Raw genomic sequence first — 144,179 nt, 5'->3', positions numbered from 1 at the left:
ATGACTATGTCTGTGAGTGACTACGCTAACCCATAACAAATCTAATAAACAAATCTAACCTATAAGAAAATGCGACTCCGATATGCCCAAAGAATTGCGCAGTAAAAAACTGGAATAGGTAAGAAAAAAATTTATAATCTTCCCCATGGAGGTAGAAACTATGAACGAAATAACAAAAGATAGGAAAAAACACCAAGAACTCTTAAATTACCCTCGAATACAAGTGTAAAATTCTCACGTGATTGTTGGCAACCTTAATATCAACCCCAGTCAGATCCTGATTCCTCCTGGATCCATGTATGGAGGGATTAATAGATATGTAACATGAAATTGAAACACTTTGTCAATATTTGTGCAACGTATGGTTTGCGACCACCTAAACTTTGTGGAAAAATATACTATATTAAGAAATTGTTAAAGTGGTTTTGGATCGTTTATTTAACATGACTAGAGTAAACATTATCCAATTATTATTATACTACCAGAACCATTCGTAAAAACAGTAATATATCTCACAAAATCAGTTTTTTTTTTATTTTCAAATATGGTTAATGCAAAACACAAAATTGCTTATTTTACTATCGTTTATTTTTCTCGTCATTGCTATTTTTATAATTTGCAAAATTATCCTTCAAATGTATTTAACAATGCTTAAAACAGAGCAAAACTTCGAGTTAGTATTGTGAATCCTACTTTCATCAATATACAAATGTAATATCCTTATTAGAGGTCAACAAATCTATTAATTCAACGCAGACTAGGTCGAAAAAATAATAAAATTTAAATAAATTATATGCAAACACTCCTTTGCACCAAAAACTTCAAGAAACCGGTATTAAGCTCAAAATGAACTCTTTACATCTTTTCGACATCAGAAACACCTGGACTACAAAATATTGTGTAATCTAGGTGAAGATATATTCTAATTGTCTCTTCAGGTGCACATTTACTGCAGTACGATGTTTTAAACACGACTATAAAGCACGGTGGAGTAACCGAGTTTTCTACATTTAACGTCAATATGGTGGAAGGGTTGATTCAAATTGAGTTTTGAGCTTAGCTATAGTTCATCTTTCAATTTCCTCCCAACTCAATTGCAGATTATAAGATCTATTTTTGTTCCGGGTTTGAATTTGTATCAGTATTCCTTTCACCAATTGTTGGTGATCATAAATTCCTTATGGGGTTTACATGTATCGATAATTATCTAAAACTTATAGAGATACAATTAAACTAGTTCTTACAACATGTTTATGAAATTGTATGTGTTATGTGGTAGTTGAAATATGATTGATTTATTTCTCATACAAATTACAAGTACTCAACAATATTTCGAAACCCTTCGAGATACAAAAAGTGTTTATGACTAAAACGTTATAAATTATTATTTAAACATTTTCTTATTCCCTATCCTTCCATACATAAATAACGGAGTTGTAAATTATTTTATGAAACTAGAGCTAACTTCAAACATTTTGTCGTAACAAGCTGGCGTTATTGGCCAAGATAATATGTTGTTCCGAGTTGCAATTTGTTTGGGCTTTACTGGGACTGTTATCGTTTCCACAAGATATGGTTTATATATGTATTTATATATACGTTGGTTCGAGGATTCTTTTGGGCTCTGGGAGTCGTGTATTAACGAGGGTATGCGAAACTGTACTGTGATTTCTAACATAAGAACGATTGAAATAAGCTCATTTTGAATATATAATCCACCCAAACAATATATGCACATGAGCAGCCGGGTGTTGCGCCTTCAAACTTTTCAAAACTTATTAATATAACAAGTTTAAACACTAAAATAGTTCAGTAGTGTGAAACTCGATGAATATTTTGAAACTCGTTGAGTGATTTAAACCTTCGTGAGTAGTTAGAAATCCGCTGAGCACAAAGATCACTAATGTTCCACCCTTGTGTTTCCGACTCTTTAATACAACTAATATTAATCTGCATAGTTGGATAACAATGCAATCATTGAATTTAATTATAAATATTGACTTCACCCAAGTACATTACAATGTATTTGCCATGAAGTTAGGAAGTTGTTGATAAATTGTAGAATTATAAAATACGTCACCTACTGATAAAACATTGAAAATATCTGATCGTTCAAAACTTGCTTTGAAAAGAAGAAGGCTGTAAGTTGGGCTCAGTATTTAGAAAGCAATGAACTTTGTTTCATTTGCCACAAAGGTAAAGAATGCTTTCGTTTCTCGGAGCAGACAGCTAATTTCTCAACTTAATCCTCTAACACGAATTGTTCTATTCTTCCATCTGAAGTTGAGTGAAAAGCCTTCTTCATCCTTTACTTATACAACTGAAGAAAATTATGATCTTTTAAACTTGTTTTACATAACCACATTCTATCATAAAATGGTATATATCTTTACATATATCCCATAATTACATATATACATAATATGCCACTCCTCTATAAAACATATTCAACACGCACTATACTTAAATGACGTGACATTTAGAAAAATGCTAACTCCATGCTACATCATCATTCCATTATTTATGCTCACATGTGCTAAACTCAAGTTTAATATTAAAATATTAAAAAACTTAATTTTTTAACCTGCATTACCGTATTTAATCAGATTCTATGAAATGAAAGATTTACTCAGCTTAATAATCTGTTCACAACTGGGATGTGAACCTCAAAATGTCCCCTAATAACGTTATAACCTTACAAAATCAAAATCTACGTACCTCATCCTGTCTAGCTACTGTAGCTAGACTGGTTCCCGATTTGCCACAAACTTATACACTTATAACAAGTTAACTGATACCCCAAGTGAAATATTTCTTTTTCTCCTTGAGGTATATTTTGGTAATAGCTAGAAAATATCATATTCAATCTCGTTGTCATTAGCATATTCAATGGCATCCTAAAAGAACCCTGATGTAAATATGAACATTTCCTAAGTGGGTAAGAATGTTTTTTGTTAAAACCGTTATTTTCTTACAAAGCTTGTTTTCATAATGCTTCAGAATAAATTTCATCATCAGGACTTTGTATTTTAAGGATGTATCTGTCAGGTATTTTAAGGCCATTGAAAGAAAACCCCATATCAGTAACTTGTTCTGTCTCGTTGATCCACATCAACGATACACATACATACACGATACATATCATGATGCAAAATTATCCTATAGAGGCGTTATCTAGAGACCTGATGTAGACTCGGAGGCATCCCTCGCAGCTGTACATCATGTCTCAAAGGACCCCTACAGAAGCGTACTCAGAAACCCCGATGTAGACTAAAAATTTCGTAAACTACAGAAATCCTGAGGTAACTTATAGTGATTTTTTAAAATCCAAACTTCGCTCTAAATCATGTCGTATTGCTCCAAGTTTTATTTCATGCAGACTCTAAAAGAGACGTTACTCTGATCATTACTATTTACGGCGAAATATTCCATGGCATTTGTGACTTTAGAGATAGTCATTGGGAGATGACTAACTTTCGGAGATTTATTCCGTCCCGTTGCTCCATATCGTGTTTCCTAAGGACTCCTATAAAGTTGTCTGATTATCTGAAACCTGTACACTAAAAGGCTTCAACACAGCCGTGAGGAAATATATGAATATTTTTTAAAAATCCAATCTCCACATTTAAACGTGCTCCAATAGGAATTGCAAACTACTCGTTTCGTTACTGTGAACAATGATATGTTCCCTTGCACCTTAGATTACGAAAACATCCCACAGGAATGAGGTAACTTATTACAATTTGAAAATTTTCTATCTCCCTACTTAGTCTTGTACAATTGCTCCTGGACGAATTGCCTCCAATATCGCTGTCACTAGGCCTATTACCATAAATAACAATATGATGCCTAACATATGCGAGATAAGTTTTGGCCATTTGCAAGAAAACTACATAAACTATATATTGATTCATCTTGTTTCTTTATGCCATGTTTCAAAATACTACAGGAGGACTTTTTAGACCTCTGACCTGTAAGTTATTAAGCTTCCCACAGCAACTCTGAGATAAATTGTAGTAGTTTCTAATTTCCTCACTCAATTTCTGACTCTTCAGGCCTTTTTTCCTCAAACTGGAACATCATTCTGAAGGAACATCAATCATTATGTTCCCTCGCATTTTTCCAATACCTGCATTGCAGGTTGCTATTTCTGGCATTTACTTTGGTTCTACATGTAAAACATTCAAAGTGATTTTCTGGTTATTAAAAAAGTCATGTGGAGTCATTCTGGGGCAGCTCTCAATATATATATATATATATATGTGTGTGTGTGTGTGTGTGTATATATATATATGTGTGTGTATATATATATATATATATATATATATATATATTTTACTTAACTGAAGAGTCAAATTAGATACAGATATGAAGTTTTGCATGCAACCTCAGCGGATCCTCTTATGCGACAAGTGGTACTTTCCATGCGATAAAACTATTTCTACATAAACATTGGATTTAGAGCTACCTATTCAAAAATTACAGATGAAAGATTAAAATAAACTTTAAACTTAATAAAAGCGGAGATTACATAAACGACGAGATGAAAACGCTTTCTATTTATTCCGTATGTCCTGTTTTGCATAGACATCTCTGTTACCTGAGAGGTACTTACTAAGAAACCGCTTTGCGCTCCGACTTCACAACCTTCAAACTTTACTTTGAAAAGTTTTAAACACGAAATTTCAAAATTTTTAACAGAAAATTTTAAAATTTTAAATATTATTAACTGAGGATTACAACATCATAAAATTTTGGTCCTAGCCATGTCACGTCATACTGGCATTTAGAATCTCTGACTAGTTGCTATGTTCGGTTTCTTTGTTTTTTAATGTTAGAATTTATTATAATTTCATAAAATATTGCAATAGATCCTTATAACATGTTTCACTCAGAAGCAACCATGGTATCCACTTCTATGCTTATCTGACCTTGACAAGTTTAATAGTACTTATAAACATTGTAAGAAAAGACCAGCTAAGTATCATGGACATTGTACACATAAGTTGTTTCAGAATTTCCATCAAGAATTTTTTTTATTCTTTGACTTTACAATTCCAATGTTCTTTTCATTGCTATCATGGTTATCGAATATAAACAAAGACTTCCTCTTAGTCAACAAAGGATCCAAGAAGAACATACTTTTCTATCTATAGTAATTGCATAGACTGACGGTAAAAGGATAATAGATGTTTGATAAAAGGACAGATTAACAATGTTTGATGTGTTTTATAGAATTGGAGTTATTCCGTTCAATTATATTAATCATGTTATTTGAAAATCTAAATAGAACTCATCAATCCTTCAAAGACATTTTTGTTTGTAATTTTTATGAATGCAGGTCAATTAAATAGAGTTATTTATACAGCTCTAATTTCACTCGTTCAAATTTTGCCTTTGGAAGAGATGAGCGAATTTTAAAGAGGCATAGTTTTATTGAACGAATTTGAATTAATCTACTAAAATTATCATTTTTTAGATTACATTTTATGTAACGTAAAACACCACTCCTTCAAAACCACAAAACATATACATACAAGAAATATAAACCAAACTGCCATCTAAAAGAGGACTAGAGCCATTGTGGGACTATTAAGTTCAACCATAAAAAAATATTTTATTAAAAGAAACTGTTGAAGAAAATTCAGCTTCGCTTTACATTCAGTTTTCATTTTAACGTGTTTTAAATCTTATATTTTGTAATTTTTAATAATTAATGAGGACCCAACATCATAGATATCAGTAATAAACCCTTTTTAATATCGTATCGTTATCAGCTCATTGTCCGTCAGCCTATTCTCGAAATAGAAAGGGATGTTCCTCTTGATTACTCTGTTAACTAAGGAGTCACAACACTTAAAAAGCAAAAATATAATTCCAATATTTGTTGTCTATAATGGATAACCATGACAACAATGGAAGAATTTCAAAATAAAATGTGTGTAAACAAACTGAATAAAATGATATCGTTGCCGTTCATGCAAAATGTTGTATGTAAAAAAAGTGTACTTTTCAGGAAACAAAAAAAAACATGATAACTTTTAAACGTAATATAACTATGTGGTTTGTAATAAATAAATGTATGTTTAAAATGATATTGGTTAAGCACTCAAATATATATAAATGTAATATAACCATTTTTCTTAAGTTTAAGTGAACATACGACTTTTTGCAGTTAAAATCATTTATTCGGGCTAACATAACGTATTTTGCATTACAACATAGGACATTTTGCACTTAATGTAGACTTAAGTCAGACTTAAAACGAAACATAGGCCATTTTGCTTTGAAACATAGACATTATTTTGTGAATTATTAAGGTTATAAAAAAGAAAACAGATACATAGTTTTAAAACAATACAGTTTTATCGATACTTACTACTCTACTAGAATTAGTACTTAAATGCACAAAACAAAACGTAATATTAAATAGAATAGGACACGTTGAGAATGTTTAGTATTTAGCCCATATTTACAAATTTGATCTGCATTACATTTACTTAAAAAAAATTATTCCAAGTTAAAACATTGCTATTTTACAAGTAAAACATGTCTGCATTGGCTTTCGTCATCGTTACACTCGTGGGAAAGTATATCATAAAAATTATGGTAGTCCTCATTAATAACTTTTTTTAAATACAGCAAATCTTCAAACTTTCTTGTAGTAATTTTTATTGGCGACTTGTAAAGACTACATAAATTTTCAAAAGCAGTATGTGTTTTTGGGTCGTCTTGGAAGGGTTTGCCAATTGTCTTCCAAATCGAGCTTGAAGTAAATGCAGCCTTTGAAATAGCGAAAACGCACACACATCAGAGACTATTGGGATCACCTTTCTTCATGCCAGGCCGCACACTAGTGTAGTAGCCATTTGAAAAGTCAAATTAAATCAGTGTACTTCAGTACTACAACATTAAACTCTGTTGGTTTGCTCCTTGCTTCTCGAATCGATCTGACATAGTCAAAGGGCACGTAAAACTCCTTTCCTTTAATTTTTTTCTTGATCTTACTATGGACCGAATCTACCTCCATTTGTGTATGTCCTACTTCAAAGTATTTTTGATATATTGTTGCTTTATTAACATTTGAAAGGTGAAGTAGTGCATTTGAGACCTTCTCGCACCTATTCTGATACCCGCACCCATCTGACCAAATTATGATTTCAGAAAGGTTTTTTTTTGCAACAAATTCTTTTTGTAAGAATTTGTACAGAATGGAAGCAAACACATCACTTTCTAAGCTACCATTGGCCCTCATGCCACAAAAAACAATTTACTTCTGCATTTTTATATTATAAATTGTATAATTATGCAGTTTTAGTTTAGTTTTGTAGTATGCAGAAGAACTCAATTATGTTAGGTAATAAAAGAACGGCTTGAACATCAACTGTGTAAAACGCCCAATGATTCGTTACTTAATGCTCTTTCCTTATTCTTTCTCCTTTTCTGCCCTGGATTTCTCTTTTTTTATTTTGATGTATTTTGAATTCTTCATCAGACACAGTTCCTATATATGTATATATGTATGTGTGTGTGTATGTATGTGTGTGGTGTGTAATGGTGTATTATTTTGTACTATATTTATATTCATTTTTTTATAATCCAGTCCGTTATTTCTTCAGGCGTGAACAACTCGAGAACTGCGCACAGGCATCATAGCCCATGCAGGCTCATTTCCCGAGGACAATGTTTTTATACATGATGCTATTTTTATGATGTTTATTTTATGTTGTTTATTCTATGATGATTATTTCTTATTCTTTCTTCACATTTCAAAAATTGTTCGGTATTGTAACAATCTAGAAATTAACTGTACAGATTGTATTATAATTATTGTACATATTTTTGGGAAATAAAAAAATCAATTCATTCATTCATTCATTCATTCCTAGTTGTTATGCTTAATGCATGTTTCACATTGGTCTTTTTTGGGTTGGTAGAGATCAATGTTAAGCTTATACATAACCCTAGAAAATACTGACCAACTAGCACTTCTACTGTTGTCAACGCAAAAATTTTTGCTTGTATTCCTTGAAGAGCGCTACTTTACTTTCCCATACTGGTTCAAGGTAAAGTTTTTTGGCTTGAGGCCCTGCAGTAGTGGGACTCCATCTTTGGGAGACTATGGAACAACTCTTCTACCGAGCGAGACTTAACATCCTCTGAACCTCGCTTCTTCATAGATTTTGCAACAGGAATGACAGGATTATTTAAACTTTAATGGTTCAAATTGTATTCCTCTAACTCAGTATTATCATGTGACAGTTCACGAAGCCATGACTGAACACTTCTTTCACCCACATCCAATGTGTGTAAAAAAACATTTTCTTGCAAACATTAATACGCATGATTGTCTTTGATTAGATGATATTTGTATGTTACATTTCTTTTAGAGTTGAGTCAGTCAGAATAGATGTTTTACGTCTTTTAGTAATTTTCTTTCTTTCTATCAAAGAGGAGATGTAGGCTTTTCTTACCAGACCAATCATTTAAAACTTTCCAAAAATATATTTAAAGTTTTTTCTCTCTGTCTTCCTTCTGCAGACTTGAACATGACAAAAGAGTTGGTATTCTTACTACTCCACTTTACACGTACAGCGACATTTCATTTTCCTACCTTCCTTGTCAACACTCAATGTAAACTTTCCATTATTTTTTTTTTTAAGCCCTTGTAACTTTCTCCCCGCATCCTCTTTTCTTTGTTGACTTGTCTTTGCCATTGCTGTGGATTAGATAAACCTTTCCGACTTCTTTTACGTTTCTGTTTTATATCCCTCTTATTTCTTGCCCTCGAGCTTCATTTCTATTTTCTTCTCCTTCTCTGTTTTCAACTACACTATCTTTATTAGTATTCAGTTGGGTTTCGCCTGTTAATATTTGTTCAAAAACTACTGTTTCTTTTTCTGTGCTGCTTTCTGGTTCTTGTCCGATTTGCTGTTGTTTTTCATAGTTTGTTACTTTCTGAACTGCTACGTGTTTCAGCAGACTTACTTTATTAATTTTCTTCGGTCTTCTTTTTCTTTTTTGGTTCCTCATCACTGCTAGAAACCTCACCAAAGTCACTACTGGGAGCGTAGTTGTACTCATCTGAATCCGATAATAAAGGACTGTCACTATCTGACAATTCTTTGTAGTTTATACAATTTGGCAGAGTTTTGTTTTTACTGTATTTGAAGTGTTATTTTCAATATTGGTAGTAGGCTTAGGACTTACAAAATAAGTATGCTCATTAAGGTTTGTTGTACTGTTGTTGTCGATGTTCACAATACCAAACTCACGGTCCATGGATTGTCGAACCCTCTGGTGAGACCTCATTTCTGCCAACGCCAGTTCAACTAAGCGCCTGCCTCTGAGAGCCATAATTGATAATCTGAAAGAATACAACAGATGTAGCCTAATTACTGTAGTAAAATACTAATTAATTTTACTGAGAAAAAATGTAACTAGGGATAAAGTATTATCTAATAGCCGAAAAATAAATATATTAACATTAAAAACAGTATTTTTAAGTATAGCCAAAAATATAGTTGGTTACAAAATGATAAGCATAGTGAAACATTCAGAAATATTCAATTTTACTGATACTTTGATTTTATACGATACCGTTATGTCAGGATATGCCAAACACCGCGACCAGTTATCTATAATAGGCCTAACTTAGGTCTCAATAGCGTTGTGAATTCATTACTCTCTAAAGTTTTGCCCCATATATATTATCGTAATGTACTTTACAGTTATCTAAGTTTCAGTTTAGATATAAAGTCCTTGATTAGGGCCTAAAACTTTTGATAAACTAATCTAATAAACATAAATCCTGCAACAATCAAACCCAACAAGGTAATATAATTTTATAATTCCTTATTAAACGTTTAATAAATTCAAGTACAGTTACAAAACTGTAGGCCTAAATAAATTTAATTAGGCTTAGGCCTAGGATAAATAAGCCCAATATACTTAAATAGTATGTTAGATGTAACTGTAATATAATACAACATTAAGTAGTTTAAATTAAGATTTTAGAACTACATTTAATCATTTGATTCAAAAAGTCTTAAGTATGAATTGAAACAAGCCTTTTGACAAGAAAAAACTTACGACATTTTGCAGTAATAACATTAAACACTTAATAAAACAATTTACATAAGTTTGTAAGTAAATAATTATAACGCCCCAACACATTGGCAACATTAGAATCCTATAAAGAATCTTTTTTCAAACCAAATCAAACTACTAAAAATTGTTTTTGTGTTGCAAAAATATTCATCAACCATAACCTCACTTTCACTGACAAATTACTTTTAGATGTCAAATCGAGCATTATTGTTATAATTTACAGTAAAAACATTAATATATCTGCCTAAAAACAAACCAGAACTTTTAACAAACAGCAGCTGAGTAAAGATTAAGAAATTATACTTTATTTCACTTACCTATTATTATGGTTAGAGCTGAGTTGCCAATCAATCAACAATCCAATGACAACATGAGACAATTTGCAGGAACAGGTGGCTTGACATGAAAACATATGGCATTTTGCATTTTGCTACAGCTCTTTCTCTATTGGTCAAAAACATATGACATTTTGACACAAGTTCCGGATAGTGAAGTCAAAACATATGATGCAATAAAAAAAAAAATGGAAATTTTAACATAAGACATTTTTGCACGAACGGCAACGATATGCCTTTTTAAAATATGACATGATTGTGCACAATTTTTTTTAATTCAGTGTGAATAGTACATGTGATAAAGTTACTTTGTTTCTTTGGCTAGTAAGGCTTTCCTTACGTTCTGCAATGCACTTCAATATTCCGTTGTTTTGGTTTATTTTGAATCATGATTTTTTCCCAGATTTAGAACTTAAACTGTTCAATCCTCTTTTACTTCTTTCTTTAATCATCTGTGGAACACTGAAAGCCGTTCGTCGTAAATTCCTTATTTGTTTCTTTGTTGAGAAAGAACACCAGATTGCCTGGCGCTTGACCACTATAGCAGTTAAGAATTGATTTCTATCGTCGGGTATGCAGTTTGGTTTCACTAGTAAAAAACCTAATAATCTTCTACAAGCTCTACGCCTGAGGCGGCAGCTGCGTAATCTGACACCGATGTGTTCAGGAAGTTGGTGCAACTCTTAACAATAGAAGGACTATACTGTAACTCAGGTCGATGAATACATAAGCTAACTTAACCGAAAATAAAATATTATTAAGAACAATGGGTAAATAATTAAATTATTAATAAAAAGTCTATTAAAATTAAAGTTTAAAATGATCAAGCTCTGGAATTATATAAAAAGAAAGATCTATAATCATAGATCGTACATATCCTGCACGTCAATTTCCTTTGCTTCTGTAAATAATTGTAAACTCTCGAGAGGAAGAGGCCACAAGAACACCCCATTTGATTTTAAATAAAAATAAATTAGATATTAAAAATTCATCGTTTTGGTAAGTAGTTCGCTAGTTTAATATATTGACTTTATCTATTAATATATGCACAATATAATAATGCACAAAATAATAAAGAGGTAGTAAGAATTTATATGAATATTATTTTGAAGTCTTAATCTGCATATACTATTACTTTATCCTACTTGTTTTGCTAGTGTTTAATTATAATTTCATGTTGCTTACCTAGTAGTAAGTAAATTGTTTAAAGGAGTATAACTGCACTATAAAACAAGTGGTCTTAACTAACACATTATCATTGTGAAACTTAGTAAAGTATTTTAATTCCACTTAAAAAAATGTTTTAAAGCCCAGAATAGAACAATGAATTCAATATATTCGACCCGACGTCGATTTATTTATATTGAAACCTGCGGCCCTCTTTTTTGGCCGACTCGGACGTGAACTAGAACTTCATGTCTGTGAAGGGAGACAAGAAACTCCAAGCCCCGTTCTTGCTACATGCGCTACGTTGGTACAGCAAGCGGTCTCCCATTGGGACCATTTGTCATTTGTCTGTTGTAACAGAACTTTCATCATTTTTTTCTTACTGAGAAAAATATTAAAAATTACATATTTTAAGAGGTTTGGGGGAATTAGTCTTTGTTTTGTATTAAATAATGTTCTTACAAACTAAAATTTTGCACAAACAGAAAATATGAAGAAATAACAGAAAGTCAAGAAGAATAACTTGTTTTGGTACCAATAATTACGATAATTATTAATTCATCTACCACCGACATGTAAGATGGGTGGGCTGAGTACATGGCACTACGTAGCCTCTGCAGCTTTGGTAAATATGTGGTATGTCTTATCTATTTCAACTATTTTTGGTACGTGGATACTATTCCACTGTTGCCTAACTGGATATCGTAATCAAATTCAATTAAACATGATTTTAATGGAGGCGAAGTTATTATTACGAAGCCCTTTCTTCTATTTCACGTCGATACAATGAATCAGATCATAAACTAATATAATTGCTTGAAAACGCAAGATTAAGATAAATTTATAATAAAGTTTTTTTTAAACATGTAGGTCACCCTCTAGATGGCAGATAACCAGATCTGCAGATCAGTAGCAGATAGCCATATAATAACCATTTTTGAATATCAGTCTGTGGGAGCTTCCTATCATTAAAAGTTTCCTGTCCTTGAAAAGTTCAGTTTATGCAACTTCTACAAGATACAAATTTATATTTCTCGGAATTTAATAAGACCACTGGCGTCCAGTCTCTAGAACCTCCTAGACTCTGGAAGAACCTGGTTTTCTGAAGATATTGACCGCTTGAAGGCTTCTGGCTTCCAATCTGAAGCCTGTGTCCCGTTTTTATATCATCATAGAACATAATAGGCTTTTATAGTGTCTAAAATAGAAATTTTAAAACAAACACGTTTGGGACTTCTGGGTTTCCAGCCTTATTCCTGTATAAATTGCTATGGACGGATTATAAAAGTACCTAAAACAAATAAATGCTGCAAATTGTTCAATAACTTTAAAAATATAATATATAAGTATGCAACATCATTCTTCAAAACTAAATATCCTTGCAAACTTTTAAATTTCTTTACAACTGATTGAACATACAATATTAATAAGTATATTTATAATCTACATCACGAACTGATTTGCAATCATTACATACCGGTACTTAGGATGATTACTTGACTTTTAATTTTAATTAAAAGTGTGTTTTTTATTTTGATTTACCTTACATTATGTATATGACTGTTTTAATAATATGTGGTATCATTTAATTAATTTTTGATGTGATAGTTTAAAAATGTTATTTTATAGCAATTGAATACTTGGATATTGGGACTTTTAAAGATATAATTCCACGTAATTTGATATGTTGGAAAAAGAAATGAAAAACAGCAATTCTTTACTATGAAATGTAAGTGACGTCAAAACAAGCCGATATCACCGACTGCATGGTAACATAAACAGACACAAAGCGAGGTCTTATCTCTTTACTGCTTGCCACCACAAAGTTAGAACTGGCTCAGGCCCGCTGTCGAGCATATTCAATGTCATACCTGGACATTTCCTGCAATCTGACTGATGTTTAAAACGACATTTGAGTCATCCTATTACGTACCATAGGGTTTTGTTTATAACAATGCACAAAAGATTTTACATTTTATTTATAATACGAACTTACCTTAATAACTAACAAAAAAAACATTTGAGCATATAACGTACCTATATAAGCGTATAAAACTACTCGCTCTTTCTCAATCGGTAGTTACCCTTGAAAGTGTTCCTGAAAAGCTTCTCGAGATACAATTAAAATATGCTACATTTGGTGGGATGGCAAAAACAAAATACTATTTTGATTACATTCAGTGCTGTACAAACTTGTTTTGTCCCATAGTTAATGTGATTGCGCTCCGAAAGTATTTTATCGATCGAGGCTCTAGCAAAATGTATAATATACTGTTAGTGTACTTGGCACTAATATTCAATAATACAGGGTTTTCATAAATGAATGGTACAATTTAAACATAAAATAAAAAGAGAACCGTACGAAGTACATTAAAAATATTTATTTCATTAGAATCCTCGTTAAAAATAATTTTATACTGATACATTTAGTACATTTCAATGTGTCCACCACCGATAGCTCTGCAGACATCTAATCTATGGTCGATCTCGGCCCATACACTGTGCAGCATGTCTCTTGTAATCGATGATACTGCCTCATAAATCCTTTCCTTTAAATGAGCTAAATCACGGATCTTCTGAGAATAAACAATGTTTTTCACGTATCCCCACACAAAAAAATCGCATGGAGTCAAATCCGGGCTTCTAAGAGGCCATGCTATTGGGCCACCTCGACCTATCCATCTTTGTCCAAACTTGTCATTCAAAGCATCACGAACAAAGTCCTTATAATGGGGTGGCGCACCATCTTGTTGAAAATACACCATATTGACATTATAAAACTCGTCAATTTGAGGAAAACAAAAATTCTCTAGCATGTCCAGATACACATTACCATTAAGACTTTTGTCGGCAAAGAAAAAAGGTCCAATTACTTTGTTTTTAGTCAGTCCACACCAGACGTTTACTTTTGGTGTGTCTCGGATTATTTCTATGATCTCATGAGAATGTTCAGAACCCCAAAATTCGAACGTTGTGTCTATTAACACACCCGTTAACATGAAAAGTTGCCTCATCTGTAAACATAACATCATTTAAAAATCATTCATTTTCTTCAATCTGATTTAAGATGTAAGTTGCATACTCCACACATTTATTTTTATCATTCGGTTTGATCCCATGCAACAGTTGAACTTTATAGTCATGAACATGCAGCCTTTTATGCAGAGTTGTCACTGGGATTCCAAGCTCCAGACTCCGACGTGGAAGAGATTTTTGTGGACATCTAAGACAAGATTCTCTAACGTTTTGAATTGTTACCTCTGATACAGTCGGTCTCCCAGAAGACTTCCGTTTTTGTACCGATCCAGTTTCTTCGAATTGTTTACTCCAACGCGTAATGTTGTTTCTATGAGGTGGATCTTTGTTAAATAATCTTCTAAAAGCCCTTTGCACTAAAACCGAAGACCTTAATTCACTAAACAATAGCACACACTTGGCTTTTTCTTGATCAGAAAACATGTTTCTAGATCAGAATAAAATGTTTGAAGTTATTGCACAATTTAACCAACAACAATGAAACAGCTGTTTTCTAACACAGAGCAATAAAACTAATTGAGCTGAAGAATTCAGAGGTGCCAACCATATTTTTGTACCTTGCATAGCAAATTGTTTATAAGCATTCAAAATTGCACCATTCATTTATGAAAACCCTGTATATTGTATGTTTATTTATTAAACGTGTAATATATTATTTTTATAAATATTATTTTTCAAAACTGCGTGCAATGAAAATTACAACGCGCAACCTAATGTCTGAATAATACAGTTTATTTTAGGCACGCTGAGTAACAGGCACTAATCGAAACAATACACCTAAGTTCCTTAACTTTTTTATATAGGGATTTGCTTAAAACTATCAAGTTTTAATAAGAATATTTTCAATATCACTGACCTTCATAAGTGAAAATTATTTTAAGTTATAATGTCAACACTTTGCACTAATATTTCAATCACTATTATGTAACAAGCACTAACAATGATGTAATAAACTACTAATACCGGGTTATTCTTTCTGTTGACACAATTTTACGGTTTTAAGAACATGTTACACAAAAAATAACTGGAAAAACAAAAACTTGAACTATAACCATACAAAACTAAACATTTAAACAAAAGTCTATGTTATTCTTTGTCTCAGCTAAATGTACATAACATTTTAATGCTATAATATTTTACTAGTTTTTTATCAGTTTGCTCGGTCCCAGTTAATAGTGCATTAAATATTTAATACTTTGCCAACAACTTTGTTAACAATATTTTGCCACACCTGGCACAATATTTTGTAAATTTAATATTTCAACTTTAGTTCTTTATTTTAGTTTATGTTATACCCCTTATATTATTTAAGATAACATAAATTTCTATGCATCTCGATAAAGTAGTCAGACCTAAAGTTGTACAGTTTGATGAATGATTCTTAAAACTGATCTAATAAACTGATTCTTAATCCATTTATTTCACCAATATAATATAATTACTGAAATTCTAGCAAATTCTTAAGAGACACATTATATGCAAAACTCATATATCGGTACTAAAATAAAACGAATTTGATTATTTAATTTTGGATATCTAAATTGAATTATTAGTAATGCAACTTTGAGCGCCAAAATCCAAACATTCATTTTGGAATAGTATAAATCAATTCGTAAACTAACATTAAAAGGTTTTTTTATGGCTCGTTTTCCAAGAACCCCATGAATAAAAATTTATTTCAGATGTTGTTAAAAATTAATACTTTTTTACCCAAGGTACCCGTCGTCAAAGTACGTGGGAAATTTGCTCTTTAAAACTTATTGGTGTGACTGTTCTAGCATTCTGAGGTAGATTGGGTTTGAATTGATGCACTTTCCGAATAGGTTTGACAGAATAAGTGTTTTTGAAAGTGCCATAGTGGCCATGAGTGACGACAGTTTTTCTTCAAGTCTTGATGCTTATAACCGAATCTGTGACCTGTCATTCTTGTCATCAAGGTATTTGTAGTTGAGCCAATATAATCTACAGGACATTTTCCCATTGAATTGGGAAAATCATGTTTTTAGATTCACAAGACAGGTTGTCAATGATAGGATAAGCCTTCCTTGTTTTGCTACTATTGCATTTTGACGAATTTGGTAATATTTTACAAAGCAAACATCTGGGCTTGTTACATGGATGTGATCCTTTTTTTTCCTACATCAGTTTCCTACAGTCATTTTTTTTATCATTAGTAATTTCTGTTTGGCCTATATATATTTGGAAGCTTCTTACTTTTAAAGCTTCATGAGTAAAATGAGTGACAGGAAAAACTTGAATAATGAATAAGATGTGACAAATGAATGAAACACTGGTTGAGGCAGGCTGGTGATTAATTTGTAATGCTGCAGAGAGGAACACATGACTCAGTCAAGGCTCTTGTTACGTTAGTTTAGTTTTAACACTAAGTTATTATTTAACTGTAATAAGTTGCTAATATTCAGTACCACATATTAACGAATATTAATTTACAAGTCCTACGGCTGAACTCTATTTCACTAATGGAATTTTAGTTTATTTAGGCTTATATTGAACATGTGGAATGCATACGTTATCAGAGATATCAGCCTTTCGCTGCTTCCAGGTTATTTTTTGTTTAAAGGCTACTTTATTTATTATTATAGTTACAGAATTATACCCTTTGAATTGGTATTGGCACATATACCATATGTATAAATTCTATTACTTGATCCCGTAATCCGTGCCTATAATTGATTGAAGACTATCTGAACTGAACTTGTAAAACCGGTTATAGAATGTCACTTAAAGGCATTGAATGAAGGAGTTATGTCCCACAAAGATACATGAGACGTAAGGGGAAGGTGAAAATTGGGTGCCTACGACCATGCCATATTTTACTTGTCTAAATTAATGGTAAAATTATTCACAGTTGTCACCAACTCTGCCTTAATAGTAGCATAAACTAAAATACTTAGTACGTTACTTGGTAGCATTTACCATTAGTTAAGAATAGTGGTGGAACTTTGGAAGAATATCATAAAACATGTATAAAAATAAAACTACCTGAAGACTAATTGAACTTAACTAGATATCTAAAGTCTAGCAACAGTATCTTACCACAGTGCACGTTGACATTTAAGGAATGATAAGTAGGGTTCTCTGAGGTAGCTACATACACATCACTAGTTACAAAGATGGCAACCAGACATGCATGATAACAATCACATAAAGTGGACAGTTATTCTACGCACCATTACATATAGTTATTTTATTGTTCATAACTAATCTCACTTTCTCAAAATAGGTTGTTTCTGGCGAGATTTTATTTCCTTCAACATACACTATATACCTAACAAATTATACTACCACTTGAACATGTGCAGCCCAGTTGCGGTACATCACTACACTCATATATCGGGATGTTGGAGTAAAGGGATCACTTGATCTAATGGTTTAGTTCAGGGCTGCCCAATCTACGGCCAGCGGGCCGGATCCGGCCCTCGAGTCAGTTTTATGTGGCCCGCCTTGTTGCCAAAACAGCCAAATTTGTTTACAAGCATTTGAAATATTAAATAAATACAAATTTTGAGAACCAAGCAGTCCAGCCGATTTCACGTAGAACGAGCCGTATTCATTTGGTGGAGTATGAGTGTTTGAAAGAAGTAAAGTAGTTGCAGACAGATTTCACTGACTACGGTGGTAGCTGCCGGCTGGCGAATAGAGCGCGCGTAAAGCACGGCACAGCGCGCGGTGCGGCGACGTAACCCCTACCCAACTCAAGGTCACCACTCGCCACGTGACTTGTTTATTTCCACTACCTCCCCACCCCACCCCTGCAATCCTAGTGGTAGTGCTACTGCCCGTGTGTCTCTATGCAGACAAGAGTGTTTGTGGTGTCAGTCTTTACGTGTTGAATACTGCAGCAGTTGAATTTTAATAATAGTGCGAATTATTTAAAAACATTATATCGCCATGTGTAGTACCAAAAAGAGGAAGATTGACAATGAGTGTCGTATTTTTAATGAGAAGTGGAGTGAGCAATATTTTGTTGTGAATAACAGAAACAGTGCCTTGTGCCTTATTTGTAACGAATCAATAGCGGTGTTAAAGGAGTACAACATCAGAAGGCATTTTGACACGAAACACGGACAAAGTAAATACGCTCAGCTTTCAGGTAAACTTAGAATAGAAAAAGTAGATGCAATGAAAGCATCTTTGTCATCACAGAGAAATATATTTACTAAACGTAATGATGAAAATGAGTCTGTTGTAAGAGCAAGCTACAAATTTGCTCACATTTTAGCTAAGGAAGGTAAACCTTTTAGTGATGGTGAAATAGTCAAAAGTTGTATTTTTAAAGCTGTTGAAGAGCTTTGTCCTGACAAACTTTCTTTGGTAGGCTCTATTAGTCTGTCTCGTAACACCATGACTCGCCGAACCGAAGATATCGGCAAAGACGTCTACAATCAATTAATATTAGCCTGTGAAAAGTTTGAATGTTTTTCAATTGCTTTGGATGAATCCACGGATAACTCTGATGCAGCTCAGATTCTACTGTTTGTAAGAGGTGTAAATAGTGAATTTCAAATTACCGAAGAACTGGCTGGAGTTCATTCAATGAAAACTACTGTAACTGGTGTGGAAATATTTTCTAAAATTAAGGAAACTATTTTAGGTCTCGGACTTGATTTTACAAAATTAAAAGGAGTGACTACAGATGGAGGTAAAAACATGATTGGTACCAAAACAGGTGTAGTTGGAAACGTATACAAAGCAGTGGAAGGCACTAGTGGAGGAAAAACCCATCATACTACATTGTATCATCCATCAGCAGGCTTTGTGTGGAAAAAATTTGGAAATATCAGATGTGATGGAAATTGTTGTGAGAACAGTAAACTACATACGGTCGTCCTCCCAAAAACACCGCCAGTTCATGGCATTTTTTTCAGAAATAGACAGTAACTACCCAGACGTGCCCTACCATTGTGAGGTCCGATGGCTTAGTAGGGGTAAAGTTTTTACAACGTTTTTTTGAACTTCATGAAGCAATAGATATTTTTATGATAGAACAAGTTCGTCAAGAGCCAGTACTTTCTAATCCGGTGTGGTTGTGGAAGTTAGCATTTTTAGTTGACATCAACTTCATAGTTCATATCAACTGTTTAAACTTAAAACTACAGGGACCTAATTCTCATGTTACCGATGCATACCATCACGTAAATGTTTTTATAAAAAACTGGCCCTCTTTGAGAAGCAGCTAAATAGGCTAATAAGAATTTAGACCACTTTGAAACATGTCAAAAATTTTGTATCTGAAGCTAGTGTGCCGTTCCCTTCTGAGTTCGCTGCTAAGGTCGTCAGCCAATTGAGTCAGCAGTTTAACAAAAGATTTGAAGATTTTGACAAAGAGTGTGGTAGAATCAACATGTTTCAAAATCCATTCAAGTGTGATATTGATACTGTGCCTCCATCCCTTCAACTTGAAATTATTGACATAACAACAAATGAAACGCACAAGGAAAATTATCAAGAATGCCTTAAAAGAGGCGATCTGTTGTCTTTCTATAGTGCTTTGCCGGAAGAAGATTTCAAGAACATAAAAAAGTTTGCTCGAACCATGGTTTCGTTGTTCGCTTCGACTTATCTATGTGAGCAGGCATTTTCCAAGATGAACTTTATCAAATCAAAATTTCGGTCATCCCTTACAGATCAACATTTAAAATCTTTATTAATGATTGGGACCACTAAGTTTGAGCTTAAGTGGAAAGATATTCTCAGCACTAAGCAATTCCAAGGATCTCATTGAACTGTTTGTCAATACTGGTATTTTGATTTTAAAATATGTAAAACAAAACAACCTCACTTTTTGTCATTTATGGTGGTAATTTGTATGTCCTAGTATCCTAGTAGGATTAATTAAAATCAATGTATTCAATTTATTGGTGACTTTTTTATTGTTCCCTCAGAATTAGAGCAAACACCCAAAAGTCTGGGTTTATATTTATTTCTACTAAAAGAATCTAAAAACATAATATATTATAAACCTTTACCTAACAACTAATAAATAATAAGAAATTACAATAATCAGGAAACAAAGGCCAAAAACCTTAAAACTCATATTTTGCACAAGATTTCTGGAACAAACCCCGGGCAATACGTTTTGTTTGGGGTTCCAAATCCCCTGGGATGTTGGCCCGCCTGGCCATAAAGGCTTTACAATGTGGCCCTTGGGTAAAAAAGGTTGGGCACCCCTGGTTTAGTTTACTGTAAAATATTAATGTTTGCTGAAGTGAATAAAGTTGTTGTTAGAGGTTTATGCAAGCGTAAACATGAGGAAGGATCTCCGTTTTTCCGCTTTGACTGGTAGATGATGAAACAAAGAAGACATCTCTTTTTTCAAGACGTTACGCCTGGTATAATATTGACTATCACTTTTCCTAAAGTATATCATAGAATCTCGTCAGAAAGTTACCCAAACCCTCATAATTTTTTTCCATAATATCCTGTCTCTTTCCAGAAGCCACACAGAAGATCTTGTAGGTATGAATTCAATGTTACATTTCCACAGCTTCTTGTTCTAATAATCAGAAACGATAACTCCATTACTTTTCTGTGTTTGAAGGAGTTTTATCAAAACTTGTAATAACGTGTAAAATTATACTAAGTAAAATTTAAAAAAAAATGTATATTGAACTGAAGAAGATAAGGGTATAATAACATATTTTGTACATGCCAAATAATCATATTGAATTAAATGCCGTAATAAAACAAAAATGTGCTATGACAAAATAAATTAGAAAATAATCTAAAAATTAATCTTTTTTATTAAACGTTATGTATAAAAAGAGCTGCGCCTTAAAAAAAGACTAAGTGTAAGAAACTATATTTCTTAGTTAAAAAATTAAATTAGGATAGGGAGGACATATGCCAAAAATAGTACTTCTTAAAGGTGTTTACATATATATAAAGTCCTCTTCCCACTTATAGAATAACGATAGACGTTTTGTAAATATCCCTAGAAAATCCTTTCCCAGCCACAGCGTAGAGTAAGGCGGCTGTTCTGTAGGAAATGTATAAAGGCCAGATAAGAACTAACTACCCGCATCTAACATCAAATACTGGGAACTGCCAAGAACAGCTTCATAATAGGGTAATTTCGAAACGATTGTAATCATTTGAGTATGAATCAAATATCGCTCACTTTCTAATATATACATCAATATGCCAAACTTTATTGTTTATAACCCCGAACTAACATAAATGAAAATTGAGAATTTCTAGTTTTAGCATTACAACGTAGTGTAGTTCAACTGTCATAGCATATTCTAATTTTGAGATATTTATAATGTAACAGGGCTATTAAATTAATAGCAGTTACCAAAATTGTGTTTTGAAATATGTTATTTTGCTAGCTTTTTCCCACTTCAATTTTGGACAAGTCACTTTTATTACTTTAATCAGCTTAGTATTATAAAATGTTTATATAGTAAAGCCACTGGTATTACTGTATTTCAGAAATCCATTTTACTAATGAATTTGTCAGATGAATATTTTCTACTTATTTCTTGTTATGATAAAATATTTAATGTATATTATAACCAGCTCCATTACTCTGAAGGCAGAGTAGTCGTAATTGCCAAACTGATTATTTATAAAATTTACTCGGTTTCATTATCACCACACAAGTTTTCCGTACACATTACACAAGTTTTCCGTAATTCATTACATCTCGCTGAGACGTTTTCTTAAGTTTAAGTACGGAACATTCTTCAATTTTTCATTTTATTGTTTAGTGAATTATTAATCCGTTTAAAAAAATAAATATACAACACATAAGAAGCAATTCTCTATTTTATTTAAAGTTTTGGAATTTAATTACTGACTATAACTGAAATGTATACGCTTCTGCCAGACCTACTGTATCTGTACCTTGTTTGTGTGTGTTTTACTCAATCACGTAAAAACTACTGAATCATAAAATGTACTGAAATTTTAAATGAACATTCTTAGGCTCTCTAGTCAACAAATAGGTTTATTCCTGTTTTGAAATCCCTCCGGACTATGTCTCACTGGTAGTAAAAAGTATTTTTGGCTTCATTAGATATTACATATGTTTTGATAACCTTTCAAAGTCATGAATAATAAGTATAATAACGTATACACATTTAAACAGGTGATACTAAATGTTTATTAATCTGTAAAAGTCAGTTACACTTTAGAAATGTCATGTTACTTACAGAAAGTGTTATTTCTCTGGGTTTGCTTTCATTGGATTTTAATCTACTAGAATACGCAGCACGCATTTAAAAAGTAATGTTTTAATTTTAATATAACTTATATAAATTTTAATATAACTTATAACTGTTTGTCACAAAGTTGTTACGATCATTATTCTAGAAAATTTCAATGTCAATATTTGTTATTATCGATGTGCATTAGTCAATCAATGACTGTTACTGTCTTCTACAATAATGGTATCCACGGAAACCTCAACGCAACAAACCCAGATATGTCGATATGAGCGGTTTTATTACGAGTTGAATATCGTCGTCACCTTAAGAATTCTATGCAGCGTATTAATGTATTCTCTTGCTTTGCTCCATATACAGTACAGAAGAAAGAGCAATCTAACAAAAGAAATTAAACATTAAATTGAAATATACAGTTTAGTTTTAATAGATTTATTATGCAGTTGTAACTTGAATATTTGAAAATCTCAAAATAAATTTGAAATGTTAGTTTAAAGTAAACAAACTAAACTAAATAAACAAGTTTTTCGAATGTTTTTAAGCGGTGAGGATGAAAAATATGGATGTGTGAAAAGTAAATAATTGAAAAGCTATATGACTATTGCAATAAATATATGGTCTGTGCTAATATCTCAGTTCATCGTTCGGCTCTCCAAAATCCACAGAAGGATACATTGACATTGCTATAAGTATATGCATTTTTCCATAAGTTTAACGTGGATGAAACGCCGAATGACGTAAGATTTTGCCGTAGATGGAAACAATAATGATGCCATGACTTCAGCGATAACAAGCTTGCACAGCTAACACTGTCAGTTACAATAGATAGTTAAGGTGGGACTAACGTTGTTATGGTCTCTCTCTTCCCTCACACACACACGCACGCACATTAAAATATTCTTGACAGAGTTCTGACGAACAGTTGTTACGGATGGGCAATACTATAATTTTAATTGAAATTTACGCTTTTCACTTACTGTGAAACACCAATAAAGTTCCATAAACATATTTATAATTACGACAGGTGATCAGTGCGTTGTGACAGTGTGTTATATAGAGACAGGCTTTCAGTTAAAGATTGTGACAAAGGCCACCTTAAGATTGGCGTGATAGAAATGTACTGGCGAATATTTAGATTAATGTCATGGTAGAAACCACTTCGTACTCTCTGACTCAATGGTTTTAAGATAATGTACTCATACAGTTAAGAATATCTATTTATATGGTAATGTAAATACATATTGAGTCACCAAAACAACATTTTTGTGTTTCTTTGTGATTGTGAAAACAAATACAAAGAATGCAGTACTAATAATTTAACATTCGTTCCCTGAAATGTAGGGAGTGAAAAGTTGCCGACTTTATGTCTTTCTTTAAATTGTATCTTTATAAATAAACATTATTCGCAACATGTGTTGCTAGGCATGTTTTGACAACATCTAGACCAATGCAACTATTTTATTTTATTCATTAACATTCGAGGAAGGTAAAATTCTGTTTATATTAAAAAAAGATTTTAAAATTTACTTGGAATATGTTGGAATCCAAAAAACGATTAAGAATTTTTTTTCTTGTATCAACATTTACCTGGCGCTAAACAGCTGTTGATACTCTTTGCTTAAGTTCGGCAAATTGACTGAAGATATACACAAAATGAAAAAAGAGATATGGACACTAAAATGCCTGAACAATCTATTGTTACCCAATTTACATTTCGAAAACCAAAGAAAAAACATAATATTCGAATTTTGATGATCTTGATAACGATTTCTCACTTATACTGTAAGTAGGTAGGAAGTAAGTACTATTTCCCTCTTAGCTGCAATAGGCTTCTCAGATTTACGTATCTATGTATCTTTTCTTTATAGGGGCATCAAGGTAAACTCAAGTACGCCACTGGCAATATATTAGATTTCAAAAGACGGAAATGAACGTTGTTTGAACAAAATATGTTTCCGAGGGCTAAATATATAGGTTTTTAATCGGGAAAATAACATAAACAAAGTAAATTAATTTAAACGGCCGAAAGTAGAAACTTTTAACCGAAGTAGTCTTCTTACTCTTACATATCTATATACCTTTCTTAGTCGGCACAACAAGGCAAACTCTAAAATAGTACTGGAAATATCTTAAACTCGAAGTAAATGAAAAGGGCTAGAAGTAAACGCTTTTTGACCGAAGTATGTGTTTAAGACTTCTGTTTTTGTATTTTATTGGTCAGGTTGACAAAGTACATTCAGCTGTTACGTTGGAAATATAATTAATTAAATGTCCCTATAATTTTAAATATAAAAATCATTTTAAACTATGATAATCTTAACCACGAATAATTAAACAATATCTACCTAATATATTCCTACTTATGTTTGAAAATGTTATAGGACTTCATTATATTACAACCCAAATGCATTAAATTTTCTAAGTAGTATACATTTTTTGAAAACTACGTGTGGGTAACAACTTAATAGTTATAATTTTTATCTATAAACGTACAAGATAGTACTTCAGTCATTATGAGCTAACTGCATTTTTCGGTATAAATTTATAATTGACATAATTGGAACGAACTCTCATACATATTGACCTCTAACTGTTACCCACACCTTCGAGCGCAGATCCTTGTAGTATAATCAGAACTCCATAGGCAACCAAGTTTTAAAAATCATCCCTGAAACAAGGAATGGTCATTGGATGATCCGTCTTAACTGGAAACAAGTCAAAATATAATATATTTATTTCATATTAACAGTCATTATATAAAAAGAGTCTAGTATAAATTAGAACACATAAGGAAGATTTCATAATTATAACTAAATTTAAATTTATAGTCGTAATAATGCCTTCAGGAAGATTGTACTAATAGAGCTTAACAGGCTTTATATTCCCGATGTTGTCCAAAACTATTGGCCCAAGTGTGAAATGGTTTAGGGAGACATTCCGCATCATGTCGCACAGAACTTGCCATCAGAAGTGGGAAAAAAGGATAATAATAATCTCACTCGAATAATCAGATCAATCTTTAGCAAATAAAAATCTCCGATACGACACTTCCTGGTAACCGGTAGAGGAGCCGCTGAGGGGCAGGGGTGAGTTCGTCAGTAAACAGACATTAACACTCGAACTCCCTTTTCGGAGTCTATGAATCATTGAATTTCTTAAATAAAATTGTCCCAAACATAGTAGTTTGGTTGGGTAGTTCCTAACATTTCTTACGTTACTATTTACTGTTTTTTCAAATAGCGTATTTTCCATTATGACAATTTGCAAAAGTCAAAATAGAGGACAAAACTTATAAAATATTTAAAAACTATCATAATTATTGTATTTATTGGCGAATAGTGCATCTAACACTGTGCAATAATAAATCATCGTTCTTGCTTAAAGTTACCTGTTGTTTTTGATACTCAAGACTGGTTTGACATAGTTCCACCTACCTGAAAAACACAGGAAATGTATTTTTATTGTTAACATTGTTATGAAATAATAACAGAGGATATTCTCAATATACTAGGAGGTTTTTAACATTTACATTAGAATAACACAAACCTTGAAAACTAAAATATGAGTACAAATCATTAAAACCTTGAGACTATATACTAAACAAATTGATACTGAGTGAAATTGAAAGTGACCTAAGTGAGTGGTTCAATTATTGAGCACTTATGAGGGACGTTGTCATCCTGATAATGTATATAAAGACATATGATGAGATATAATTTACATATGTTGATTCCACATCCTACAAAGACTACCCTATGATCTAACATCAAGATAATAAGTTTAGGACGGCGCTTACATCATGAGGCTTATGACCCCTGCACCGTCACATGGTTCCGGAATCTCATTACTTTGGGATTTGCTCTTCGGATGCTACAGTTAATTGTAATTATGTATCTCTGGGTCAGCTTTATAAATTTAATACGGATGGAAAATATTAAATCAGAGCTGTAACGTTAATTCGGTTAGTTAAACGTTGCATATATCTACACATTTAGCAAATTATGAATAATATATTTATAACTGAAATTTGTCACCCCCAAATACTACCCGGAGATTTTTAACTACTGAACGATATATATATATATATATATATATGCTGAACTGTATACAAGCTCGCTGCGCTCTCTTTTTATGTAGTATTAACAATCGACTGACCCAGGTTGGTGACGTCACTGACAGCACACTAGGGGTCGACTTGAGCATTATTGGTTTGTCGACCATTCCACGCTCTGTCGTGCAATACACAGTAAGTGGGTTTGTTACTGAATTCACTATATTCGATGGTAATTCCTTCGATATTGTCTTATTGTCGGTAATTCTTTGAATAGAGATGAAAACATATAAAACCTTGGAATTTTCATGGAGCTCCTAACTTGATAATTTATTAGTTTATAACACTGTAAAAAGTAAAATCATTTAAATCGTTTTTATGAAAATGATATTATTTTTTATTGATATGACGATTATGAAAGGTACGAATTGATAGGTTGACCATTACCTGGACTATACTTACAATATACTACAGATTCTTTACATCCGTTTTCGGGGTTTCCTTGTTTATCGTTCACAAACACCATTCGAGTTTCACTAAAATGTTTTATATACTTTCCGTGTCACATAGTTATAACATATAAAAAGCTTTGCTCTACGTTACAACAAAAGACACCGGTTGTGTTCGGAGTATACCTCTGGAATACCTCAGCATTACAATTTATTTGTTACGTAAATTTTCAATTTGAAAAAGTTATCGGTTCAAACGGTAAGAAAAGAAAATTAAGCTTCAGATTGATTCAAATGGCAAAGTTGCTAAGTTTCAGAAAAACTGAAATATCATTGAACCCCATCTTTTTACCACACTATAACGACTTGGATTGTTGATCTTAATATTCCAGAGTATTAATATATAAATCATCAATAATACATCCAAGACGATATAAAATATAAACTATAAACAAATAACAACATGAAATTGGACACACAAGAAGGAATGTTAGTACATCAATAATATAATGTCTTTATACTAATATCAGACAGTATAATGGTTGTAGACACTATTATTAAATACTACATTTCTTAATTTTAAAGTCCTGAGGCCATGTAAATTATCCTCTTCATGTAAATATTTATTTATATGTCATAAAAATCCCCTTTTTCTTTTAATACCTGAAAGAAAACACAAAACCTTGACTTGGCCTATGGTTACTCAATTATGACATTTTTAATATGGGGATTTTTTTTTAAATTTTATGCTGAAAGAAAAAATTGTCCAATTGTTCTTAACTGTCCAAGTGTTCCAATAAAATTTCACTTAAGCGGGTCTCAAATCTTGTAAATGCACTCTTTTCAAAATTTTTAAGTCCTTGGTGTGCTGTATTATATAACTGTTCTCTGAGATAATAATCACAATCTTGTATGGACCGTCAAATTTCCTATCCAATTTATTTATGTGTCCAGGTATTTTACAAAACACTTCATCATTAATTTTAAACTTTCGGTGGTTTCTATTATAGGGCCTTAACTTCGAATTTTTAATAAACTGTTTATTTAAATTTTCCAACGCCTCCGCATATTTTTGACATTTTTCCTTTGGCACTAAATTTTCAAAAATTGATTTCAAGTTCCACTTTAAATCCAACTCATTGTTAGGTTTAAAATTAAACATTAAAGAATATGCGCTATACCCAGTACTGTCATTCACACACGAGTTAACTGCTTGTTGAATTTTACTTAAATCAGAGTCCCAGATCCTTTTGCAATCGCTATACAAGCAAGTCAAAATTGAATTTAAGTTTCTTAAATATCTTTCAGATTTGTTACCCTGGGGGTTGTACGGGATTGTAGTGATTAATTTCACACCCCATTTGAAAAGATTTGCTCTTAACTCCTCGCTGGTGAAGTAAGTAGCGTTTTCGCTCACAATAACTTCCGGCAAACCAAATTTTTTTTTTTTAATATTACTCTCTAAAGTTTACAACACCATACCTGAATTCACTTTCCTGAGAGGCACGACCCAATTGCACCTTGTGAAGTCGTCCACCATGATTAGGACGAATTCATCCCGTCTTGAAGTTCTAGGCAGAGGTCCAAACATATCCATGTAGAGTTCCTGTAGTGGATGTGCCGAAATGCCTGCATGCAGCTCACCACGGTCTCGCCAGTTGGTATGTTTACTCAAAACATGTTCTTAAAGTTTATCTACAGTGTTATCAGTAATAATTTATACACCACGGAACCACAGTTCATAAATTAATTCGTCCTTACTTAAAAAGTCCACTTTGAGAGCCATTTTAGGTTAAATAAATTTAACTTAACTATCACAACTTAACTAGACAACACAAGTTCTTTCCAAAGTTTTCTAACAAAGTTTATAACAGTTTGTATAAGTTTATTAAAAATTCACTGGATACTTTACTAGCAGAGTGGCGCAGTCAATATAACGACTTGGATTGTTGATCTTAATATTCCAGAGTATTAATATATAAATCATCAATAATACATCCAAGACGATATAAAATATTTTTTGATTAGTAAAGATCCTAGTGAATATTAAGTACAATGTATTACTAAAATTGTTAACTATTAAATATTATCTGGTTTGTCTAAAATAAAAATCACAGTTCTAAATGAAAACAATGGATTTATTTGTAACTGGCAAATTAATAAGTTCTACGTTTCAGAATTTTTATCACTCTATTTTCCACAAAGAATTGACAAACCTTTTAGTAAATTTAAAAATTCCTTTGGCAAGAAATAAAAATATTAATCAAATTATCAAACTAAAAATCAGAGCTCTCTTCTAAAATAAAATAATAAAGTTTTAAAATAAAATGAAAATACCACTTGGAAATAATTAAAATAAAAATGTTCACTTCTAAGTTCACTCAAAATACAAAATAAAATTTCAACTTCTCTTTACACTATTTGAACCTTAACTTTCAAGTCTCTGCAATTCAGATTACAACTCTCTCTCTAACAATTATAAAGTTCAATTAATTTTCAATTAATAATTCACAATAAACAGTTCCAGTTAAATATTAATAAATTACTACTTTTTCAAATCTCAATTAAAGTTATTAACAAAGTTCAATTTTAATTCACTTCTCTTGCAAGCATGAACCAAATGTAACTTGTATGATTCTATTATGCTCTATTGTTCTTCGAGAATAAGTTATTCAGATTGCTCTGTAGTTTCTATGAATTTAATGTTTTCCTATAAAAAAAGACAACAAAATTAATTTAAAATCAGATGAGGATGAATATTTCAATAAAACGTACAATAAATTTGGTGCTTACCACAAAATCACTCGCGGAAAAAAAATTTAAGAAATACGGCGCACTGCAATTAACTTTACTCACGAAAATAACCAAAAGAAGGGCGAAAATTATGAGCGGGCGCTTAAATACTTCCCTTTCCAAGACATCCGTGGAGCTCTCTCATTGGTCCAGCTGTATCAAACCAGGAGAACAATACTCACAATAAGACAAGTTTCTAATCAATTCAAGGCAGTCAACCTGCCTTCCTAACAATTTAAAAACTACCAGTGCTAACTTGCCAAAGGATTACATGTTCGATTTTTACCCTGACATTTCACAATCTAATCTAAAAATTAAGTCCCAATATTTCGATCCCAAAAGTTTTTATTTAATTTAAGTTTTAATTAAAAAAACATAAATTCAATGTAGCTTTAAAAACGCTACACACACCCTCTACACAAGATTGTGTCAAGTGATATTAAATACTTTGCCATTTAATAGGCTTTAAAATTACCAACTATTTAGGTGTTTTTTCTATTTTAAAAAATCAGTACAGGTTTAAAAGTTAACACTGAGTAGTCATAGGACGGTATAATAAACATAGTTTTTGAGCATTAGTAAAGATATTTTAATAATGGAACTTTAATCAATTATCAATAAGATAAATGAAAATTAGAATACCTCATGAACACAAAACGTTAAAAGTAAAATCATTACAGTTCATTCTCAAAATGGCGACCTTCTTTTCTCACACAAGCTCTTGCTCGCTTTCTCATTGATCCTACGGTCATTTTAAAAGACAGTTTTTTCCCGAAGCCTTTGAACAGCCCAGACCAATGCTCCCTCGCAATTCTTCTTCTGAGTTTACTGGGGTGGAATAATAATAATAATAATAATAATAATAAAAATAATATTTTATTCGTTCAAATTGCAATACAATTGAACACATCAAAGTAAGAATAAATATATAACAAGGAAAAATACAGTTTACATGTCTTGTATAAAGTCCTTCTTATAAAAGCCTTTTGTTACAAAATACTCTCTTAAAAGTCTTTTAAAAGTATAAGCACCTGTTTCTTTTTTTATGTTTGATGGCAGCCTGTTATATACTACAGTACATATGTACTGTGGCCCTTTTTGAAAAAATGCAGTCGAATGTTGCCGCACTGTCAGTCGCTGCGCGCCCCTCGTTGAATACGAGTGGCAAGCCGTGCCAGCAGTAAAACAGAGTGGGATTATTTCTAACAAACATGCAGCACTCATACCCCACCAGACCAGCCAACGTCATTATGTTTAATTCTCTAAACACCAACTGACAAGACTCCCTTCTGGTCATTTTCAACATTGCTCTTATACACCATTTTTGAATTTTGAAAACTCTTTGAAAATTTTTGTTACTTGACATACCCCAAAAAATAATTCCATACCTTAAAATAGATTCAACATAGGAGAAATATACAGCGAGAAGGACTCGGATGCTGCATACCTGAGCAAGGCGGCCGAGAGCATAGCAGACTGGGCGGAGCCTTTTGCAGATGACATCTACATGAGATTCCCAGTTGAGATGGGCGTCCAAATGCAACCCAAGAAATTTTGAGGCAGAAAAATGTTGCAATGAGTTGTTGTTGTAGGTGAGTCCACTGCCTGGGAATATGTGACTATTGGGTGCTTTAAGTATTGTGAAACGTATAAAGCCTGTCTTGATTGGATTGAGAAACAAACCCATTTTTGAAAAAACCATTCAGAAGCTTGAGCGAGGCTATTGTTGGCAGCATCAACTGCTGCTGACGCAGTAGACTCTGATGTTTGTAAAGTGCAGTCGTCGGCGTACATGATAATCTTACTATGGTTGATGTTTTTGGGAAGATCATTTATGTAGATGACAAACAGTATTGGTCCCAAAATAGAGCCCTGTGGTACGCCGCACTTAATGACTCCCTCATTTGAATGGTGAATACCTGTATTTGTGGATATTTCTACGACTTGTTTTCTGTCTTTTAAATAGGAGGCAAATAATTGAAGCGCAACACCTCGAATGCCATATGCCTCAAGTTTACTCAGCAGAACGTCATGCCTGACACAGTCAAACGCCCTGCTGAGATCGCAGAAGATGCCTATCGAATACAGCTTGTGGTCAAGAGAAGTTATAATGGAATTAATGAAATTAAAAATTGCAGAAGACGTAGATTTACCTTTAACTTCCTGCTTTAAAAAACCCCACACAAAGAACTCCATAGGTGTAAGGTCGGGAGATCGGGCAGGCCATGCGACAGTTCCCCCACGTCCCAATCCACTTGGGATAGTTTTCAGTCAGCCATTGACGTACTGTTGCATTAAAATGTGGAGGGGCACCATCCTGCTCGACTCTTTCAACATTGTTCAAACCATCTAGAAGGTTAGGTAGGTCGTGTTGCAAAAAATCTAAGTAGTTTGTTCCATTTACAGTTCCAACAAAAAATGTGAGGGCCAATCAATTGGTCGCATAAGACTCCACACCAAACATTAATACTAAAAACGCGTTTGAAAGGATTGTTCCCTTGTCCGGTGTGGGTTTTGTTGATCCCAGTGGTGCATATTATGACAATTGAAAAATCCTGCTCTTGTAAACAATGATTCATCAGTCCAAAGGATTTTTCGAAAAACATGACGCTGCTCTATGTCTCTGTTTAGCAACCAACGACAGATTTGTACTCTAGGAGCATAAAACAGTTGCTTTCAGACCTTGAACAGGCGTAAAATGGTATGGATGGAACTTATTCTAATGCAAAATGTCCAAAACCTTCCATTGTGATACACCTACGTATCTAGCAAGTTGTCTACTACTAACTTCTGGATCATTCCAAACTGAATTTAGAACTACATCATCTAATTCTACATCATGAAAAATGTGTCCTACTTCGTTAGGTATTTTGTGAACTGTACCTCTCTCCACAAGACGTTGGTGGAGTCTTGAGAACACAGAATGACTGGGAAGTCGGCGATCAGGGTAGCGAGCTTCATACTCTCTTTGGGCAGCACGCGCATTTCCATCACAAAACCCGTAAATGGGGGGGGGGGGGGTGGGGGGGGGGGGGGGTGGGGGGGGGGGGGGGTGGGGGGGGGGGGGGGTGGGGGGGGGGGGGGGTGGGGGGGGGGGGGGGTGGGGATATACAAAAACTTTGTTCCCATATATTTAGTGTTTTTCTTAAAAAAATCTAAATGATGTGTTTCAACCTGTCTATTTAATCGAGTGTTGTGAATATGATTACTTACAGATAAAATCGGGTCAAAGTTCTGTTTTACGTAAGTCATAGTTTCTAAAATATAGAGCCCATATACAGTTAATATTTTTAGATTAGCAAAAAGATGTTTAACTGAGTCTTCTCTTTTTAATTTGCACATAATTCTTAATGATTTCTTTTGTTGTATTAAAATTCTATCTAAATTTCCCTTTTTTGTTGCTCCATATATGCTTATCCCATAAGCAAGATGTGAGTGAACTAACGAAAAATATATTATTTTTAATGTTTCCAATCTACAGTACTTTGCCAATTGTCTCAGAGCAAATAAGCCTGTTGACATTTTGCCTACCACATGATCAGTGTGCTTATCCCAACTTAGGTTTTCGTCAATTAAAAGCCCTAAAAATTTTGTTACTTCAACTTGTTCTATTATTTCGTTATTTATAGCTACTTGTGGGTTTATTTTATTCCTTGTTTGTTTTGTACAAAATGATATAAAATTAGATTTACTTGAGTTTAGTAGGAGATTTTTATGATCCAAAAATTCTTTGACAATTGACAAAGTAATAAATGATGAAACTTCAACATTTTCTTTAGTGTCTCCTGATATTGTTATATTCGAATCGTCAGCAAACAAACAAATAGTACTACCAACAGGGATCACTCCAGGTAAACCCTTCAAGTAGCAAAGAAACAAGAGAGGTCCCAGGACAGACCCCTGCGGCACACCATGTTTAATTATTCGTCTCTGGGAATTGAACTTGCGGATGTAATTGTATTTTTCTGAAAATTCTGATATTGAATGTTCAATCTCAACATACTGCTGTCTATTTTTGAGATAAGATTCAAACCATTCCAATTGTTTTCCAGTAATCCCTAGTTTTTTCTAATGACTTTAAAAGTTTTTTATGAGACACACTGTCAAAGGCTCTAGTCATATCTAAAAATACACCTAAAACTTTTTCCCCTTTATCAACTGATTCGATTATTGTTTGGATGAACTCAATTCCTGCAGTAATTGTTGATCGACCTGACTGAAAACCGTGTTGTTCTTTATCTAGGAGTTGGTGTTCTACTAAATAATCTACTAACTGAAAGTGAACAACTCTTTCAAGTATTTTTGAAAAGATGGGTAGCAATGACACAGGACGATAGCATGACACATCATTAGGATTTCCTTTTTTTAAAAATGAGAACTACTCTAGCAATTTTTAATGATTCAGGGAATATTCCAGAGATAATAGAAGAGTTTATCACATGCCCAATATAAGGGTTTCAATATAACAGGGAGGACTTTTTTTTACAATATCAATGGAAATATCATCATTGCCAGCAGAAAATTTATTTTCAAAGGATTTAACTATTTTTTTTTAAGATTTTCTTCTGTTATGGTTTTAAACTTAAACCTAGATTGGGTTGAAAAATTGTCTTCTAACAGTAAGTTACTATTACCCTGAGGAATCTTTGGTAAAACAGATTTTTCAACTACTGATACAAAGAAATCATTGAATAAATTTGCTATCTGAATAGGGTTCTTTACTAAAATTCCATCTTGTTCAATGTTAATATTATGCTTTGCAGTTGATTCTTTATTTATCTCAGTTTTAATCAGATTCCAAGTCATTTTAGATTTGTTTTTAGAATTACTTAATTTATTATAAAAAAATGTTTCTTATTCATATTTATACAGTTTTTTAATTCTTGTTTGGAATGATTGATTAAAACTTTAGAATGTTCATCCTTATTTTTTCTAAATTCTTTTTCAAGTTGATGGATTTCGTTTTTCTTACATTTTATTTCGTCAGTGATCCATTGATCAAATTTTTTATCTTTGTTATCTACCATAAGTTTTGGGAAACTATTACTAAAATGGTACATAAAAAATATTTAAAAAGGTTTCATACTTAGTAGTGTTAATTGTTGACTGATATACCTCCATAAAGGATTCCTGAGATAAACATTTACTAAAGGTAACAATATTATTTGGATTAAAATTCCTGCAATATTTTTTTGAAATTTTCTTTTTTATATTTAAGTTAAAAATCTCAAGTAATTGAGCATCATGGTCTGAGATGTGTGTTATGAGTCCTGTTACTTGCTGTTCATAATCTTTAATATTACTAATTATATTATCTATAGCTGTCTCTGATTGTAATGTTACTCTTGTCGGAAAGTCAACTTTATATTCTAAATTGTGTAATTTAAGTACACTCACAAAGTCTTTGTAATAATTATCTCTTTTTAAAAACATTAATGTTCAGGTCCCCAGTTAATATTACATTTTTGTATTTGTTAGTTAAAATAGAACATAAAACTTCAAAATTTGACATAAAATTGTGGAAAAACATTGGTATTGGGGATCTGTAGATACAGCATAATACACAGTTAAAATTTTCTAGTAATACCTCAACCAGACAGCATTCAAATATTTTGTCAATCAACAAATTTTGAACTGAAGGAATTATTAATTTTTTAGTATTGAGATGTGTTTTGGATAATATCATTACTCCTCCGCCCACTGAAGATCTAGAATAATAAGAACATATATTATAACCCGGAACTTGTAATATATTTAGTTCGTTTTCACTCATTTTGTGCTCAGAAATTGCCATGATGTCTGGCTTTAATTCGTCCAAATTAATTCTTAAAATTTCCAACCGTGAGGGTAAATGTTGCACGTTTTGATGCATAATTGTAAAATTAATCTGAATGTTGTCTTGGTTGTTACAATTTAATGAGGGGCCATTTCCAGAGCTACATTGGCTAAAAAAGTTTCTGTGATGGTTGGTTGAGGAGTGCTGCACGAGTGAGAAGAGTCATTTTTTGAGTAGAGAACTGTTAGACTCGTTTGAGTGAAGTTCTGATACCTCATCTTGAAGTGTTCTTCTTACTTTAATTAAAAATTCTTTATGTGTTAATCCATTTTTTAAATTTCTTGCTGATTCTTCATTGTATGTAACTATGGTAATTTTTGCCTCTGTAATTTTTTGAAATTTAATAATATTTTTTATAAAATGTTCAACTTGTATTTCATCCCTAACACAGCCCATGGGGGAGCAAATGAGGTGTTTAAGTTGCTTGTCTTTAAAGTCACTTGTTAGATGATGGAATGCTGAGTCGTAGTCATGTGAAGTTGGCTTTTGATGATAATTATTTTTTGTAAGCAGACTATAGACTGTTGCTCCATCAGGCAGCTGTTGGTAGGCAAGATAATTAGATAAGGAATCTGTGGTATCAGGACGGCCAAATTCTTCTTTGAAGATTGCAGCCACGCCAGCACTCATATGCCCTTCACTGTGGAAGTCCCGTGAAATGCAGTGTGCAAAAGCCACTGATTTGTCCCCTTTGTGTTTTTTTTATAGAAATTCTCATATTTTGGTCAAGGATTTCAATCTTATTTTCAATTTGTTTAAGATGGGCTTTATTTTTATTTTCATTTGTAGAATTGAGTTCACTCCTTGATTCCAAGCCAGATCCATGCAGTAGTTTGGCTATTATTTCTGCTACCTTATCTTTCCCTCTTCTATTCATGTGCAACCCATGTCTTGTAAAGTAATGTAGAGGCAGTTGATCAAGAGGAAGTATCTGAACATGTTGACATTTTTGAGCTATAATATTCTCTAGTTCTGAATTAATTTGTGCTATTTTTAGATCCAAATCATGTCTGTCATGTCTCATTGGAAGCTTAGCCAGGATAAGCTTGGAAAATGTTGAACTTTCTATCAGATTTTGCATGTTACTCAATATTTGTTCAATGCTACTGTTTTCAACATCATTTGTGCCCGCAATTACTAATAAGTAGTCTTTTTTATTTAAATCTTTGTCAAAACTTAGCACTTCCTCAACAACTAAGTTGAACTTGGCACCTGGACGGACACATGATGAAACGTTGTGGAGAGTTCTCCGCTGAACCAGACTACTCAATTGTTTTCCATGGCTATCAGCCAAGATTAGAACTTTAGATGTTTTTACATTTGCTGTACTACAAGTTTTCCTGTGTAACATTGTTTTATTAATATTTATTCTATTATCACATGCAATTTCTTGATAAGCTGGTGTGATGGCTGTCTCAATTTTCCTAGCCAATGGCGGAAAACAATGTACACAAGTACGGTTTTGATTTTTCATATCTTCAAGGTCCTTAGTTAGTTTTTTATTATCATTTTGTAAAATTTCCACAACAGCTTTTAGGTTTGTTCTTTCTAACTCTGATTTTTTTAACTCTTGAATCAGTATTTTTGTTTGAAAGTCTTGAGTTTTGTTATCTTCTGAAACTGTTTCAGAGTCAGAATTATTATTTTTATTTTTTCCTTCCATTAAACTTTGTTCTAGTTGTATACACTGTTCAGTAACAGCATTAAGTTGATAGTTTAAGTCTATATCCAATGTTGTATTTACAGCAGCATCCTTAGTGCAATTTGTGGTATCTTTTATATTATTTATTGGAGTAGATGTCAAAATGTTAGAAGTATTTAATCTGTAGGGTGATTGAGAGCTACTGTTCACATAACTTGTTGCAAGTTTTTGTTGTTGCTTTCGAGACATACGTACATTCATTTTCAATCTCCTTTAGGGCCAATGTAAACCCATGCTTTGTTGTTTGGACAAGTTTTGACTTATTTTCTTCATAATAATTATTCAGCTCACTAATTCTACATGCTCCAGTTTCTTTTGTTCCGTAAAATAAAACATTGAAAATATTGGCATTTCCTTTTTTTTCAACACTAGTAATTATAGCAGGCCAGTGAGGGTGACCTCTTAATTTTACGATAACTAAATCATTTATTTTAAATTTAGTCATTTTTCAGTTTGTAATAATAGCACATTAATTATAATACACAATGTTAGATTCAAAAAGCTTTGCTAGGTATGCGTGCCAGTGCACAGTCAGCAAAATACTCTAGCATTAATGACACACTTAGCGTCACCATTAACAATCACTCCAAAATGTAATTGTTAATAAAATTATAATAAAATATGATGCACTGTAAAATCTAGGTACAATAATAATATTACAAAAATAAATTAATTTTCATTAATAAGATGCCATATAATTTAGTGGCACATCTCTGTTTATGATGTTAAAAACTTGCAAAAAGTATATTACTGATTGTGGTTTTGAACTGAAGACCCTCAGGTTATGAGTCTGTTACTTAACCAGGTAAGCTACAAAGAACTCTGACAACAGAAGTTAAATTCATTCAATCAAAGTTTCCCCACTGATTGGAAGATAACAGATTGACTGTTGATATTGGGTAGAGTGTTATCAAGTCCAAGGGTCAGTTGTCTCTGATAAGAAGGTAGACCTTTCTTATCTATAGAGTTGCAAAGACAGGAAATTATCACAATTGTTTTTTAAGTTCTTTGAGATTTTGTCAAAAATACCACCTTCCAATTGTAGCACCTTAAAAACTACACAACTTTACCTGAAATTTTCACACAAAAACACTTTTTAAATCACTGTAAAATCATAAGTTTTGTGGAGCCAAATTAATACACAACCTGTCTCATACTCTCCTCCCCATGCATGGTCCCAAGATAGAACATTGTGTAACACCATCATCAAGGTTCTTCCATGGAGACATACAGGTACAGTAATTGCATACTTACTTAAAACAACTCATTTTCTGTTACCTTAATAAGAGGAAAACTAACTTATTTTTCTATTATTTATGCCAAATTCTTTAAGTTTCAATATCAATATGGCATCATTTATACAGTAAAAAAATCTTGAACAGGTCACAGAGAACACCTAGAGCCCTCTGAGACCGGTCCAAGGTCGCTGATATATAGCCGATAAATCTCCAATACCTTTTCCTGTACTCATTGATTTCCTGAACCCGTACTAACTGCAATTTATTGTCATTTTGTTGTAAGAAATGTTTAAGTTGAGCTTCCATAATTTTTTCATATAATTTAGAAAAAGACGACAACAAGGTTACTGAAAAGTAGCTGGATAATCGTTATGTTGTTTTTAATAGTTGGTTTGATATCAGCAAATTTTGGTTTATTGGGATGGATTCTATCATAAAGAGACTGATTAAAAGAACCTGGTTTCAACAAGTATGGCCAGTTCTGAACCCAGCTTGCTCAACAAGGATGCTTGGATTGAGAATGGGAAAGTCTAGCATACATCTTCTCAAGCAGCTTATAACACAAACTTAAAACCGGTGATGGGCGGTAGCTTTCAGGTTGCAATTATTTTTTATAATTTAATTGAGTAGGTAGTCATCATTAGCCACTTGCTAAGATTTCATTATAGACAGTCAAGAGCGAAGTTCTTACTTTTGGGCCAGTGTTCTTCGAAAATTCTAGAAGATGCTGTCTATTCCTCCTGATAAAGTAAAGTCACCTCCTTCAAAGTAAAATTCCTGGAAATCTATAAGGCAGCCTGCTGACTCCTTTTTATACCATAAAGCATATAGGAAACGTGTTTATCAGTAGCTTGGTGTTCTATTTTCGATAAAGCAAAAATACGCCTCACTATATCACTAAGTTTGGTTTGCGATGATGCAATTTTAGCCATAGGTTTCCCGGTGGACAGTTTCCTCAAAAGAAACCAAGCTTTCCATTTACTGTGAATAAAATCGAGGCTTTCTATGGCTCATGTCCATTTCTCTGCTCTTCTCGCTTTATCCAGGTTGTGTAGCAAGAAGTCAGTAGTATTGAGATTTTCTGTATTACAAAGTTCACTGAGAAGAATTTTACACTTCTGGCTCCACCTTAGTATATATTCTTTTCAAAACCCCCTTAGAATGTATCTTTTAGTTGTTGACAGATGTAACTTCATGAAATGACCATAATTCTTTGCAGTGGGAGGAACAAATCTGATGTTATGCTTGAGACTTGCAGAAAAAGACTCCCAGTCCAACATGATGAAATTCCATTTTGGCTGTGGATATGATCGGATAAAAGGAATTTTGATTCCAACTGAAATAATTTCAGATCTGTGCTGGGAGTGAGGAAAAATATTGAGAACCATCCTACCCACAATCATTGATTTCAAAGATCAGGTCAAAGGTCATGTGAACAAAAGAAATTAACCTCTTTGCCACATAGCTGAGTAGAAAGTAGTACATCTTTAGATTCAAAGATGAGAGATAAGTTGCTATCATCAGCCCAATTGGCAAAACATGTGTCTGATGAAGGAAGGGCCTTCTTTATAAATTCATGTCTTGTGCTTGTGCGGCTTCTCAACTCTATGCTGAGTGGCAGAAAGTCCAACGTCTTCCTTGAGAAAAGGTAAGCACATTCAGAACACTCAAGGGTGGCCTCCCTCAGGGGCCAGTTCTTGCTCTCCTGTTTAAATGTGTACACTGCTGACCTTCCTTTAATACAGTTTAGGAAGTTCATCTATGGAGAAGACATTGCTCTAACAACCCAGCACAGTGACCTGGGTAAAACTGAGGTTATCTTTAAACACAAGATCTTTCTTTCTCCAAGAATATTTTAAGAAATGGAAATTAAATCCTAACCCTTCTAAGACAGAAGTATCCAGCTTTCATCTCAATAACAAATTGGCAAAATACAAACTAAATGCCCATTTTGAAGTGATGTTCATATTAAATCACAACAAATATCCTAAGTGCCTGGGAGTCACACTTGATCGCTTGCTGACATTTAAAAGCCACCTAGTAAAGACTGTGGGTAAAGTTAGAACCAGGGCTAATATAACACAGCATCTAGCTGGGTCATCTTGGGGAGCCAGCACATACGTTTCACATACCTCAGCTCTGTCTCTCGTCTACTCCTGAACTAAACAATGTACTTCCATCTGGCTAAACAGTTCGCATACTAGAAGAGTTGATGTACAACTTAACAGGGTTATAAGGAGAGTAACTGGCATTCTGACTCCTACTTCTTGGCTCCCGGTACTTAAAAACATCCTCCTGCTGTACGCCGCAATGAGGCTTTACTAAGACAGTATGACAGGATTTTGTAAAACTTTGAGTTGCCTATCCTACAGGACCTCCCACACAACAGAGATGGCTGAAGTCCAGACATCCACCCCTTCAAACTACCAGCCACCTAAAAAGAGATACGATTTCAGCTAAAAAGTGCTGAAACTCCCTAGGAGAGAGTGGACTTTGTTGAATAGATATTGCACTGACGTGGATAGGAGTGGTTCTTGGAAGTTTAGGTGGGGTCAGGCTCCTACGGATTCCTTTGATTGTAGAGCTGAAACCCAGACAATGAGTCATTTAGTTGAAGACAACAACTGGAAGATGTTATAGCTACAATGCTGTGCTTCTCAGTAGTTCCAAGTTAACTCATTAGTGATCTGTTAAAATAGTTTATGTCAGTTTATTTCACTCTGCTGCAGTGAAAAGAGGGTTTGAAATGCCTTCGGGTGTTGTTAGGCCCCCGCTACAGTATATGTGTTTTGTTGCTGTTGGAACTTCTCCATGTAACTAATTATCTTTGTAAAGCGATTTTCGTGTTTTATTTACTATTTCCTTTAAAATTTACAGTTCTGATAATGGATTCACAAGAGAAGAAATTAAGCCAGAATTAGGAAATATCAGTAAAGATATGAAATAAAGTTAATAACTTTCTTAATGAGCCTTTCTTAATAACTTCCTTAATCAATCATGAAGAAGAGGATCATATCAGTGCTTCTGAAATTACTATGGATGACAATGTGGAATAAAATTGGATTTACAATGGTAAAAACATAAGCTGTAAGGCAACTTGTCATTGCTCATATTCCGTAATATATTTGGCAGTTTGCAAAAACGATTGCACAAGTTCCATTGGAGGAAGGAAATGCCAACAGAAAATGTGAAAATAGGAAAGTTGCTTAGTGTGCTCAAGGAACAGGGACATAAAAAAGTGTTTCCTGTGTAAAGTGTACGTAGTAAATCAATGAGGATCAAACTTATTACAACTATTTTTAAAGATTGCTTAAAACCAAAAGTTGAATCAGGATAAGGACTAATTGTAAAAATGTGCTAATTTTATTAATGTTTCTTAGTAATAATGCATACTTTTAATATTTTGCTCTTAATTATAAGCAGTGAATTCTGTTAATTAAACAAATGTATTAAAAAATAATATGTGTTATGTTTTTGTAAGCAACAAAGGCATATTTTAAGTTTTCAAAATATAGGTAACTAAGTTAGCAAAATAAGAAATGTACCATTATAAACCAAAAGAAAATATATTTCAAATAATGTTCAATGTTACATTACATTTTTATAATACTAAAAGGCTTGTATGATATCATCTTCATTTTCTAAACCAATTTATTAAAAACTTACTTTTTTACACAAACTTTTAAGGATTGAAAAGATGCAGGTAAAATATAGTGCAATAATTCAAACAGAGACGCAATAATTAAATACAACCTACATTATGATAAAATCACATTAATATTTAACAAAATATGTTGGTACGTATATTAAAAATTACTAAAATGAGGGTCTGGTAAACCTTTGTGCCAGTAAGTGTCACAAATAACCATGGCAGTACTTAAGTATACAGTATAACTTGTATTACAAAATTATAGAAGAACCACTACAGACAGCGTAGCTTATCTTGCTCAAAACTGGAATAGCACACGTATAGACTCGTGTTTACCAGCTAATATAGCCTACGTCATGATATATCTATTTATATTTATTCACTAGCTGTTATTGGTTGTAGATTTATTAGGCTCCCGCCGGTCAAAGGCATGCAAGTGTTTTATTATGTAAAAACAGCTGATGTAAACGAGAAATAGGATTATTAACCACAGGCCTAGGAAGGTTATATATACTCTTTCTGTAAAGTTTTCAAGTAACATAATTAGATTATTTATTTACTGAGCGTTAGCGAAGCCTATCACTCAGGGGCTGGTAAAATGTCACTTTTGTCATTCTGGTACATGGCACTCGATGAGATTTGGATGAGCATTAGCAAATATCTTTACATTAGTCTTGTGGGTGACCATGATGGCAACAAGAAAATAGCAGAATAAATATATATATTTCTGTAAGTAAACTGAAAACAACCATATGACATTTTAACATGTAACCTTTTAAATTTATATAGTAACAAATAATAGAGTTAAAGTTAATGTGAAGATTTGATTTCAGTGCACTCTTGCACTGTAGTACTCTCCCTAGCTCACAGGAACTTATACTATTTGAACAACGCTTTGAAACCAAACTTAAGGAACGAAAATGCGAATGTATCATGTCACAAGATATCTAGAGAAAGATTTCATCTGTAAACTTAAAATTTTGTACGAAACTTCTTTTTACATAGATAAATAGATATATAGTCAAGAATGAGTTCTATAACGTGCATGTCTAACCATAGAAAATTTCTGAAAAAATTTCTATTTGGTCTTCCAGAGGAATTGAAAATCTTTTTTTTCTGTAACACTGTCGGTCTGTTTATCTGTATGAAGAACACCTCAAGAACTAAATGAGCTATATATAATATATATATATATATATATTTATTTGAAATTTTGCATGCAACCTTACACAACACTTGTGTCGTACTCTTACTTTGTCAGTAGATATCACAACTTGTAACATTTCATTGTATGTATTGCCATACAAAAATCTGTAGCCATAAAAATAGTATTTAATATAGGGTGTAAAACTAAAAATTACCTCTTCAAAAAATAAATGCATATTGCAAAATTTTATACAACTTGCTTTTTTTTCTTTATATTCTTATCATATAATTTTCCTATTTTACAAAACCACAAGGGTTCTGCTACAACATGATTTGTAACATGGTTTCACACATATTCAGTGACTTAAAAGTATTACATTAAATTTATTGTAATTTATATGTAAGTATTGTTGTAAATATGCATTTATTCTAAGACGCAGTTTTGTAAGAGAAAATTAAGTTTGTAGCATTTTAGTAAACATATAAATCATAGTGAACATTCAAAAACAGCAAAACATTTTTGTATTGAATTCTTTACACAGAACAAGGATTTTACTCTAAGGAAAATGTACAAAATTAAAAAAATAAAACAAATTAGTCATGAACATGATTAAATTTGAGCAAAGTCAGGCCATTGGTTACGGCAAACATTTTTTAATAAAACCACTTATTTAGTATCAGAATAAAAAAATTAATTTTTGACACAGCTTGCAAGTATTATCTGGAATACAAATTTTATTTTTGAACTGAAAATTAAATTTTTCCTACCTATAGTTTATCAATGCATCAAATCTACGTATTTAGAAACTTAAATTGAATCCCAATGATATGCTTATTTGAATCTTGTAATGTTTCAGTACCATGGAGTTTCTACATTCTTAAATCTGTTATGAGTATATTAATATTCCTGCCATTAAGACCAATAAAGATCAGTCATAAAATCAGTGTTGTACAATACTGCATCATTAGATTAATGTCACAGCCACAGCCACACATAAAATCCACGTTTTGTCGACTGCATTGAAAGGAATATATTTATTTTGTAGATTAGTTTTGCATCCTGTTCTTAATAGTTCACCATTTGAAATAGTTATGGTAAGAGTAAAAGATTCCTCACAATGTTGTTGAATTCAGTTGTGAGTAATTTAAAATAAGTTACATTTCATTTTCAAATTTTATGGTTTTCAACATATACAAATGGAACGTGATATAAAGGTAATTATAATATACTACAAAATTGGTTTTTTAGTTATATATTTTAAAATTATCAATGTTTGTAAAGAAAAAACCCAGTAGACAAAAAGTATTTGTGGCAACATAGCATTACTCGTGATGATCGGCTGGGTTCAGTATCTACAGTATATATAAGATACTAGAAAAAGAATTAAACCTCTATCTGTAATTTCTTTATTATTATAGTAAATCTATCTTGAATATTATTTGTATCATGGTAATACACTAGATAGCATTATCTTGATAAATCTTTTACTTAATGTTGTAATGCGTTTGAATCTTCTTGTAATCTCTTTTTTAATTACTTTTAAATACAGTATAATAATTTGTCTTCTCTATGGAAGTATGAATTATAAATTCAGATATGTAGGCTAATCTGATTTTACAGTATTAAATTCATAAGATCATGCTCTAAGTAAACTATTATCTTTTAAACTTGATTTACATAACAGGGGTCTATCTTCAAATTGCATCCAGTATTTTTTGTTGTATCACATAATTACTTTTTAGTATGTTTAAAGATTGATGCCTCATTCAAAAATTGTGTGGTATGGGCGTTGAATAAGTTTAGTTTCTTTCAAACTATAAATAACAAATGAGAACATGTCATTTAGAAACTCCAATTAGTAGATATATTATTTTGTAGGTAAATATGTAAATTGTACATGGATCATTCATTAAATCAATGCAATAAACCTTGGTATATTTCGTAGTACTGTTGTTCCTTGTTATATTCAACAGAATCCTTAATGGATCAACACCTAAAACTCTAACATAAAGTGGAAAACTTCTCACATCTGAGATTTGCAGTCCTCTAGAGAAATAACAATCTCTGCACGTCACACTATCCCGTTGCTCATAGAAGTAGGCTGTATTCATGTACTCCAACTGAGGTGTCATCCCAAAAAGTTAAGGAAAGTAAATCTTTACTTAGCATTACTGTACTCAATTGTAGCTTGTGAAATAAAGCCCCTGCTCAGTATACTCATCTTCTCTTCACTACTGGAATAAGGTCTTCGAAAAGGAGACGTTTTCTGGAACTGAGACATGAATGACGAAATGTCCTCCAGCAACTTTGAAAACAGCAATTCTAATTTTACAGACCACAACCCATACACTTATACTTGAACCCTACTCTAGAATGGATTGGATTGCAAAATTACTCAACACACCTCAGCTAACATCTCAAACCACACACCAATCATCACCTCAATATTTATTGCATTCCTTATGTATGTGTTAACTAGAATAATAACTAGAAAACATGTTGATAAGTTATTAATTTCTGTTGCTCCTTGTCATTTTTTAAAAGTCTGCTATTGGAATCTTGATATAGGAAGATTTCACAGTGTCACCCAAGATTGAATTCATCTTTTTCAAATAAACTTTAAAGTTTACCTCAAATATTAATTTTTGTCCTCCCTCCTATCACACTGCTCTAGGATAGATGCACACACACACACACACACACACACACACACACACACACACACACACGCACACACACACACACGCACGCACGCACGCACGCACGCACACACACACATTTCCAAATTTTTCTTCTGTTTGGTCATTGGGAGAAAAATACACATCTTCAAACTATTCTGTCTATTTGCACTTTGTCCTCCTAGAGGAGTATCATCTGCAATGTATCACATAAATACTGAAATTTCTTGTGACATCTCTGAAGAAAGCTATTTATTTAGAAAATTCCAATATATTCTGTTTTACTTCTTTAGGATGAATTACTTATTATCTCCCAACAGAGAAAACATTCAGATAATTAGTATGAATAAGTTAAAATTCTCAAAAATCTATGAAGAAAGTGAAAAAAAACATCTAATTAACTTATTCTGTCTCCTTGCTCCACTCGATGTTTCAAAGGAATCCAAGAGCAGTATCATTTGGAACTCTGATATAAACTGGGAAGCTTCCCCCAGCAACTCTGAGATAACACATAGTGATTTTAAAAATTCCAGTCGTTGCACTCAAATGTTGTTCACTGATCCAGGACAAAGTTCAAATTTTCTCCAACAGGTAACTTATAGTGATTTAAAAAATACATATCTCAACACTTATACATATTGCATTGATTGAAAACAGATTTGTTATATTACTTCCAATAGAGATGTCATTCTGAAACCAAACCCAAAAAGTTATGTTTTCTAGTATTTTCGGGTTAAGCTTAATAATTTTAAGTAAACTCCATTTCTAAAATTTACTTGTCTACCATAGTACTGTATTTTACATGTAAAACAAAATTATTTCCTCCTAGTCATATACTGGTCCAATCTCTGGAAAAGTAAAATATAACCACTTTGGACCAGACCTCTTTCATCTAAAAACAGATTAATCAAAAATAGTGTATTAATTTTGGAAAAAGCAGTGGGCGTAGATAAAAAAAGTTAAGTGTGATATGGTACTAATGGGTGAAACTTAACTGCTCTATTTTAAAGTGTTCTTTATTCTTCATAATAATTTAAATTAGTGGAAAGTTATGTTTACAGGAAGATTTATAAATGGATTTTCATTAGACCTGTTTAATACTGTGATTAACCCTTAAACACATAGTATGATAATATTCAGAATGTAATGGCTAACATTGTGTCTATTAGTATTTAAGTACTGAATTTGTTATTGTAATGTCCACATCACTGTTTTTTTTATTGCTTGTGGAGCATTATACATTTAGTGCAGTCATTGAAGCGAAAAATACGGTCTTACCTCCGAATTTTTTTACTGTGAACCGATTTGCATGAAATTTTGGAATTAGGCTCATCTTACCCTTAACTTCAAAAGTGAAAATGATCTGAACTCCGCCTATTATTTTTAAGGGGTGTAAACAACCCCTTAATGGAAAAATCGACATTGAGCCATTTTATCGCTAGAAAACATGTTTAATAGTGAGTGGTGAAATTTTAAAGTGTTTTATAACACAATTACCTCATATTAAAATCATTTTCAACCCCTTGAACATCTTACAACCCTTGCAAACAACCCCTAAATTGAAAAAATCGCAAAAAAATACTTTGGTATGATATAAAAAGATGTAAGTATAGAGTTAGTAAGATTTTATATTTTCTATAATAATTATCAAATTTTTAACCCCCTTTCACCCTTGAAAACTACCCCTTGATAAAAAAATTGTTAAAAATTTTTTTTTATAAAATGAAAAGGATTTAAATATTATTCCACACTCTCGAAAATGATTATCATATTCTTAAGCTTTTCTACCCTTAAAACTACCCCTAAATTAAAACAGTAAATATATATGATTACATATTATTTAAAAATAATTTAATTTAGAGTAAAAAATTGCCATTTATTGGATAAAATATTTACAAATTATACAAAATTTACTCAAATGTGTTATATATACATATAAGAAAGTTGGTATGTATTCATGCCTACGTTTCCAAAATATATGAGCCATATTATGTATATATATACACATTACAATAGTTTTGGGTCTCTATTATACTGCGTACTTTCACATTGCTCCAAATATTCACAGTCCGAAATTTTCAGTTACTAAGTAGAAAAAATATGATAAGTTTTTTGACCATAACTCCTTCAATTTTCATGCTATCACAATTTATAAAAAACCATTGTAAAGTTAATTAAAAGACCTACAACATCCTTCATTGCAATATATAGTAAAAAACCTTTTTCTCAAACAATGAAGGGTTAAAGGGCTTAAGAGAGGCTGTGATTGCGCTGCCACGCGCTCTTTAAACAATCATATTTCCGTCAATTTTTGTTTTACAGAAGAATCAAAAAATCCAAATTGTTTGTCAGAAATATACCTACATTTTTCATACCTACACTTTTATTCGTATGTGTCGTCATTTTTGAGATATTATGAAAAAAGGTGGGTTTTTTTTAATTTGAAAATTTTTTTTAATCGTGACTTTTTTGAAAAATATGTGTCCTGAAGCAGCCAAACTGATAAAATCTATTAAACTCTTCATAATAAAGTTGATTCTAGGCGGAATACGATTAATTTTAATTTTGGTGGAAATGGCACTTATGAAACCCATTGATTTAAAAGAAAAAACATTAGATGCTCCTCTTATTTGCAATACAGCTCACTTATTTTACGTGCAAAAGACTTTTAATAGTGCTCATTTTAAAGCTTATTTCAAGCACTATAAAACTCTTTTTTTAGAATGCCTAAAATGCATCTGCTCGCCGCTAGATGGCATTGACCACATCGATTAAATTTCAGACAAAATAAAAAACGGCTTTGATTTTTAATATCTAGCTTAATATTGCACTTAGAATACTTTATAACAAACAAAATTGTTCATTGTTTTACCTGCTACAATTGTGTTCCTTATATAATTTTCGATAAAACGTATATTTTTGGAGATATTTGCAAAAAACCGATGAAAAACGTGAAACAATTGCGAATTTTCAATTGCCAATAACTTGAAAAGTATTGGATTTTTCGGAAAACGTTATAGATGATTTTTTGCTTAAAATTAGGCCTTTTATCGATATACGAGGTTATTTTGAAAAAAATAAATTCACTCCCGAGAAGGGGTGGCAACCACCCCCAGGGTGGTTGCGGAGTTCAAATCATTTTCACTTTTGAAGTTAAGGGTAAGATGAACCTAATTCCAAAATTTTATGCAATTCGGTTCACAGTAAAAAAATTCGGACCAACAATGCTTCAATGACTGCACTAATTATGCTGAGGACTGCAATGAGGAAAAAATAATGTATCTCTTTGAACCATATATTTTGTTTGTTACGTTAGTTTCTTAAAATTTAGTGGCGATTTCAAAAATTGTGTGGTTTGGCTTTGAACAACTTCTATTTTGTCAAATTAAAACTGTCACCTTTCAGTTCTTTAATTTTATTACTAACATTAATTTTTAAAAGTATTTTAAATTGATTTATTTATGTATTATTATGTTTTGAGTACCTATAGACGAAAATCAATGGAATAATTAAAATAAATGTAAATTGATGTTGACTGGTATCTTTAATCATAATACTTTTCTCTTTTCTTAGTTTTATTACATAACCCTCTTTTTAACTCAAGAGAATTCATTCACATTGATAAGTAGACAACAACATATAGGTAGATGTATAGTCTATATAATGAGCCACCATTGTGATCTTGGAAACTATAAATTTGACAGCTAGCTTTAAATTGGCACCTTTCCTTGTTTTTAAAAACATTTAAAAATACATGTTTCAAACTTTTAAAACTGCTGCCATTTTCCAATATGATGGTCAACTTTGACCTTGTCCTTATAGAATGCAGTGTATTTCATCATTATTATTCTTAAGATGCTTACCGCGCTCACTTGATTCATCAAATTATAGTCATGTAGGGAGTGGTTCCATTGAGTTATGTGATTGCTTGTCTTATTCTTCTCAATATAGGGTACTTTTACAGGCACATAACAACAATTTTGATCTTTAATTGAATTTTATAGCAATGTTAAAATAGTATCCAGAATACAATAAATTGACTTCTATTAGCTACTGGTGTGATCTATAACAAACGCAAATAATTTCTCATTTCAGTCTGAGCTCTGGAATATATACTGATAATTTCCAAATTTTACAATATTTCTATTAATAAACAAAGCCTAATTCGAATAATTATGAATATTTTAAAACAAAACATAGCGAATTGGTCCAGCCATCATCAGGTAAATGTGCTTAACAACGAACATTTCTGAAATGAAATAGAAAATGTCTTTATCATAGAGACGAAGTTATGGCTTAAAAGTCCTGTCTTCCACTTAACCAGTAAACACAAATGGAGAAAACAAAATTCTTATTACAACATTTAAATTATTATGTAGAAATAAAATTACGTTCTATAATAAACTAAATAGTGGGTTTAACATAAACATTTGAAATTATAAATGCAGTGTATACATTAAGCTTTAAAAGTTTCTCTTTAATACTCTCTTTCATATAGATAGATAAATAATAATCATCCTATCCCTATCACTTTGCATTATCCATTCACTCAACTTATATGCATGTATCCTAAGTGCGGTCTCAAGAACCACTAACAGTCACTCTCGCCGAGGCCGCAGCAGAAAGGTCCAGGATACAACCCCAAAGCGTTCACGTTTATCACTATTTCATATTTTATCTGGAGAATAATTTTACAAATCACATGCAGAAGCAGTGAAAGATTTATTATATAAGGCTGTACAATGAATTGGAATTGATAATAAAGATGCACCGTTTCTGCTGAGTTGGAGCAAAATTAAACATTTGCATTGAGTCAACCCTTCCCAACAAAGATGTGTTGTATGTCCAGTAGTTGTGGTTTTCGAGGCGTGTCTTTTGAATGGCTGGAGAATATCATGATGACAGAACACAGCTAGTTGAGGTTTTGGAACTTTTCTCACAGGTTGTTGGACTAAAGAATTCTTTCTCTCATGGATCTATTCTGGGACCTTTTCTTTTTTGATATATGTAAATTATTTAAACTTTAACGTAAAGATCGTCGAATAGTTCAGTATGGGGACGACACGACTCTCTGTCTTACTTCCGATTCTAAATTTAAACTTCGAATTTAAGAGCAATTAAATTATTTTCAATACTTAGGACTTAAACGTAATTCACAACAAAACTAATATTTGTTGGCAGTACTGCACCAAATTTATACAGAACAGTTCGCATGTCATAGTAGACGGAATGGCTATGAATGAGTTCAACTATGTAAAATTCCTAGGAATGTTTTTGAATAGGTACAGTGTATGCGCAAGAGTTACATGCAGCATTTTTCTTTGGTCTTTTATTGCACGCTTGCTTCCAAATACATTATCATGATAGTGCATTGTGGCAATGGTATTTCCACTTTATGAGCTAAGCATTTGGATAATGTAGATGTTTAACGTATTTTCGTTGTGAAACCAAACATTGCCAGTCAAATGATCTTAAAGTCGGAGAGTCGTGCAGGCAAGGTTCGGGGACTTGCTTTGCCCTGTCCTTGAATTATGCGCAAACCCTCCTGTACCGCCGCCGCTTCAAAAGCAGGTTGGTTAGAGGTAGAGGCGTTCATTGATACGACGCAAGACAGAGATTAGAAGAGAAGATTTTTAATAACTGATATTCATTTTGTGTTTGGTTTTGACGCAATCGTGCTATACGATTGTTTATAATGTCATAGGAATGGAAACATTATTATTATTAGTATATTAGACTGTCCAAACTAAACTATAATCTTGAGTTTAATTGTTTTTAGGTATAAAACATTTGCAATTTTCCCGGCGCAAGTCTAAGAGAGGGAATTATTGTTACTGTCAGAGTGGTAGTTCTGTATCTGTAGAAATTACACTTAGTTAATGAGATGGTACATTTTATTTGTTTGCATTTATTCTTTTTCCCGTCCTAAAAACGTCAGCCAGAAACCGAACTAACGCACGAAGTACAATAGAACCAATACAACTGGCGACGTTTCAATCGATTATCATTCCGATGCGCTAATCGTTCTATCTATAATGAAATTGAATAAAAGAAAGCTTTCCGTCAATGTTTCCGTTATGTTGGCCAAACCTTTCAGAGCCAGTAAGCGAGTAATTGCAGTCTAGGCCGAGGTCTGACGAGTCAAATGGCCTTTGTCCTATCTCGTTGTCAATCAACACCAATTTGTCCAGTTGACGCGTTGAGACAGTCCACCTCCCTGAATCTAGAACAGTTAGTTACAGGTGGTATGTCACTGAAGGTACAACAGGACTCTGGTCCGGACTAAGTGGGCGCAGGTTACAAAGTAAATGATACCCCTTCAGCATAGTTCATACCATCATGTTAGGAGCAGTACGGAGGAAGTGTGGTAACTATGTGTCTAGGACACTTACTGTACGGTACAGTAACAATAATAGATGCAGGTTACAAAAGCAGATCTGTACTGGTTTTCTCAAAAAGTTATTACGCACAAAGAAAAGTAAAAGTGGCTGATTGCTAAGTTTATAGTATTATAACCCATGAGAAAACCATCGTTTTCTAATATTACTAGCTATTTTTAATTTTATTTTACTTATATTGTAGCTCCATGTGTTAAAAAATGTAAAACACAATGACTCTACTTAGTAGAAATTGTTGTACAACCTTTGTTTGTTGTATAAAGACGAGATATATGTAGTAAAACGTTTACAAAAAACGTTATATAGCATTTAAAGCACCCTTGTGGAACCTTGATATATACTAAATGTACTAAATCTTACAAGTCTTAAAAGATCTCAAATATGGGAATAAGGAAGGTACCTACTGCTGACGGCGGTCACTACTGACTGTTACTTTGGCAATACAGCACTTTGGCAAAAACGTAATCTGAGCTCGTCCGTGCTTCAAGCGAGAGGAAAATACATTACTGTTGTTTTGCTGACGCTATGCGATCGGGTGTGAAGGAAAACTTGAGAACTTTCTGTGAATGACAAGAACAGATTTTGTATATCTTATATTCCTTACCGGTCACAAAATAGAGAAAGACGCTACGTCAAAAGAATCATATTAAATTTAGATATGTGTCAAAATTTCAAAATCTAGTATCTCTTTTTGCACCATTAGTATATAAAAAATTAGTAGACGTCCTTCAGGACAAAATTAAAAACGAGACAACATATTCTTTCCAATTAGTAACATAGGGTTTTTGAAAAATAAACATTTATCAGGGAATACTTCCTTATCCGCTCTTGATCCGTTCATCTTTACTAAGTGTTTTTGAAATTGTCTAACCTCGCTCCTTATATTCTTCTCTATCCAACATATTCTCTATTATATTCTCCACTTCCATCTACAGTGCGATCCTAATTTTCTGTTTGTTCTTAGTTTTGTAATCAGGGTAAGAATTGCACCACAAGTTTCGGAATTCTCGGAACAGTTTTGTTATTTAATTGATAGTACTGTAACTGTAAGAAGAAATTCCAGATACATATACGTAAGAAAGGCTCACCATGACCATCATTACTGCACACACGGCAAAGCTATTGATAAAAGAGAAACCGAAACTATGCCGAGTCTGTAATCACGCCTTGCTACATTTTTAACAAATATTGCTTTGAGCTTGAATAAACATATTTTTTATGCTTCTGTAGCCGATTCTGCTACACATAGCAATCAGTTGTTCTATAACATTTCTTCTGAGCGCGCTTGTTATATTTAGCAATTGTTATATCAGATTGCTGGATTGCTACAATATGTGGACTTGCTTTAACTATTTTATTGTTGTCATACAGTGCGGTAAACCATAGCAGTATTTAAATCCTTCAACCATTAACAAAGTTTTAGTTTCCACTTAGCACGGTATCCAAAGTAATTTTTAAAGGAAAACAGAAGTTAAATATTCTTGTTCAAAACCTCTAATCAAAGAATATGACGTGTTGAGATTACAAAAATACAACGTAATGCTCACAAGAATTTCAAAATTGTAAAATAGCTGTTTGCTAGAACACGGTTAGTTTTATAAGTTGGCGAGGAAAACTTGTGGTACTCGTATTGCGTCTGAAAATGAAAATGAGTATATTTATTAATAGTTTTTACCCTGACTTTGCGCGATATGGTTTGTTGACAGTCGCAGTCGGTCAGTGAACGAGCCACGCCGCGCACGCCGTACAACAGCTGACTGTTGTGATGATTGTGGTAAGGCGGGGTGGAGGGAGCGGTATAACCTCTACACACCTCGGCGTTACTGTAGAGCAGAAGTCAGTAGTGCCACTGCCGGTGCCGGGCTGTGCGCTGTCCAGACGTAGATCCCTACATATCGGGATGACGCTCGACGACGACAGTAAAACTCGGTGCAAAATCCTCATCGAGGTGCTTATCTTCTGTACAGGTAATGTTCCACACTGTTTATGTCTGAGATTCACCGCACAGTATATTTAATTGATCGGGCAGTCCGATTTCCATAAAAGCATATTGTTAACTTAGAACTTGTTTATTATGAGAATGAGGTATAAAATGAAGTGAAGAATTTTGACTTGGTGGGCTTTTAAAGATTTTACTTTTTCAACATCTGGTACCTGTTTCAAAGCTACATAACAAAAATTAAATGGTTTTATTCTGCTTGTTCCGAACAAGAAATGGACAAAAATAGTAGTTATTGAAATATGTTCCTAACACAAAAATTTAATTTCATCGAAAGTTTTTGAGGATACCATTTAAATCAGAACGTAAAAGAACAAATTTCAAAAACTTGCCTGCAAAAATATCTCAAGTAGGCACAAAAATTAAAGACCTAAACCCAATAGTTTATTTTTTGTATTATACCGAAAAATGCTCATATAACGCGCGCGCTATACATATGCAATTTGTCCTCTTAAAAAATATACCGTTTAATTAATGTGTACGTCAAACATATATTTTTGGGTTTTGAAAAAAAGCCCGTGGTTGAAACTTTTGAATGTCATTTAGCACATCGTTTACAAATCTGGTTGCCAAAAATGGACTGTTCTTGAGGTGCGTAATAAAAAAATTGTTCATGTACAAATTAAAAAAAAGTTAAGACTAAATTTAATACATACGCTAAATATTAACTTTTACATACACAGTCAATCTGGATTTCGCATGTCTTTGTATTTCTGACAATAGAATCTATTCGGCTAGCTTTATTCAAAATTCCTTTATACGAGTTTTATGAACTTTTCCCCTGTATTCAGTATGACAGATTTAACATTCCACATTAAAAGAGTTATCTATTATACATTAATACGCTTAGGAATTTTTGTGCAGGGAAATACTTCTTCGTATCTCAATTTTAATGTTTGTTGTGTAGCTCACCTTAGTGGAGTGGCTCTTGTTAATCTCAAAACTTTTAGACAGTAGGATTCACATCTACTGGCTTTTGGGTCTTTAATGTTGTCGAGTTAAAGCTTGATAAATGTTTAGATTCCCAGATGATTTAAATATAATATGGTAAAGTAGACAATATGTTTAGCAATTACTTAATTTTTATGAATTAAAATTAAATTTCAAACGTTAAATATTATTGCCACAGTGTATACTTTTCATTACTCTGGATGGTAATGGACAACTTTCCAATTCAGCTGATTGAGGTCTGACAGTCATTGGATCCCTCGTAGCTAAGTCAGCTGATTTTCCCTCTCCCAAACATTAATTTTCCTACGTGCACAATTTTCTTTCCCTACGTAAACATCTCATTCCATGTATAAACAATTTAAAGTCCCGGTTAGGCCAACTAGAGTGCTAATGTCCTTTGTTCGAACAGCTGATTTAACACCAATGTGAATTATAAAAAAGTTTTAAGTTTCCTTATGGAATAATGATTATTAGGCTATGGAATACCAGGTCATATTGGAAAATATGACGCATGCTTTTTAGCATCATGATGAGGAGAATAGTTTAATAATAGTCTCAAAAGTTCTATTGCTCAATAGCATTTTCCACGATCGGCATCGCATCGTGCTTAAATGCAATATTGCCTCGTAATAGTTCACTTTCAAGACTGGTAATGAAATGTAATATTCACAACCTAGCAACAGCTGTAACTAAGTACAAACATCTGTAAAGCTAGCTGAACGACATATAGTAATTATGAGTTTATATGTATGAAATATGATAGTCACACTGTGTAATGAATGTGTACTGATGTTTGGGATCAGAGTTCAAAAACTAATACAGATCTTGACAATGTTTTTTTCAAACTTACACAGTTTTATATATATATATATTACAGTATATAAATAGTAATATATATTTTATTTTATTCTGTGTATGTTTTACAAGTGTATTTGACAAAGTTGTTAATTACAACGAAATATTGTACATTAAACAATTGTAGTTTTTTTTGAAACCGCTCCAAGAGAATATATATATATATATATATATATATATATATATATATATATATATCAAACATGTACATGTTTACTGTAAATAGTAATATATATATATATATATATATATATATATATATATATATATATATTTACAGTCCACTACTGATCAAAAGCTGTATACTGTAACATTTTATGACGAGTTTAAATGCTTATGTTATTCCTTTGTGTGCACACAATTAAATTAAACGTAGACAATTATTGTAAAGAAAAAAGTATTACTTCTCAAAGATCCAAGCCTCAAAAAATGTTTTCTGTTTATATACTTTTAGCCATAAGTTAAAGAAACAATTTGGGATATGCTTCTTTCCGAGTAAGGGAGGAGATAATATATTAAATTATTTCAGCGATCATTGTCCAATTAATATTCTTAAACTTAATTCCTTACTGATAAGTATATCTATGGACTATGATAGTTTATATATATATAAATATAAACCCCAAGGTAAACAATAATTTTGCATTTCCCCCAGAACTGTATCAAAGAGTTTAACGTGAAAAATAATTACGTACCTACACATTAGTGTAATGAGAACTTATAATATCAAAACTTACATAAAAATTATCGATGCAATCGTATAATTATTAAAATACATTTTATCCTACAATATATCTATATTAAACATAACAAAATTATTACGTATTTAACGAAATAATTAGTTTTACTCTTAAACAAATATACTATTAGTCTCCTTCCCCCGTGTTCAGTAAGTGAACCAGAAACATATACTCTGTGTATCATATTTAATTAGTCACCGTAGTTCATATTACTATATCTGCGATAGAGCGGCCAGCCATTGTGAACGCTTTACCAAGCTATAAATCCGCCCTGTAAAGCAGCCTACTTTACATAAGAATTGTCCATTGTTCCTTTAATGAGACTCGTCGTCCGTGAAATAAGCAGTATTAGGGAGTGCAGTGTTAGGTGAGGAAGAAAGTTAGTGGAAAAGTTCAAGTACAAACAAAGCAAAAGGCAATATTTATTTTTCCACATTTTGCGATCATTTAGCATGTTCAAACCTTTTTATGAAGAACCTTTCATGCCTTAATATTCTTTTGTGGTTTGAAAAGACAACATGGTTAACCATAAGGCTAATATTAAAATTAATTTTCTTAGAAGGAAAACATTTATAAGAAGAAGAATAATGTAGACAATGTCATTGTTGATGTTTTATATCAACTTTTGAGTAAAAATATATTCACTCTAAAAATATTACAAAATACAATAATATATCCAAGCTATAATGTGTTCGTATTCCAGTTTTTGAAGAGCTTTTTTATGAGATAATTCTCTTAATTCTATCTCAAATACAAATCGAAGTAATATTAATATACAGCATTGTTATTCAAAGCCATACCTCATGTAATCATATTGTTATCATACAGGGTGATTGAAAAGTAAGTAACTCTTAACTTTTTTGTTATTTTAGATATATAAAACTTGTTTACGGCAATCTTACTAGCTACAAAGGGCTACACTAATAATGAGTTTTACATTTTTGACCCTCAGGGTCAGGGGGTGGGGGGCAACTTAAAATTTTCAAATAGCACTTATAGTCTTGTAACATATTATTTTAAAGGTCTTGGTTAGTCAATAAAAATACACTTAAAGAATTGAAATCGGACCACTCTACTAGAAATGGCAGCCCCAGACTTATAATAAGTGTTATGTGAAAATTTTGAGTTACTCCCCACCTCCCTTTCCCCTGAGAGTAAAAGTTTGAAAACTATCATTAATAGTGTAACCCTTAAAGCTAATAAAGAAATAGCTTCATTTTTTACATCTGACTATCTTAATTTTAAAAAATAATGAAAGAAGATTAAAATTTATAATTATGTAAATAATAAACTTCAGAAACTACACAATCTTTTTCCCCTGTCACGTGATTTTTGCAAAATTAATGACATAAAAGTGCAAGTAGATGAGCAGTTTATGAGATGCTTCGACTGGATAAAGAGAAAGACAAGTGGTAAACCAGATACAGAACCGGCCTCAGAAATGTCAAGGTTAAAAATAGTTAACTATCTAATTGAGTGGCCTAAACAGATAAACTCTTCATTGTATTGGGTCCCGATCCAGCCGAAAGGTGAGAAACGTAATGTAATAATAGTAAAAAGCCGGATTCTCGCCACAGACTGGCGGTAACCGTTAATTAAACGTGGGCTTGAGAGGGAACCCGTGTCGGAGGCGAGGGTAGATCAATTTTAGATACAGCAGATGAAGATGACACCTGTTGGAGAGAAGAAAAAGAAGGAGAGTAAGAAAATGGTGAAGAAAGAGGGGAAGAAGAATTACGAGTGAAGCCCATCGTGATGTTCAAATACTATGTGAGGCGGATCGTGTAGTGGCATTATCATTGATTATTTTTAATTGAATGAGAATCTTAAGAGTTAATTCGTGTCGACTTTTTGGATATCACTTTAATAAATTATCCTAGGCGCCTGCTTGGAGGAAGGAGGCCTTTGATTCCACTGCGCCCTTGTCCACTTATCTTGCTACCTGTTGCCACAAAAAACCCCTCTCGTTTTTTGCTTCACAGACAAAAACTCGAACAGATAGTCTTTTATTCTGAAGACAAATAGAAGGGTTGTTCATGACAAATAGATTGTTTCATGAAATTCTAATAAATATATTTCAAGAATTTCGTTTTTTTTTGGAAAAGAGAGGTTTTGTTCAGAGACAAGCGATGGACTAATTTAAGGTTATTATGTGTGTATTATGCAATCTTGATTATATCTGAAGTCTAAGCAGCCTAAGAAAGGACCAGTTAATTATTACGTAAGTGAAGAGAGAAACTAAGTGGTGGTAGACGTGGACTGCAAACACCAAGGTTTGAGAGTGTGAATTGTTTAAGCTTTCCGGTTCCTAATAATACTCACGCCGCGCCCCGATTAAAGAATCGAATCTTTAGATGAAGATTAATTTTCTGGTAGACCCAGGCACGCCAGACTGAATAGACTTGGAAGTCTCGCGGACTTACAGAAAGTGTTGTGGGACACCAAACATCCAAATAAATAATTCCCGGAATAATCACTAAAATATGTTAATTGACACAAATGTTGGTATAGTGTAAGGTACATAACAACATGAGATTATTGTGTTATAATTATGAATAAATTAGGTACCATTTAGTATACTATGTACCGATGTTGAGGGGATATTAATTACTTAAAACTTACCAATTGTTTTTTACAGTTTAAACCGTAACACGTGCGTGGACGCGATCTTTTGTGTAGCTGATGAAGCCATAGACCGGGCACCATGGCCAATGTAGCAGTTCTTTGAATTTTAATAATGATGGCGGACATCATCAAGTTTGAGTAATTTTACCTAATTGTGAGCTTCGAGTGATTTTTCGTTAAGATATGAGGTAAGGCGCTTCCTTTACTGAAACAAAATCAATTACATTAATGAAATTTACCATAAGGAATTTAACAATATACAATACTTCCTACAAATTAAAATTATTTGAAATTAAAAAACTTGCGAATTATACTCCACAATTCACTACTGATTTTTAGTACTTTCTTAAACTGATTATGTGCGAGTTTTACTCAAGGTTTTAAACTTGTTTCAATAAATGCATATTCGTTCAAGAATATCACATTTTTATAATTCCAGTTGTTTCAAATCCTATACTTTTAGTTTTTATTTTTTTTTATTAACGATTAACCTATGATATCGTGTGTTTATACAGGTGCTATAAAGACACATAAGGATATAGTTTACAACGGCAGAAGGGCATTAAAGTCAACTACAACTGAATCAGAAATGTCGAACCTCGAGCATCAATATGCACAGCCAGGTCGGATTGTCTCGATGGTTATGGAGATATCGTCGTCTCTCCTTGGTGCTTACTTCCGGTTATCCTCGCCCTCGGGCAACTTTACACCTCCTGGAGGTCTTACGTCGAGAAGTAGTCGTTGCCTCGCGGTCGAGTTACCGAGTGCATTGACACACTTTCGAATCTTCTTTTGTGCCACTCCTACAGTATACGGTATTCTACAGGTAGATTTATAGCATTCTACTTTACTACTGGTACAGTATTCTGTATTATACAGTTCGATTTAGAGCATTCTGCTGTAACACTGATACAATATGTTGTATTCTACACGCAATGTTTGATTCGGTGAACGTCTACTGTATCACTTGATTGCGCTTGCTACTATCTGGTTGGAGAGTAAATCGGGTTCAATGAAATCCTTATCCCGTTACAACCTGGTGTAACCATATGGGATCAGTTGTACTTCTGGATTAACTGATTAATTTCTGGAAATATAAATCGGTGATTTAGAAGGTGACACTAGGACTACACAACCTCTATTACACTAAGGTAGCGGCGCGGCCACGTGATTACCGATGTGTCATGCACAGTATCTTCAGTACATGTTATCAATACAGACAAAGGTGGTACAGTCACAAGTCGATGTTTTAAAAGGAAAATATAATTAATTCGATGATTTCTGCTAGTCATGATACACTGCGTTATTTGATGCAATATGTTTCAGAATCAAAATGATGAAATTTAACACTGATAATCGGTATGGCAATTCATCATGATCACATCATTGTATTGGCATTAAAATGATGACATGCCGATGTCACTTCAAACCGTAGTAAATAGGGAGAGATTATGTTACACAAAAAATATTAAAAACCACATGAAAATAAACATCCGTAAAACTAGATACAGTTTAAACTATTTTTCAATTAAGACTCCATGCTTTATACGGTGCTTTTGAAAGGTAATATTCTAGCAGCCAAGAGCCAATTCGCACTGTGTAAGCATACAGCTTGGGGTTTCTTGGAATAGTTAGATGAAATTCTCCTCAGTAAAAACTTGATAGTCACCTGTGTTAATTGTGGTGGAGGTCGACATGGGAGGGCATTGAAAGGGTTGAAATTGTGAAATAAATGTTTTCTCAGGTTTAATATTTCTTAAAAACCAGATACGTAAATAAATATTGAATATAAATATCAGCGTCAGCAAACCGTATACGGAACCTTAAAGTGGCGACTTTCAATATCTTTATCTAGTTGTTTGACGATGCTATAACTATTATTTATGTGTCTGTCGGTTAATTTTACACGTGACAAACTAATAAAATATAATCTGAGAAAAAATTGTCGTTTTATATTTGTAACCCATGCGATACCGTTCTATTTCGACTTCCACAAAAATTAGCGCGGCAAAATCAAGTTCTTTTTTTAAGAGAATTTCATTTATCGATATCGAGAAAAACCGGTTGTGTGCTTGTATAGTGCAAAGGTAAGTTGCTTTTTAGAGTACTTTTTCTGTGGAAAAACAAAACCTTCAGCATTCACAACCAAATGCGGTATTCTCTGGTTGCCATACAGTTGCAACATCATCCTATCTCTTCTAATCAGTAGTCTAGTTTCCCGGAGTCCTAGAGTATCAAGTATCAAGTAGGCAGTCGCGAATTGACCGAGTTTATCCACTTGAGGAGGCATAGTTGTCCGTGCCTGAGGCATAGTTGTCCGGGGCTGAGGCATATTTGATATGCGAGCCGCGTGTGGGACGTGTGTCACAGCACTTCCGTACTTTGACATTCATTGATTCACTGCCTTACACGTCGTCCTCGCCTTGGCAATCGTTCATGGATTCTAGTCCAGCTGTCTGCTGGTCGGAGCAAATAGGCGGATTTTTTTTCTGCAAGTACTTTTGAGTTATTAAACAAAAGTGCTTATCGTATCAATATAAAATAAAAAAATAAAACGGTCGTATGCTTACCTTCAGCCGTTTTTCCATGGACCTGATTAGTAGATGGCCCAAATTACTTCTTTCAATATCCAGAATGCCTTACGTATTGATCACATTTTCAAATTACCTTCCTGTTTCCAGGGAAAGCATCTCAAAGGGATGTGACTATAATAATAAAACAAAAGCTGCTGCACCGCTGTAAGGAACGATTTAATACACAAAATCAGTAACACTACGTTTCGGGATCGGGAATCTAAATACCTCAGGATGACTTTCTTGACACATAAATACAATCTGATTAAAATGAACTAATCATACTATGAAGAATAACAACAAATGCGTATGTCAGTCCCAAGCACAACATTTCTAAAACAGGCACTTAATAAAACTAAGGTATAATTAGTACTATAAACTGAATTAAATAATGCAGGGCACAGGAAGTCTGCTTGCAATGACCAACCACTGAGAACTGACGAATGGCCAATAATAAATAGCAATCGTCAGGCGATTTTATAATTAGTTCATTCTAGATTTCTAGATCTTCTTATAGAATGAATCAATGGTAAAAGCCCAACCCATTTTCTTGATTTTCCGCCATCTTGTTTCTGCCGTGATGATGGCTATTACTGATTATCGCCATTGGTCATATATCAGTGGTTGGTTAGTGCAGATATAGACGTAATATGATTACAATAGCAAATGTCATGTAAACTTCTGTAATTTTAAATTAAGTTTTGATAAATTTAATTGAAAGTCTTGAGCTAAAAAAGAATAAACTGGAGATTGTATCTGAATACAGCGAATTCTCTAAAACACGAGGACACTAATAAATTACAGGGTATAATGAAAATGACAATTTAGAAGTTAATTTTGACTAAAAAGGCAATGCTATCAAAAAAAATAAAGTATTGTTCTGTGGGAAACCCCACTCTTCTCACTATTGGCCATTTATAGGGCAATTATCCCTGCCATCCATCTTAAACTCCTTTTCTGTCCTCCGGTGGGGTTTCCTTACCAAACACGATGCGTAAACCCCTTTACTAAATGCATTTTTAAATAAAATCTTATAAGCTGCAAAAATTGATAGTTTAACCTCTCATAAGTAGTATCACAAATGTTACATATTGGAACTGTTAATGATACGACCTCTTTTGCAAGTGTGTAATCAAGGTCTCGACACCCAAAACTATGACATCCGAATACGCTTTACGGCAAGGCTGGTATTAACACATTTTGTTTGAAAACTCCTACAATAAAACTAACGCTGAATATCGAGTAGGCAAGTACCACAATCGCTACCATCTGTTGGCACGCCGCCGTCCGGTCGGAGTACGACATTTGTTATGTTATTCATGTTATTTATACGTGGAAGGATTCAGTGATTGTTTTTTCGATTAGGGTGGAAAATAGTTGTGCATATGTTGTCGGTGATGGCGCAATAAGTTTCAAGTTTTGGAGAACTACCAAAGTGCTTGATGAGGGTTACGGGGTCTTGAATATATTATTATTCCTATTCACTTTACTACATAGGTTGAATGTGGCCTTTTCTAGAATTTAAACAATATGAAAGGTTTTCCATGTTAAAATTTCTACTGTTATAAAAACAAAATAATTGCATTTTGTAACTTAGTTTAATGCTTAAAAAATTGAAGTTGTTAAAAATGTTACATAAATATACCACAGGATAAAAAGCTTTATGTGATATTAAAAGCTCTATTACATCCTAGCATCAATAGAATTTTTGTAATATTTTTGAATATGGATCGTAATTCCATTGTTTACCAACTGCTTACCGTGTGACTTCTTACAAATTAAAAGTTGCGTACTTTGAGTATATGGGGAGTTACATCACTTGGATGACGGTGCACGCTTATAAATCATTTGTGAAAAATAAGGCAACATATGGTTTTTTAAACCAAATGATAAGTAGATAAACTATTATAACTAGCACTATCTTGTTGAGTTTTGTTTCCATTGATATCTACTGAATTAATCATAACACATTTTAATCAAGTAATATAGCTGTTTAAAAACAAGGTCATCATTTGCCCTATCCTGCACTCACGGTATTTGAGAACTTTTTTTAATACGAACTCATAAAAGTTTTATTCTATTAGGTATAGTTGTATGTTATATATTAACTACAACAATATTCCTGACCAAGTCTATGTTATTCAAGACGTTTTTAGGATTATATATCTAATTATATTAAGTATAACATTTTTTAAAAGAAAACTGTCTAGTATAGCACTGAAACATTATATACCCTGTAATATAGGTCAATGAAAATTTAGTGCTCGTAGCCACTTAGAAGGCTAGGCTCGTGATAATGTATATTTGATTTTATAATAATACGCTTGTCAACTGTCAATCCATAGCCTTATTTATCTTTGCATTGCCAAAGATGGTGTAACCAGCAAGCATGTGAACTTGGTCTGAGTTGGCCCAAGAAGTGGGTGGGAGTACTAATCAATACCCTTTTAACAGATCAATCGCTTTTTTAATCAGAACACAGTTACTTCTGAAATTATCAATTCCTTAAATGAAATATTGGCACATTAACTACTAAAATCAAATCTACAGACAACAACTCTAATTGAAACATCAATACTATCCGCCAATTTATTATAAAATAACGTAATAATTTTATAAAATCAAAGCATCACATCGACGTAATTACCCACAAACTTTAAGGATCAAGAGAATTAATCAGTAAACCTATAATTGTTTAGTTATTTTAATACTTTAATCTTATCTGCCAGGAGAATATTTGTGTAGACTAGAGTATTGCCTTCATCCTACCTTATACCACCACGGGTAATATCGTTGGTATGGGTATTGACCTGCCAGAGCCACACGCAAGGTTGTGTGACAGGACATGGGGATCATTCATAAACCACTCACTCTACTCGTAGACTTGGAATTCCAGTTACAACATGTTATTTCATTTCAGGTGTTAACTTCAACATCTTTATTTTTCACAATGAAACGCTATAGTTTATGTACATCAATTACGTTAGTAAAATATTAACAAACAACAACAATTAACAAATAATTATTATAAAGTATATGTTATGTAACTCAAGTGACCTTGAGCTATATGAAAGATATTTTTGATCGTAAGAGGAAAGAAATTGATCATTTCCAGTTACTAAGTTCTTTTTACTCTACTAAAAGACTTAAGCTAAAAACTTAAGTTTTATTGAACCGAGTATATGGAGTTTTGTTTTAAAATAGATTCAGCCTTTCAAAATACTTCCGGTGTGTAAATACTTTTAGTGAATTTCAACACACCTGATACAGCAATCATGCTTTTACTAGACTCTTTGATATCTAATTGAAAGTAAAAGTGTAGGCGAAGTATATGTTGAAGTTACCAATTGCAGTGACAGTACAAAATTATTTAATTCGGTGATCGATTGTAAGGCGCGGAAGCTAAATCTAGATTCCTATTTAGTTTCAAAAGTAATATTTGACTTGTTTATTTAGATTGGTAAGGAAGAATCGGAATTAACCATAGACTGATCACAAAGACTATAGGAAAGGAATTGGGAGAGAACAAAAACACAGGGAAAGCAGATGATATTTAGAATACACCAGAAATTAAAAATTACAGGAGTGAGGGCATGCATGGTTCTATATCCAGACTCTTACAATTGGGATGCAATGTACTGACAGTAGTCCCTGTCGGAATCAATTTTTCTTCAGCGGTTGCCTTAAGTTTAGTTCCTGAGCTCATATCTAATAAATACCTTCTGCAAATATCTAAGCAGACAAACCAGATTACAACTGGGTAAAGGAGCTCAACTCAAACTGAGGCCATTTTCATGAATTATCAATACTCGTAGGGTTCCTGAACCTCCAATCCGCTTCCTTGTGTTAAAGAACAATATCAGACGCTTATGTCACTATCCGGCGCTACTCGATTGCCCTGACATAAAGCATTGTTGGCAAGCGAAGTTTGTTAACTAAGTTTGGACTCCATGCGTAGCTAAGAGACCACCATGGGGAAACTTTTTGGGCTTTTAGGTTGCCATCGGAATTATTTGACCGATTATGTGTACCATACCATTCGATCTGTAATTCCGCTTATAAAAGTGAGCAGTGACTAGCCTTTTCTGCTTTTTACATTTTTGAAAATATTTCATTAAAAGGAGTTAGATTTGATATGGACAGGTAGGAAAAAGAAGGGAAGAGTAATACAAGACAACTTGAAAAATATCTCTGGTCACGCTTAACCGTTAACAGTTTACTCACTTCTTTAGAAGCTTCTGGTTCTCTTTTCAGGTAAGAACTCCTGGGGTTACTGTCGGAAATATCCAAAATACCCCGTCCCACTCTCGTTCAGGATATTTGCATACGAGTCCGGCCTGGTCATGTTGACAGTGTATTTAAGAAGGCGAGTGGGCTACATGACATGGTTATTCCCTCTTAAGAGGTTGTGTTATGTGACAGCTGGGATTGTAGTCAGCCGCAGCTAGCCCGGTGGTCGGTGACCACATGTTATTCATATCACAAGACGTCAACTATGAACTGTACGTTAAGCCGTTCTTTGTCCATAATCCGGCAAGAATTCAAACACTTTCTTCATTCATATAGGGTTGGGAAATATCAGACCGCTTTAGGTCTTGTAATGTATTATGTTATATTTTATTACTTGGGAAATTCAACCCGGTTCTGAGCCTCATTACGTTCGCTCTCAGTGTCGAGCATTATCCACGATAGTCCCTCCAGTTTAAGAAGTGAGAAACGGGCCGTGAGGTAAATGAAGAAACTAAACATGTGTGTAAAAGGAGAGTTCCCTCTCGCGGTACTCAGCCAAACTGGCAGCAGCTCCTATACAAGCACACGGTTTATGACGAAAATTATAAAATCAATGTTTTTTTAACTATGATTAACTTTTATTTTATGATTGATGATAAATGTGTCACTTCTATTGTTACAATCCTGATGTTGTTATTTGTAACTATTGTCCTACAGCTACAGACTGAACTATACAACTAAAACAGATTTGAGGGTAGCGTAAAATTAAAACAACGCATGGGTTGCTACACACTTCTGCGTTCTTCCTCATAAGATCTTTTTCCTGTGTTTGGTGAAGCATTAGTGTATCGGTGCGCATGCGCATGTGGTGCCTCATATTTGTGTAGAATTCAACAGTTCGTTACTAATCTCACAAGAATAACCAGAACATAATATCGGCAGTTAAAATACAGAAATTGCACTGATCTGTAGTTATACATGATCAATGGTGTAACCAGTAATTTAGAACCAATCACAGCTGCATGTATGATTGAGTAATTAACATTTTAATTTAAACTTTACTAAAATTAACTTAAGTATGTAAAATAAGACTTAAATGACACGGTTCAGATTGGTTGAACAGTTTAAATACTAAGTAAGATATTCAACTGGTTTATACTATTCTGTCAAATTATAAATTCTATTTAACTAACACAACAGTTGGTTAAAAGGTATTTAAGTTGTTATTTTTGTAAAAGTTATCAGCGGTTGCATAAAATCCGAGTGGGAACAGAAAACCTTGGCGAAGTGAATATTTTATTGTAGAAATCAAGGCGTGAAGTGTCAAGGTAGTTGTCTACGCGGGTGTCTTCAGACAACAGATAACAATGAACTAATTGCTTGTGTCGTAACAAACATTCCGATCTCATACAATCCTTGATAACGAACAAGTAGGCGAATACATTTCTGATTTATTATTGTATGCATTGCTGTCTATTTAGCTGTTTACTTTATACTTTAGATCTACAGAAGATATTTTTGAACTTACGTACGTACGAGTTGATGGTTTAATTTTTATTGCATAAGGGAAGTTTTAATACTTATTTATTTAATTTGTTTTGTTCATATGACTATTAAAATAGCCAGGCGTGTGTATTAACTTGTAAATGTCCATGACGCAACAAATATAGCACAAAAATGTGTTTAGACATTTTTAATAATAAGATTGAGTATTGCATATTAATGGCAATTTGTAAGAATAAATATAAAATAAATTAATATTTTTTACGAACCTTTCCCGAAATTGTTCATAAAACTATTAAAACCGTATTCTTTGTTTGCTTGTAGCATTCTGGGAACAATATATGGTTTCTGCTCATTAGGATATAAAATTCTATGGAACTATCTTTTAGGTAGATTTTGAGTACCTATTGACATTGTTCTGATGATAGCACTTACTGAAAATCTCTCTACTAATAACTTCGTCGAATAAGGTCCCTAGAAAGACCACCCTCTGTACAAACACACACTCACACACATACACTGTATTTATACATTTTTATATCAGGCACTATTACCTTTTAATCTTTAATCAGCAGTGGGTGCATTACCACTTTAATTTACAAGCACAAATCCGTTATACAAAATTAATCTTTTCATATCTAAATTGATCCTAGTATCATTTGATTAATTGTCGATAGTCATCGGTTTATACCGAAGTACAGGGGCGTGTACACAAGTAAATACATCTTAGTCTTCAGAGCTGACAATAATTTATTGTAACACTCTGTGATATTATGTACTGACACTTGTCTGGGACCAATCGCTGTTTCACTTAATAATTACACAGCCTTTAATAACAAAACATAGTCTTATAGTCCTGAACACTTCTCGTATATCAATGTAAAGTTCCCAAATAAAGGTCCTTATAAAATACTTCCCTTTAACTTGACTCCACTGCATATTGATGATAATGTAACCTGTTAAAAAAATAGAAATGTTGACCTCGAATTCGTCTAAACTACCTCAAATTAGTTAGCTTTAAGTGAAGCCATTAATTAATAAAAACAAAAACTGCTTCGCCAGAAGGGCTAAGGGCGTTACTACTGCACTACTGGCCTTAATCATCAAAAAATAAAAAAGTAAGACTTGAGTTACTTTTATCATCCTGTACAATACGTTAATATTAATATTTACAAGACGTTCTCGGCTTAGTAACAATATACGCAAAGTTAATACTTACGAACACAGCTTACGGGAATTTTAACGTGGCTGAGACAGGCCGATTTGTATAACTGATACCACCACACTAGTACCGGAAGGGGGTGTTTAACTCAGCCACATACAACAGAACCGTTCATAACGATTGTCTTATCGTACAATGAAATATTGTAATATACGTGTTACGTGGGATGAGTCCTAACCAACCTGTATGTTTCATAGTTAAACGAGTTCACTAAGGTAATCTCTACGTAAACTTGTATGTGCGCCTGTTTAATTTAAAAGACCGCCAGTCTGTTTAGGCGTGACTAAAGTTAATACAGTATTAATAAAACAATTAGGTTATGTATTAAATTGTACGTAAACTGTTTGACAAGCAACACTATGAGCGAAGAAACCCATGTTTCTTGCGGTAAGTCGCTGGTGCCGAATTCATCCACTTGTCGTGATAATCGGTGGTCTCCCAAGCACTCAGGCCAGAGTTGATGCCTGTTTACCCGAGGGTCAGGGTGCTCAGGGGCAAATATTTACAGCCCCCGAGTGCCAGTTGGTGGCCGTTAGTTGGGGAAACAAACAAGAGCAGTTTAAGAGGGTCTAACTCCGGGTTTAGTGTCCGCAGATGTGGGCGAGAACTCGTTGTTAACCTGATCCCTAAATATTTACTTCCCATTGTTAGTTGTGATGTTCGCGTTGGTAGGAGCGAAGAACCAACACAGGGGTTTGTTCAGCGTTTGTGATATTTAGGATTTTTCATTTTCAATATCTCAGTAAACAGACCACGACTGAAAGTCAAGGACTAAATTCCATTGCATTTGTAATTACTACTGACAATAAAACTTTTAGCATTATCAAGCTGATAAATCTCAGTGCCGAGGATTTACTGTCAAGGTCTTGAGTGCAATAGTTAAAAATTATGAACAATTAGTGCGGAAGGCTTAGTTTATTAATGTGGAAGATTTGTTAAAAGTATGTATGGAATGGAATAAAGACTCATACAGACATCATGCACTTCTTATTTTATATTGTAAGCCAGCAACTAAAAAGCTATACACTCTGCGGGTACAGGTGTTTTAGGCAGGCTTTACTTCAGGCGATACTGGAGCGTTACATGGTGATCATCCACATTGTAGTATTCATAGTAAATCAATATAAAGCTATTAACAATAATGATGAAATGGTTTTGCACCTATACCAAGAGGTAACTGCGGAAGTAAGGAATGTGAATGTTACTTGTTCAGTAGTCCGGTTTTAACCTTAATTATGACTTAACCGACTCCTCTTAAATATATATTATAAATCTCAACACTGTTAAATGCTATTAGTAAAACACCCTGTAGCTTTCTTGAAAGTAAATTGTTATTATTTTCCAATTTTGTACTTTCAGGTAAAATGTGATCCCAGTTAAAAGTTTTGGAGGATAACCAAAGAAATTTAATGTACGATGTTGATGTCTAGGGATTGTATTACGTCTTGCATTATAATTATAAATATTCTTTCTTAATCGATAACCAAAACTAAAATATATAGTTGTATTTAAAATTATTAATGTTCAATAATTTACTTTCATAAATTAATTTAAAGAATAAATTGTTTCATATGATGTAATGTATTATTGCGCATAATAATAACTGTCCTTAAATTTTGTTCAGGAAAGATGTCCATTTTGTTTTTATAAGTATCGTCAACAAAAAATATGTTATCAGATTATTAAAGAGCTGGCAGTCTGTAATAAACAAGTCACACTGATCGCTGATTAGATGAGTACAGCTTCGTCCCTGCATTCAACTTCGCAAGCGAATATAAATTACTGGCTCTTCGAATTCCAGTTTAGCATCCTTCGTTTCAGCAAGGGAGAAATTTATTAGTAATATATCGACGTGGCGTAAACTGTATAAAATTAGCTGAGGAAACCAAATTCTCTGCTAGTTTTTTATCTCAATGGATTATTTGTAAACATTGCCAGCAGTACATGAATTGGGGAAAGGGATAATAGTAATACCAGAGAGAAATTATAAGTGGGGCTGATCAGCTCCCGGACACACTGGACATCTGCCCAGGGCGCCAAATTTTGAGTAAAAGGGAAAATTATAAAAGATATTAAATAATAAAATTAAAGTTAAATATGATAAAATGATGTTCAAAGTACAGTCACCATGGATTAAAAAAAACTGGAGTTATATTGAATAAACGTAAACTGAAGACATAAAACTAAGTTTTTACACATAACTTTATCGGTCATGATACTGCTGAGTGTTGGTGATAGCGACACTGACACTAATATAACTGTAGCGGTAGCAATGCATGACCAAACCGGTGCTGGTGCATACGCTTGAGCGCCGCCTCACCACATTATGTGACATATCCTCACTTCGTTCTATTTGTTATTTTATGTTTGATTGACGTAAAGCACCGCGAAGACAGTTTGTTTTTGTTTAATTATTTGGATTTTTTCATGTACCTAGTTTGAGTTGATCCGCACTCCATCTCCATAACAACATTTTAATGCTGTAATTTAGTTTATTTGAATTAAGTTTACAGTTTTATTTCAAATCGGCAAAAAAACTAAGTGGTGCTGAATTTAAGAAGCGCATTTCTAAAAATCAAAGTGAGGAACAAGAGCTTTTAAAGAAAGTGCCCAACTTTACGTCCTTCTTTATTCAAAGATTTGCTTTTACCTCGTCTACAGCTACGTCAAGCGAGGACACTAGGTCTAAATGTCTCTAAACTCTTCTCTGATGCCTTCAGGCTCACTACTTTGCCTTACAATGAACCTTGTTTTTTTACAACTGATTATTAAATTATATTACTAAAAATCCTCCTAAACAAAATTTTCAGGCTGATTTCTCTAGATCCGATTGTGTATACAATAACGGAACCAAGCGTTCCCTTTTTACAAAACATTTCACATGTACTCTTTTCCAATGAGGAGTCATATGTTAGAGAAAAGTTGCTTAACTCTCAGTTATCTGGTAAAGTTTTTTGTATACCATGTCGCTTATTTCAACCCGTCAAAAAGAAAACAAAATTTAACACCGGGTTCAATGATTGGAAACATTGGAATGTCTTAATTAAACAGCATGAACAATCAGTAGACCATCGTTTTAATATGCTCATTTACATCAATAGACGAAAATAGACAGTGCTAGTACAAGGAAGCACAGTACTTGTTTAGGCTTGTGTCTGTGGTAAAATTTCTCTCATTTAGAGAGTTACATTTTCAGGGAGACAGTTAACGTTTAGGGTCCACATCCAACGTCTTCTATCTCGGATGTTTTAAACTAGTGAATATGACTGTTTTCTTTCCCAACATCTCGTTCGGTATGGAAATAGAGGAGAAGGACAAGTGTCGTACCTATCTGCTCAAATTTGTGACGAGTTTATCCATGTCATGGCAGACTGTGTATGTGGCAAACTATGACAGATTGTGTGAAACATTCTCATTATTCACCTAGTTCATTTTACTCCTGATTGTTCATACGCAGGCCAATTATTGCCTTTGGTTTTACGCTACGTTTGCACCGAAGATGCTAAGCCAAAGGAACGTCTTTTCAAGCTCCTCCCCCTCCCAGGAATAGGACATATCTCACATAATTTAGGAGGAGCTGTTTTAAGTTCTATCTCAGAATTAGGTTTGAACATTAAACTATGCCGTGGGAAATGCGGCAAATATGTCAGGAGCTAACACTGGCCTACCGGCTACAATCAAACATCAGTGTACGTGTGCTGAATTTGTCCCTTGTGCATCACACTCACTTAACCCATTTGGTTCTGTTGCTGCACAGAAGCTGTAGTGTTTTTTTTTGGGGGGGGGGATTTGTCCAAGTCTTGTTAACTTTCTTTCTAACTCATCTTATAGGTGGCTAATTTTAAAGAGATATTTGGAGAAAATTAAAAAGGCTCTTGTAAAATGCTTTCATGAAGTTAAAGCATCACTCAAAACACTTCTGTAGACCCCACTCAGAAGCCTGCTGTTCAAGTGACCTGGGCAAAGGGCTTGAAAATAAGTTTGAAATATTCGAAATAGCTTTTCTTACCATTTTGTGGAATGAAATTTTTGAAAGATTTGATAAAGTCAGCCAATATTTACAAAGCGAAACCCTTAAATATCGTAACAGACACAAAGTAACTCCAAACCTTGGAGAGCTACTCAAGAGAAAAAAGAAATGAGTTTGAAGAACCAGCCAAAAAGTTGTAAGTTGAATCTGAATCTCCCAACTACAAAACATTCAGAACATGAAAACCCATTCGAGATAAGGGCCATGGTGTTGAAGCTAATCTTAATTAATGATCCGTTTTCAAAACTCAAGTGTACACAACAATCTTTAACTCATTAATATGCGTCCTGGCAAAACGAAAAGCAGCTTTTGAACATGAGGTCAGCAAAATACTTTACATTCTCGTAGAAAATGAGCTACATTTTGGAGGACATATCACAGGCTGCAAACAGAATATGAAATGTACCTTAATGATATTGAGAGTGGCTTGGAAAATAGGTGCCATTACTTTAAAATGTATGAGAGAGTAAATATTTCAAAGGAATATTTGACTTACATGATTACATTATCAAAACTGGTCTAAAACTACAGTTCCCTATCTTGAATAGTTCATTAGGACTTTTCTTACATAATCTGTCACCAACTGTACCGCAGAATAAGGGATTTCTGTTTTGACCCGTGTTAAAAATGCGAAACGATCAACTCCTCCACAAGTCAAACTAAATTCTCCAATGTTGTTATATTGTGAAAAAATTGTAATTCTCAGTTAAGATTTTTCTGACATTATAAACAAGTTTTACAAAGTTGAAAGCTAGAATGAAAGCTTTAATTTAAATTTGTTCAATAGATGATTCAATATTAGATATTATTAGCCTTACTATATAAATAAATAGGAAAAGTTTTTAAAATTAATCAGTTTTTGTTGTTATTTCATATGGCATATGACATGTAAAAAAATTAATAAGTCTGTAAAAATCATGGATTTATTTCCATTATATCTATAGACTACAAGTTTTTAATAATACAAACACTACCTCACCTAACCTTGATTGATAACAATAGCTAGGTCAGGTTAGGTTGGGATGAGTTGGTTATGACATTAGATTAGCCCATGGCCTAAGGCTGATAATACTGTTCACTTTCAGTAAACTCTCACACAAGGGATGGGAGAATCGGATCTCAAACAGTTGTGGCATTTATCTTGTTCTGTTCAAGGCAATTAAAAATGCAAATTTATCTGGTTTTATTCAATTTTACGATTACGATACAATGTCAGAAATTGTTAAATGCAGTAAAGAGATTATTATTATCTGTTACAGTAAAGAAAATAGTAAACTAAAACAAAGGGCCTCCTAAAATTAAGTACTGCGCCCGCCTTTGTCAATGCATTAATGCTACATCCGCATAGAGACTAGACGTCAACGTGACAAATCACCCCATCACAATAAACGTGCATATTCTCTGTTGTACGAGTTCTTTTAGTGATGTATGAGAACATGAAGAAAGTTAGTGGCCAAGGCCTTCCTGCGGAAAGTTTGTGAGAATGTTGATTTAATGTGATTACTTGTGGGTTGTCTTTATCAGTGTGGTTCAGTTATCTATGATTTTCGAGGTCATATTCAATACCATCGCAAAATTTTGGAAATATTTTGTATATTTAAAATTTACATTAAATTAGTATAAATGGCAATAGCCTTATTTAATTTCAATAAACATTGAATCACAAAAAGTACTTGTACAAAAAGTACCGCCGGGACTCGAACCCGGATCTCTCACTTGCCGGGTGAATGTGCTACCATTACACCACAGAGCCCTCACTTTTTACGATTCAATTATTTTGTATTTGGCCGTATCTGTCACATATGCGTTTAAATTTAAAATTAAATATTTAAAATTAAATTTTCAACAGAAGATGTAATCAAATGGTCCTAGTTGTGCATTAAAAAAGAACATTTTGCTTTGAGCAGGGCATACTTTAAGATAGTTGGACTGATAAAATGCAAATCTTCTCCAAGGGAATTTGTGTCTCAGCGTGGTAATTGTGAAAAGTCGAAGTCGAATTTTTGGATTGTAGGACTGTAGGTCCACGCCTAGTTTGACGAGGGTGGCTGACGTCACTTTTCTGCAGGGTAGGACAGTTAGTCCACAGGTGTCGGCGTGGACTAACTGTCCTACTTTTCAAAACTGATCTGGCTGTGCATTAGTTTTTCTACCTGTACTTATTCTTTACTCTGGTCAGTGATGCTTCCACTACATTCGCACAGCGTACTGCTAAAGCAGCAAATATTAACAATAGTTTACTCAAGCTATCACATATGAAGTGGATTACTAATAGGGAATATATCTTAACGAATTCCATATAGCATTATATTACTATCTGATTAATTTGGCATTGTCCTAATGAATCATAAACATCTACAGTAAGTTTGTATTAGTTATTCCTTATATTGGACCATCGTTTGTATAATACTGTCTATACCAGTAGACACTATAATGGTTAGACATTCTTAAGTTAGAAATGGCGTAACTAACCTGACTTTATTTTATGTATATAATTTCGTTTCATTCTTTTTGCAGCTGTCTTATGTAGTGTACTGAAAATTATTTAGCAGATATAGAGTTTAGATTTCGAAACATCCATTCAAGTGCTGCAGTGTGAGTACGACGATCCCTTATCAACCCCTCGTCAAAAGAAACCCGTGAGTCGGACAGTGAGTCCCAGGCCGGTACCGTGGACCTACTGTCCACCCCTTAAGAAGTAGGTATGAAATGCTTCCGGCAGTGTTATGACGTGGACCTACAGTCCGTTTACCGGCCCTTTAACCCTCCAACTGATAATAAGAAACTCCCAGAATGATTCCATGGTTTTTGTCTTTGCGCAGTATATTTTACGGATATTTTTTTTTAATATCTGCTAAATGCTGAATAATATCATTTTTTTTGTTAGAAACCAGAAAGAAATTTGATAATAATTCAAATATTCATTTACTGTATTGTTTTTTTTTAATTGTCCATAAATTGAAAAATTGATGAACGTCTGTGCCGACGGTCAATTGTAACTAAGGCTTTAATGAGTAATCCTCTCGGGTCGAAGAGACCGTAGTATGGCATGTTAGCAGACTCCATACTGGAAGAAGTCAATAATTCAAAATTCGTTGGAATACACCTCGATCGAGGTTTGGCATGGAATCACGTTTGCTTATTTTTAGCCTCTGGCTTTTATGATTTAAAGTCGTTAGCCAAATAGTACAGTTGCTGGACTTTACCAGGCCTTTACATTTTGGGATCAACTTTGCATCAAATGTCTGAACTTCCTAATAGTGGTCGAGATATACATTGGTATACGTCTGGAGGCAGAGAACTTCCTGTGCGGAATAGGAGGTATAGGTGTATGAACACTTGCTCTCACAGGCAGGTGTTCATTTTATCAGGTTACCAAATTGGTAGAAATTCCACAAGTCACTTGACATTCGCCTAAAAAGCTTTTTATCGTCAGTATTTGATAACCTGAACGAGTTTTTGGCATACAACCGGATTGCACGTAGGCTAAATTGTATATTCAACTGTTCACTTTTATGTAATGCAAATGGAAAGGAACATAAATTTAAATTACACTCGATGTGTCTTTTTTAATACATAGTTTGACTGCCTAGCCTGCAAAGGAGACCAAACCATATGTTACGGGATTTAAAGTATTTCGGTTTAAAACAATTTGAAGATTTTTAGGATTCCTAATTAATTGCACTATAGGAAACAAAACAGAGCTGCACAAAATCGAATCGTTAGTGAATTTATATCTACTATTTTAACCGGCTTTCTGAAAATGTCTCAGAAATATTAATTAACAACGTGGTTTGATATTTTCTCTCTTTGGCTAGACACATTTAATTTACTTATTTTCTAACTTAAGAAACACATTGGTGTTTTTGTATTTAACATGTGCTGAAATGTCGTCTGTATGCCACTAGCGCGTATTGATTAAAAAGTATTTAGTGCTTTATAACTACCAACAATCATTAATAAACAATATGGCCACAATTTCCAACAGACAGCAGTGTAACCATGGAAATAAATGAATAAAGTATCATAAGTTATAGAAAATTAAACACGTCTTATAAATGTCATAAAATTTATTTAAATATACCTTTCCCAAATCAACTCCGATGTACAAAAATTGGTGAACTGTGACTAAGAAAATACTAGTAAGAACTTTACCAACACCTGCTGAAGAACACTAAGAGAGTGACTAAATTACCACAATACAGAGATCATGAAAATCAACACAACACTCGTGGACTGGAAGACACAGAGGTATGTCACGTAGATTAATGGCCGTTTACACTAAGTTCTACCGAGGACGCTGGTCACTTGGTACCAACATTTGTCGAAGTACATCCACACTGCTCGTCCCATTTCCAAGTTCTACCGAGGGCGCTGGTCACTTGGTACCAAAATTCGTCGAAGGACATCCACACTGTGCTCGTCCCATTTGCAAGTTCTACCGAGGGCGCTGGTCACTTGGTACCTAAATTCGTCGAAGGACATCCACACTGTGCTCGTCCCATTTGCAAGTTCTACCGAGGGCGCTCGTCACTTGGTACCAAAATTCGTCGAAGGACATCCACACTGTGCTCGTCCCATTTGCAAGTTCTACCGAGGGCGCTGGTCACTTGGTACAAAAATTTGTCGAAGTACATCCACACTGCTTGTCCCATTTCCAAGTTCTACCGAGGGCGCTGGTCACTTGGTACATAAATTCGTCGAAGGACATCCACACTGTGCTCGTCCCATTTGCAAGTTCTACCGAGGGCGCTGGTCACTTGGTACATAAATTCGTCGAAGGACATCCACACTGTGCTCGTTCCATTTGCAAGTTCTACCGAGGGCGCTGGTCACTTGGTACATAAATTCGTCGAAGGACATCCACACTGTGCTCGTCCCATTTCCAAGTTCTACCGAGGGCGCTGGTCACTTGGTACATAAATTCGTCGAAGGACATCCACACTGTGCTCGTCCCATTTGCAAGTTCTACCGAGGGCGCTGGTCACTTGGTACATAAATTCGTCGAAGGACATCCACACTGTGCTCGTCCCATTTGCAAGTTCTACCGAGGGCGCTGGTCACTTGGTACATAAATTCGTCGAAGGACATCCACACTGTGCTCGTCCCATTTGCAAGTTCTACCGAGGACGCTGGTCACTTGGTACCAAAATTTGTCGAAGTACATCCACACTCCTCGTCCCATTTGCAAGTTCTACTGAGGGCGCTGGTCACTTGGTACCAAAATTCGTCGAAGGACATCCACACTGTGCTCGTCCCATTTCCAACTTCTACCGAGGGCGCTGGTCACTTGGTACATAAATTCGTCGAAGGACATCCACACTGTGCTCGTCCCATTTGCAAGTTCTACTGAGGGCGCTGGTCACTTGGTACCAAAATTCGTCGAAGGACATCCACACTGTGCTCGTCCCCATTTGCAAGTTCTACCGAGGGCGCTGGTCACTTGGTACCAAAATTCGTCGAAGGACATCCACACTGTGCTCGTCCCATTTGCAAGTTCTACCGAGGGCGCTGGTCACTTGGTACCAAAATTCGTCGAAGGACATCCACACTGTGCTCGTCCCATTTCCAACTTCTACCGAGGGCGCTGGTCACTTGGTACAAAAATTTGTCGAAGTACATCCACACTGCTCGTCCCATTTCCAAGTTCTACCGAGGGCGCTGGTCACTTGGTACATAAATTCGTCGAAGGACATCCACACTGTGCTCGTCCCATTTGCAAGTTCTACCGAGGGCGCTGGTCACTTGGTACATAAATTCGTCGAAGGACATCCACACTGTGCTCGTCCCATTTGGAAGTTCTACCGAGGACGCTGGTCACTTGGTTCCAAAATCCAAGTCGATGTCCACTTGTACTGTATTCGGCCATTTCCAAGCATTTTTAAAAGCATACACTTAGTAATAACTGTGTCTTTCGCCCGATGTTTGATCACTGTAATCACTTGTATTTTCGTGCAAAAATAAAGACATCTAAAATCAGGAAATTACTTTTCTAACTTTATAAATAAAATTGAGTTATAGCTTAAATTATGAATAACAAATTTGGAGTGATACATCGAAAACAATTGTTCACAGGCCTAAAGCTCAAGATTACCGTAGTTTTCAAGATTATCATTTCAATTCATAAGTGAATGAAATGTTGGATGAATTATAATTAATTCTTTAATGTGTCACGCTTCATTTGAATTTGAGGCCAATCGCACCATCTATTTGTTTATTCTTTGTCAATCCTGAATGAGTGTAGGTGACCTGTGTAGTCTTGATACTTTATAAGGTTTACAGAGGATCATTAAATTAATAGCCCTGTAGTCAGAGAATTTAAGGACCATAAATTTGAATTGAACTTCTAACAAGCCAGGGATTGGTAAATTTGGTCTGATTGTGTTGGCCGAGAGACAAACCCGATTGTCAGTTCCTACGCTGACTCTGATTGAAATATCGCAGTCAATCTAGAGTTATTCCCTTATGTATACTGGCTGGAAAGTGGGCGCTTGGATGAATGAGCAAAGTCTGCACAGGGCAGTCTTAATCAAACCTAAAAATCTCATGCGATTCGACTCATACAATACATCAGCCATTCGACAGTGACTCAGTCTATGGACTATAAAACCCACATCTAGACGAGGAAGAGTGCTGCTCTATTAGCATCTCGATGCGAACATTTGCGCATGCCAGCAGCACCAAAAGGTCTTCCGGAAAGGTAAGGATAGCCGCAGGTCTCGTAAAGGGTCCGGTTCGATTACTCCACCGATCGTTGGCCCAACGACCCAAACATTACTTTAGTTTAAAATAAGAGGGTCGTTGGCCCAACGATCAGTGGTGTAATCGGACTGATTTGTTTCATAAAGTAAAACATAACTAAAATGGGTCGTTGGCCCAACGAACCGTATTTACAATTTAAACAGTAAATTTACAATCAAGGTTCGTTGGTCCAACGATCCAAAATTTACTTACAAATACTAATAACGTATATGGTTCGTTGGGCCAACGACCCTATTGCAGTAACGAGTTAAATTGTAGAATGCAGGTTCGATTACACCACTGTTCGTTGGGCCAACGACCCGTTTTATAATTTATAGAGGTTCTATTAGTCCACTGGGTCGTTGGCCCAACGACCCGATCAAATAAAACATTGCATTTCAAATGAAAAGGGTCGATTACTCCACTGACCGATTAGTCCACTATGGACAAGGGCAGGCGGTACGGCAGCCGCTCTTCCTGCACTGTTGGAATTTTATCTTCATTATGAGCGTGAATACATTTGATGAAAATATAAATATATATAACTATAAATGTTATTATAAATTATATATTAATTAAATGCAGGTATGAGGTAACTTGTACATTATTAATATTTTTGTCGGTAAAGAAAAAATTACATTGGTTAATATAAACGTATATTTTTAGTTATAATTTCTTCTACATCATTGACGTGACTAAACAAATATATGTTTATATAAAATTTGTATAAACGGCAAAATCGTGATTTAATGTTTATTTAAACTACATTAGTATCGATTTTTTATCATATACATATACATGTACAAGTAAAAGAACCGGCCAATTCTCTTAAAAAAGCCAATGTATAATGTTCTGAAGCATTTAAACATTTTCGTGTATCTGGTACATTTCTTCAGATGGATATAAACTACATTTACAGTACATATTAGAGGTAACTATCAATCATTAAAGCTTAATTGAGAATATGTTGCCAACTTTAAAATAGAAGCCTCTGAAGAAGTAATGTTGATTGTTAATGGGATGTGAGAGAAGGCATTACATTATCCTATACCGGGTATTCTATATGAGATAATCTATAAACGTAATGCACCTGTTAGACTCTTAGTTATAAGTAGAATAGTGTAATTTGTGGTAATATATTAGAAATATAATTTTATTAGTGATGTCGCAAAAAGAATTCAAATTTCACATGCAACTGTGAAAGTACAGTACTACTAGAGCTTTAATTTCCTATAAGTTCAACATTATTCTTTTGATGGGGTCTTCTTCAGTTTATTTCCAAGTTGAAACATGCAAACTTGAATTGATGTATCCGTGACAAACCTTGTTATAATTATTAATAGTTTTAATGTGAAGTAAACGTTTTCTTTGGCGTCTTCATTGTAGCTTTGTACGCTGTGATGGCTGAGGAGAATAGTGATAACTATCGACCGTGACATGAAGTCGCAGTCATTTACATGATTTTATTAAGTTTTCATTGAGCCCTGTGGTTTACTTTTACAGTTAATTTACATAATAAAAGATGGTAAACGGATTAGGTCTTCGGTTTACACGGCCGGTGTCATAACCAACTGTTTTGGTCTAACCGTGGAAAGCTACTTTCCACCACAATATTTTTCCGGTTTAAGATCTGTTGTTTAAGATAGTTCCCCACATAAAAACCGATACATTGTAAGAATTTAAGTATCGTTTCGACGAGGTGTAAACTGCACAACACATCAAATATTATCAAATCATATAGCTCGTGTTTTAGTATTTAAGGTTATTTAACAACTATCGAGAAGTCTTCCATGAAATTTTTAAAACCTTCAAATTTGTGTACATTATTTACATTTACTCTATATCATTGTCCAGTATGACTTAGACAGTGAAGCAGTGGACCTGTACAGAAGGAGAATCAATCGTGGCCATTAGGCAAACTAGGCGGCTACCGAGGACGACAGCTTTAAGGGGTGGCTAAAAGAAAACAATTACAAGAATGTGTATAAATTACTTTACAGAAACCGAGCCAAAAAATACATAAAACAGGCTTGTGTCACTTTAAAATTCAACCTTTATCATATCAAACATTACTTAAAGTGTCAGCGTAAACCTTAGGTAAATTGAATATAGTACAATAAACCTTTGTAGTTACCCTCTGAATGTGAAATTGAAGACGGCAACAGTTTTAGTGTTGAGTTCGGAGTTGGGCGTGATGTGGCCTCGAAAAGCATATTGTCGCATCGCTTCTATAACCCCATTACTACTACTTGTCTAAACTTTTACTCAAGTCGGAGGATTGATCAGTCATTAGGCTAGTTTTGAGGGTTTTTTTATCGACTCTGTGTAATTTTTATTAGCGGTATCTAATGTTGCTTGATTATGCGAGCATCCCGTATGTAAGAGGACACGCTAGTGGATGCTGCCTGCTCTTCCGAGGCTCTATATTTAACATGGAGCAAAAATTCAATGGAAAATAGGCACTTGACTTGTCTCAAACTTGATTTCTCAATCTTTCATTCCACAAACAGACTTTATAGTTGAACGCCTGGGGGTTTTGACTTCGGATTACAACTACAGTGAATGCATTTATATGGTCGATGTGGTATTTTGTTTTTCAGACTATAAATTGCAATGTTTATCAAATTCTTTATCTAGGTTTTTTCATTGTTTAAACAAATTACTATAAAAATTCATCTTTGAGCATCTAGTTTTGCTCTAAATGGTATTTTTCAAATTATATGTGAAATTTCACCTAAATAGATGTAGAGAAACATCTATTAAGAACACCACTACTCTTTGTGTGTTTTTGATTATATTTAGGGTTGTCGGGCTCTTGAAATGTAGTAAAACGTGGAGGGAAGAGCGGAGCTGCAGGTGCAAAGTACAATGGAAATATGTAATATAAAAGATAATATACATGTCGCCTTATTTTCAGATTTTAGGACTGTACGTCCACGCCTAGTTTGACGAGGGTGGCTGACGTCACTTTTCTGCAGGGTAGGACAGTTAGTCCACGCTGATACCTGTGGACTAACTGTCCTTCTTTTCAAAACTGACCTGGCCGTGCATTAGTTTTTCTACCTGCACTTATTCTTTATTCTGGTCAGTGATGCTTCCACTACATTCGCACAGCGTACTGCTAAAGCAGTAAATATTAACAACAGTTTACTCAAGCTACCACATATCTTAACGGGATTATATCTTAACGAATATCCATATTTCCATTATATTACTCTCTGATTAATTTGGCATTGTCCTAATGAATCATAAACATCTACAGTAAGTTTGTATTAGTTATTCCTTATATTGGACCATCGTTTGTATAATACTGTATATACCAGTAGACACGTTACTCGTAGTACACGTTAATTGAAATGGATGGTTTATTGTTTTATTAACATTGTTAATAGTTAAAATAACAATTTAGTTCATATCTAATATATCATTTTTAAAATTGTACCAAATTAAGTTAAATAGATACGAAGACAAAATATTTTATTACCTTAAATAGTGGCTCTTGGCATATAATCCAAACAGTAAACAAAACATCTTCCTACACAGACATACTAACTTACATAATAGTGACCTGATGTCGCTAACGATTCGTTGTAAATATCACTCAAACAGGAATTCGATGAACGGCTAAAAAATGTGTCTAGTTTCATTCAAACTTCCAATTGCTATTCATCTCTATATCCCGCTGCGAAAAAATTTAACGTTATTTCAAATAGTGATCCCGGAACGACAGGAGATAACATGTTTAATTACTAGCAGTTATAAGAACTTCGAACGCACCAAATTCTTAAATTTATTCTTAAACCCTATTAGTTTTATTCTCCTTTAAAATAAACCGTTAAGCGTTAAAAGGTTTAAAATTTGGGGTTTAGTTAATAAAAAAAAGCCCTAGTTAATGTTGCTTTATTTTCTCGAACAAGGTACAAACAAACTTCTGAGAAGCCTACTTCTGTCAAAAGTCAAATAAACTATGCGTTTTATAACTATATAACAGTTATATAGTACATTCCTTTGATGTCTGCATACAGTACTCAACATGCATACTCAATATTTACTAAAGTGTACAGTTAAAAGTAGATTTGTAATAAAACTTTTAGTTTTCTTATCTAAATATTTGTCTTACTTGTGCTCAACAGTGGTCGCAAAAAAATGTTTAAATAAGAAGTGTTGTTATTATCAAGCTTACTCTATGCTTTCACGACTAAATGTAAGGTAATTTATGATTGTGCTACTATAAAACAATGTTTACACAGGACAATTGACTAAAGTTAACAGGCTCTTATACTATTATATAAATGTCTTGTTCTCTTTACCTGATTTTTCTGTGCATTCTTACGATATTTTAATCGTTGTTCTCCTAGTCGGAGCGAAAACATATTCAATAAACCAAAGACCACTATAATCGTTACAGACATTCTTAAGTTAGAAATGGCGTAACTAACCTGACTTTATTTTATGTATATCATTTTGTTTCATTCTTTTTGCAGCTGTCTTATGTAGTGTACTGAAAACTATTTAGCAGATATAGAGTTTAGATCTCGAAACATCCATTCAAGTGCTGCAGTGTGAGTACGACGATCTTTTGTCAACCCCTCGTCAAAAGAATCCCGTGAGTCGGACAGTGGGTCCCAGGCCGGGACCGCGGACCCACTGTCCACCCCTTAAGAAGTAGGTAAGAAATGCTTCCGGCAGTTTTATGATGTGGACCTACAGTCCGTTTACCGAATTTTTGATACGGCAAATATCATTTTAAGAAGAACAGAAAGTGATCCAACAATTAATCAATCCTAACTTGGACATTACATTTTTAAAAGGTGATTTTCTTGACCAGCACAAAAAAAAATAATAATAATTAGTTTGTGGCCAACGAGTATTTTTTTTATTATTTTCTTTGTATAATGTATTTCAAAGATTTCATGACAAGAAAATGTCCTTGAAAAGGGAGATGTAATTTGGGAACCCGAAGCACTCCGAGCAGTGATCATGTAAGGACACCGCACCGTTGCGACCGGTAAAGTGGAGTCATCACCGCTAACAAGCCGAGTGCGGTGTCGCCCACACGAGCACGATTGCAAGCAAACATCCTGTCCATGGCGGAGTAGCGGGGGTGGCTAATTGTACCCTTGGATCTGCGACTCCGAGCCTCCCCTGCCCCATTGTGCCTTCCGGCGAGTCACGGTGCCTGGTGACGTACCGGCCGTGAAAACGGTTCGTGTCCGGTGTTCCGTCAAGTGGAACATGAAACGGAACCTGTCGCACATACAAGATCAGAGAACGGATATATCCTAGGTGTGATTATCAAGGAAACAAGATAAAAGGCTTTTTTCATCTGGTAGAGAAGTTTCTGAGAAGGTTATAAGACTATCTTACATTTAGATTAATCTAAGGGGCGATTTATGAAACATCATCAATGACTGAGTGAGCGGCTCATTGCTAGGATATCAGTCGCTCACCCTAACTTTGATATCTCCCTGGTTAACGAAGTGTAACTATACCATACAATCATACCCACTGGAAACAACGTTGTCCTGAAGGAGTGAAACTTTAGTTATATATGGTTCTCGAAAAGTATTATATAGATTTAGACATAGCAGTTATCAATATAGGAGTTACTTCAGCTCGTAGTGAGCTACCACGATAGCCGCGATAGTATTGGCTGAATAAGCAAATGAATCACAGACATGATTGCTGTCCAGAGATTACTTAAATGGGCAGTACAACTCATGATTTCTTTGGCAAATGTTGCTTGTTGTGTGGAACGATAAAGTATTACCACAATTCTTTATGAGTAAGTCATCAGATGTACGTCATTGAACGATTGCAATTGGAGTAAAACGAGTTAGTCGAAGTTCGAATTTGGTAAAACAAATATTACCATTGATTGGGTATGAAGTCGTAAAGTATGTTATCTTAGATGGTAAGTGGATATTTGTTCTTAAAAATCGTAGAATATCCTACAAATATCTCCAATATAGAAATATATATCAGAGAGTAGATAATAATGAAAAGAGTATACAAGATTATAATGTAATAAAAAAATAATTTAATTATGAAGTGGAAGCAATTTTAAGAACAGTTGTGATTGATAGAAATTTTCCTTCTAAGGCTGAGTTTTAACAACAGTTACTGTAATCATCTCAAAATCTTTTTTTATACCCGACATCTATTAAATATAGGATAGGCCTGGTGCATCTTCCAAAAATTAAACAGCGGAATCTATGATTAAGTCTAATAGCAGGCCTAATGGTTACGTCCTAGCCCAGGTCTAATTTAACCTGACAACTGGTCTGCAATTACCATCCGTCAGTCTCCGTGATGGATGGGTTACTATGATGGTCGTTCCGACTGCTACTGTTTGGTAGCCTCAGGCTGCCATCACGGCTGATAGATGGATATGCGTTCTTCGCAGCAGTGATAGAAAGTGACGTACCACTGGTTGTTGTCATGTTTAGCAAAGATTTTGTTTGTTGATACCCAAAAACTAGAAAAGGTAAAGATGCGTTTTGCAGTACATTCTCTTCTTTTATGTTGCTATTGTGCGTATTGACTTTTGATGCCTATAAATGAATTAAGTATACCTACTATGAAACATAGTATAGGAATCAATGTATTATAGATTTAACATTTTTGAATTCATAATAAAATACCAATATATTTATTTTACCAATAATACCAATATTTGCTTAAACTTGCTTTGCCTACCAATTGTTAAGAATTTTCAAGCATATCGTTTGCCACAACAGTACTTAAGAGGGTCAAGAACTGACACAATGAGACTGGGAGGAATAATATGAGAACCGACAAAGGAAGACTTGTAGGACTAAGATAGGACTGACGCAGCAGCACTTGAAGAAACATGGAGAAACATGAAGACTGGCACAGTAAGACTTGCAAGATCAAGTCGATTCAGTGAATTAAATTCAGGGCAAATATGATTGGATTGACATAGCAAGGATCAAAATGATGACTGACATACAAGACCAAGATTACGCAATGGACTTTCAGATTTATATGAACTTTTCACCAGTAACATGTTGTTCTTCTTTACCTCTTATCTCGTATGCTGCAAACTTCCACCGCTGCGCCGTGCCGGAAGTCAGCTAAAATGTATATGAAGGCAGTGTTTATCGCAGCTTCAGCCCTGTAAACACATCTCTTGTCAGAACAGCTGATTGTATTCTGACACGTGCTGGAGTGTTATCAGTTATCAACCCGGCAGGTCGTCTGCGTGTTTATGGGGGTATAAACCAACCACAAGTCGCGCCGCGGCGTCACTCCGGCCGCCAGTTTACAACCCAAGTCACTAACCTCTTCGTAAACCTCCCACTTTCTTTACGCCGGATTTCCGGCGATCGCTTTACAAAACATAATAGCCCCTGCTTTATGGTAGAGGCTGTAAAACGCTAAAACACCCATTAGTTTGTTGTCGTAACGTAAGTATTGGAGGCGTGTTTTACTAAGTCATAAAAAGTGGATAGGAATTCCGAACCCAGAAGTTTGTTTGAGTTGCAACTAACAAACCTCACATTATAAACATTTAAAATTTGAAAGATTGCCCTATTTAATAATAATAATCTGGATTGCGTCATCAACTACAAGATTGCACGTATGCGTCAGATACATTAATTATTATATAAATTTGCATTGATTATATTGCAGTTATAGCTATTCAATTGTATAACAGAACTGGGGGTTTTTGTTTGATTCTTGTTTTTCAATATTGTTCAATAATTTTCGTCCCAACAACCCAACATGAACTCTTCAAAGTAAAACGCCTTTGAAACCAGGAGGTGTGTTAATCGAGATTTGAATCGTTTAGAACCACTGATATGTTTGATTCCTTCAGGCAGCTTGTTTATTAGTTCCATACCAATTTGAGACGGCAAGTGTCCAAATGCTGTCGTTCTATGTTGTACAATCCGAAAGTTCTATGCCTCTTGTCTCGTATTGGTGGACGTCACTGCCTTGGACCAACTCACATTTGAGTCGACAGTATAGAAGGACGTCGAGAATATATAGATCTGGTAATGTTAACAATCCAAACTCCCTGAAGGCATCTTTGTACGACTTTCTGAAATTCAATTGGTAAAGAATTCTAACAGTTTTCTGTTGAGTTCTAAATAATCTGTCGAGTTTGTATTTAGAACAGCTGCCCCACAGACTCAAACCGTAAGACAAATGTGAATGTATCAGGCCAAATTATTTTAATACATCAATAGAGCAGAATTTTGCAAGGTTACGCGAAACATAAGTGCCAGAAGCAACCTTGGAGCAGATACTGTCAATATGAAAGTCCCATATCAGCCCTCGATCAAGGTACATTCCAAGGTATTTAACTTCCTCTTCCAAAAAAACATCGTCCATCATTACGATGCCGAAGGCAAAAATTTATTTTGAGTTTGATTTTGAGCGGTTTGTTTTCTAATTGAGTATTGAGAAATATTCGATGCATGAATTTAAGTCGATAAATGATTTCACTTCAAGATAATTTTTTAAATTTCGATTTAATACAGAGAGTCGTGTCATCAGCATACTGAATCATCTTTCCATTCTGGATTGATGTATTCAACTTGTTAACATAAATAAGGAAGAGAACTGGCCCTAATATTGATCCCCGAGGGACACAACAGGGCATCTTGGCCCTGTTAGATAGAACATTCGCAATCCGTACGCATTGTTCTCTATCTTTAAGATACGACGAGAGCCAATCATACGGCAAACCTCTAATACTACTAGTCCATAACTGGTGCAACAGTGTCGCATGATGCACATAGTCAAAAGCGTTGGAGAGGACGAGAAATATGCTCATCATACGTTCTCTTCTCTCCAGGCCATCGGCAACATTATGAATAAGTTCAGTTATGGCATCGATGGTCGATTTGTTTTTCCTAAACCCAAACTGAAAAAGGACAGAGAATTTCGAAGCGGTCAAGGAATTAGTTAAAACTAAGGAAAGTTTTTTTCAAACATTTTGCTAAGAATGGAAATTAGACGATAGTTGCTTGAGGTGCAAGGACAGTCTTTTTTGTACATTGGAATCAGAGTGGACATATTCAGTGCGGACGGAAAGACACCCTATGCAAACGAGAGATGATTAATTTTGTGATTGGTGTCAAAATATGCTTGAAGCACTTTTTGATTAACCAAACAGACATTCCACACGACTTCTTTGGTTTTAGATCCTACATGATACGGGCCACCTCTACCTCACTCACAGTATGAAGGAACATGGACGACGCCGACCTCGTCCATAACCCTCGAGGGGATATTCTGATTCAATGAACTGTCTGGTCCAGCAACAATTGAAAAATCATTAAATGTAATTGCCACTTTTACTGGATCATTAATAATTTCATTATTAGTTTTAAGTTTTGAAATTGAACATTTGGAAGATTTTCTTGTTTTGTGTTAAGTTAATTATATTCCAGGCGCTTTTTGACAGATTACTTTAGTTTATTTTCAACGTTTCGTGCCTTGTCGCGTTTCTTATGTCTTTGTTGTAATTCTTTTTGAAATTTCGTAAAAGCGTTTGAAATCCTCTTTTTTAGATTTAAAATGTATGAATTTTTATTTTCTTTCCTGTCTTAATCATCTAAGGACACTGGTAGATTAACACTTGAGGAGAACCACAAGTTTTCAAAGTACTTGTACGCTTACAAATATCTAATTTCTCGAACATTAAAGTACGAACTGCTAAGGCAAATTGATGGATAGGTTAGTTTTAAATTTTTAATCAATATTATTTTAATAGTGTAGACATTTCAGCAATATGGCTGTTAGTAGAATATATTAACGCAACCAGCAGGTGGGTGTATCGTAATATCGAGCTCCACGTTCTGAACTATGGAACATAACCTAAGCTTAATAAGCTGCTCGTACTTGTTTAATCATGCACGTACGGATAATGCTTACTTTTGGTAACGTAAATTGTTGGCAAAGTGCAAAGGACGATAATGAAAGTTTGCTATTTGCTCAATCTCCTTTCACAAGGTGGGTGACATTCTGAATTGAAGATCATAGATAAAAAATTAGTTTCATGTATCACATACTCACAGCTGAGGGAACCCTCAGGAGATTACGAAAAGTTGTTATTTACAAGAGATTCAAAGAAAGATACACAATGTACAGATACTGAGCTGTACCACTAGAAATAAAACCTATATAAGTTATTTTTAAGTAGGAATATTCATATTTTGTTAATGACACGGGTTCAAACATGTTTTTACCTTTATATCATTAATGTCTCGTAAACTTTATAAATATTTGCTTTTTAATATGTAAAAAATTTCTAACATCACGAGCAATGGAGAACTTTTTAATCTATATTTTAAAACTATAATAAAATAGCCTTTAAGAAACAACAATCTAAAAATACAACTTAAGTAAAAGGTTAATTAAATTTAAAAGTATTTTACTGTAGAAATTTCACATGTTCTGTACATCCAGTACATTCTTCACATGTACTGTTTGAATACATGTTTTCTGAAATGGCATGGCTAAGACTAACTTTTATCTCATCATCTAACAATATGTATTCGCATTTACAGTAGTTATTTGCAGCAAACCACACAACGTCAGAGTCCATTTCCTTTGGGCGGCTTTGTCTTCTATATATCATCATCTTCCTGTAGTCTTGTGTGCTATAAATACGCTTTTATTCCAGTTTAACTGCCGGGCATCGCCCTTAGTGTGCTATTTATGGACCAATTTCAAACTGAGTTATTTTGCAAATATGTATTGTAAATGGTATAAACTCGATTGGAAAAAATAAAAACGCAATGGCTTTGAATTAAGCTGATAATATGAGGGTAGAGAAAAAAAAGAAAAACAAAAAAGACACAGAGCAGCAGGCTGTGTTAGATAAGATGTACTTAAAGCTGAGTTATAGGTTATAATAGTATTTGATTGGTTATGTTCAAGAAGTGTAACTCATATGTTGGGGCGTATATATATATATATATATATATATATATATATATATATATATATATATATATATATATATTACTGGCAGATTCAGTTTAGCATCTGTTGACTGAAAACAGTGAGGCCAATTCATGAATTTAATTATTTGAGCAATGTTCCGATGCAGTTTACATATGTAACCTAGTTGATGATTAATGGAATAATATAATATATTTATGTCATATTGTATTTGTAATAAACTGACATATTCACGTCCAATAGTTTTAAAGTTCGAATTTTATTTATGGGCAAATCTTGAAACTCTTAGGAGTGTAAGTATAATTTTAAAATATCAAAATAACGTATCTACTGTATATATTTCTAAACTTTTACAAATATTTTTAAACCTAATAGATCATTTAGTTTATCTATAAGACATGAGTATGTGGTCTACAAAGCGAACGTTTATAAATGGTGTAGCACCGTGTTATTAAGTTTTTATCATTTGTATGGGTAAATAACAATATGTTAATGGATAAGAATTTCACAAACATATGCGTATATTTTCTTAGGTTGATTTGATGAATTTTGTATACAAGTAGTATACAAAGAATAATAACCCGAACGACATCCTGATATACACCCTCTACAATGATATGTTTAGATGCTGAGGTGAAATACAATAACCGGTATGTAAATGAAGACTTTTAAAAATTCTTCACTATTTATTATTACAGGTATAGAAGAAGTATTATGGGTTCATTACTTCTTGAATGCGACAAGATATATTCTTTAGTGTTATCTTGTCGGAATAGATCGAAATTCCGTCTGCTTCAAATGACGCTAAGGTATTCCTTTGTGTGGAATGACTTTGACGTACTAAACAATTGAAGAAGAACTCCGTTTGCTCGATATGGTTTGTAAACAAGGCGAAGATTAGTGGTTCAGAGACATCCATGACATAAGTGGAATATCTGTTCTGAATTATTTATTTCTTGCGAAGTTGACCAGAATAGAGAAAATCATTCTTTAGGACTGGGCTTTTTATGATAAGTGCAATGAAGGCCAAAACGGGTTCTTCTTGTGCAAGATTAACTAGCTCAGAATTTGGTCTGTGCTAGTGCGATATCCTCGATGACTTTGAGTTACCATTCCTTGACGTAGAGGAATCACGTATAGGATTCTCAGCGACATCTATACATAACATTAGGTGGAAAAGCATGGCCACTTTAACTTCGGGATCAGTTAATCGATCCAACTCTTTTACGTTTGGAGGTAAATTTAGCTCCTTATTTGCCTACTTATGTAACTGCAATGTAAAAATACTTGAAAGTCCTCCGAGGTAAATGCTTACAAATCGTCACCGAAACAAAGTCGACCAGTATAACCAAATTGGATCCGATCATCCAATATCACGATTGTCGAGTTTCTCCTCCTAATTAATGAGCAGTTAAGCTTTACCTAACGAACATATTGACCACTAATCTTTAAATGACCTGAAAATCCTCCAGGGTCAATGGTCACAAATGGTCACTAACACAAGGTCAATCAGTAGAATCAAGTCGAATCCGATCATCTAGTCACAATTGTTGAGTTTCTCCTCCTAATTAATGGCCAGATACGCTCAGCTCATACTGACCGGTAGTCTTCAAATAACCCGATCATGCTCCAAGGAAAATTCTCACCAAGGCAAGATTTATCAGTAGACGAATCGAATTCGGTAATTTAAAACCACAATTGTGAGTTTCCATTGTATATTGATGGGTAGTTAGGGTGCACGAAACGAACCATTCATCGAAGACGGACTCAGAGACGCATATTTATTCACCATTGTTGAGCATACTTTTAGTCATCTTTGATAAACGACTTCTTGCACCCGGTGGAGGATGACGCTTGAATGAAGCCCACACCAGCTCTCCGGGAGATAACTCATCCGACTTCCTGCTATATGCAGTTACTCTTATTGTGATAACTGAACAACCAACACGTCACAACTGGCTACGAGTGTAAGATAAATTATCGGAAAACCGTTTGGGTTCGTTCATTGCCGGCCTCACGATCAAACAAGGCAACCCTTTGAAACGTTGTTTGTTTACAAACCAACTTCCGCTGTTATTTAGATATCAGTGTGAAGATATCAGCGATTTTATGACCTGGTGGTATGATTAATATTTAAGGCTGATGAGCGAGTGTGTGTTTTGTTTGTAACACATTATATACTTCTTATTCTTTTGCCATCGTAGATGATCTCGGATAATGTCATAAGAGCAAGGCTGTTGTCACGTTGGTAATATAAGTGAAACTTTCCTAGAGGAAAACCCGGATTTCCATTGTTTGGGTGAAGTAGTGTTGTAATAGTAGTATTTTTACTTCTTGTTATACTCATTACTTAATAAAAAATTGCTACATACATAGGTGTTGAATATTTTCTCTCTCACTAGTTCCCTAGTTTTCAGCGTTTTATTCATAGCACAACTAACGTGCTTTGTTTATTGCATCTGATACAAGTTAAACTAAATGTATGTTATTAGTGTTTATACTACAAGTACTTTTATGTATAAGTTTGTTGTCAGCCGTGAAAGATTACTTTACTCGATTCGTGCGTATTATGTAGTTTAACATTCGGTTCAATTAAAAGATGGAATATAGCATTTCAAACGATCACCAGCCCTTGTATGTCGTGGGTGTAGATAGAACAAGAAGGAAGCTACTGCACTGCTATGATCAATAAACAACGGGGCACTGGCCCTCCGCTGCTTCCTCTTTGGCAGCTTCCGGCAACATTACGACGTCATGTAACGTCACACTTCAGCTGTTGGCGGGTGTGGAAGTTCGTCACTCTCTACACGTCGTGCCATAGTGAATGGGAGACTGTACGTGTGTGACGTCATAAACAGCTGTACACGTCATATCTATGTTGTATATGTACACAACACAGGTCCCGTTCACGCCAATAAAGTGGAGTAAAAACATTTGCTACCACATACTGTCGTGTATGTAATATTTTATATTACTGGTCATTTGTAAACTATCCATGATTATAATGTTAGAGGTTTTATTCATGATAAGACTTATCATCTGTCATAGTATTGTAGGCTTCATTCATTTTAAGACCATCAGTGGTCACAGTATTGGTGGTTTCATTTATTTTATGGGCATCAACTATCTTATTATAATGATTTTATTTATTTCTAGAAAATCAGCTATTGCTATGTTTCTGTTGTGCACTGCAGGCCAACAAAAAGCTATCTATATCTTGGGCATTCACAATCTCGTGAACTTTTCCAAAATTACCTTTCTAAGCGTAAAACTTTGATAAAAACGTAGAATGACAAAGTAACTCGGTTTCATGTAGTGCTCAGGTTTTATAAGAGCATTCTTATCTGATTAAAATAGATATGAATTTCCCCAGTCACCGTCGTCTGTCTTGACTTGACCTTGAGGTATACATCTAAAAGAATGTCACTTCTCAGAAACGGCCAATGGGCATCTGGTAAAACTGAGATGACCTTAGGAGCTGGTACTATCTTGGTCTTCTTTACTTTCCTACCAGGTCGAGAGACAAAACGCTCGATATTATGAATAAGATTGGTATGAGGCTTCAGCCACCTAGTCAGTCTGATCTAATATTGCTGTGTAATGATCACATCCAGATATTGATAATCACCAAGATATTAGCGGTAGTTTAACTTTTACCAACAGTGGTAGAAAAGTTCTTTAGGAAGAATAAAGGTTGTTCGTAAATAAGTGAATTTCTATGGACTGGATAGTGCCTGTTTCTTTGGCATATAAAAAAAATCTTTCCCGTTCGTTACTGGCTTACAGTGAGGATGATGCGGTTTTAGCGGTAGACAGTATATCACACGGCGCAGTGTACTGTACAATAAACAGTACAGCCTACCGCAGCAAATGCGTAAAGGTGGATTTTATAACAGTGTTTTTATAGTACTTTCAATACATTAGATGTTTTCAATTCGTCCCTTACGAAATTTTGAGCAAAATAAATAATGAATTTAAATAATTGTCTTTCCTATCTGCATCACACTACTGATCAAGCACTGTATACTTAATAGTTTATACAATTTAAGATGATAACAAATGTTTCAGCCTCTCTGATAAATTTCAGCTGAAAGTGTCAACAACTGTGTAGTGTCAATTATATGTGGATTATTGACACATAAATATTATCACAATTTTTCAAATTGTAAAATACTTCAAAATACATTTCAGATCTTTCTCTTCATATGAAATTTCCTCGGACTTTAAAGAAAATTTAAAAGAAATAGATAAAATGCTTCAAGCCATCCTCGAGATTAGCACATTTAGCGATCCATTTTAATTTATAAGATAGACACGTTTGGGACCAATATATGAGCCTTGCTATATTGCTATATCAGAAAACTGGGATTCTGCAGAACGGACTTTAAATTATAAATATATTTTGTTTTTTCCAGGATTGATTGTCTTTGAACACCATGGAACCTGTGGAAACCAGAATTATATTTGGGAACTTAGTTTTCGCTTAAAACTATCAATGGACATTATTTATAACATGTTCTTCACTCTGCCGACCGAAGATCTCAGCTCATACTCCAGTAGCCCGCTGCTGCCGCCGCCGCCGCCGCATACTTACTTTCCCAGTTTGAGACCTCTCCAGCTCCGGATAGCTAATTATTCGGGCCCAACCACCGCCGCATGTGGCGCGGCCGGAAAGGTACGCGTGATCGGCGGCGTAGCGTAATTATGCATCGCCCAACGTGATTAGTAATGATTATAAAGCGGCGGATATGAGCTCACGCGGATATTCATAAGGTGTAATGGATGTTCAGGTTAAAATATGGTCGGTAAGAGCTTTTATAGTTGAAATATAGAGACGTTGATTTTATATTGAAATTTTAAATTCCACCTGCCGAGTTCATGTAATGGTCATCTATCCTTATCAGTTAGCCTCCTTTACAAAATAACCATTGTCCAGTTGACGTTGTCAATTTGACTTTAATCCCGAAAATACGAGTATTATGTCCCTTCGAGTATTGGATATGTAATACTCGTAGTCCAGGAGACGAGAGCAAATTTGCATTGTATAAGCACACAACCTGGGTTTTCTTAAAATCGATCACAGCCGCGCTAGATTTGGTACAGGTCGAAATAGGGGGCCTAAAAAGAGTTACAAATTTGAAAGGATAATTTGTGCTTAAGCAATATTTGTCTTAGCTTGACACATTTAAGAACAATCGTAAGACACGTAACTAAATGTTAAATCAGCGTCAGCTAACCACATACAGACCTTTAAAGTAGCGACTTTCTGTCTCTTTATCTTGTGTGACGGCGATAGAACTACTGTGTACTAAGCTAGGAAAAATATAATATGAGAAAAAAATAATCTTTTTATATATTTAACTCTTTCTATCTCTCTCATTTTGATCTCCACCAAAACTAGCGGGGCAGAAAATCGATTTATTTCTAAATATAATACTTTTATAGTTTGTACTTCTCCAGTGAAAATTGGCTTTTATGTTCGGAGTTGAAGGTGCCCGCATTCCTTATTCTGAACTGGTCCTTGAATATGCAAGTACTGTATGTGCCCAAGCGGATTTGGGGGATCTATCTCCCCCCCTTCCGTTTCCCCTAATTTTTCTTTGGTTATATACAAGTAAATCCATTTAAGATCCTAAACACATATTAACGCATTTCTTCAATATTTTATACACTTTTGACTCCCGGAACTATCCTCTCAGAAATATATTATTGAGTTCGACCCTGTAAAGTTTATGCAGAATCAATGCATTTTATTAGAATATCTGTACTAAATTATCTGTGGAACTGAAAATGAATAAGGTGTCTTAAAAAGTTTAATTTAGGGTAAAAGTATCCAGTAAATTATCCTCATTGTTTTATACATTCCAAAACATGTTACGTGATTACAATTTGACCAAGGTACGAGAATGGACCAGAAGAAATGTAAATTACTTTACCAACGGCTCAAGGTCCCTCGTAACCATTTTAACGTAGCCCCGGGAATTACTAAAATATGTCTAGGACAATATTCCGAGCGTAATATGACCGTAGAAAGTCTGATGGGACCGGGCGGACGAAGCTATGACAACAATTTATCAACGGGAACCAGTTTGGAACTAGCATGGACAGAGTGAAACAACAATTATAATGGGTCGACACAAATCATAGCTATTAGGGGAACGGCCGTAACCAAAGTGGGGTCATAGGTCCCTCCCCGACAATCATCTTCGAGTAATACGGTCACAAATCATCGTAAACGCTTGTTTCCTTTCTTTTCTCTGGCGATGATTAATTCGAATAGAGTGTTATTCGATCCAAAAATGAAAAGGGAATGTAATAGGTCAATGCTAGACGCTACATGATTGTTGCTTACTACATCAGACAAATAAAATTAGATATTGCACATCTTTTCTTTTACGTTTTTCTTGAATCATAATTAATTCATTGAAATTCTTTGAACTGTTTTACCAATACTTCTTTTCTTTTGTCATCGCAAAAGTTCGAAACATCACAGTGTTAATTTTGTTGCTATGTTTACATCTTTATCATTTAGAAACAAGGTGATATGATTTAAGTTCTTGCTTGATGACGATAGAGAAATGCAAAATTATATCTCCGAAGAGTTAACCCAGATAATAACGCGACTTCTGTAATAACTGCTCGATAAAAGATAAGGATGAACATTCGTGGGTATTCTTGCTTCGTTAAGAACAATTCAGCACCCAGACAATGAACTCTTGTAGGAATCCTTCAACAAAGATAGACATCCGCCTCCCAGTCCCTATCTCCCAGTCCATCTTTATGTTATGCATCTTCCTGCTTTATAGTCTAGTAGATGAATTCAGCGTTTACTTTGCAATCTCTTCTGTCACGGATTCTTTGACAATAATTAGCATCTGAAACACCAATAATGAAAATATTCTCCATTATTGTTAATAAATAAATAATGACGATGGACAACGACTATAAGTTTGCAAGGTGCATTAATTGGAACCAAAACCGTATTGGATTAAAAAGTTTTAAATGTAATGAAAACAATATGGCGTGAAAGGGAAAATAAGGAAAAGCTTAGATTAGCTTCGCAATATGACAGCCCTCTATTAAAAATATGCTTGTATACTATAAGACGGCATTATACAGTCATTACTGAAAGCATCATTAATTTATTATAACACAGCAAGTTCCATGATCTCACGACCCATCCTCTTTGTGGAACGCCTCTCCTCGCCATTGTTTTCGTCTTGCTCACAGAGCGATTTTCGCCGTGGTTTTACGTAATAATACGTTCATTGTAGTGATTTGTAATTCGATTCGCCATTGTAATGTTGATTGACGTATTTAAATTCTATGGTTCATAACCTGGTTCATACTGCACAGTACAAATTATTTACAGTGAGCAACATTACAAAATGATGAACCCCACTTTTTTTGTTTCGTATCTGGTATAGTCTGTTGATTGGTTGTATTAGATAATTGTTTCAATATATACTCGGCACATCGTGAATGGTTATTAAAAACTATCTTCTCTAATACAGCAGTATTACAAATATACTGCTTGTTCCCTAAGGGCCATTAATATTGTAGTGTGTAGTATTGTTATTTTAAACATTTTTTACGTAACAAATAGTTTTTTTGGTAAAATGTTCACTATAAAATATTATCAATTTCGTAAGGTTAGCTCTCTTTCGTGTCTATCGTAAAAAGCGTATTTTTTGTAAAATTTCATTTTTTATCTGAAAACAATTGCTTCTAATCAAACCAGTTTATGGTAGTTCGCAAAGGTAAAATAAAAGTTGGAATTATTTCTAAATTTAATGTTGTGAAATTATTTCATATTAGTTTATTTATTTATTAACGTTGTGTTCATTTTTGGGGAAGAGTCCAAAGACAGAAGTAAAAACGCTGGTATGTCATGCCAATAATATAAAACAACTGATCGTAAATATTTGTCATTGCCAAATATCATCCATCCAAAAAGAAAATTATCTCTTTGTAAATGAATTTTCCTTTACACTTATAAATCATTTTGTGGTTAATAAAAAATGTTCAATATATTTTTGCCGCTTACAGTGCTCGTGTTGTACAAGACCGTAACTACCTGAAGGAAAAGGTTAGACGAAGTTCAACTATAAAAAATTAGCTCCGTTACTACCACACCACGGATTATCCTTCATAAATAAATTTTATTTTAAACTAAACCCCGGCTGTCGTTCAGAAACGCCGTTTCCGGCCGTCCGTGAGTAAGTAACGTGATATATCTCCTATTGTTTCATCTTTTACAGCATAATTCATCGTCGCTTTTCTGTTTTGTGAGGAAGAAAGGTTGGCAGGCCCGGCCCGCTCACGACAAGACCTGACCCGCCCTGCGCGGGCCAGCGTGCACGGTGCGGCGCCATGCATTTTACATGAGGTCATTACTCAGGAAGCACAGAGTAAATACTGTCGGTACAAAAAGTATTATTTATTGTCCTCGATAATACCCGCGGCTCGTGGCTCGAACGTGTTTCCACTCAACACTGTACCAACCGTTATTTGTTATTGTCAGGCAGTTTCGTGACTACGATTAATTAATTTGATTTCGGTTGTATTAGACGTTGATAACATTTTAAATTAAAAAAAAATATATAAATATAATATTATTTTAAATAATATTTTGGAAAATTGGTCCTTTCATTAAAAATTTGTTCTTACTACTTTATACTTTTTCCTATCTTAAATTTGTATCTCGCAAATTAATATTAGTCTAAGTCCAGAACATCACATTTTCTCAAGCATGCTACGAGTATTACCGCTGTATAAAAATATAATTTGGGATGTCATAGGGAATAATGGTTAAACATCATAGAGACTGTAAATTTCTTTGTTAATGAAAATTATTTGCATTTGTGAAAAAGCATTAGTAGAGCAGTCAAACGTTTAGTCAAAATAAATATTACCATTACAAAGTACTCTCACATAAGCCCTAAGTGCAGTTCTAAATTTCTAGAGGCATATTTAAAAAAAATAAAGTTGCATGGTTTTTTTTGCCTACTCATGGTAAAACTAATGGAAAGAGCTTATTTTTTTACACAGATATTTATTATTTTACTAAGCCAAACAACATATTTTAAACTAGGTTAAGTAAAACTGTAAATAGTAAAATTAAATAAATAACGATCTTACTCTCGAGCAGATTGTTATCTTACAATAGGCTACTAACAGTTTAATAAATTAATTGTGTTATAAAAACTAATAACACATATTCTAAGTTAAATATCAGCTAGTGCAAACTTACAAGAAAAATAGTCTTTTAGTAGGCATAGGTCTACTGTATACATGCTATCAGAGTAGAGTAGAAAAACACATGGGCTAATTATTTTAGAACCTAATAGTCGGGTTGGTTGTTCATTAAAAGAAGTTTACAATGTTTCATCATCCAATATTCCTTAGACCCCCATGGCTTGAATCTAGAGTCAACAAATAGGCTAAGAACATTCACGTATATTTTAGGATTTGGCACTTGAAGAAGAAGGCTGATTACATGAATGAAAACTTCGATTTCCATCTTACACATGAATATGGTTAGTGTCAACTATCCTGTCATCCATTAAAATCACCCATTTTCAATAATGGGCATGAAACGAATATCTTTAAAAACGTTATCGAGGCGAATATATAGGACTTGATGAATCTGTGTAACTTTACACAGTTAGAAGTAAGGCTCAGTTAATTCAGTTCTAAAAACTCACATCAAGTTGATTGTGATAGCACGTATCGTTTGGAACTGTCAAGTCGGCGTAATGTTGTGGCGCCGAGGTTCCCAGAAGATCCCGATGGCCGTGGGAGACTACTGCCCAGCATGTCTCTACTGTAGTACTGGGGTGTCTTGTACCTTACCTTCTAGTAATTATAGCCGGGATCATTGCCATACCCATAGCTTTATGTGTCATACTTGTAATTCGCTAGAAACAGAATGCATGCAACTGGAATTCGTGTAGAATTGGCACTAAGGCTAAACTATAGATAAATATTGCCAACAAATATGTGTGCTCGCTTAAAAAGAGATGAGTCATTGATTTAGATAGCAATTGGGTGGAGGAAATGAAAAATGGTTTCTTTTAAGTCAAGTCACTCCGGAGAATTGTGCACTTCAATCAAAAGCAAACGTGGAATGATTAAAATTATGACAATGTGTGCAACATTTTAATTGTAACACACTTTGTGGTTAAAAATTTTGCATAGTTCAGTCTTTTTCAAGCATTGATTATGACGTTTTATATTCTATTCTTATCACGCCTATGGTGTAGGGGAAGTGCAATTTCACAAACCTTTTATTAATTTTCTAACTTAAAAACTGAAAGACTTGTTATCAAAACGAGCTTTAAAAAAATTTTAAGCCATAATTTAAAGTTTTTAACTGTTAATGTTACACTTTGATCAAATATCTATCGTATGTACAAATGCTTACTCACAAGATGTAGGGATGTGCAAAAAAACTAGTAGTATGGACTAAATTAACCGAGTTTGCTATCGCCTTCCATTAGAAGCAAGATCTCTTAGTGTCAAAAATGTACCAGAATGCAACCAAAAGGACTCCAATGCAACAGACATAATTATATAAAATTTGTTTCGGCCAAACAATCTTTCCAGACCTTGGAAGAGATGTTAGTGCACAACTAGAAGACAGCACATGGAACAGACAGGCACAAACACTAATAGGTTATCGCACTCAGTATAAAAATAATGGGAAATGAACTAAACGTGAAGATTGGTGTGTGTGTGGCAGATTTTCGAAATAAATGGCAAACATTTACAGACTATTATAGTTCGAGACATGTATTGCAAGCCGGAGTTGTGGCCGATAAACTGTTGTTTACTGAACTTAGGCCTGAGATTTATTGTTTAATCTTCGCATACGCACAAAATATTTGTGGGTCTTTTTCGTTTAAGGGCCAGCACAAAAGACCCTAGCTTGCCTATTCAAAACTCAGATCACGCGATGCTTGCCCGCTACCCAGCGCTTTGCGCTGCTTGCTCTTTTAGAAAAAAAAAAAAAAATAACTCGAGCTTGCAAAGTCCAAGCCCAGATCAACTCACCACGCTTTATTGAACAAAAAACTCAGACAGAACGTTACGCAGGTTTCATTACAGGCAAAAGATAAGCGGCGCGCGTTTATCACTGATAAGATAAGACGAGTTTATATTAGAAGTAGTACCTGGACTACTGCCCTACGAACTAATAACACCAAAAAAACGATTAAATGCACTGTCAGTATAGTATAGTGTGTTTGTAAGGTGCTGGATCTTAAACGAAAAAGACCCATATTTGTTTCTTACGATAACACTGAAACGACATGTTCCGTACTATAGTGACAATTAAGATACAGTGTAATTCATTGCATGTGCGTAGTAAAACATTGATTTGGAATATTGCTATGCAATTTTTAGGCTAAGGTCGTCAGCTCCTGATTGTATTTGTGTCAATGTTTTGGCTCATTTGCCCCAGCAGAGATAGCAGGGCGTGTATATCATGTCAGGTCAGCCTTATCAGTGTTCAGTTGACGATGTTTACTGATAACAAAACTTGTTTCGCCAACATCTCAGCTGAAGCATATAACTGGTAACATTTGGGTTCCAGTTCAGAACAACTAGGTCTTCTCTACTGGTTAACCTATAAACTTAAATGTACATCAATTTTACAATAGTAATAAAGTAAATCTATTTTTATGTACCATAAATTACCATTAAAATATGGATAGCCAATCACACTATAGTTTATTTCAAATATCAAATGAATGATACATTATATTAATTCATATCTGCCTATGGAGTATACCTACTATGTTGACTAAATACGGCTGATACATCTTAACGAAGTGTCCTGTATAAACTACCAGTAGGAAAATGTGTGTTATTAAGAGGTCCTCAAACTTTGAGATATTCCCAATAGCCATCGTTTCAATACGATACCGAAGGTCATAAATAGTAATTCCAGTAAGTGTAAGGATTTAACAATTGTGGTATCGTCATTAATATCATTCATATAACATTTGTTAATCTTTATGAGTCTCGAAATAAAAAGCAATACATTTATAATGAACTATAGTGTGCCAGTCTGAAGCTCACATCGAAGCAACAAATAGAACTACTGTATTTGCAAAATATGCAATCGATTTATTATTACAACATTCTCAAACTCAATTCCAAATTGATGTTAACAAATTTTACCAAACTTTTAATGGCACTCCTCCTATGATATTTTGGGAAGTAATGCCAGATAAACGCCGTTTCTATGTCGTTTATACAGCTCACTGAGTTAGTTGTTCAAGTCAATTTCCCCCCAAAAGTTGGTACCTTTTTAATTAGTTCTTTACTTTCAGAAAATATTTAGGATTATACTGCTCATTAATATTGTGATTAACCGTTACTGATAGTTTTCGTTTTAATTTAGTTTATTGGGAGTTATTAATCAGCGAATGTTACGTATTTATATAATTTAATGGATTAAATTCGCCCATCACTCTAGGGGTTAGAATAATTTAATTTTTGTCTGTCTGCACGATATTTCGAAAACGAACTGACTAGACTTAAAAGAGCTTCATTTCTATGTGGCAACACTGAGTTCGATGATGGAACATTTACTCACTCCATGCGATTATTTTTACATTAATCTTATGGGTAACCATGATGGTAACGAGAAAATAGGAGATTAAATAAATTTGTAAAAAAACTGAGTAAAATACATATGTCGTTATTATTCATACGTTAAAAAGACAAACAAACAATACAGTGAGAGGTAAATGCTAAAAGTTACTAACAAGATTTTATTAAGCGCACTCTTGAGATGTAGTACCCTCTCTAGCTCACCACAACTTTATTATTTAACACTGCTATGAAACCTAACTTAATAAAAAAAATGCAAAATGTATCATGTGGCAAGGTATCTCGGGAATATTTCGTCTGTAGAATGTTTTCATGATACTTGGTCCTACTTAAACAAGAATGAGTTCTCTATGATGTGCTTGTCCTACCACGGAATTTGGCTGAGGGTCATAAAGCCCGCCACTCAGTAGGCTAACACAATTTCTCTTTTATCTGCCGGAGAGATGTAAAACTTTCTTTTCTGAATCATTGTATGTATGTCTGTTTATCTGTCTGTAGAAAATCTTGAGAATGAAATGGGGTGTATATAAGCAACATCGAGTTCGATTACGGTGATGTCTCTCCATGGGAATTGGCTGAGGGTTAGCGAATGGTTTTTCATTGGTCTTATGGGTAACCATAATGGCAACGAATCAATCATTTAGTAAACACATTCAAAAACAAATTGAGAATCATATGACATTACAACATGTGACATTATAACACATGTAGCTGTAGACTTGAAATTCGGCGATGAACCTTAGCGAACCTGTCATGCGACACAGTCATGTTATAGCGAACTTGTACATTGCTCGTATTACCGGAATTCGCTGTATAAATCGAATCTGAAACACTAAAATGATATATACTTCAAGATAATTATATGATTTTGTATGTATATGTAATACATATAAATGTTGAGTTTCCGTATTGTATGTTATTTACTTAAAAAATAAAAGTATTAGCCCAAGTGAAGGTTATTGACGTATATTAGTCCTATTGGTTAGGTTTAATTTGTTCTTTATAAGAATATATTTGGGAAATATTTTGAGGATTACTCTCTAAGGAATCAATTGTCAACCGAAATGGTAGTGTAGCAAAAGGATTAAAAATGAGAAATAATATTGTTTTCACAGATTGCAATTTTTTTAGGATGATGCATTTACAACCAGCCTTCAGACTGTAAACAAAAATGACAGCACCAATCTACGAAATACAGTCACTGCAAATGGTAACTCTTAATCTCTTTATCTTGTTGGAAGACACTGATACAACTGTTACTTAGTTGTCTGGCAGTTTACTGCAGTGTGTCAAGCTAGTACAATACGTGAAAAATGTATCATTTTGTATTCTGAATCCTTTGCTTTGATTACCCTCCCACATCGACCTCCACCGTAATAAGCACGCCTGACGATCAAGTACAGTCTTAAAGAAAATTCATGTATCGATTTAAATAAAACACTAGGTTGTGTGGTTATAAAGTGTAAATTGGTTCTTGGCTTCGGACTTAATGTAAAAGTCAAATCATATTTATAAACTGTCTACTACCAGATAAAAAACTGTAGACTAAAAAACTATAATAACTGAGGAGTTATAGGCCTATATAACTTTACTAAAACTAATGGTTTTACGGCGTATGAATATAGATTGTAGAAAGTACAGTCGAAACCTGTATTGAAATATATCGCATTACAATACCATAATTAGGGTCATAACTGTGCCTTGTCGTACCCATAGTACATATTACTGTATATGTAATACCAAAAAAGCAATTGTTGTATGTACTGTGATTTTATCAAAATTCGTATTGATATATTACAAGAAGGCTTATTTAGTATGAAACTAAAAATAAGTAGTATATACGAGTAGATAGACAATTCTTTGTTTGATGTTCGTAAAAACAAAAACCAATGAAGGAAACAGGATTTTTCTGTATATTTGCAATCGTTCAGTGATAAAATTCTATCATTAACACTACGTTTTGAGATCTGCTATCTGATCTCTTCTCCAGTTAAATTACTAAACTAATGCGTGACGGTTAAAGTAAACAAAACATACCAGAGCGTTGTGACATGCTTAAACAAAGATAACTTGCTAAATGCATTTTGAAAGAGCCGGTAAGGTGCTTATTGGTCTGGAATCAGACGGCATTGTTAGTACCCGTATTTTATTTGAGAATATAATGATAACTTCTTCCCAACAATAAAAATTATTGAAGTGGACATTTTTTTATTATGAGTTATAGATTTTATTGTAATTTACATCAGTATCCCAGTATTTACATCAATATTGGTTCAATACATTTAACCGGTATTGAATCCGACTCAGTGGAATAGCTTAATATACAAAATATATTTATTTAATCTAAGTACGGGATTACTCTTTCCTGATTTGAACACTTTGTAAACTTTACTCTACAGGGTGTCTTAAAAGTCCTCTCCCTCCATTAAATCTCTTATGAATAAAGATGGAGTAATTTACTTTGGGGTATTTTTATATGAGGAGTTTTTTATGTATGGATATTTTTACTCCTCCCCAATGGAGTATTTTGGGGATAAGTCAAAATGTTTAAATACGAACCCCTAGCAACCTTGTTTTTACTTACAACCCCTTCTCCCCACACCCCATAAGTTACAATAATCTAAAAATATTACACGTTCTAACCTTGATGTTCTAATTTCAATCATAGAATTATGGGCAATATCTATTTTTTAATATATTATTGATATTGATTAAAATTATTTTCAGTGTTTTCTACAATTTTATTGGTTATTCAGGAAAATCTCAATTGTTTTTGTATTTTAATCATATTAAAAGAGTGTATACTTTACAAAAAAATCAGAAGCATTTGGATGTATATTAATAATATCTTTAAAATTAGATATCTCACATAACTCTACATCAAAAAATATGCGTAAACATGTTTGAGGTTTAACATTGTTATTATGGGATAAAGCTTATGGTCGTTTCACTGCAGCGGATGTTTAGTTGCGAGTATTTTAGCATGTTGGTACAATTAAAAAAAAAAACTAATTCTCAAATAGCATTATTACTTTTTAATGAAATTCTATAGTGCGCTGGTACTTCACAAATAATAACATATCGTTGTTTTTCGATTCACCCTCGAACTGTTGCTGTGTTAACTTTCTCTTATTTCAATGAATTTTAAAAATAACAAATTTTATTAATGTGTTTGTAGTAACTAAAGTTATTATTTAAAATCTTGATTTGTTAACAAGAAAGGAGTAACTAAAATCATTATTTTATATTTAATGAAAGTATTTAATTTATTTATAGTATATAAGTGATACTATTTATAACTTTAAGAATATATTTGAAGTTTTTATTGTTTTTTATCGACCTTATTTGTATAATGTATCAAAATGTTCCAAAAATAGTTCAATTGTTATTTTGTGGATATTTTAATAATAGTAGCCTATTATGATGTTTATCCGAATTTAAAAGTATTATATTATCCCATTACAAGTTTTAGTGAATGTATTAAGGTGACATCTTCTAAACAAGCTCATATTTTCGCTAAATGTTAGAGTGACGTAGAAGATTTCCGCCCCCCATTTTCTCAAACCCACTATCGGGATGACGATTTCCCAGGATGAAGTCAATTGGCTCGATTACCAGGTGTGGAGAGGGGAAGGAAACGACCTTGACATTCATTGTGTCAAGGGCAGTCAAGGGCAGGGTCATTGATAATAAATGAGTTAACACTGCCTTGATGCTATTAACTTTGTTTAAAGTGGTAGGAAATGTATTTATTTTGCATACTAAAAAACGGGAAACGCCTGTTATAATGCAAAATTATAATGAAATAATATAAGTCACCATATTAACAAAAGTAACAGCAAGTAAGATATGAATTATAAATTTAATTAAACCAGCAACAATACTGCACAGCCCAGAGTTCGTGTGGCAATGTGGTGTAATAAATTATCCACGATTGATTCCTTATTGTTCAAAATTAAATTTTAAATGTACAACAAATAGGATTTAATATTATGTGCATATAACTACACTGATTATTATATACAGGCTTATATTAAAACACGTTATAAAAAGAAACTTTGTGAAAGCCTGAATACATACATTAATAAACAAACTACATTTATTATATATACATTTACATTTACAAATATTATATATACATTTACTAGGTATAACTAATACAAAATATAAATCCATGTGATATATAAATTTAGCAAAAGTAGTGTCTTAACTATTTATTTATTTAAATTTAAAGCACACTCGACAATACATAATAAATGTTTAAAAGACTGTAGAGTAAACCAAAGAGAGCTACAAGATTGAACATGGGAGGCACTGCAAAGTTTATCTGAGATACAGTAGGACATGTGGAGATGTCTATGTACCCTCTAAGTAATTCATATGGGTCCAAAACAACTTCGCAATTAACAACATGTAACGAGAGTCGGAATTTAAAAAAATAGTGCTTAATTAGAAGTTTTGTAATAAAGAATTCGTGGTGTTGTATTATTATAACAGTATGTTGATATTTCAACTGCATCTATTAGGTAAATGAAATAAGAAGACCGAATATTTACATTGTTTTCAATTTTGATTTTATTATTGGTAGGCCTAGTTCTGTCATCGGTGTTTTTTAACAAATTATCCAATCTTAAGATAGTTAGACACATAAAACGTACATTTTAGCATACAACAGCCAAGACTAATTTATTAGTTTTTAAAGGAACGGTTTTTTTAAATTTAATCATATTATTAATCATATATGTCCATGAAGAATTAATAAAATTTAATAATAAATGCAGGAAATAGGCTGATTGACAAGACCAAAAATGATGATGGCTTTCACTTGGAAATTAAATGATACACTGTTAAATTATGATTTTCTATTATCCAGGTTTTGTGTTACCAATTAACTTTGGAACATGTGGGTGGATGTATAGAACCGTTATATCAGAAATTTTAAGAATGTAAACTCTTACAATTTCTGATGCACTAGTGATTTTTATAAGTTGTAGTCTAATGTAATTTAAATATTACGAACTTAATTCATGTTAATTGTTAAGACAAATACGGAATAGGCTACTCTACATCACGGTGTGTTTTGTCGTGTAACAGGTGTCGCTAAGGTTGCATACAAAATTTAAAGATTATACCTCAATTCGTTCTCGAGATATTATGTCAGATAGACAGACATACATCATATAGAAAGATATTTTCTTCACCCCAGCAGAAACAAAATTGTGCAGGCTACAAAGTGTAGACTTCAATGACCCTCAGCCAAATTTCATTGTTGGATATGCACGATCATACAACTCATTCTTATCTACGTTAAAATTCAATTTCATGAAAAATATAGTCTGCCGATGATTTTTATTAAGACATCTTGCCACATGATTTATTCAAATTTTTGTTCATTAAGTTAGTGTTTGCAAAATACAAGTTTCAGTGAATAACTCTGGAGGATACGACATCCCAAGAGTGAGCTGAAATCAAATATTGTCACCAACTTTAAAGTCAATATTCACTCAATTTTTTCGGTTTTTACTGTGTGGATAATCTACATGTGTTAATATGTCATACGTTGAAATCATTTATGAGTATAGTGCTTACAAATTTATTTATTCTGCTGTTGTCTCATTGCTATTTACCAATAAGACCAATGTAAAAATATTTATTAACTTAAAAGCTAAATCACATGAAATAACATGTACTATTATAGAACCCATTGTTCCTCATATAAAAATGAAGCTTCATGCAGAAATTTCAATTCTATAGGTCTGTTTGTTTCCGAGACATTGTGCAGATAGACAGGTAGATTGACAGAAATGATTTTTTCCAGCTCTACAAGTGACAAGCTTTGCTAAAGCACAGCCCATAAAAAATTAAATGTAGTATATATTTGTACTTGTATTTCATGTTGTTGATTTATTGTCTATTATACTGAACGTTTTTAAACTAAAATAAAATTAAATGTAGCAAGAAATAATCTTTTAAAATGTATAATATGTTTGGGATTATTTTTCTATAATGAAGCATTTCTGCAAAATGACAATGTATTATTTACAAAGTTATATACTTTTAAATTATTGACTTACTCTAAATTAATTATTCTTTTTTTTAAATATTAGTCTTAGGTAAAAACAACACTCATCAAGGCAATTCTGTATATAGACATAACACTCAGAATTTAAAATGAACTTGTTGCAAAACTTGGATTTGACTTTTATGAAAAAGATTTATAACTAATATATACAAAACAGTTTTAAAGGCAAGATCAAGGTCAAATCTCAATAATGATGTATCAAAGAAAAAGCTATTCCATAAGTTCTAAATATGCAAACAGGTTTTAACAGAATAATAGTTTGGGTATCTTACAAAACCACTTTGATCCACAAAACATTTTCCAGAAATTTACAGCTTTCATCTCCTCAACTCATATTATACATAAATGTTTTTTATTACAATTTTTGGTTTAAGAAGGAAACAGGATTTTTTCGGACATTTGCCATTGTTCAGTGAAACAAGAAAACAACACTACGTTTCGAGATCTGCAATCTGATCTCTTCTTCAGGTAAAGAACTAACCTAATACATAATTACAAACTAGGTTAAAATAAACAAATCTTACTAAAGCGTTGTGGCACGCCTAAGTCAGGAATCACAACCTACATGTTGTTTGTCAACTTCACTAACACTAAAGACATGCACTTAATACAAAACTATACAAAACTCTAATCATTAACTAAACTACGGAATACAGGTCACAATATGTCTTCACTCGTCTACTAACCACCTACGAGTGCATGTCTTTAGTGTTAGTGAAGTTGACAAACAACATGTAGGTTGTGATTCCTGACTTAGGCGTGCCACAACGCTTTAGTAAGATTTGTTTATTTTAACCTAGTTTGTAATTATGTATTAGATTAGTTCTTTACCTGAAGAAGAGATCAGATTGCAGATCTCGAAACGTAGTGTTAATGTTTTCTTGTTTCACTGAACAATGGCAAATGTCCGAAAAAATCCTGTTTCCTTCACAATCCTTCCATCGTCAAAAATAACCTTTTGGTTTAACTCTGTCAACTGAAGATGGGTGTCCACAGCAAAGATGAAATATATCTAGAATTTTATTAAATTGTTTGTTTTTGACCAAGTTTGAACTAGAAAACTTATATAATAATAATCATATCACCGCCTATGCCTAACAAAATAAGATTTCTCAAGTTGTTTTCTTGTTTCAGTTTCTGCCCTCTCAATATTGATGGAGTTCGGGGTGATGCCAGAGGTTCAGAGCATTGGCTTCTACTGCGGCGATTCGAAAATCTCCCAGAAATACCGTGGTGACACAGTCACGTTGAAAGTACTTTTGTTTTCCACCATACTCTTACCGCTGTTCACTGTAAGTACTCAGTTTGTTTAATCACAGCAACTGCGCACCCTATACAATATTTGTACTATGTAATTTTTAGAATAAAACTTAAAAGGGAACGTTATAAAATAAAACTTAGACACCGTTTTGCGGCAAAACATTGTAATGATAATTTAACTGTGCTTTAAAAGCTTAACTTTTTAAGTTTAAAGTTTAAAAACAGTGTATCTTCTTTTCATCAGCCGTGAAACGTGAGTGGAAAATCTTAGATATGAGCATACAACCTTAATACAGGTATAGGTTCACTATTATTTGGTTGATGAAAATATGTTCTCTGACGTTGTCTTAAATATTTTAAACCAAATAATAATTATGTAAATTCTTTTAAGCCAATCAAAAGTGAAGGTCTTTTGGCTGAACAGTTTTCAAACTGTATTAACTTCTTATATTTTGTGTGCAGATCTGCAGTGTGGAGAGCAGTTGCTATGGGACCCGAGGAAGCAGTAAGAGAGCCTGGTGGCCCCAGGCCCTGGCCTGGTACCGGGAGTATCTCTCAGGATTCCTGATAGTAGTGTTCCTGACGTGTGTAGCCAAGGTGTTGGTGGGGGAGCCCCGGCCTCACTTCCTTGACACTTGCAGACCCTTCCAGGCCCTCAACTGTACTTCAGGGTGAGTCAGGTGTTTGAGACTAAGACTACCTCTATCTACCTACTAGCAAGAACCATCATCATCATAAGGATTGCTGAGATATTCTTCTCTTCGTTGTCATTATGATAAAGAATAATTGATCATGTCAATCTTCTTGGTAAAGCTTTTAAGACAATTTTTATTGTTTGCAACTATTATTGTAATGAGCGTGTTTTTACATGAAATATTCAGAGTTATTTATGTATTTCACATAAAACAAATAATCTGTATAAAGTTTTCTTTTAACAATTCCACTTGTTGACTGTAAAATTTGAATATAGATAGTTAAAAAAGCCATGTATAGTATAGCAAAACTATAATAGAACCAATAAATAAATAAGTGCTGACATGGTAGCACTTGACTACAAAGCAATATGGCAGTGAACATTTTAATGCCAGCTAGAATTAATGTTCAGATTAGTTTATTAGTATTATAGTTTAACACAAGAAGTTTTCGTGAAAATATATTTTTTGAACCTCTGCTACTAATATACATTTAATAGAGAACACTATTTTATAGTGTCATTAGTCACCTTAGCTATACACCAAACAATAAAACTGTAAATTATGACAATACAGCCATCATGGACTATCATGTATTGGTAAGACATTTAGTGTCATGCTGGTTTGCGTCAACTGTCTGCACACCCGTGTGAAGGCGTTTCAGGAGATTAAAATAGTATGATTGATTCTTAAAATGTATTACTTTTACATAACAGAAGTATATTAAACTAATTATTGTTTAAAGTATTAATATTATATTACTAGCTGTTTCCCGCGGCTTCACACGCGTCTCTTAAGCTTTGCCCGTATATTTCTTTGCCTTCAAATAGTGTTTGGATATTTTAATATACGTAACTACTGTGTTGTAATTGCAGTTTATAATGTGCAGGCGCTTTGATAACTTTTATATCTTGCAGTACAGCCTGGTGGTTAGTTACATCAATGGGCATTGCGTATAAACCTTCTACATAGAAAAATACAAATTTTCATAGTGATCGGTCCAATAGTTTCTGAGTCTATAAAGGACAAACACACAAACATTCATTTTTATATATTATGATTGCAGAAACAGTTTAAACAAAATTTGTCGTTTCTCTTAAGCTTACTCTATGCTTTAAAACTATAAGTGTAAAGAAATTTATATATAAATATATTTTTTGTCGCATTATATATGTTTACAAAGAACAGCTGATTAAAAATTTGAAAAGACTCTTTCACTTAATAACATATGTTTGCTGCAATGCATTTCTTACGGGTATTTCTGTAACCAGTGGGGCGGAATCCTGAATCGGGAAAGGGATAAAAAGTATCCTATAACCTTCTACAGATCAAGACGAACAAATTAAAAAAAAAATTAGGCGAATCCGTCCAGCCGTTTGTGAGTGATGCTGTTACACACGAACAGTTTCATTTTTATATATATAGATAAGTTAATATTAAAGTATTTAATTCTGCATGTAAAGGAGTGTGGTCTGGGTAGTTGATGTTTTCAGGTTAGTATCGCTGAAACTGCCGTATTGATAACATAGCTAAAATACATATAGTACACGTGGCTCAAAAAATGCACTAAAACTTCTAAAACAGTCTGTTTCTAGTCCCTAGCTCATGATAGTACATGAAATTACTGATAAGGTATTAGGTTAACTTTAACTAGTGAAATGTGTCACTCATCACTGGTGAACCAGATCATCAGTATTAATTACCCAAAATACGACAATAATAAAGTTAAAGGCGTAAATCAACACCAATTATAAGTATTAAATAATTTAAGTATCTGTAATCAAGATGTCTAATGATGCATGTTAATTGATTTATGAAAAAATTACATAAATAAAACACAGTGTTGCATTGTGGGAACATGCAATGAAAATTGTCATACTTCATTTCCAAAAAATTAATTTTCCAAATGCCTTTTTTCATGAAATAATGGGACAACCAAGTAGGGGTCCACAGTCATTATTTGTGTGTACATAAAATCAAAATAACTGCGCTAAAACTTAATTTCTTATGACATTATTTCCTCTAAGATGAGTATTTCAATACCTTTAATGCGTAATCACTGGCAAATATGACTTATAGTTTTTATAGTTTTGGACTGTTTGGACTTAACGGTCGAATTTTAATTGTTGTTATATTCAATCCATCTTATTTAGTTTTCCTTCCCTGTGTTTTTCTTGATATCAATTGTTTTGTTTTAATGATTTTCCACTTTAATACTATTAATGTTTATGTTTACAGCAAGTTTATAGCAAGTTATACGTGCACAAACTCGGAAGTGGGCAGTGTGAAGATGAGGGACGCTAGCAAGTCGTTTCCTTCCGCACATTCTGCTCTCTCTGTCTACCTCTTCATATTTTGTGCGGTATGCATGGATCTTCAATTTAAATTTTAACTGAAATTTAGCTGTACTGTAATAGCAAATGATATTTAAGATTTCCACTGTGTTTTGTAATCAGAGGCACCTTAGTTTTAGTGAAGTTTGATTGTTGAAGAATAATATAGAATTTGAGACAGTAAAGTATTTGTATTGTTGTTTTGGAAAACCAACAGTTAATATTCAGTCTTAGTTACATAGCCAGTGCCATAACTATCTACTAAGGTTTGCTGTTCACACAGCATCAAAACACTAATCAATTTCTATATTCAAATATTTTGGCTTCAATGTGGAGAGCTATTTAAAAAAAATAACCTTGAATTTTAGCCCATAAGAATAAAGGATAACGAACCAATAACAACTTACACTTTTGCTATAATGATATTTGTAATGAATATCATCCAAAAACTTTTCAATTTATCTTCTAATATGTATACATTTTGAATAATTAAACAATGAATTACCAAAATGTTTCATTCTGAGTAACCAATAAAAATACTGGAAAACACATATACATAGTTGTCTATAAATGCATAATCTACATTTATATATATATTATAATGTAGACTCCCGGCGGAGCAAGTACTTTTTGCGATTCAATGTTTATTGAAATTAAATAAGGCAATTGCCATTTATACAATTTAATGTAAATAAAAGTCGTTTGACAGGTATTTGGTCTTCCGATCATATGTTAGTCGCTTATATATATATATAAAAATACTGAAAATGTGATTTGACAACAAATTATTTTGTAGCCTAATATTTTGATTATTCTTTAGATAAAACCACATATGTTACATATTTTCACTTCTGTTACAGTGGTACCTCCAGCGTAGGATGGTGGGAGTAAGTGCAGTATTGGTAGCTTGGCTACAAGTGGTGTACTTGGTGTGGGCGCTGGTCTGTTGTGTTACCAGAGTCACTGATCACCGACATCACTGGTGGGATGTCCTTGCCGGTGTAGCACTGGGCACTGTCTTTGGTGTCTACACGGTATGTATAAGTATTCTATGTTAAACTTGGTGTGGGTGCTAGTCTGTTGTGTTACCAGAGTCACTGATCACCGAAATTACTGGTGGGACGTGCTGGCCAGTGTGGCACTGGGCACTGTCTTTGGTGTCTACACGGATGTATCAATATACTATGTTACACTTGGTGTGGGTGCTAGTCTGTTGTGTTACCAGAGTCACTGATCACCGAAATCACTGGTGGGACTGGGAGTATGGCACTGGACACTGTCTATACTGTAAGTATCAATATACAGTAAAACACCCTTCATCCGTCATTCTATAGTCCGGAATTGTCTATAATTCGGCATCCACAGCAATACACAAAGATTATAAAATTGATGTCACAATGAACATTGTAAAGTGAGCAACTCGACAGTTACCGCCGACACTCAAAAACCACAAAGCGTCACGCTCTGAACAGTAAACGAGAGTGGGCTAACCATAGTGACTGCTTGGCAAATCTTGGATCCACTCGTCTCTCGGCATGCACTTCACTAAAACTTGAAATGCAAGTACAGAGGCTCATTCTTACCAGAATTGGTTGTTTCTGAATCTAGTATTAAGGACTAGTATTAAGTAGCCAAGTTTCATAAAAGATGCAATTTTTACTACAGCTTTGTCATGGAATGATATTCAGAATGAAACAATTAAAAGATCATGGAGGAAACTCTGGCCAGGTGTTATGAACAATGACGATGATCCTATTGAAGATGATGAAGATGAAGACCTACAAATAATTCTGGTAGAGATTAAAGGAAAAACTAGTAAAATGAGTGAGCTGAGAAAACTTCCAAGCACTGAAATCGTTGTGGTTTGAAATTGATAAAGACTTCTTACCATATGAAAAATCAGTGATGAAATAGTTAAAAGTGTTCTGAATCAAAAACCAGTTCACGACAAATCAGAAAGTGAAGATGAAGAAGTCTCGGAAACAAAAGTTGTGTCTTGAAATGAAGCAAGTGAAGCAATCAACACATTTGTAAAATTTACTGAGTCAAATAAACAATACAGTATGGCCGAAGTTATAAACTTGCATATAATAAAAAAAAGATTTCTTAAATAAAAAGAAATTGTAAAAAGCAAGTAGATATTAGATATTTTTCCAGCACTCTACCAGTGCTATTGCTAAAAACCACGAATAGTACGGTACTATTCGTTATTATTGTTGAAGGAGCTCGGATTGTCAATTGAATTATGTCATACTAATATTGATGATGATTTAAAAATATTAATAAAAGCTCAAGACAACAAGATTAATGAATGTAATGGTGAAATACAGCGTTTAAACAATGAAAACGTTGAACTACGAAGAAAAGTAAACTCTTTGTCTCATGAAATAAATTGTATGGAACAGTACTCTCACAGAAGTAATTTAGTCATCTACGGTGTTCCCGAAGAAAAGAATGAACATATTCTTAACGTTGTGAGAAGGGTGGCGGCTGCGATTCAGTTCCAGAAATGGTCTACCAACTTGATAGATGCAGTTCACAGAACGGGGAAGGGAAATAACGCTGACCCGAGACCCATTATCAATCAAATTTATCAGCCGATTAGACAGAGACGAGTTTTTGAGGTGCAGAAAAGTGAGGCGTCATCTGAAGGCAACTGATCTGGGCTACAGCAGCGAAAACTCGATCTACATCAACGAGTCAACTGACGCCTTCTACGAGGGAGCTGCTCAAGCTGACCAAGGCGAGGGCGAAGGAGAGAAACTACAGCCAGGTGTGGACCTTCAATTGTTCCGTCCTTCGTTCGAAAGGACAAGGGAAATACAACACCTGTGATCAAGATCCTCTCTGTGAGTGACTTGGACAAGATGTGAAATTGTAAGTAGGCTAGCTGTACGTCTGTATATTGATGCGTTATGATTTATATACTTGTTGCCGATGCATGTTTTGTTTATATATTTATACATTTTATAACCTTAATGGTTTTATTTTGTTATAATCTAAATGGTTTATCTTGTTATACTCTTAATAGTATATTTTGTATATAATCTTAATAGTTTATTTTGTTATAAGTATTTGTTGTTTTTGAAATTTATGTCAGTTTATTTATTTATTTTGGAATGGGTCATGTATGTGTATGTGGGTATGTACATGTATATATACTCGAATGTATGTGTATGTATGTATATATAATGTATTTAATAATAGATCTAGATTATTAGTAACGTCATATGTCACCTATTTAATATTTATTAACATGACAATATTTACAAAATGAGTAATTTAAAGGGGAATACATATTTATTATATCAGAATGTAAGAGGTCTCAGATCTAAAACAACTTCATTTATGAATAACATTCTTGCTTGTAGTTACGATATATTAACTTTGACAGAAACCAATTTACAGTCTGATATACATACCGGTGAACTGTTCCCCGGACACTTACAACGTTTTAGAAAAGATAGAAATTTGGATGTTACTGGGATGTCAAGTGGAGGGGGTGTTTTAATAGCAGTAAAAGCTAATTTCATTTGTAAAAGAATTTATAGCCTTGAAAGTCGACTTACCAGGACTGTGAAAATATATGGATAAAGTTGTCAAGTATTGCAGGAAAATCAATATATTTATGTGTTGTTTATATAAGGCCTAGAGCGTCTGTACTAACATACCAAACTTTTTATGATAGATTACAGAATAACAATATCATTAATAATTCGTGTGTAAAAATATTAGGAGATTTTAATTTACCGATATTTGGAAGACATTATAACTTAACAATGGGGGATAGATTATGTAGAGAACTATTAATATTTCTAAATACTCATAATTTACAATTGAAAAATAACATTTTGAACTTTCAAAATAAAAACCTTAGATTTAGTTATTTCAAACATAGAGAATTACCGAGGTGAGTCGGTGTTTGGACCCGCTGGTGGTGGAGGATCCTTATCATCCTGCGATAGAGGTGGAGTGTGTTATCGCGGTACAAACAAACGTGTGGGTCAAGGTCGATTGACGAGCCAGGCTATTGTTATCGCCGGGCAGATTTCCTTGAGTTTGTATCGTGGTTTGGCAACAATTGACTGGTCTCAGTTGTATCTGTTATATGATGTTAATGTTGCTCTAGATTATTTATTACAAAGAAGTATATAAGGTTATTAATAACACTTGTCCTCGTAAAAAATCAAAAGTGTGTAAGTTTCCTGTTTGGTTTACTAAGGAAATTATTTTAGATCTAAAATTAAAGAAAAGTTTCGAAAAAAGTATAAACGCTCTGGTAGGCAGGATTATTATGTTAGATTTTCAAATTTAAGGTCAAAAATTAAAAAAGATATTAAAGTTGCCTACGAAAATTTCGCTATAGAGGCTGAAAATAACATAGTTGCGGACAATAAACAATTTTGGAAGTTTGTAAACAATAAAAAATCGGCAAGAAAAAATTTGCTAGTAATGGAGTATAATGGTTTGCAACTTGATAATGGTAATTTGATATCTAATGGCTTTAAAGATTATTTTAGTTCTGTTTATAATAAATATACAGTAGAGCCTACAGTAGAGTTGGCAATGGAAGGGGCGACCATGGTGGGTGCGGGCCATTTAGCTCTGGACCGGGTTACAGAGCAAGATGTCACTTTAGCTATTGAAAAGTTGAAATCTAAGAGCACTGCGGGTCCTGATCTGTTGCCTCAGTATATATTTAAAGGGTGTGCAGATGTTTTTACTCAACCACTGATTTATTTATACAATTTAGTTTTGAAATCTAATACATTTCCTGATCAATGGAAGTTGACAAAAATAACTCCAATTTTTAAGAGCGGGAAGGAATTCACAGATTGTGAACCACCGACCAGTAGCAGTGTTATCGGCACCAGCTAAGATATTTGAAAGTATAGTTCACAAATATTTGTATAAACTATTTTAAATCAATATTATCACCTGGTCAACATGGGTTTTTTTGCCTGGCCGCTCTATTAACACTAACTTATTAAATTTTACAAACTATGTCTCTTCACGGTTGGACTCATCGGTTTCAGGACTGATGCAATATATCTTGACCTGGCTAAGGCTTTTGATAAGGTGGATCATTTGATTTTATTAAAAAAATTGCATTTTTATGGTTTATCGAATAATCTAATTAAGTTTTTTTCATACCTATTTAATAAATCGAAAAAACAGTTTGTCTATTATAAAGGTTATTTGTCTTCCACTTTTCTAGTGCAATCTGGGGTACCACAAGGGTCAAATTTAGGCCCATGTTTATTTACAATAATGATCAATGATCTGTGTGACTTTGTAAAAATCTGTAAATGCTCTGTTATTTGCGGGACGATTTGAAACTGTTTTATCATATATCCTCAGTAAATGATACGGAAATATTACAATCTGACCTAGATAATGTTAATAAACTGGAGCGTTCTTAATAAATTGAGATTTAATGTCTCTAAATGTCATGTGATGTCATTTACCAGGTCAAAAAAAACTGTATAATAAAAAATTATAACTTAAATGGCGAAGTAATTGCAAGAGTTGATTCAATAAAAGATTTAGGTGTTGTAATTAGTAGTGATTTATCATTTTCCAGTCACATAGAAAATTGTGTCAATTCAGCTAGTCGTATGTTGGGGTTTATAATAAGACAGGGGGTCAATTTTAAAAAACATCAGGTCTTTTATCACATTGTACACATCTTTAGTCAGGTCAAGACTTGAGAACGCCGTCATTGTATGGAATCCAATGCATTTAATTCACGAAGAACTGATTTGAACAAGTTCAAAAAAGATTTTTGAGATATTTATATTATAAATGCTTTAATATATATACATATTTAGTGCCATACATTGAGTTATTAGAAATGTTTGGGCTGGAGAGTCTGAGTCGGAGGAGACGGGTCCTGGCGCAGGTGTATCTCTGGGGCCTGGTCCCGGGGTCGGCGGTGGACGACGCGAACTGTTTGGGAGTCCTCAGTTATCGAGTGCCAAACTTCAACAGCAGGAACAAATGTTTGTTTCATTTGCCCTATTCACGCACTGCGACGCGTGCATTCTTTCCTCTGTTGAGGATGATGAGGTCTTATAATACAATACTCTTGGGTGGGTCCGACATTGACATTCACCATGACAGCTTGAATGTTTTCAAAAAAAAGATTAAGCCATTGTTGTCATGAGATCCGTAGGTCAACGTTCTCCATAGGTTTCTCCCCGGGCTGTTTTGTTCTCTATGTGGGTTGGTGTTTAGTTATTTATTTATTACTATTATATTATATTTATTGCATTGTTATTATATTATATTTATTGCATTGTTATTACATTATATTTATTACATTGTTATTATATTATATTTATTGCACTGTTATTATATTATATTTATTACATTGTTATTATAGTATATTTATGATATTACACTAGTTACTGTAAGAAAAAGTAAAGTAAAGCCAAACGTGAAGAATTGTGCTATGGACTGAGCTATAACTCAAACCACTGATGTCTGTTTTGTAATTTTTCTTGAACTGCTATAATGTTATTAGGGTAAATCCTGTTTTATAGCATGTAAATAAAATAAAATAAAATAAAAAATAAATACTGTACTTTATTTCATACGGTATTCAAACTTATTTCATATTGTATTGTACTAACAAAAAAATGCATGATAGTATTTCTCCTGTACTTATAATATATTGATTTATATTGTTTAAATAATATATACATGCAGTAAAAGTTTTATGTGTAAATTGTGTTATTTTTATACGAATCCTGTATTGTTATAAATAACCTCCATAGTCCGTAATTTTCTTTAATCCGGCAAGCGTCAAGTCCCAAACGTGCCGGATTAAAGAGGTTCTACTGTATTATGTTACGCTTGGTGTGGTTGCTGGTTTGTTGTGTTACTAAACACTAATATCACTAGTAGGATGTGCTGGTTGGTGTGGCACTGGGCACTTCGGTTTCTACACGCTACACATCAATCTATTACCAGTATGTTATACTTTTAGTTTGATTTCTTCACAAATACAAGACAAGTTTAATTGCTTTGAGGAAAAAAAAAAAAAAAAACCACTTATCAGACAAAATATGTAAAAAATTTCCCTAGGTTTGAATGTAAACTTTTGTTCGCTTACCACTTTCATATTTTAGAATTTTAAGCCTGAGGAGGAAGCAAATTATAGCTCCTAAAATGTTGTGTTTTCTTAGTAGTAATATTTAATAACGGTAAAAAGTGGAATAGTTTTGCTAGTGCAAGTTGCTGTCTGAGGATGTGATGGTTAGATGGTGGTTGGTTACATAACAATTTTAGGAGATCCTTGTAGTTAAAAAAACTTCAAAAAATTGTCCAAATTATGTTTAATACTATCATTTGGCTCTGCTGTCAGTCACAATTATGCATTGATCCATTTCCTACATACGCACTTCCATCCTTGTTCTTCTGGCTTTGTGCTGCTGCCATTACAACAGAGGCTTTCAATTATTGCTTCTTTTGTTCAAAAAAAGGGTTAAGCTTATTTAAAATTTCTGAATCTTAGAAACATTGTATTAACTCTGCCACTCATTATAAATCTACAAGACTTATGATCTAAATATGACAAGTTATAGACAGTTGAAAAAGTGGAAGGAAATGTAACTAGTCAACAATAGACCTCATTTAAAGCAAAATAAAATATGTCATTTTCATTGACGTTACCTAACATTGTCTTTCTTTGTGAGTAAATATTACTTTTGGGATTATTGAACATTGTAATTTGTCTCTGAGGTGTACTGCTTTAGTCTCCATGGATTCATTATCTTACAAATATATACAGGGTTAGAGGTCTTGTCTATTCTTGACAACATAGAGGAAAGGATGGCCTGTCCACACAACCACAGCTGTTCAACAGTTACCAACACAGGAAACATGGTTATGTGACTCTCTCTCTCTCTCTCTCTCTCTCTCTCTCTCTCTCTCTCTCTCTCTCTCTCTCTCTCTCTCTCTCTCTCTCTCTCTCTCTCTCTCTCTCTCTCTCTCTCTCTCTCTCTCTCTCTCTCTCTCTCTCTCTCTCTCTCTCTCTCTCTCTCTCTCTCTCTCTCTCTCTCTCTCTCTCTCTCTCTCTCTCTCTCTCTCTCTCTCTCTCTCTCTCTCTCTCTCTCTCTCTCTCTCTCTCTCTCTCTCTCTCTCTCTCTCTCTCTCTCTCTCTCTCTCTCTCTCTCTCTCTCTCTCTCTCTCTCTCTCTCTCTCTCTCTCTCTCTCTCTCTCTCTCTCTCCCTCTCTCTCTCTCTCTCTCTCTCTCTCTCTCTCTCTCTCTCTCTCTCTCTCTCTCTCTCTCTCTCTCTCTCTCTCTCTCTCTCTCTCTCTCTCTCTCTCTCTCTCTCTCTCTCTCTGTGTGTGTGTGTGTGTGTGTGTGTGTGTGTGTGTGTGTGTGTGTGTGTGTGTGTGTGTGTGTGTGTGTGTGTGTGTGTGTGTGTGTGCGCGCGCGTATGTGTGTGTGTGTGTGTGTCAGAGGGGTAAAGAGGGAAGGAAATCCATCCTTTCTCACACTCTCACATTTCTACAGTATTCTTTCCAAAAGTTGACCCTATTCTTCTTCTAATAAACTACTAAAGTTTTGTGAACAATTTACTAAGAAATAGTTCTAACAAATGTATCTATAAGCTATTTTCCTGAGTTTAGAAATTATATGACATGGAATCAATAAAATTGACAGTGTATTGAAGTGAAACTAAAAGTAACAATATTTAAAAATAAAGATTTGAAGAAATCGAGCAGCCTGATTATTCAAATCTTCAAAAGGTAGAAATGGGCATTATTCTGCAGGATTGATCCGGATTTGATATGGAAATTTGATACAGAAAGTAGACAAATAAATAATTTCACTGTTTCTTCTCTTTCTTATATTCTCCCACTTCATATAAAGTTGTGAATTGAAAATAACAAGCAATCATAGACAAAAGATGATGATAATCTTGAACTTCCCTTTACTTTTTAGGCTGATAATCCTCCATAATTCGCTAACATCATCCAAAGATTAATCAGGCTATTAATATTATTGGGAACAATTGGAGCAACCACCTTACCAGGTTTAGCTTGGCCCCTTCTTACAATTTCTTTGTTCCATCTTACCACAGACAATGGATACGTTTCTATAACAACAGGACAAGTGGTAATGATCGCCTTGGAGTTGCTGACTGAGCTGACCAGTACAATTTGGTTGTACAAGTTGTATCTGGGGTACCTGTCAATCAATCAATCACATTTTGTATTTGCATCAATATTGAGTACAGTAATAGTGCCATGAAAAAGTCTGGTATTTAAAATTTCTAAAGTATAAAAAGACTTCTGTAGCAGCCAGGCCTTAAGTAATGTCTTGAAATTCTCGTTTTCTCTCTATTCGTCTGGGAGTTGATTGTATAGTTTTTTCCCATGTATGTAGGTTTCTTTTCAAACAGGGCATGGCATAGTCATAGGCATTTCTAGTGTGATAGGTGTGATTGTCACCTAGGTGGTCAGGTTTATGAGCTATTGTGAAGCAGAAGGCTTCACAGATGATACAACTCTTAAAATCACGAGTTTTTTTTAAAGGCTTGACGGTATGAGTCTAGGAGAGTCAGTTCTTATTACTTTTTTGTAGGACTAGAATACATTCCCTGTATCTTTCTGAATAGTTGCCCCATACTAATAAGACATACCTCAGATGGGATTCCAAAAGAGAAAAATATGATGTCCTGGCAGTATCATTGTTACAAGTGTTTTGATTCTAGAGTTGATCCTACTACCACAGACAATGGATACGTTTCTATAATATATATATATAGAAACGTATCCATTGTCTGTGATCTTACTTATCCTCTTACTTAAAGTATGGTACATGACATTTCATTAAACACCACATCCTTTGAATGATGACTAATAAATTCTTGGTTATCAATATTTTAAAATCCTTTTTTACTACAATACCTCAATACTACAATACTATAGAAATTTACTTATTCTCAAAGTTTAGCTAAGTTAATTTTATTGTTTATAATTAAAATATTAAAGTGAAAGTTTTTTCCATAAAAATTTTTTCAGAATCTCGGAGAGGGCCATGGCCCCTTTGCTGATCTGCCATCGCTAAAACAGAGCTATAAAGACGAAGTCAACATAGTAATTAAATATTAACATTGGTTTCTGTAATAAATTCAACTCTTACAATGATTTTGTTAGTGATTTCTAACTTCTTTCATAAAAGTACAAGGAGCTCTGTAGTAAAAGCTAAGATGGGGGATTTAAAACTTTCTCTGTAACAGTAGCCAGTAGCAACACTTGCTGTGCATTTAATTGTTGCTGTATATCTTTATCCACTCTACAACACTTCTGCCCTTACAGGTTTACAACTTTTGTTGTAACTTCCAAGTGAGTACCTACAGACATCTCCACACAACGGCAAAGATCCCAGACAAGTCCAGCAACCATTTGTTCAAGGGGAGGCTCCTGTCTTCTTCCTCCGACACGACTGCGCAAGGATTAGCTGATGTCACAGCGACATAGCTGCCTCTATCTGTATGCTGGGCTGTCTCGGACAAATGATTCAAACAGTAAAGTGAACCATTGCACACTCAATTGTTTTGAAGTGCATAATGTAATCAGTTCCATTGAATGATGTAGCATTCAAAGTAATCTGTAGGACTGAGAAAGATATTCATATAAAAAAAAGTTTCATATAAAGTAATAAAATAAGCAAACACAATAACTTTAACATTTTAAATTTCTTTTGTGGTCTAGTAAACCCAGAGTCAAAAGTGAAGATGTATTTAAAATTTACTGTTAAAAGTACCAAATACTACATAAAAGAAGCATGTTGTGAAAATAAAACAGTATGAAATAAGTTACCGTAATACGTTTTCCATTTTATAATACTAAAGGATTTTAATTATATTAAAAAAAACTATTGTCATTCCTTTAAGACTGGTTATGTTTAAGATATTTAATTACTGGTCAGTTTCTGAGAATGAATGAACAAGTAATTGATGGCACACTGGATGATGATAATTCAGTAATTAACAAGAATCTCAATTGAAATAGGTTTTATACGTGTATTTTTTTACATTGTCATTCTGGTATGAGACACCAGTGCATTATATAATATGTTTCCATTAATGCTGGAGAAAATGATAATATTTTTGGAAGTGCATGTGCAATATTTCAACAAAATTATCAGTTTTAAATAATTCATATATAGCTGATGTAAGACATTAAATAAATTATTGTTTATAAAAACCAGAGTTCTTATAACACATCAGACTTAGGAAGATTCTAATTTGATGTTTTGCTATTGCAGTGAATATTTCAAATGTGATCTTTTAATAAATAATATTCGAAGTCAGACTAAAATCATTTACAAAGTGTGTCTTGGCTGACATTTGAGAAATATGACAAAAAGAAAAAATCCTTAGGTATCATTGCATCCATTAGTTTATTTTAATTTTGTGGTATGAGTTTATGAATATAAGATATATTTTTAACGTAATATAATCAAACACATTTAAAAAAGTAAAATTTAAAGCCATAATTTGTTTAGTATTTCTTGTTGAATGTTTTAACTTAGTTGTACTATTTAGCGAGGTATTTATTTTAGATAGTAATTCTTTAAGTTAGTATTTATTGTATTTCAGTATTATTAAACATTTACTATTCTATTTTTCATTGCCATGGAAAATCCACTACATCAACTTAGTGTTAAAATTACAGTGCAGTCCCTATAATCCGGCCGTGCGCTAATACGGCACGTCCAGTAATCTGGCACTGTGCGAGCGATGACGGGTCGGGTCAATGTAGGATTTTTTGTACTGTATCCTTCCGTTGTTTATTTCACAGCTAGATTAGGCTTACTGTACTGTTTGTTTATTACGTTTTATTGTGTATTTAGTTATTTTCCAATTGTACTTTTGCGTTCTACTTATGTTAAACTATACTTTAACTGGTTTCTAATAAATTTCAATGTACATTTGTATGTTTTTCATACGTTTTTACCCATACATCCATTAATCCGGCAATTTCGGTAATCCAACACTACCAATCCCGATATACTGCCGGATTAGCAAGATTGCACTGTATAAAGTTTGGTAACCCGAAATTAATTAGTTTTTCTATGGTTATTAATTCAATGAAACTGTAATCAAAAGTTATATATTTAGAAATTTTCTTATGATTTATATCTTGTATTGCATTCTGAAAAGGGATAATTTAGAAATAAATATTATATTTTGATGTTGTGTATAACTATTTTATAAGGAATATAATTTAGGTAATTTATAGGATGATTTTACTACAATAATGATTTATTTGTGATGTTTTGTATGTTAACACCACATACATGAGTATTAAATTAACCATTTAAAAATTTATATTTTGTAACTGTTGTTCGTGTTATTTATGTGTTATGTTGACTGTATCTGCCATTAGTAACTCATTAATTTTTGTTGAACAGAGAATTTAGTTAGCTGTAAATATTGTAAATATAAAACCATATTTTTACCGCATGTACATAGTGATGTCATGTAAATAAATATTGTTGCTAATGTATGCCTGTGTGATAGAATTTAATTCCAATTCTTCATCTATGCTAGTTCAAATTATATGTGTGATATTAGTAAATTTTCAGTGGAAATTTATATTTTAGTCATAACATTAATTAATTAAATAAACTAAATTCTTTATCACTTTAAGTTAAGTTAAAATTTAGCTGTTCATTCACATTATCACATGCAAACACACAAAGTAACCATTCATCTATCCTCATTCACAATCCAGTTGGATCTCTCTCCAGTTATACTGTTGTCAAATCAGCGGTCTCCAACTTAAATGCCAAAAACTCGTCAACACTATAAAATGCTTGCGGTGTATAATAAGCAATTTAGCTGAGTTCTACTGTTTTTGAGCAATAGAGCATTTTTGACAGATTTGGCAAACTGAATGAGCTCCTACCTGCGACGGAAGGTCTTTATAAACTTCCTTCCTCTATTTGACATTGTAGTTCTAGATTTAACTGGGGCCTGAGCCACTCATTATTGTGGGTCACATAATATCGGCGGTCAGGGGTATACAACACCCCTCCATCAAAAGGAGCAGTTTAAAAACAATTTCAATCAACTTTTATTCTTATAAATTTTTTATATCTCTAAAGATTTAAAAACGGCAGTTGTTCAAAGTTTGGAAAAGGAATAGTTGTATAAGTCAGTTATTACGTCTTATTGTACACCAGAACAGAAATGTGTTTTAAAATTCTCAGCCTCAACAGTGATAGATCTTACATATTTTTGATATCTAAAAAAGTTTTATGATGACAACCATATAGAGTTTTGAAAAATAAACAGTTAAAAATTGTGATTAACGCTATAAGTTGTACTTTTTAACGGATTTGAACTAAACTCGGTACAGAGATAGTATTTACCCAGCTTTTTGCAGTCTTAACCAATAAACTTTCAAGATAGTTGACCATTCATATATATAAAATATATAACATTGGTTAAAGTGACACTTCTCAATGAATGGAATTGGTTTTAAGCATCTTTTATCCATTTGAGGTTTCATAATAGCGAGCATGCAAAGATTTGAGAATTCCAAAACCATCAAATCATTACATATGAGTATGTTTACATAAATAAATTTTAAGCTTACTTCATCTAAACCAAGTCCACATTCTTAGAAATAACTTCATTTAACCTTATAAGTGTGGTAAGTGCAGACACTTAGAAAAGGAAACGGGGGTATGTTGGACACATGTGGATTTTTGTGTGATGAAATATGTATTTATGTTCCAAATGCCATTATTATTTTGGTGCCATTGGATTCTAAACCACACATTTCAGTTTATGTTGTCCCTTGATGAAATATTATGAGTGTGAGATTAAAATAAAAACATAGTATACAATTTAGTTCAAAATTAATGTCTATCAAGCCTAAGAATATCCCAAAATACATCATTACAGACCAATCACTGTGGTTGATAAAATGAATAGAATCAGGAAAACTGGGTCTCTGTAGGTGAAAAAAGAAATGTGTTTTGTTCCATTATCAATCATTTTGTGGTTGGTGAAATGGTTTGTTTATAGGAAATGTTTTTGTAAACCCATGCACATGGTTCAATTCAATTCAATTCAATTCAATTCAAATAATCTTTATTCATATTTGTACATTGAAATACAATAAATAGTGTCACAATTCATCAGACTATATCTAAGTATGTTCCAGATATAATTTTTATCTAAAACCTTATAGTTAAATGTCTAAATCTATGCTTTAATACATTGTCGAAAACATTTTAAAATTTCAATTAAGTTGCATGTTGTTTCTTAGGCTATAAAATTCGTCAAATGTATAAAAAGCATTTTTAAGCAAGAAATTCTTTAGCAATAACCTGAATTTTTTCTGATCATTTATTTCGCCAATTTCTTTTGGAATAAGATTTAAAAACTTTACACCATTATATGTGGTTTTCTTCTTAAACAATTCTAAATTATGATTATCCAAAACTATTTTATTTTTATTACGTGTGTCGTAATGGTGAATATCATTGTGTGTTAAAAATTTTCCTAAATTAATTTTGACATAAATAATACATTCTAAAATATACAGGCTATGAACTGTTAAAATTTTTAAATCAATGAAATGTTGTCGTACCGAGTCATCATTATGTAAATTTAACATTGCTCTTCATTTTAATGTTAGCTTGTTTGGAATATTATACTCTGAAAAAATGTTTAAAAAGATTAAGATATTGTTTTTATACTTTATTTTTTATGACAAACCTTTTGAACATTTTTAGACATTTTAAATTTACAGAATTTTAATTTATGGCATAATTTATTATAACTATTTACAATATTGTGTAACAGGTCAAATTACGAGATTTGAATATTCGCGGGGAATTGGCAGACTGTGACGTCAATGAATCGGCAGACTGTGACGTCAGTGAATCACATGTTGTCGGAATTGAGATTTATTTAATAACGAAGAAATTTATTGAACTTTATTCGGGAAAAGATTTGATTAATTAAAATGAAGTAAACATAACCAAAATTCGTGTTTTACAAAAACATTAAATAGAATTACGCAGTAAAGCCAATTGTGGGATGAATGAATTGTATATTGATGACGTCATAAAGCACATGTTGCTAAAAATTTAAATAAAAAGCTTTGAAAAAATAATAAAAAGAAACTAGAAATACTTAAATTGATTAATTATAGTAAACGTAATAAATTTCGACAATTATAAAAAAAGAATCAAATTATATTTATTCGTGAAGACGCTGATTTGAACGAGAGAAGGGATGAGTATTGTTTTGAGTCGGTATCCGTCGTTTTATACGGAGATTCGTTCTTCTACCAACCACCACCAGACTCGAAGCAAGGAGGTTGTGTTAGTTCTCCTGGGATAGTAATGATCTGTTGATAGTATATTGAAATTTAATCAAGGATGGGATATTGTTTAGACTTTTAAAATTATCAAAGCACTGCAAGGTGAGTGAAGTTATAATATGTGTTGAGAGTGTGACATTTAATAAATTAATCTCGTGGTCACTTGCTTTGACTTTCTTTAAATATTCCTTTTATAAAAAGTGTGGAGTGATGTTAAATTTTGTAATCATTACTTAACATATTTTGGAACCCTGACATACACACAGACTTGTCTCTAGTGATAACACCAGAGACGTTCAAATCTAATAATTTTTGAGTAATACCGAGGGAATACAGCTAGCATTGGGCAAGATGGCGACCGATACCATGATGAGGAACATGGTAAAACAACGTGCCACTGGTGACAAGGGGCGTACAACTACATGGTGAGTCAATAACTCTAAAGAACTGACTTTCAGCAAATTATCGCAACCAACGTGAGGGTGACACATAGCAAATTGGCGTTATAATCTGCCACTCTCATCAAATTGACATAATTTCAAATTTACATTCATCAATTGGCGCTGCAACCGGGGGACATATATCAAAAAGGCGCAGCAACGAGGGCCTTACATCAAATCTGAAATACATCAATTGTAGTATGCTGCACATTTTCTTTTACCTCATACTTACTTACTTCGTACTTCTAATTCCGCAGGAGTTGGCCCAAACTGGGCTTCTGCAGGTCAAACTGCCCTAGGAAAGAGTCAGGGTGGGTTGGGTAAAGTGCCCGCACAAAATTCAAAAAATTCTTTTAAACAGTTACTCATATAAATATGGGATATATGGCCAAATAGATTAAAGTATTAGACACAGATCCTAATTTTGAACTGTTTGGAAGCTTTTAGTAAAATATTGCTGTAGTCATATTTTTAATTTCAAGGTTTTAAAAAATATTTCTTTTTAGGGGTGAAAATTGTGTTTTTGTAATAGTAGATTTTTTTTAAAACACTAAACTATTCCTTTTTTAACAATTTTACAGCATCCTTTGGAAATAAAAACGTACATTACACTTGCATTTTCGCCAAAGCTGTGAATTTGTAAATAAGTACTTACAGGAAACAAAAACCAAATTTATATTTTATTATTTATGTTATTTTTCATTAAATTTTACACATATTTGCTATGTTGGAAGTAAGTAAAAAGTAAATTTACTACAAGCAATTAAAGAATAGATTTGTCTTAAAAACTTATACTTTTTCATTGTTCACATGGTTAGGGATCAAAGAGAGGTTAGGGTTAGTGTGCTTACCTCCCTTGTAATGGACTTATAACAGTAACACTAACCCCCTCAATAATTATGTAATGCTATTGTGATTTGTGAGTGATTTATTAATTTAATCCCACAACTGTAAAACATCAATTTGAACTGTTTGCTGCTCTTACTCGGTATGAATGAAATGAAATGAAAAATGTCTTTATTGAATACAACATAAACATACTCAATTGGTGAGGTTAGGACTATTAGTATATAGGTGTAAGAGAGGTAAGTCCCATCTTACACCTAACCATAACATTTATGTTGTGCATGTTGGTATGAGCATTTTTATATGGAACAGTCCTTGTTGTCCACTTTTTTAGACATTTAATTAAAATCTAAATTCAACGATAACGTAGCAAGACAATCACTAAACGATTGCTCGGCTCTCACTATACTATGGTCAGTTGCACTTGACTGTAATGCACATGCACTGACAGATGATTCTGAATCTGCTTGCTAGTTATGCCAGTTGCAATACACCTATCTGTGTGTCAACAGAATGTTTACCTGTAATGTTTTCTTAGATGTTATCTTTGCTGCCAAGCATTTCAATAAGGGAGACAGTTCTACAATGGAAGTTTTCATTAAACACTGCTAGTGTTTTGCTCAAATGTTGAAAATGATTGGTACAAAAAGATTTAAACAAACTGCTTTACCATTTAAAGAGGCATTCAAATGAAGAATTCAGACTTCTTCCTATTTAATGTATGGGTGAATAATATAATTCTAATTTAAAAATCCTTAGGGAGACCAGAACAGTTTTGTGCGCGAATTCAAGCGGTTCAAAGGAAGAACCTGGCAAGAAGTTTACCAGGTTGCTTCGAACGAGCTAACGCAAATACAACATTGGTTTCTTTCTAACATTCTAACCGTGAACGTCAGTAAAACAAAATTTTTACCAATCGCATTAAGGAATGTGAGTGAGCCACCCGCGGAGCTGCAATTAGTACTGCACTCGTGCGGCGACTCAGTTAACACCGCCTGTCACTGCCAGCCTATCGAGAGGGTGGACCAGTACAAGTACCTAGGTATAATAATTGATAAAAAACTTAGATGGGAACCTCACATTAATTATTTAAAACCTAAACTTAGAAAAATGATATACGTATTTTACCAATTAGGGCAAATTTTAAATTATAATGAATTAAAAACTGTCTATTTTGCATATGTTCAGTCTATTTTACAGTATGGAATAATAGCGTGGGGAGGGGCATTCAAAACTATCATTGATCCATTAAATGTTATTCAGAAATCTATACTCAAGGCAGCTCTAAATAAACCTAAACGTTTTTCATCAAATCAGTTGTTCATAGAATCAGATATTCTCACGATCCGTCAGTTATATATTAGGAATGTGATGGTCTAAACCTATAGGCACAGGGAGGCGGTACTCGGTCGAACTACTCACAGCTACTCTACCAGGGCCGCTGTGGGGGGTGGTGTGCGGGCTCCTGTCATCGAGATGACTGTGAATCTGACGAACGCATACTACGTGGCGAGTACATTGTACAGGCGCCTGCCTCCAGTGATAAGGGACCTGCGGGCCGAACCAACTGGTCTGTTCAAACGATTGATTACTACCTGGCTGCGGATGATCGGCTCTGATAACGCTGAGTCTCTCCTCACTCCCACTTACCGTTATTAACTACATTTACTATAACTACTTTCAGTTGCTGTGCCGTCGTGTCAGCATATACAACATGTTCAACCGCTTGCTTAGATATTTTTGTTTTCGTAACTTTTTTTTATTTTATTTTGTGGGACTGATTGTGTGAGCTGAATTTTATTTATTGTATGGATTTAAAAAAAGTCTGTTCTACTAAAATTGTTGTAAATAAGAGCTCGCCGTCACGCACAGGCCTCGGCCCATGTGACGGTATTTTCATAATAATAATCATGTAATTGTAATCATTGCATATTTGAAAATAAAGAGTAATTTGATTTGATTTGATTTGAAGCAATTAAATGTTGAGTTTTAATAGTTATGTAAGACTGAGTCAAAATCACATCACCCACTCCTATTGTGTGTAACACTGCCGAAATCCCCCTCTCTCCCTAATTAAATGTTGAGTTTTAATAGTTATGTAAGACTGAGTCAAAATCACATCACCCACTCCTATTGTGTGTAATACTGCCGAAATCCCCCTCTCTCCCTAATTAAATGTTGAGTTTTAATAGTTATGTAAGACTGAGTCAAAATCACATCACCCACTCCTATTGTGTGTAACACTGCCGAAATCCCCCTCTCTCCCTAATTAAATGTTGAGTTTTAATAGTTATGTAAGACTGAGTCAAAATCACATCACCCACTCCTATTGTGTCTAACACTGCCGAAATCCCCCTCTCTCCCTAATTAAATGTTGAGTTTTAATAGTTATGTAAGACTGAGTCAAAATCACATCACCCACTCCTATTGTGTGTAATACTGCCGAAATCCCCCTCTCTCCCTAATTAAATGTTGAGTTTTAATAGTTATGTAAGACTGAGTCAAAATCACATCACCCACTCCTATTGTGTCTAACACTGCCGAAATCCCCCTCTCTCCCTAATTAAATGTTGAGTTTTAATAGTTATGTAAGACTGAGTCAAAATCACATCACCCACTCCTATTGTGTGTAACACTGCCGAAATCCCCCTCTCTCCCTAATTAAATGTTGAGTTTTAATAGTTATGTAAGACTGAGTCAAAATCACATCACCCACTCCTATTGTGTCTAACACTGCCGAAATCCCCCTCTCTCCCTAATTAAATGTTGAGTTTTAATAGTTATGTAAGACTGAGTCAAAATCACATCACCCACTCCTATTGTGTGTAACACTGCCGAAATCCCCCTCTCTCCCTAATTAAATGTTGAGTTTTAATAGTTATGTAAGACTGAGTCAAAATCACATCACCCACTCCTATTGTGTGTAACACTGCCGAAATCCCCCTCTCTCCCTAATTAAATGTTGAGTTTTAATAGTTATGTAAGACTGAGTCAAAATCACATCACCCACTCCTATTGTGTGTAACACTGCCGAAATCCCCCTCTCTGCCCTAATTAAATGTTGAGTTTTAATAGTTATGTAAGACTGAGTCAAAATCACATCACCCACTCCTATTGTGTGTAACACTGCTGAAATCCCCCTCTCTCCCTAATTAAATGTTGAGTTTTAATAGTTATGTAAGACTGAGTCAAAATCACATCACCCACTCCTATTGTGTCTAACACTGCCGAAATCCCCCTCTCTCCCTAATTAAATGTTGAGTTTTAATAGTTATGTAAGACTGAGTCAAAATCACATCACCCACTCCTATTGTGTGTAACACTGCCGAAATCCCCCTCTCTCCCTAATTAAATGTTGAGTTTTAATAGTTATGTAAGACTGAGTCAAAATCACATCACCCACTCCTATTGTGTGTAACACTGCCGAAATCCCCCTCTCTCCCTAATTAAATGTTGAGTTTTAATAGTTATGTAAGACTGAGTCAAAATCACATCACCCACTCCTATTGTGTCTAACACTGCCGAAATCCCCCTCTCTCCCTAATTAAATGTTGAGTTTTAATAGTTATGTAAGACTGAGTCAAAATCACATCACCCACTCCTATTGTGTGTAACACTGCCGAAATCCCCCTCTCTCCCTTGGGCATTATGTAATTTAGGGATGGCCCCTTAAGTGTTCCATATTTAAAGTAAAAATATCTTTAATAAAGAAATCAATATACAGCTATATACTTATTAAGTAGTTTTTATTTTACACTTTTTATACTTACACTACTACTATAAATCTTAGTAAACGGCCTAATATATTTGTTATTATTTTACATTTCCAATATTTTTATAGCCATACACAATATTAAACATTAATTTTAGTATAAAAAAGAAAAGAAATTATAGTTAAAAGATAAATATTACTATTATGTGTATGTTCCAATGCAAGTTAAAGCAAATAACACATTCAATTCTGGGTATTGGTATACCAGTATTATTTACTATAACAATGGCCAATGCCAATTGTATTTAGTAGAGCAATGCAGACTTACATTTGTCACATGTGTAAAGGGTTCTCTTCTGTCCAAGAAGTGTCATTCAGAGGCAGGGCCATATTCAGCTTTGGCTGGCCCCAAAAAAGATATTTGGCTGGGCCCCATCATGTCATGCCACCAGATCATCAAAACGGTCCCTTCAATTAGATGTGCGGTGGGGCTCCAGTAAATTTGTAAAAAAAAACCGGTCTGAGTATGAACTTGTTGAGAAGTTAAATGATTAATGATAAAGAGGTTTAGAAAATAATTCTTTTGTATAGTTAATCAGCTAAAATGTAATAAGTAAAAATGAGTAGCAGAAATTAAAATTAATGGAGTAACTCTTTCTAGAAAAGCAGACACTAGCACATACGTATGGGTTTGTTTTGCCTTCTTTGCTACACACAGAGCCACGGCTAGAGAGGGACAGGGGGTATCATTTGGCCTGAGCGGCAAAATTGTAGGGGCAGCAAAATATAGAAGATGGAGTCATTGAGTCACAACTACTGTTCACACATAGTTTTCTTGGCCATTGCTTTACTTAATGAATCTAAAAGTATAAATACCTGAGTTTGAATGTTAACCACACACTTAATTATAGATCTACAATGACGGAAGTTATATTGAAAATTATCTTGTTTATTTCTGAGTTTATGTGTACATATATAGCAAATTATACATTTAAAAAAAACTGCAACTTTGAAAGTCCATAACTCAGAAACTTCAGATCCAATTAAGACCAAATTTTTGTATAATACAAGTGTTATATGTTATAGAGTTTAAATGTTATACTTTAGTAACAGATTCATAGCTGCAAATTGTTGTTAGTAATTGCCATTGTAAAATATCATTATTATGATATAATAATAATATACAAATATTTTATACACATTTACTGTAAAGAGTAAAATTTTTTGAGTAGTTTAGATTAAATTGTTTATGTTTCGTGAAATGTGTCTTAAATATTTTAAATTTGACAAAATATTAACATAAGAACTTGAGAAACCTATCATTGCATTCAGTCCAAAAAGGACCTGTGCGATTGCTTTCAAAGGGACAGTATACTCAGCATGGGCATGGTTGAAGATAAGGGCTATTAATTACTTCTAGATTATTTAAAAGTGAACAATTCAGCATAAAAGTACGAAATTTAAATAGACGATTGTTTGGTGGTAAGAGTGGCAATTTTAGGACTTGCCCCCTCTGGAAAAAATTGTAGCTGTGGCTCTGATTATGCAGTCACTATTTCAATGATGAACTATTCATTCCTTCTGATATTGGGCCTAAAATGAACACACTAAGGATATTGAAGGAAGTTTCTATGAAGATTTACAAGAATTAATATGATACTGTTATGAACATTTTTCATTATCAGTAGTGACCACGTTCTTTTTAGTAATTAACTTTGCAAATCACTGGAGCTAGTTAAGACAATTGTGAAGATGATTATATCTCAATTGATCCGTTTTCTTCATATCCAGATTTATTCAGTGGTATTGAAACACATGTATAACATTGAACATAAGGTTAAAAGATTACATCAATAGTTTTAACCCTAAATCCTTTTTAGGATTAATCAAACGGAGGTGGGTGACTTGTTCAAGGGCAGTATATTAAAAATAGAAAAACCAACAGACTAATGTTCACCACTTGTTAATGTATTAAAAGGATTAATTTCCAAGGCTTCACATTGATTTAACTTAACATGAGCTGTCCTCTGTATCCTCACACTCTGGGACAACTAGATGAAACAAAGTATTCCCTAAATTGGATGCTAATTCTGGCTATTTTCCAGTAAGTACCAGTAAGGCTATAAGTACCACGCCTGAGGCATTATATTTGAATACCTTCATTACACTTTGGATGGTTTTGATTTTCTTATTTTTAAGTAATCTCATTCAGCATTTTAAATCAATAAGATCTTTTTAAAATTTAGATATGGGAAGCTCTGAAAAGTCTTATGGTTTGCTATTTTGATAATACTACTATTGTATATGTTATATCTTGGCAGACACACGATTTTCAGCTACAAAGCCTTTGTTTTTCTTTTTTGTTAACACTTTCCCATTTCTTACTATCTGATTCATATTGCCTGCTAAAGTCATCTTCATAAGAAGTCATTATAAATTACTTACTTCAAACAATAAATTTATGTTAACTGAAACTGATGTTTGTATGGAAATGTCTCTCACAATTCATTTTCAAAACTCAGTTGACGACACTAACTCTTTTTTAAGCCTCAGCTCTTGGCTATGCTGGCTTGTTTTTGGTTACTGTGGCTGTTATTCCTATCATGATTGGACCTCCCTGGGATTTGAACCTGTGATCTCTCAGTTAGAGAGCTGTGACTGTATCCACTAGTCTATGGAGGAGGACAAAACACTGACTCAAATGGTTACTGACTTGACAAATGACTAGTGAAGAGAGCTACAGAAAAGGCAATGGTATACTAGCAATAGAATGGTGCTTGGTTGGAAGGGATGAGAATCAGATGTACACAAGAAAATCTGTAAACACTGTGGTTTGCCTGACACACAAAAGGAGGTGCAGCTGTTGTATAAACAGGTGAACTAATGATCTTATAAATAAAAATGAATCGCAAAATGTGTTGGTAAGCGCAAAACTTGAGAACGGCATTACTAATTTTATAATCCAAATTAAACTGGCACTAAACAGCTGTTCACACCTTCAGTTTTATGTCGACAAATTGGCTGAAACATCTGTTTACATTTAAATTTGATCAAATATTAAGTGACCTGATTGCTATCAGTAGTGCAATGCAGGTAGTAAATAAAAAGTTAATATCAAAATGTTACTACAGATCGTACCAGTGTCGAATTTAAATCATCTAATGCATTTTAAATATTATTTAAACACTGCTATGTAACCAACCTTAATGAACAAAGTTATGAATGTTTTCACATAAGTTACTTTAAACTGGTGGGCTTCCTTGACATTGTGATATGGCATTTTAACAGTGGCTTTTGGAAAAATAGAGAAATGAACACTAAAATGCCTCACGATTCATTCTTTCCCTGGCTACCATCCAAAAAACAAGTGTAACGCAAAACTTTAATAACGATTATTTTGGAATGTTGCATGACCTTAATAAGAATTTCCCCCTCATACCGAAAGTACATAGGAAGTAGGTATTACTTCCCCTTGGCCGTAATAGGTCCTACATATCTGAATATTTTCTTCATCAGGACAACAAAACAAACAACTACGTCCCTGGAAATATTTTAAAATGAACATAGATTACAGAAGCCGATAGTAGATGATTTTGACCAAATTAGATTTCCGAGAACTGCATAATCGAACGTATCTAGAATTTGATTTAGGAAATATTTCAAGCTGAAATGTGACATAATAAATGAATTTAAACGATCTGAAGTAGGCCCTTTTAACCGACATAGGCTTCGTGGTCCTACGTAAGTATATATATATATATATATATTTTCTTCGTCAGAACAACAAGGCAAACTATACTATTGTACTGGAAATATCTTAGACCTGAAATATATGACAAGGACTGGAAATATACGCTTTTTGACCGAAGTAAATTTTTCCGAAACCTGTGTGATCTGAGATTTGTGTTTTCTTGATCGGGATGACAAGGCAGATTAGCTGTGACGTTATGTATATAATTAATTAAAACCAGATATGCTCCTACACATGTGAAACATGTAATAATAATTAAGTTAAACTCTGATGCTATTTAACCATGAACTTAAATAATATGTACCTGATATATGCCTACTTACGTTTTACAATTTTTATAGGATTCCCATCATATTACATCATAATTGCTTTTAATAAATAATATAAGGACTTCAGTTTAAAAGATTGCGTGTGAAGCAGCGGGTAACAGCTAGTTTGTAATAAAAGTTGGGCCTTTTCATATAACCTTCAAGTTTTTATAGCTCATACAGTACATTAATGCTCAAAACCGAAGTTTATTTAATAAGTCACTACAGTATTTTATTTTGTTCTTTACTGTCACTTATCATGGAGCCCCTGTGGTTATATTTCTCACCTGAGTATAGATAACATTTTTCTGTATTTTATATCTGATTTGGTTTCAAACCGAAAAAAGCCAACATATAGTAGACATATTATGATGATACATGTTTAATGTAATTAATTATTTATAGAACTGTTTTTATATTCACTATAGGACACTGTAGAATGTCTTAGATACCGACTTAAAATTTGTCAGTACTTCTTACTTGACTCTTCTTAAGTTTAAAATTGTCACATGTTCTAGTCTACTACATGTCCCCTAAATATTTTTTAAATAGGTCCACTACATGAGTGAGACAATTCTGAGTCAAAGCAATTTACTTCTCAATCCACTTGGAGCAAGACACCACTGTAAGAAAAGAGGTATGGTGAAGCCTTAGAGAAGATGCAAAGCCCACTATCATGAATAATAGGACAGAAATACCCATAGACACTTCTTCAGATATGAATTTGGCATCCAGTGTAACACAATAATTAGTGTAATCGCTTGGCAGAAAGATTTGTTAAATAATTTTAAAAAAAATCCAGACTCTTATAATGGATTTTTTGTTCATAATTTTTGTTTAATACAGAGAAGATGTGTTAAAGATTGATGATCTGTTTTAGATTAAAGATGATATTTTGAAGAATAACATACTATACAAAAGAAATTTTAAGCTGAATAAAGAGAAATATTTTTGGAGTTTAAATATTAATTTAGGAATTTAGGGAACCATATAAGATGTTTTTGGAGGGGTAGGACACTACACTTTTGAAATCAAAGGAGATTATTTTACAAAACAACAAAAATAAATATTGATTCAACTACATATAGTATATTATGGCCCATCAATTCTTCACCACTACTCCAGGATGTATGTTGCTCATGTTTGGTGTGGCAACAGTCTATCATTAGATTGAACTTCCAGGGCTGAGGTTAAGACCTCCCTGATCTGCAGTTGTACTTATGACTTTGTAAACTCTCTGATTTTTCATTTATACCTATTCTTTTATGAAATATGTAGATTTAATACTCCAGCAGCTTAAGCTCGAGTCTAGAGGTAGGAAAGAGACAAAGGTAAACTAAATCATTGGGTAAAAGGATCTTAAAAATAAAACCATATCATATCGTAAGGAATTTCTCCACTTACACTCTTGCCACCAGTCCTTGCAGGGGTTTTAGTTTTAGCAGTAACCCGTGCAGCCAACCTCGTGAAAGGCAACATTTCTTGATGCTGGTGCCATGGTCCAGCTCCAGAGTCCTTGAAGTACTTGGACTTTATAGGAAGTGGACTCGTTGAAGATTCCTACATCTGACCCCTCACCAACTGAGTACACAAAAACAGTATAAAACACATTTAATAATAGCCATCAGCTTGTTTTTCCTGGCTAGCTCTTGTACCTCTGTGCTCTAATGAAGCTTGGTATCAATGAATCTGTGTGAGAGTCAAGTCATCAGATCATGGATATTTTTCAGGTTCTCAATTTAGAAACATTTGATTATAACTTGTTCTTTTTAGTTCTATTTCAATTTAGTGCATAGAATATTATTTTGATCCTTCCATAGAGCAGTATTATTTGTAATCATAATTATCATTCTGTATAATATGATCAAGCTGTGTTAACTATGAAAGGGAAGTGTTATGATTTGCTGCTCATAACTCTACATGTCACTTATGTATATCTTTATCTCTAAGGTTTTATACATAGAGGAATAAGCCTCCTTAGCTTTATTTACAAAATAAAAAAGATTTTGTTGGTGATTTAAGTTCCTCTATTAAATGGTAAAATTATGCAAATTTTGATTATCGTATATTATTGAATTCAAAATATCTTTATTTTTACAGTATGCAAGATTGTATACATCAAATAGTGTCAAAGCAATTAACAATAATAAAGTAATTTATTAAATCATTTATTATTTACAGAGTTTATTATTAGGCATGTATGTACCAGTAGCAATATTCAACATACTGACATGACATCAATTAGAATGTAAAACGTTGACTTAGTTTTACAAATAATTGTTAGAATTTAAAACCATAGCTTACAAAAGTTATAGCTAGTATTGAAGATCCTAAAACGAAATAACAAATGTAAGTAAACCGTAAAAGTTAAAAGTTGCTATCATCAAACGTTAAACTTGTGTAAAATGGCAAAGCATGGTAACAGTCTTACTACAAAATAGTACAGCATGGTAAACCCCGAACTTACAAAGGAGGATGGAGGCCATGACGAATTCAGTTAAGGTATTCATGTCGGAGGTCAACTCTATGGGGGTGGCTGTGATATTAGCATTATATTATAACATCTAAACAATAACATTCCAGAGACAACTCACGGTCATATAGTGTTGTGACTACACACAGCTCATTCGTGTAACAAGTGACAGATTTGCTCCTGATTGTTCTCTATACATGGTTACATTCCTTGTCACGATTACGTCACTATGTTAGTACAGTCATCATTTTTGTAAATAACTTCAGAATAGCTATCAACACAATGAATGAGCAATAACACTGGTGTAACTAGATTTATTTTGTTGGAAAGTGAAAGGAGAAATAATTCGTGTCGTCACATAAACTTTGTGTGATAGGGAAAGTCCGATATCAATTTCCCTCTAACCCTCATGTCAGAAACGTATGGCATTAAAATTAACATATGTGAAAAAATTAAATTTAAAGTAACTTGAAATACAGTATCTCTATAGTAATCTGAAAGTGTAATGGAGGGAAAAGAAATAAACTAAGAATGAAATATTGTACAGTGCAGGTATTATAATAGAGGTAAAAGTGTTCTCAATTTGTGAACATAAACAATTTAACACACATTCAATACTATAAAATGTTTTGCAACTCACATAAAAATGTACACACTATCGTTAAGATAAATCTTTTGTAACAGTAATTTATACCCTAAAACAGTATCAATTTTAACAATACATACAATATTATATACATATAATTTATTTCATAACAAATCTTTAGTCATCTCTACCCAACTATATAGCGTATTATAAGACGTGGAATTTCACGTAGTTTGAGTAAATAAAATGTGAAACTGATACTTATTAACTGTCCAGACATAGACTTACAATATTACTGTATTACAGTTTACTTTGTGAGTTTGTATACCTCTATGTATTGTATATTGCAAATTATATATACATTGTGTACAGCACTTTCTGTAGTCCATTAGATAGGCATAACTGTAATTAGCATGGTTTCTACTTTTCTACGATACTATTAATGCTATAATACAAAATATTAAACAACTTATTCTTTATTTTTGACTCTATACAACCCCATGACCATTTTGGAAAAACTCTAATTATTGTCATAGGCATATGCAAGAATAAAACACAAAAATCTTCAGAATCAAAAAAGTGGTCAGAATTCAAACCCACTTGACATAAACAGATAGCTAGACAGGGACACGATATTGTACTTGATTTTTCAAGTGCGTCTTGTTTTAAAAACTATTCATCTTATTTCAAAATTACATTTGATCGCATTACCACCTCTGTATCAATGTACAGGTAAAATATGATTTGTAACCAATTTAAAAAGTGATAAATATATGTTTAAACATATGTTTGGTTATTCCTTTTTGAAACAAATAATAACTTATGATACTCAGGGTTTATAGACATGTCCAGAATGGGGGTTTTTCCTGGTTTTTACAGAAAAGAATTTGATTAGCATCAACTTATTTCAACACATTCTAAGTACTAGTGAAGCAGGTGCTTTTTTTCAATTTATGTACGTACATAAAATATTACTTTACAAATTTCAAGTACCTTAAGTGGTTTTAAATCAACTTAATCTTTTACTATGTTGTTGTTTGTATTATGTGTTTATTGGGAACTATTACGATGAATGTAAAATATTATCTTTCAATGTGACCAGGGATATACTATTAATAACGTGTATTTTTTGGATGCACTGTTTCTAACATGTATATCAATACAACATTTTAAAAGCTTAGTGAAAACCTGAAATACACCTACTCTATTGCTTCCTGATAATTTATAGAGCCTTTAAATAATGACATGCAATAAACCCGACTTTCAATAAGTCTGTCAAGATATCTCGAAATATCCTCAGGGAAACTTGAGCTGCCAGAAAATATAGTAGAAAGAAGATAGCGAATAAAGTATCAGAAACCTATGATAGCAACCTTGGCAGTATCGGGTGGGGCGGAGGGGAGGGGTTGACAAGTGTGGCGGGTTGTCGCCTCGCATATCGCAGGAGCTGTGGAGATAGTCACAGGCACCGCCAGTTGTCCTCGTGACGCCGCCACCGCTTGTACACGTCACAGAGCTCCTGTCAGCATGAACGTCGTTCCTTCCGTCTGGGTCAGTACTGCGTCAATATTTCAAATTTATTGTTGCCACAGTTAATCCTTTCTGATAATCACTTTTAGTTACGTTAATTATAAAAAATAAATTACAGCTGAAAATAATTTTCATTTAGTATTTCTTATTTTATGTAGATTAAAAATAAACAAACAAAACTTTACCTTAAAGAGATCAAAACACATAATTCCGTTTCTGACAGTAAAATAGTCGAGATTTTTTTGTATAATATTATATATATATATTACGTTAATATTTGTTTAACTTATATTTTTGTGATACTTGATCAAGTTTTACTCCATATTTTTGTAGGATCATTTAATTAAATGACAAATGCTATAATTTGCAACATGATCTCAGGTAAAATAGCATAAGCACGTAATAAAACAATTATTGTAAGTTATAAATACAAAATAGTTTCAACAATACAGATTTAGATTATTATATGTTAACTGTTTAAATCTAATTATTACATTTTAAACTGTTTAGGTACTGTGTTACTGGATTCTACTTTTACATTAAACCTTTTAAGTATTCGTAATTCTTTAGTTGTTGGTTAATTTTGTTTTTTATTTCTGATATAATCAAGTTCAGATATATCGAATTTTAAATCATGCCTAATACATATACATGTATACATGTTCATTTAATTTTGCTATGTAATTTTATTTATTTATTTAGTTTTTTGTTAATTTTTTTATTGTGCCATATTAAAAAAACAGTTTACTATTTAAATTATACATTGGAATGCCAAATACAACTTTTAACTCCCATTAACATTATTTGTTTGGCTAAGCGGTAACGAAGGATATCTCGAAACCAAACTGAGCAACAGGTTTGAAGTTTTGCACATTTTATATAACTCAAATGGTTACAACATTTATCTTCTGCCTGAGTGTTTGTTATAATGTCTGTCTGTAAAAAAAAAACTGAAAAAAATGTATGTCTTCCTAGGACATCTTGAGAACGA

At 33.5% G+C, this 144,179-nt stretch overlaps 2 protein-coding genes across 2 annotated transcripts in view; both read left to right on the top strand.

Annotated features, from left to right (window-relative positions):
• Positions 1 to 54,568: 54,568 nt before the first annotated feature.
• LOC124354621 (phospholipid phosphatase homolog 1.2 homolog) lies at positions 54,569 to 126,707 on the top strand. The gene is made up of 6 exons (XM_046805224.1): positions 54,569 to 54,745; positions 111,026 to 111,183; positions 111,614 to 111,822; positions 114,082 to 114,205; positions 115,037 to 115,210; positions 124,512 to 126,707. Exons 1-6 carry the CDS (start codon positions 54,679 to 54,681, stop codon positions 124,671 to 124,673), a joined length of 894 nt encoding a protein of 297 aa, XP_046661180.1. The 5' UTR covers positions 54,569 to 54,678; the 3' UTR covers positions 124,674 to 126,707.
• Positions 126,708 to 143,086: 16,379 nt separating this feature from the next.
• The window catches only part of LOC124356325, a 4,763-nt gene continuing 3,670 nt past the window's right edge, over positions 143,087 to 144,179 (top strand). Inside the window, exon 1 of the mRNA XM_046807508.1 lies at positions 143,087 to 143,209. Within this exon, the coding sequence (XP_046663464.1) occupies positions 143,186 to 143,209 (24 nt within the window). The 5' untranslated portion in view covers positions 143,087 to 143,185. The remainder of the gene's footprint in view (positions 143,210 to 144,179) is intronic.

The sequence above is a fragment of the Homalodisca vitripennis genome, chromosome 2, assembly GCF_021130785.1.
Source record: "Homalodisca vitripennis isolate AUS2020 chromosome 2, UT_GWSS_2.1, whole genome shotgun sequence".
NCBI lineage: Eukaryota > Metazoa > Arthropoda > Insecta > Hemiptera > Cicadellidae > Homalodisca > Homalodisca vitripennis.
This window is presented reverse-complemented; position numbering and strand designations above follow the sequence as displayed.

Bases quoted from the DNA above. Each gene is read 5' to 3' on its own strand.
- LOC124354621 (XM_046805224.1), top strand. From the start codon at position 54,679: ATGACGCTCGACGACGACAGTAAAACTCGGTGCAAAATCCTCATCGAG. The intron at 111,184-111,613 runs GTAAGTACTCAG...TTTTGTGTGCAG, and splicing joins TACTCTTACCGCTGTTCACT to ATCTGCAGTGTGGAGAGCAG. The intron at 111,823-114,081 runs GTGAGTCAGGTG...TTATGTTTACAG, and splicing joins GCCCTCAACTGTACTTCAGG to CAAGTTTATAGCAAGTTATA.